Source organism: Hyla sarda, chromosome 4 (genome assembly GCF_029499605.1).
Source record: "Hyla sarda isolate aHylSar1 chromosome 4, aHylSar1.hap1, whole genome shotgun sequence".
Classification (NCBI taxonomy): Eukaryota; Metazoa; Chordata; class Amphibia; order Anura; family Hylidae; genus Hyla; species Hyla sarda.
In genome coordinates, this window is record NC_079192.1 from 148,398,731 (window position 1) to 148,542,909 (window position 144,179).

Sequence of the window (144,179 nt, forward strand, 5' to 3'; positions counted from 1 at the left end):
CCAGGCTTCAGAGAAAGTATTCCTGTATCCCATAACTTCTGCCCCAGAAGCCTTTCTTGAGCCAATTCCATCATATCTTGGTCTCTGCTCTCTTTTAGAACTTCCTGGTCCTCTTCCTTTTTCTCACATTTTCGCTGCTTACACTGGAGCTTAGCGGACTTCATCCTTCATCCTCAAGTAACTCTGTCAAGTCCCTGACAGTATCTTCCAAGGACAGCAATTGTTTCCTCAACTGTTCATTGTCCGCCAGCACAGCCACCTGCTCGTAGAGTTGCACTCCCAGCAAAACCATGGCAGCTACGTGGGACCTTCTGCGTGTTTCGTTCTGCATTTCCAGGCTCTCTTTTAAGCTCTTCATGTCATCTTCCAGCTTTATATATTTCAGCTGCTCACTCTTGAGCTTTGCGGAGATCATATTCTCACTGTCCAGCAACTGTTTCTTGGTCTTCTCTAACTCATTGATAGATTTTCCATTCTCACCAATCTGTTCAGAGAGATCTGAGATCTCCTGTTGCAAATTCTCGTTTTCATGTTGCAGAGTCTCAACTTGTTCCAGGGCCTCCTCATACTGCTCACGGAGCAAGTCATGGTCATGACGAGTAGATTGAAGGGCATGTGCAACGGCATTCTTCGCCTTGACTTCCTCCTCAAGTTGTCTCTTAGCTTTAGAGACACTCTCCAGATTGCTGGCAAGAGCATCAACTTCAATCTTCATTTCCTTCTTCTCTTTTTTTTCTCAATTTCTCAATTTTTTCCATGGCTACCAGCCTAGCCTTGTGATCACTCCGCAGAGCCTGATATGCACCATGTAGAAGACTCACTTCTTCTTCCTGGAATGACATCCGCTTGGCCAGACTCTCCACTTCACTCTCCTTGCTGGTCACAAGACCCTGGGAGCGGGATAGTTCATCCTGCAGAGCCACAAACTCACTTCTGTGGTGCTCCATGACTTTTTCCAGCTGAAGCCTCGCTTCTTGCTCTTTCTTAAAGTCAGCAAGCTATTTGTCCCTCTCCTCTGTCAAGCGATGTACCTCTTTTTCTTTCTCCATCGACTTCACAGAAACCATCTGTAGGGATTCTTCCAGATTCTTGATCTGCTCCAGTTTTTTCCCAAGGCCAGCTCGTCTTTTCCGAGACCTTTTACTGACAGCGGTCTCCTCACTCTCGCTGTTAGACCTTGAGACATCCTCTGGTCCTCTGTCAGACACTCGACCCAGCTCTTCTCCATCTCTAGATGAAATCTCCCCCTTTTTCGGGGTTGCGGCCACTTGTGCCTTGTTATTATCATCAACAACAGGTCCCACCGACACCTGGCACTCTTCGTCTCCCACCTCGTTGGCAACTCTGGAGACTCTTGCTAAACACTGCCGTCGAACCGGCAATGCCTTGGCGGTAAGTTTGTTGCCCCTAGCAACAACTTCAATGGCTCTTGGCACCAGCAAGTCAGGGTGATTCCCGAACAGTTCCTCTGAACTGTGTCTCGGTTCCTTGGCAGACTTTTCTTTTGTCTTGTCGCAGTCTCTCCACGGCCTGGCAAAAATGACTAGGGCTCCTGGGTCTGCAACAATATCTGGTCCAGTGGTTCGACATTCCTGGTTACAACCCCTCTCTGGTCCAGACGCCACATCTTCTTCACTTAGGACTCTGTCTGTGACCGTAAGCGCAGCCCCCAGCTCCACCGGTACTCTTTTCCGGAGTTTTGGTTTTTCCACAGCCATCTCTGTAGCTTCTTTTCCAGTCACCTCTTAAACTTGACTCGCAGACTGTTCTTCAGCTCCCCTAGTGGTCTGGTACACTCCCAACTGAGATATACCTAGGGTCTGCTGACACTCCCTGTCCTCAGCCTCTGCTGAGTTACTGTCCCCTGCTATGTGGAAAATCAAGTGTTGTTGAAAAAACAGAAAATCCTTCCCCAGCACTACTTCATACTCTAAGGTGGGCTCTATTGCAACCTTGTGACTTATGGTACCATAGGGAGTAGAAATACACACATTAACTGTTTTATAACCCCAAATAGCGGCTTGTATAGACATTACAGCAGGATCCGGCTTTCTGCAGCTGGTCTTTACCAGACTTATTATACATTTTGGATCTAAAAAAAACATCATGTTTTTACCTTCTATTTCCAGCTCACACAGGTTTTCTTTTGTCCTGCGAGAGGTGGGAATAGTACTCTTTACATAGTTACATAGTTACATAGTTAGTATGGTTGAAAAAAGACATACGTCCATCAAGTCCAACCAGGGGATTGAAGGGAAGGATGTAAGGGGATAAGGGAAAGGGATGTAGTTTTATAATTCTGCATAAGCATTAATGTTATTTTGTTCCAGGAATGTATCTAACCCTGCTTTAAAGCTGTTAATTGTTCCTGCTGTGACCAGTTCCTGAGGTAGACCGTTCCATAAATTCACAGTCCTCACGGTAAAGAAGGCGTGCCACCCCTTTAGACTAAACCTTTTCTTCTCCAGACAGAGGGAGTGCCCCCTCGTCCTTTGGGGGGGTTTAACCTGGAACAGTTTTTCCCATTTTTTTTGTATGGGCCATTTATATACTTATATACGTTTATCATATCCCCCCTTAAACGTCTCTTCTCAAGACTAAACAATTGTAACTCCTTTAATCGCTCCTCATAGCTAAGATGTTCCATGCCCCATATTAGTTTAGTCGCGCGTCTCTGCACCCTTTCCAACTCCGCAGTGTCCCTTTTATGAACAGGCGACCAAAACTGAACAGCATATTCCAGGTGAGGCCGTACCAATGCTCTATAAAGGGGGAGTATTATGTCCCTGCCCCTCGAGTCCATGCCTCTTTTTATACATGACAATATTCTGCTGGCTTTGGAAGCAGCAGCCTGACATTGCATGCTATTCTGTAGTCTGTGATCTACAAGTACACCCAGATCCTTCTCTACCAGTGACTCTGCCAGTTTAATCCCCCCTAAGACATACGACGCATGCAGGTTATTAGTACCCAGATGCATAACTTTACATTTATCCACATTGAACCTCATTTGCCAAGTGGATGCCCAGACACTTAGTCTATCCAAGTCATCTTGTAACTTATGCACATCCTCTATAGACTGTACCGTGCTACAAAGCTTGGTGTCATCTGCAAAGATAGAAACAGAGCTGTTAATACCATCCTCTATATCATTGATAAATAAATTAAACAGCAGCGGGCCCAGTACTGAACCTTGGGGTACACCACTAATAACCGGGGACCAATCAGAGTACGAATCATTTACCACCACTCTCTGGGTACGATCCATGAGCCAGTGTTCAATCCAGTTACAAACTAAAGTTTCCAAGCCCAAGGACCTTAACTTACCTGTCAGATGTCTGTGAGGGACAGTATCAAACGCTTTGGCAAAATCCAGAAACACTATATCCACAGCCATTCCTCTGTCAAGGCTTCTACTCACCTCTTCATAAAAGCAAATTAGATTGGTTTGACAACTTCTATCCTTAGTAAACCCATGCTGGCTATCACTTATAATACTATTATCCCCTATGTATTCCTGTATGTAATCCCTTATAAGTCCTTCAAACAATTTACCCACAATGCACGTTAGACTTACCGGTCTATAATTGCCTGGCGAAGACCTAGAGCCCTTCTTGAAGATTGGTACCACATTAGCCTTGCGCCAGTCCCTTGGCACAATACCAGACACCAGAGAATCTCTAAATATCATGAACAAGGGTACAGATATTACTGAACTTACCTCTCTAAGAACTCTTGGGTGTAGTTCATCCGGCCCTGGAGATTTGCTTACATTTACTTTACTTAACTTACCTTGTACCATCTCTACATTAAGCCAGTTCAATACATTATATGATGTGTTACCAGCACTGACCTGACCAATGTCAGCTCCTTCTTCCATAGTATATACAGAACTAAAGAACCCATTCAGTAGCTCCGCCTTCTCTTGATCGCCCGTGACAACCTCCCCATTATCATTATTAAGGGGTCCTACATGCTCTGTCCTTGGTTTTTTTGTATTTTTATATCTAAAAAAATATTTAGGATTAGTTTTGCTTTCTTCGGCCACCTGTCTCTCATTTTGAATTTTTGCTGTTTTTATTACATTTTTACAGATTTTATTAAGCTCCTTGTACTGTTTAAATGTTATAGCTGACCCATCAGATTTGCATTTTTTGAAGGCTATTTTTTTGTTGTTTATTGCTCTTTTAACCTCATTTGTCAGCCATGTAGGATTTAGTTTTAATCGTTTATATTTGTTCCCCTTTGGTATATATTTAGCTGTATAGTTATTTAGAGTTGATTTAAAGATGTCCCATTTACCTTCTGCATCAGCATTTGAGAACACCTCCCCCCAGTCTATGTCCTGTAGTGCAGCCCTCAACCCAGGGAAGTTTGCCTTTTTAAAGTTATATGTTTTTGCTTTCCCCGTCTGTCTTTTTTTCTACATTTTAAGTCAAAAGTAACTATATTGTGGTCGCTATTACCAAGGTTTTCCCTCACAGTTACATTACCAACCAGCTCTGCGTTGTTGGAAATGATCAGATCCAACAAGGCATCACTTCTTGTTGGGTCCTCCACAAACTGGCCCATAAAATTATCCTGCAATAAATTTAGGAATTTTCTCCCCTTTGTAGTTTTAGCCAACCCCCGGCCCCAATCTATATCTGGATAGTTAAAATCTCCCATTATTACCACTGTACCTGCCCGGGCGGCCCTCTCTATTTGTTTATACAGCCGACCTTCTATCTCTTCAGTGATATTAGGGGGTCTGTAAATTACACCAAATATTATTTTTTCAGTATTTCCCTCCTTTTGTAATTCTACCCACAGTGATTCCACATCCTCAGAATCATCACACACTATGGCATCGTTCACATTGACTTTCATACCACTTCTTACATACAGACAGACTCCACCACCTTTTCTGTTCATTCTATCCTTGCGAAACAATGTAAACCCCTGCAGATTAACAGCCCAGTCATGCGAGGAGTCCAGCCATGTCTCAGTGACCCCAACTATATCAATATGTTCCTCCAGTATCAAGGCCTCAAGCTCCCCCATTTTATTTGCTAGGCTTCTGGCATTTGTGAACATACACTTTACATTTCCATTAAGTTTTACACATATAGTCTCACTAATGGGATTTTCAGAGTTTTTGGGGTTAATGTCATTTTTTGAGTTATAAGGGCTAATTGTACTGTTTAAGTTATTGGGGCTAATGGGATTTTTTGAGTTATTGGGTCTAACGTTATTATTTAAGTTATTGGGGCTAATGGGATTTTTTGCGTTATTGCGTCTAACGTTGTTATTTAAGTTATTGGGGCTAACGGTATTTTTTGAGTTAATGGGGCTTATTGTAGTTATTGAGTTATTGGGGCTAATGGAATTTTTTGAATTATTGGGATTACAATTTTTCAGGCTACATTTATTTTTACAGCTGGTTTGTAACGCATGAATCTCCTTATCCACTGTTCTTAACCTCCCCCCACAGGACTCCTCTCCACCCGCCATTATGTCCTGACCCCTCTCTAACCTATCCATCCCACTGTCTGCTTTCTTTGCTTTATTATCCTCCCCCCACTCACCTAGTTTAAATACTCAGCCACCCCTTCCAGGATTCTCTCCCCCAGCACAGCAGACCCCCTTCCATTCAGGTGCAAATTATCCGTAGAATAGAGTTTGTACCCCAATGAAAAGTCAGCCCAGTGCTCTAAAAGCCCAAACCCTTCCCCCTCACACCACGACTTAAGCCATGCATTTAACTCCCTAAGCTCCCGCTGTCTTTCCTGCGATGCGCATGGCACAGGAAGTATTCCAGAGAACACAACCTTACATCAGAACACATTAACATAAGTGTTTCAAGAAAAACATTATCAGCCTACATGGGTTCACAATATACAGCACCATTCACACAGTCCAGTAGAGACCCCCCAGTCCTCACTCCTTCCGGAACATTTGTGTGCAGATTCTGTGGCTCACTCTCCTCATCCCACAACTGCCAGAAATATGGAAAGTCTCTACCCAGAATAATTTATACTGTAAGTTCCGCACATACCTCCATTATATGGCTCACTGTCCCAAAACACGTTTCAAATTCAATTGGAATAGTCTTACCAAACTCTGGTCAGGACTTCACGAATGGAATAGCGTCTGACATAATTCTAGAAACAGTCTGGCAGCAATCGAGTTCCACAAGTAGTGGGATTCCACCCACCAGTAACTCACGGGTCTCTTTTACGTCTTGGCGACCACAGCTTGTGGGCCACGTCGGTTGCTCCAAGCAACGGCCTTTCGAGGTTGTCCCATTTTCTTGAAAAAAAATCTTGATCCGTTGCCCCTAGCAACGCTCCTCCACAGACACCAAACTGTGCTTGAACTCTTCTGCTGGGCTCATCCAACTTGCAACATGCAGGGGGTTGCTGCTAGCAAAGGCTCAACTGCAACTCATCCGTTGGTTGCCCTTGGCAACGGTTTGCCCGCATCCTCCACCATATTGTAAGGAACCGTCCTCGGGGATTCACTCTGGGATCGTCGTGGACTATGCCACAGGAAGCGTTTCTTCTCAATTAACCAGCAAACAAACATTTATAAAGCAAATCTGGCACCATGCTAGCTTTATTAGACAGATTGCAGGGAAAAAATAAACAAAAAGCAGGAGCAAACAAAATCCTAGACCGTCTGGTCACTGACTAAACAGATCAGCTTGTCCTGACTAACAACCGCTGAGCTTCCCTCAGCCGGTTAAACATATGTCCCCTGCTACCTTCTACTCACAATTCATGTCACTCTTTGAGCCACTCATAGCTCGGGCTGTGTACTCCTCAGCAGGCTCTGTCTCTCCCCTACAGCCCACTTGCTGTTTCCTAGGAAGAGCCCAGATTAGACTGACTCTCCATTTTATATACACACCTCCCTTCCCTCCTGCTTCATTAATTAAGAAGCAGGTGAGATTATCCAGGGTTAGCCAAGGAAATACACCCTTTCCTTCCCCCCTCCTCACAATATATATATATAGCAAAATAAGGTGAGATTATAATAGTAGTATAAGTAACGTATATTTAAAGGGGTATTCCAGAAAATAACTTTTTTTTTTCATATTAACTGGCTCCAGAAAATTAAACAGATTTGTAAATTACTTATATAAAAAAATCTTAATCCTTACAGTACTTATCAGCTACTGAAGTTGAATTGTTCTTTTCTGTCTGACAACAGAACTCTTTGCTGACACCTCTGTCTGTCTCAGAAACTGTCTAGAGCATGAGAGGTTTGCTATGGGGATTTGCTCCTACTCGGGACAGTTCCTGAGACAGACAGATGTGTCAGCAGAGAGCACTATTATCAGACAGAAAAGAACAAATCAACTTAAGCAGCTGATAAGCACTGCAAGGATTAAGATTTTTTAATAGAAGTAATTAGCAAATCAGGTTTAACTTTCTGGAGCATGAAAAAATTATGTTTTTCACTGGAATACCCCTTTAACTGAAAAATGATTAGTTTCTGATCCATGTTGTTTTGTGTTGGCCACCTGAATGCTTTTTGATCTTTTACTCCTTTCCGACACTATGGTCTTCATTTACTAAGCTAAAACCAACTAGTTTTTGTCAGGTTATTTATTCCAAGTTATTTTGTTGCATAGTGTCACTGTGCGCCAGGAATTCAACAAACCCGACATTACAATGTGAAAATCCGAAAAGATGGCATGGTCTGTCACAAAGGGAGCATGGTTGGACTGAAAAGAGGTGTGGTTTCACAACCTGACCTATTTCCTATTAAATTTACAGAAAAAAAAAACCTGTAAATAAATGGCTGGAAATGTCCACCTAGAAATAGCTGGTTAGAAAAATGTTCTGACTTGTAAATCAGCGAATCCCCATAGTAAATAGAGGGGAATCCTGCCAATCTAAAACAATATTTCACACTAGTAAAAACCCAATACTCTTAGTAAATGAGGGCCTATATGTATATCAACAATTTTATGTTATAACCTACTTCATAGCCAGAGCCATATTTATGGCTCATTTTTGCCCCTGTGACAGATACATTTACACTGGACAATAATCTGCAAAATTGTTATTAATGGCATGACCAAGGCAGCTCCTGCACACCAAGCTAACAGCCTTTGGCTACCATGCACTTCTATGTATTGTAGCAAGCATATAGGGGGAGATTTATCAAAACCTGTACAGAGGAAAACTTGCCCAGTTGCCCATAGCAACCAATCAGATTGCTTCTTTCATTTTTCACAGGTCTTCCTATAAAAGAAAGAAGAAATCTGATTGGTTGCTATGGGCAACTGGGCAAGTTTTCCTCTGCACAGGTATTGATAAATCTCCTCATTGTGATTCTGTTTTAAGAAGTTGCAAGTCCAGGTATCAGCTATTGTTGACAGGGAATAGTGAGTACTAGTAGCTAAAAGCTAGCCATTACTGCTGAGATTCCTGGCACCTAGACTTGCCACTGAATAAATTGGCATATTCAGGTGTCAGCTGCAATTAGAGGCGTAGCTGTTAACTTCTGGGCCCAATGCAAAATTTGCAACAAGGCACAATGTGCCAAATATCAAACTGGTCTCTTATGGGGCAGATGTTCTTTGGGGCCTCGTTAGGTGCCAGTGCCCAATTATGACTGCTACCTCGTTAGCTACACCCCTGGCTGCAATACAGAGAAGAGTGTTTTGTGTAAGAGCGGCATTTTAAGTGTTATCTCCACTCATAACTCATGACTAGATAACACCCCTAGTGACTGAACTATACTCATATACTGTTGCTGAATAAATTACCCTCCATAACTGAAAAAAGGTACAGAAAGGAGACTTTCCTTTGAGAAAAGGAGCCATAGGGAGATAGATAGCAAGCACTCCACCCATTCGGCCCAGGTGTTTTCAATCAGCAGGAGACTGCATATGGGTTTCCTCCTAGCATTCTCCCAGCCCTCTGGCAGGGAGCACACTGTAGGTGTTCACACTGGTGTGGTGCTCTGTGGCAGCCATTGTTGCTGTGATGCTTTGTCTGTGGGGTGGTGTGGCCCGCAGCCAGGGGCTTGGTCGGGTAGAAGTGGGGCTGCTTGGCCACTGGGTCATTCCCCCTGTGAGCTTGGTGTCAGAGACGCAGTGGTCGCCGCCTGGCACTATGCCAGTATTAGGTTGGGGTCCCACTGTGACTAGGTGGCCTTGACGTGGCGAGTGGGCTTCTACTTTTTGATCAAAATGTATACTAACAACCTGTTAGTAGTGATGTCGCGAACATAACATTTTCGGCTCGCGAGCAACGAGCGCGAACTTCCGCAAATGTTCGTGAACCGGGCGAACCGCCATTGGCTTCAATGGGCAGGCGAATTTTAAAGGGGTACTCTGGTGAAAACCTTTTTTCTTTTAAATCAACTGGTGGCAGAAAGTTAAACATATTTGTAAATTACGTCTATTAAAAAAACGTAATCCTTCCTGTACTTATTAGCTGCTGAATACTACGGAGGAAATTCTTTTCTTTTTGGAATGCTCTCTGATGACATCACAAGCACAGTTCTCTCTGCTGATGTTATTATAATAATAATACTTTATTTATTGTTGTCCTTAGTGGGATTTGAACCCAAGTCCCCAGCACTGCAAGGCAGCAGTGCTAACCACTGAGCCACCATGCTGCCCTTAGCATACATCTGCTATGCATGGTTGCTAAAATGCAGAGAGCACTGTGCTCATGATGTCATCAGTGTTCCAAAAAGAAAGGAATTTCCTCTGTAGCATTCAGCAGCTAATAAGTACTGGAAGGAGTAAGATTTTTTTATAGAAGTAATTTACAAATATGTTTAACTTTCTGCCACCAGTTGATTTAAAAGAAAATGGTTTTCACCGGAGTACCCCTTTAAAACCCACAGGGACTCTTTCTGGCCACAATAGTGATTTAAAAGTTGTTTCAAGGGGACTAATACCTGGACTGTGGCGTGCTGGAGGGGGATCCATGGCAAAACTCCCATGGAAAATTACATAGTTGATGCAGAGTCTGGTTTTAATCCATAAAGGGCATAAGTCACCTATTATTCCTAAATTCTTCGGAATAACGTGCTTTAGCCCCCTTTAGGCAGCACATAGAGCCCCCCTTTAGGCATCACTTAGTTAGATCCCCCTTTAGGCAGCACATAGATCCCCCCATATTAGGCAGCACATAGTTAGAGCCCCCCTTTAGGTAGCACATAGGTAGAGCCTCCCTTTAGGCAGCACATAGAGCCCCCTTTAGGCAGCACATAGTTAGATCCCCCCTTTAGGTATCACATAGTTAGATCCCTCCCTTTAGGCAACACATAGATTCCCCCATGTTAGGCAGCACATAGAGCCCCCCTTTAGGCAGCACATAGATTCCCCCATATTAGGCAGCACATAGTTAGAGCCTCCCTTTAGGCAGCACATAGAGCTCCCTTTAGGCAGCACATATTTAGATCCCCCTTTAGGCAGCACATAGATTCCCCCATATTAGGCAGCACATAGTTAGAGCCCCCCTTTATGCAGCACTGGTTTTATTTCACAGCCAAAAAAGGTATTTTATTTTATTTGAACAACTGTCACACCAAATGTGATTTGCACTAGTGTGACAATGAGCAAAAAAGTTGCCAGCAGAGTTCCCCTTTTAAGCAGAGGTCCCCAACCAGGGTGCCTTCAGCAGTTGCAAGACACACGGGCTGAACTTATAGCCCTTTTAATACTGTAGTTAGTTGCTTGAAGGAACTTAAGTTTTACACTGGAGTACCTCTTTTAACCAGCAGTCCCCTCCCAACCAGGGTGCCTCCAGCTGTTGCAAGACACACAGACTGAACTTATAGCCCTTTTAATACTGTAGTTAGTTGCTTGAAGGAACTTAAGTTTTACACTGGAGTACCCCTTTTAACCAGCGGTTCCCTCCCAACCAGGGTGCCTCCAGCTGTTGCAAGACACACGGACTGATATTTGAGCACTAAAAAGGGCTTTTTTGGGTGCTATCCTTAAAGCAGATGTTAGACTAGTGCTTTAGGAGTAAAGTGGACCCTGAATACACCACCTAGCAGCAACCTAGCTATCGCTTTCCCTATTACAGCAGCAGCAGCTTCTCTGTCCCTTCACTTTCTAAGCCTGCAGCATGCCGAATGAAGGTAAAATGGCGTCCGTGCAGGAGGTAGGAGGGTCTGAAAGGGAAGGACTGCTGCTGATTGGCTTTAATGTGTCTGCTGACTCTGACTCACAGGGTCAAAGTTTACCACAATGTTAAAGTTTACCACAATGTTAAAGTATAGAGTATAGTATCTCTACCTGTTCGTTTTTTAAAGTAGTTTTTGAAGAAGCAAGTAGATCAAAATACAAATTGTGGATGGGAATCTATGTTTCTGTTTCTCTAATTTTGTTTTACATAGTAAGATAGATGCTTGTCAAATACTTTGGGAGCTGTTTCTGGCCTAAATGCCTAATGTGTGTTTTACATGTGAACAAAACTTAGGACTACTTTTTAGCTGCAGTTATTTTCCACAAGAACAGTTTCCAAATGTTGAGCTTAGTCCTGAAGAAATATGGACAACTCCAGCTCTGCATTCACTGAAGTCATTTAAAACATGTCTGAAGAAGAAGGCAGAGCCTCTGAAAACATTGACACTTGACATGCAAGAAATCTTATGGCTCCACTCATAAATAGTCCTGAAAAGAGTACTGAGAAGGAAACATGTTTTGCTTTTTGGTAACCCAAACAGGCAAATATTGGGACTATGAAATTTGCAGCTATGAACTTGACCACATGTCTTTGCACAAAAAGCAGAGTTTTATCTTTATGTTTTGAAAGAAAAAAATATCAGATAAGGTTGGATTTAAAGGTAAAATTTCAAAGTGTATCATTGTGGTGTCCCATTCTATACGGCACTTGTTTATTTATGGGTCCCCATAGCCAGAGTCCCTTGGAGTCCATCTTAGCCAGTCTACCCCTAGTCGCCTCTATTCTAGTGTATAAATCTCTAATTTATCCATAGGTTAATGTAAATAGGATAGTATATGTAAATAAATGGTTAATTACTTGTTTCCATGGCGTCGCAGGGCCTTCGGGTCATGTGATGCGTTCCAAGCCTCACTCTGGATGCGTTCCAGGCCTCACTTTGGTATTTCTAGCCTCATTTTGGTTTTATTGTGTGTATAGGACCTATACAGGAAGTCAGATGATCACCCAGAAGCCTGTGTGATGGTGAGTGACAGCTGATCTTGGACCTATCAAATTAGGCTCCGCCCCCCTGTCCATATAAGGGATGCGGCAGCCATTTTAGTTCTCTTTGTTCCTGGGTTGCCAAGCGGGCAACATCTCTCTATAGAACCTGCACTGCTAAAAATCGTGAGTTAGGCCCAAGCCTCGCAGCAACAGCCGATCCTTAGCAAATATTGAGTGTATCAATCCCCAAACACTCAGCGGGACCACCAGACCTAATCTACCCCTAAATCCGGATGGATCCACGCACCAATTACCTTGATTCTATTAACCTGCAAAAGACGTAAGGTCCAAAGCAACTGTTAGTCATTGAAGTCTATAGAAGTGTATTTGTCACGATGCCGGCTGGCAGGTAGTGGATCCCCTGTGCCAGAGAGGGATGGCGAGGACCGCGCTAGTGGACCGGTTCTAAGCCACTACAGGTTTTCACCAGAGCCCGCCGCAAAGCGGGATGGTCTTGCTGCGGCGGTAGTGACCAGGTCGTATCCACTAGCAACGGCTTACCTCTCTGGCTGCTGAAGATGCTGAAGATAGGCGCGGTACAATGGAGTAGGCAGAAGCAAGGTCGGACGTAGCAGAAGGTCGGGGGCAGGCGGCAAGGATCGTAGTCAGGGGCAACGGCAGGAGGTCAGGAACACGGACTAGGAACAGACTAGGGAACGCTTTCACTAGGCACTAAGGCAACATGATCCGGCCAGGGAGTGCAGGGGAAGTGACTAGATATAGGGAAGTGCACAGGAGGGAGCCAATTAAGCTAATTGGGAAGATTGGGCCAGGCACCATCATTGGTGCACTGGCCCTTTAAATCGCAGAGACCCGGCGCGCGCGCGCCCTAGGGAGCGGGGCCGCGCGCGCCGGGACAGGACCGAGGGAGAGCGAGTCAGGTACGGGGACCGGGGTGCGCATCGCGAGCGGGCGCTACCCGCATCGCGAATCGCACCCCGGCTGAAGGCGGGACCGCAGCGCACCCGGTCAGTGGATCTGACCGGGGCGCTGCAACAACGAAGATGAGGCGAGCGCTCCGGGGAGGAACGGGGACCCGGAGCGCTCGGCGTAACAGTACCCCCCCCCTTGGGTCTCCCCCTCTTCTTGGGGCCAAAGAACCTGAGAAAGAAAAACTCAATTTTTTCGTGATGAGGTCCGAAGCAAATTAGGAGGGGTTCTGTGTGGAAACGTACGAGACAGTCCAATCTTTTATTGTAAAAACAATAGATGTAGAGGGGTCTGGCGAGACTGGTCACAGGAACGTAGAACCTGTTGATGAGAGAGGCCAAAAAAAATTTTCCTGCAGATCCGGAATCCAAGAAGAGCATAGTAGAGAAGGAGAAGGTAGAGGCAGATATCCGCACAGGCACAGTAAGGCGTGGAGAAGCAGAGTTGACATCAAGAACTGTGTCACCTTTGTGCGGAGTCAGCGTACGTCTTTCCAGGCGGGGAGGACGGATAGGACAATCCTTCAGGAAGAGTTCGGTACCGGCATAGTACAGGCAAAGATTCTCCATGCGGCGTAGTGTCCTCTCTTGAGGTGTCAAGCAAGACCGGTCAACTTGCATAGCCTCCGCGGCGGGAAGCACAGGAACAGATTGCAGAGGACCAGAGGGGAGAGGAGCCGGAGAGAAAAAACGCTTCGTGCGAACAAAGTCCATATCCAGACGGAGCTCCAGACGCCATCCGGAAGAACGCATGTCAATGCGAGTGGCAAGGTGAATGAGTTCATGTAGGTCAGCAGGAGTCTCTCGTGCGGCCAGAACATCTTTAATGTTGCTGGATAGGCCTTTTTTAAAGGTCGCGCAGAGAACCTCACTATTCCAAGACAACTCGTAAGCAAGAGTACGGAACTGAATGGCGTACTCGCCAACGGAAGAAACACCCTGGGCCAGGTTCAGCAGGGCAATCTCGGCTGAAGAAGCTCGGGCAGGTTCCTCAAAGACACTTCGAATTTCCGAGAAGAAGGAGTGTACAGAGGCAGTGACGGGGTCATTGCGGTCCCAGAGCGGTGCGGCCCATGACAGGGCTTTTCCAGACAGAAGGCTGACTACGAAAGCCACCTTAGACCTTTCAGTAGGAAACTGGTCCGACATCATCTCCAAGTGCTGGGAACATTGCGAAAGAAAGCCACGGCAATACTTAGAGTCCCCATTAAATTTGTCCGGCAAGGACAGGCAGAGGCTAGGAGTGGCCACTCGCTGCGGAGGAGGTGCAGGAGCTGGCGGAGGAGAAGATTGCTGGAGAAGTTGCGACTGAAGTTGGTGCGAAATGGTGGACATTTCCGACAGCTGACGGGTTAGAAGGGCGATCAGTCGGGCTTGCTGGGCGGCCACCGTGGTGAGGTCAGCGACCACTGACAGAGGAACTTCAGCGGGATCCATGGCCGGATCTACTGTCACGATGCCGGCTGGCAGGTAGTGGATCCCCTGTGCCAGAGAGGGATGGCGAGGACCGCGCTAGTGGACCGGTTCTAAGCCACTACAGGTTTTCACCAGAGCCCGCCGCAAAGCGGGATGGTCTTGCTGCGGCGGTAGTGACCAGGTCGTATCCACTAGCAACGGCTTACCTCTCTGGCTGCTGAAGATGCTGAAGATAGGCGCGGTACAATGGAGTAGGCAGAAGCAAGGTCGGACGTAGCAGAAGGTCGGGGGCAGGCGGCAAGGATCGTAGTCAGGGGCAACGGCAGGAGGTCAGGAACACGGACTAGGAACAGACTAGGGAACGCTTTCACTAGGCACTAAGGCAACATGATCCGGCCAGGGAGTGCAGGGGAAGTGACTAGATATAGGGAAGTGCACAGGAGGGAGCCAATTAAGCTAATTGGGAAGATTGGGCCAGGCACCATCATTGGTGCACTGGCCCTTTAAATCGCAGAGACCCGGCGCGCGCGCGCCCTAGGGAGCGGGGCCGCGCGCGCCGGGACAGGACCGAGGGAGAGCGAGTCAGGTACGGGGACCGGGGTGCGCATCGCGAGCGGGCGCTACCCGCATCGCGAATCGCACCCCGGCTGAAGGCGGGACCGCAGCGCACCCGGTCAGTGGATCTGACCGGGGCGCTGCAACAACGAAGATGAGGCGAGCGCTCCGGGGAGGAACGGGGACCCGGAGCGCTCGGCGTAACAGTATTGCAGAGACTGTAACTGTATTCTGAATGTACTGCAAGTTCAGGAGTAAAATTTACTTCAGTTCAAGTTTAACTTCAGTGTGGACCTTCAGTCATTACCTGCATACGCCTGTCGTCTCTGCGATATGCCGAAGCTATACCTCAGTAATACCAGTCCTCACCCTGGCGTCACAAGTGACAAGGTTAATATTAACCCCTCATATACCGATACCATACCACCACCACCATACACCCCCCCCCCCAAGGGCTACCACATCATATTATTTTATTGTTGGACATTGAAGGGGGAGGAATCCCACCATGAAGCATCTTACAGCTCTTTGACTTTAAGTGTGTTTAAGCAAATCTTGAAGAACCAGACAGGTGCTGTGATCTAGAGCCCTTGCTCTATACAAACCAGCACACCCTGTACCCTAATGTAGGTGTAAGTTGTGGTGGGTGAACTGATTTATAAGCCTCTCCACCGATCGCTTCTCAGTGTAGAGGAGAGGGCAGAGCTTTGCCCCTCTCCCCCCTTTCAGTCTCTGTCATTTGGCTGGTATGTGCTCATCTACATACCTGGAAAAATGCTGGCTTTGATAGTAAGTCTATCTGAGGAGGGATGGGGAAGGTAAAAATAAAAAGTTATTTTTTTTTTATTATTAGTGGAAGGTGCCGCCCACTGCAGTTACACAGTGCGGTAAGGAGGATTGGGTTGTTACACTTATAGCCCAATCATGGACTGTGTCATTATCACATGTACAATATATATTATCAAGCCATACTATAATATCACCCATGTAAAAATGAATTGCACTCTTCTTTGCTTTTAACTTGGGATATGTAAAAAATAAGCTGGCCCTACCTTGCCAAAATTAGATTTTTTTCTTTAACTAGAGATCCTGAATGAATAAATGATAATGATTATGGGCCACAAAGAAATTGAACTATTCATGTAATTAGTTCAGAAAAATATCCTGTGGGGATCTTTATCAATTTTATTGATAAGATCTTTAGCAGCAACACCTCTTTCAATTACAGGCTTTTTTTCCATTTTATGGTTGCTGCGACAAATATAATGGGGTAGATTTCCCAATAAAAAATGGGTTAAAAATTTACCATATTGTGCTAAAATTTTTGCCCAAAAATAGGTCCAAAGTAAGATAAAGGTAGACAAAGGTTCTAAACATATGATACATTTTACATCCAGCATAAGCTACTGTGGTAACAGCACTTCTTATCTAGTTCTCAGCTGTCTAAATCTAAGACAATATAAATACATCTGCCCCAATATGCAATATTTCCTGGTTATAGAATGTTGGGGGCCTTTTACAAATAGAGTTTAGCATGTACCTATAGTTTCAGGTATCTTTTCAGGATAAATAAATATAATCAAGTAACAGTCCTCAAAGTTTTATGGAATAAAAAAATATAAGGAATAATACAGTAATATGGTACAATTATTAAAGCATTTATTTGTTCATATTTATTTGTGAATAAAAGAGATATAAAAATAGAGATGGATTGCAGGGCCCTAGCAAATCCAAATCCTTATAGGTACACCCCTAAATTTCCAAAGATTTATGAACACTATAAACCTTTAAAAGAAAGAATTCTCCTCATCACAAACAAATATAGTAGTATGATTTGTTGGAGTATTAGGAGTAATAATAGCCAAGGCAGTGTTCTTTTTGGTGCATACATGCGTCCGGTATACTAATATACCTGCAAACGTGCACTGTATGTAATATTAAATACAGTGCATATTTCAGGTTTATTAGGATATATCATATTTTGAACAAATAAATGTTTCAATAATTGTACTCTACCATATTATTTAATATATTCTTTATTTCATACAACTTTGAGGACTGTTGTCATGAAGGGGGGCCAGGGAGTTTGTGAGCCCTAACTGTCCCTAAAACCCCTGACCCTTTCTATTTCTCATCTGCCCAAAACGACAGGTCGACAACCACGAGGATAGACCTTATGCTGCGCTAAAGTGCATGGGCGTAAGAGTCAAACAAAACAGAACAAACTGTACATGTCGGGAAACATGTCAGGAACATAACGGGAATACTACAAAGCTACAGACAGACATATCAGGCAAGATATAGCATAGTAACAAACAGTTCAAGAACCAGGATCAAGACAAATGGCAGATATGATAATATGAACAAGACTAGATATGAGGATAAGTATACAGCAGACAAAACCAGGCGATGCAGGGGATGAACAGGTTAGCTGAATGTCAGAACACTAAATGGGTCAGGAAATCAAGTGCACTGTTCACACTGGACTCAGGTCACAGAACACACTGGACACATGACTCCATAAAAGGAGTGGACAGCAATAATAACTCCAGATGGACTCCTTGCTAGCTGCACACTCAACAATGTGGAATGGATAGCAGCCAAGGAGAAAACAAATAAAAATACATGAAACACGGGCTTAGACTCAAACATACTCCTAGATAGATGGATTAGCACAAAGCTCAGAAAATGATTTTATCCTAGGAGATTGAAGACAAAAAAGAGAAAACCACCAAAGGCGCCTGGTGCGTTATCCTAATAAACCAATGAATTAGAAGGCTGGTAATGTTCTCACCTTGAGCGCACTGGATTTGCGCATATCGCCCAAAAATATTGGGTGCGATGGATTCCTGGGAGTGCTGCGAGGCCGTAGGTTTGTTTAGATAGACGTAAGTCCATCCACTAGTGAATGCAAGAAAATGACCAAAAGGATCCCTCTCTAGGGGCTGCTTCTCCCAATGGATTCACATAGACAGGATAGTCAGGAAAAAGTATTCTTTACTGACCAATGATGGGTTTTGGGTTTAACCCTTCCTCAGATTCGCATAATCATACGTACAAACATTTAAGGTATATATACTAAAAGACCACCAAACATTTGGCAGGTGAGATTAGAAAAGGGGAGGAGTTAAATGCTGAGGTGTAGTCACATGATAGAGACCACGTACAGGTATAAAACCTGTTAGAATGCAGGGCGAAAAAAATTGGGTCTTTGTAAAATGAGGCATTCAAGTTAGAAAGGGGTTAACTTCTAGGCATGAATTAAACAGTTTTGATGAAAAAGCAAAAATTGTAAAATTAGTCCTTGTAATCGATGTTGAAAGTGAGGCTTGCACCCCACATAGGTGGTTGTGTGATGGACATCAAGATGCTTCACGCAACTGTAAACGAGGCTTGAGGGACACGTAGAGGACGAGGTAGTTGTTCTCCAGAACGTAGGTTTGCAAGACACGGCTTTCCCAGGTACAGAGTACACTGTGATAAAAATACATGAAATGAATAGCAGGTTCCAAGCATACATATAGTGCCTCAGGGAATGATATAGATAAGAAACACGGGACAATCTATTCTTTGCATATTGGATATTAATAAGTATCGGATTGGGACGATATTGTGGATACTGGAAAAAACAAAACATGCGGGATGCAAAGAGTGAATGAGAATTATAACGAAATGTAGCTCATACCAAGCCGAGATTTTTAGTCTCCGTGGTGGATAAAAGCCAAAATTTTTAGTCTCCGTGGTGAATAAAAGGGGTAAATATTAATTCCTTATGATCTGCATATGCATCAATGTTGGTAATTGGTTTGCTAAAATAGACTGAAAAAAGACCGTTTAAAGAATGCTCATTGATAAAAACTGAGAGGCACAATAGATTTACATAGTGGAAAACCACACATGAATATACTCACCCAATCCACTTTTACAAACAATGGGGAATTCCTGGATGTGGTGATTTCGTATACCTCGGATGCCACCACAAAATCCTTCTTCAAGAAAGTGGACTGTAATAGCTATTTGCACTTTAATAGCAACCACTACAAAACATGGTTAATTAATGTGCCATATGGCCAATTTAAAAAGATTCGGCGTAATTGTACCACCCTTGACAATTATAATAATCAGAGCACAATAATAGCTGAAAGAGTTAGAGCTAAAAAATATCCCAAGGCACTAAATGAAGCATCCAAAAATCAGGCAAGGCTTTTAACACAAGATGAATGTCTTGCTCCTAGAAAAAAATCATGGAATGGAAATGGACTGACAATGCAATTTTATTACTACTTATTCCAGCGATCATCCGAAAATTTAACAAATATTGGAAAAGCACTGGCACATTCTTTTACAAGACATTTATTTACGTCCTTTACCTTTAAAAGAGCCCGTTCCCTAAAAAATATTTTGGCTCCTAGTCACTTCAAAAATTCCCAAAAAAACTAAACAAAATACAGCCAACCCTCTTACACTTTTCTCCAAAGAGGTTCTAAAAGGCGCTTACAAATGTGGTGAACCAAAATGCAAATGTTGTATAAACATTACACACAGAATGAACACATTCCACTCCAATGTTACAAAACAATAATTTTAAATTGATACATTTATAAACTGTGGGTCATCCTTTGTTATTTATTTAATATAATGTCCATGCGGTCTCCAATACATTGGCCGCACATCCCAATGCTTATGAAGTCGCATTAACAAACATAGAGGCAATGTGACCATCAATTTTCTTCTACATAGCATCTCTTGCCATGCAATGATACACCACAAAAGCTGCTTCAATGAATTCTCTGTTACCCCTATTGAACTGATCCCAGAAGGATCTAACATATTCGAAAAACTCAAACAAAGAGAAAACTACTGGATTTTTAAATTACGATGCCTAACCCCCTTAGGCCTAAATGAATATATAGAATGTTCCACATAATCAGTAATATAAAATGATTTAAATATATATGTATATATATGTGTGTGTGTTTTATTTTTTAACACCATTCATTACAATTTCTTATATATATTTTATCTCTACCATTTGTATCACATAATAATTTTTACAACTCTTACATATATTTAAGATTATCAAATTTTAAACAAAATCTAAAATATACAGTATTAGCATTCAACCAGTCCACTTCCCAATTTTCCTAATATCCCTCTTTTTCCTTGTTATATCACTATTCCTTTCTGATACCCATAATTATATTGAGTATATTCATGTGTAGCTTGCCACTATGTAAATCTATCGTGCCTCTAAGTTTTTATCAATGAACATTATATTAAACGGTCTTTTTTCAGTCTATTTTAGCAAACCAATTACCAACATTGATGCATATGCAGATCGTAAGTAATAAATATTTACCCCTTTCATTCACCACAGAGACTAAAAATTTTGGCTTTTATCAACCACGGAGACTAAAAATCTCGGCTTGGTATGAGCTACATATCGTTATAATTCTCATTCACTCCCTGCATCCTGCATGTTTTGGTTTTTCCACTTTCCACAATGTCGTCCCGATCCGATACTTATTAATATCCAATATGCAAAGAATATATTTTCCCATGTTCCTTATCTATATAATTCCCTGAGGCACTATATGTATGCTTGGAACCTGCTATTCATTTCATGTATTTTTTTTTATCACAGTGTATTCTGTACTTGGGAAAGCCAAGTCCCGCAAACCTATGTCCTGGAGAACAACTACCTCATCTTCTAAGTGTCCCGCAAGCCTCTTTTACAGTTGCATGAAGCATCTTGATGTCCGTCACACAGCCACCTATGTGCGGTGCAAGCCTCACTTTCAAGATTGATTACAAGGTCTAATTTTTTTATTTTTTGCTTTTTCATCAAAACTGTTTAATTCATACCTAGACGTTAACCCCTTTCTAACTTGAATGCCACAATTTACAAAGACCCTATTTTTTTCGTCCTGCATTCTAACAGGTTTTATACCTGTACGTGGTCTCTATCATGTGACTACACCTGAGCATCTAACTCCTCCTCTTTTCTAATCTCACCTGCCAAATGTTTGGGGGTCTTTTAGTGTATATATACCTTACATGTTTATACATATGATTATGCCAATCTGAGGAAGGGTTAAACTTGAAACGCGTCATTGGTCAATAAAGAATACTTTTTCATGACTATAGAAACATAGAATGTGTCGGCAGATAAGAACCATTTGGCCCATCTAGTCTGCCCAATCTGAATCTGAATCCTATCAATAGTCCATGGCCCTATCTTGTTTATGTGAATCCATTGGGAGAAGCAGCGCCTAGAGAGGGATTCTTTTGGTCATTTTCTATCCTAGGAGATCCAGGATCACACAAGGTCAAACAGAATTGATACCAAGTCATAATGTAAACATGGACTAAGATTCACAAAATTCAGGCACAACAGAATACAATCTGAAAGGGTAAAAACAGGGCACACTAAATATATGCAAGGCAAGAATACTAAAAACTGACAAGGTACTAAACAAAGAATGCTAAAATCCAGATATCAAAAACATAGACAGGACAGGTAACCATGGTCAAACTTAGACAAACAGACGTGCATAAAGAAACATGGTCAGAGTAACATGTGTAATTGCCAGTCCAGAGCAGCACCTGAAGAGGCCTTATATACCCTCCCAGTGCTGAGGGGCTGGAAGCATTAACTCTCACATTACCAGAGTGAAGTTAACACAGAAATTGCTCAGACAAACTGCATGTTTGAACAGGCCCCAAAACAGAAATATCAAAAGACAAATAAATGGACATTACAACTTTTAGGGTGCATTCACACAACATTTTGAAGATACGGCACCCGGCCCATATCTCATTCATTTCAATGAGCCGGCCGGAGTCAGACCGCCGCATTCCACGGTTTTAGGTCCGACCACGGCATTCCACGGTTTTAGGTCCGGTCAGAAAACCGGATATGGGAGAAAAATTTGCTCATTGAAATGAATGAGATACGGGTCAGGTCAGAGTCGGCTGGGATACGGGAGCGCCTGGTTTTCACTCCCCCCAGCCGTACCTTCAAAACCTCGGTTATTGAAAGGTATAGTGGCCCTGATTTACGAAGAGTGGAGTTTTCTTGGTGTTTTTTTTTCCCAACAGGAATTTTTCATGGTATTTACTAATGTTTCCCAACGTTTTGCACTTTTCCCTACATTTTGCTTTTTTTTTACAACTGTTCTGAGCTGTGGGGTTTTTCAGAGCTCAAATCCACCACATTTCCTGTGGAAACCTTAATAAATATGGGATAAAGAGATGGTCGGGTTTTTGGCCCAAATTCTGGCGCAGACACAATTTTTGACTGCCAAATTCTGGCGCACAACCTGACAAAACAGGTCTGGTTTACAATAGCAAATCAGGGCTAGTGTCTCGTGGACATAGCTTTGCTAATCACTAAGCAAGGATTTGCAATGCTAGCTGTACTTTCTTTTTTGATGGACTAAATATCATTTACAACTAACCTTAGACTTATGGCAATATTCATGGATATACTCATACCCCATTATTACAGATTGATGTTGGATAAAATACCCCAAAATGTATTCTTATTACCTATAATGGCACATATGCTTTAAAAATGCATGTGGCGGTAAAAAAAAAAATCTATGACAGAGATCAATACACAAGGTTGTATATTAAAAGCTTTCTCTGAAACAAGAAACAGCTTAAAATATAACTTTTGTTCCCAATAATTAAAAACATACACCCAGGACCATGATAGCCACCCTTGGTGAGTGACATGTGCTCATACCAAAAATACCACTGGGTGAAAATAATTTAAAAATTTTATTTATCTTGACCAAGTGATTATTTTGTGTAAGTACATGTTTTCATGGTCCTTGGTGTGTGTTTTTAAAAATTGGAAATAAAAGTTTTATTTTAGGTTGATATTTCAGTGATAGCTGGAAAAAAAATGCACCTATAGGAATGGACAGGTCCAAAAAAAAAAAAAACATTATTATACAGCAGTCATTTTTCCTATAAAAGTACATTAACAAAAAAAGTTCATGTAATTATGAAAAACACACATCTATAAATGTAAACAAAGGGGAAAAAACTCAAAATCCTTATTATACAACAGTTGTATTCCCTATAATGACAATTTCCTTGTAACATATGTTTGATATCACCTGAATACATTTTTAGAAAGTATTTAGCTACTCCGGATAAATTCTCAGATTGAACATTTACGCATATGTATGGGATGCTCATTAATCCTTTTCCATAATTTTCTTGTAGTATATCCTACTTACTGCTTCTGGCATTTGTCACACATTATGATAGATATATATATATATATATATATATATATATATATATATATATATATAATACGTGGACTCACAGTTGATAAATGTTCCTATTTTATATTGTGTACTTCTATCTCATTATTTAAAAACCTGTGTAATTGCTATATTCTTACAGTGCTTTGCATATGTACTGTATATCACCCCCTTGGACTTTTCTACATGGTATAATCAAAGATTCAAATTTATTTTAATGCGATTATGTATTAGACTAAATCACAATAGTCCATGATTTGGAAAGGGGGAGGGGATATTTAATGGATTTCAAAATTATTTACAAATAACAATCTTAAAAGTGTTGTGTACATATGTATTCACCCCTTTTCTGTGAATACCCTAACAAAGATCTGGCGTGGTCAATTGTCTTCACAAGTCCCATTTGCAAATCACATAATTAGTAAATAGGAACCTATCTGCAATTTGATCTTAAATCTGTTCAGTGAAGGCCTTAGGGTTTGTTAGAGAGCATTACTGAACAAACAGAAAGATGCTCACTGAACCCAGGGAAAAAATAAGTATATATAGTCCCTTTCTTTCTGTAGGGATTCCATCCCTGATTAAAAACAATAATGCATCAGGTTTGAAAGGTGTAGGGTTATTTGCTCTGGGTTAGTTATATTTTGATATGTTTATACATCTCCATGAAGTTGGATTCAATGGATTATAAATAAAGTTTATAGGATATTAAAGATGTGGATGTGTGCTGGATGCAATACTTGTGGACTTTGTAAATCCAGACAGGCGGAGTCTAATTAGTCATGTGTACTGCCCTCTCTTACGCATGGGAAGCTTCAGCAGCATGGGGGACATTACCGAGCATTAATGAGCAGTGTAATCAAGCATTTGAGTGGGATCTATTGGACATTTTAAGCTCATATTGTCTCTCTGTCAGCTTTTGCTGTCTCCAGTTACAAATCCCTCCTATCCATCTACCACCTCCCCTCTCCATAGACTCTTATCTGCAACATGGAACCTGATTCTTCAGTGAGTGGATACTTCTCTGATATTTCTCTTAATTAAAGGGGTACTCCGGTGGAAAACTTTTTCTTTTTTTTTTTATCAGCTGGTGCCAGAAAGTTAAACAGATTAGTAAATGACTTCTATTAAAAAATATTAATCCTTCCAGTACTTATTAGCTGCTAAATACTACAGAGGAAATTATTTTCTTTTTGGAACACAGAGCTCTCTGCTGACATCATGACCACAATGCTTTCTGCTGACATCTCTGTCCATTTTAGGAACTGTCCAGAGAAGCATATGTTTTCTATGGGCATTTTCTTCTACTCTTGACAGCTCTTAAAATTGGCAGAGATGTCAGCAGAGAGCACTGTGGTCATGATGTCAGCAGAGAGCACTGTGTTCCAAAAAGAAAATAATTTCCTCTGTAGTATTAGTCAACAGCTAATAAGTACTGGAAGGATTAAGATTTTTAATAGAAGTAATTTACAAATCTGTTTAACTTTCTGGCACCAGTTGATTTAAAAAAAAAAAAAAGTTTTCCACCGGAGTACCCCTTTAATGTAGATTTTTTCGGTAACTCTACTAACTAAACCCTAATGTGCTCATACAATATTGTTATACAGTGCCTAAATAATATTAGTATATCGAGGCCTCATTACAATAAAAAACAATACCATCATATAGTAGCCAAACTGTCATACTGTCATAATATATTAAAACAATGACATATTGTGGCAAAATACAATGACATACAGTGAAAATATGTTTTTAAAAAGAAGCACCATACAGTGACAACATAAAACTGCCATGCAAAGACTAAATAATTAAACTCTACTACTAGTCTAAATAAAATTTATATGCTATGGTCAAACAGTACTCATATAAAAATAGAGCTCATATCATGCAGAGTACATTATTGTATAATGTCCAAATAATACAGTGCACAAATAGAAGTGTAATGTAATGCGGCAATAACGTTCGCAAATGATTTTATAACGTCATACAATGGCTGTAAACATTCCCCTAAAGTGTCCAAGTAACTCCATACTGTACTTATATCCAGTACTGCTCAGTGATTTGTAATGTGTTTCTTTTTTCATTAATGTTGAGCGGCATAGGCCAACTTCGAATTTGCGATATTTCATGAATATATGGACAAATATGCGAAAATTAGCTTATAAAAAATTAGCATAAATGAAAATTTGCATATGTGAAAATTTGCACACCAGTCTCAAAGAGTATTATTAGAGCCTTCTTTACACCTCACAACCTGGAAAGCAGAGAGGGGTGATCACTGTGATGTGTACTGTGAAAAAAAAGGAATATTCTTAATTACGAATATATAGTGCTATATTCGCGAATATTCGTAAATTCGTGAATATGCGATATTCGAGAATAAAATTCGCATTGCGAATATTCGCGAGCAACACTATTCATCATGTTTAAAACATTTAATTCTTATGGCTTGAAATTAGTTTCTCACACAAAGTGTAAATAATTCAGTGGATACATTAATTTAATTAAAAACAACTTTTCATTTAAACATGGAGATTGTTGAAACACAAAAAATCTAACATATTTGTCAAGTTCAATGAAAAAAATAATTCTATGGCCACTGCATTACAGGAATGGGCTAGTAAGGGATAGAGTTGGTATATTCAAAAGTTTATAAGTTTAATACCATAGAGAACCTAAGAATTAATATTTTAAAAGCCATCATGGTAAATGTGACTTTTCACATTGAGCAAATCTCCTAAAATTCGTTTTAAGTCTGAATCAGAGAATCTACTGTCAGATTCATTATCAATTTAAATCCTGATTCAGTTTAGGAAGTGCCCCTATTGAGAAGTGCCTCATTAAACGTTTATACAAGAGCAGGGGCTCCTGTCAGGCATTGCACATGAAGCAGCTGGATGTAGACCGCTGGCCCAGTGAATGTAGTGAATAGAAGTCAAATCTAATTTTTTTGTAAAATTCTAAATAAATCCAATTTGTGCCAAATTGACTCAATAATCTCTAGTCACAAGGCATCTGCAGTATCATTCATTTCAATCACAATGCAGAGATGAAGCCAAGACAGTATACATCACTTCCTTGTACATCTATCAGATGCCTCCTGAAAATCTGTGATGGTGGCCAGCTAGCATGCATATTTAGAGGGGCTGCACCAACTCTATCACAGTTTATAGAAGTATTTTCATTGGTCAGAATATACAAGGAAATCATAGTCAATCTATTACCATCCTAAAAGATTGGTAGGGGTTTGGGGGCAAAGGGTTCCTTAGAAATCTTTAGTATTGAGACTTGATCTAACATGCTTAAAGGGGTACTCTACTGGAAAACATTTTCTTTTAAATCAACTGGTTCAACTGGTTAAACAGATTTGTAAACTACATCTATTAAAAAATCTTAATCCTTTCAGCACTTATCAGCTGCTGTATACTACACAGGAAGTTCTATTCTTTTTGAATTTATTTTCTGTCTGACCACAAGTGCTCTCTGCTGACACCTCTGTCCATGTCAGGAACTGTCCAGAGCAAGAGAGGTTTGCTATGAAGATTTGCTCCTTCTCTGGACAGTTCCTAAAATTGACAGAGGTGTCAGCAGAGAGTGGTCAGGCAGAAAGGAAATTCAAAAAGAAAAGAACTTCCTGTGGAACATACAGCAGCTGATAATTTCTGAAAGAATTAAGATTTTTATATAGAAGTAATTTACAAATCTGTTTACCTTTCTGGTACCAGTTGTTTTAAAAAAAATGTTTTCCAGTGGAGTACCCCTTTAAATATTTTGGCCAATGCTTTTGAGGAAGTTGAGCTAATGTTTTCCATGGAGTTCTTAGAGAGCAAGGACACCTTTTGAAAATTGGATGGGTAGCACTATTAGGCTTCTAGCTACCATTGTCTACTATATATGATTGTGGTATCGTTAAGAAGCAGTATCTTTGTGTAATTGTTATGCTTTTGTTCTCTCTAAAGAACAGCTGTTTTCCTTCAGATGAGTCAAACTTGATATCTCATGGGGTGTCCGTCACTACTCTTTTCATGTAGCTATCGAACAGTGCCCTTCCATTGTCATGATCCTACAAACTCTGACCTTTCAGGAAGAGAGTGACCAGCAAACCTCTCATTCTGATACAGCCCCACACCAGTTAGAGATGTAGTTCCACGATAATATTGTGGAGAAGGGTCCGAAGCAATTTAAACTCTTAACAAGTATACCATGCCTAATATGTAATTCATAACATACACTAACATCTCTACAAACACAAACATACTCCGAACCCTTTGTTTTATCCTAATCACTGGATATCTGCTTTGAGGCTCTCGAATTCTTGTATTGCTATTAATTAGGCTAGCTTTCCACACAGGTTTTTTCTGGCGTTATTTGGAAAACTGCCACTGCATGCTAGGAGCCAAAGTCAGAAGTGGATCCAGTAGGATAGACAAGTATAAGTCCTTCCTTTATATTCCCCATTCCTTTTGAATACACTTCTGGCTTTGGCTCAAAAACTACAAAAAAAAAAAAAAACGCCCCCAAAAAAACTTGTGTGGAAACTTAGCCTTAAAGTGGTCTATTTTAGTGCCGTGTCAGATGAACATATAGCTTATTTATTTTAAAGTCCCTATATAGATTCTATATTTGGCCTTTATTCTACTAAACATATTTAATCTACTAAATGGGGAATGCTCAGCATAAAATAAGTATTTTGCCAAGTACATTTTGATAGCTTGCCAGTATTTGTGTGAAGTTGACAATAAATAGTCATTATTAAGCTTTTCCTGCTTAGGCAATGTGAAAACATATAAATTCTGCGCTAATAGAATTATAAAGTTTCTTAGAGCATGAAATGAGTATTAAGTGGAATATATTTGACCTCCATTACTTCCAGATATGTACTCGAAGCTATCAGTACCAAGGAGTTACACAGCGATCGTTAGTAAGTTGTCACATCAAATGCTGTACACACGATACTCGGAGAAAGACAGTTTTTATTGCTGAGGTCAATCTTGTGATCAGACAAGGCTATTTAGGAGAGATGTTTAGGAGAGATGTTTACCCAATTTTCAGACGCGGTCAATATCATACAGATAGTTTTTCAGATATGGTGAAAAATGCAATCATGGCCGCCGAGCAAATCCCAGGCACCTCCAATGGTCACAGTTAAATGGCTGCAGATTTGGCTACCAATGAATGGAACACAGGCTTACAACACGTGGGATTTATGTGATTTCAGGGAAGGAAATGGAAACGGTAAGCTCTGTCCAGTCAGATTATAGAAAATTCCCTGCTTTCCCCCTCTGTGTACTATGCAATATCTCTTTCATTTAGCTCCACCAGGCCTATACCACGGAAACGTCAATTTGCTCTTGGGGATGGGAATGAGAAAATAAAATGCACTGAGTGAAAAGAGCTCTATGCAATTATCCATCTGTCAATTAGAAAGGGACGTTTTTTTCCTTTTTTTTCATCAGGCTGTGTCTGCTAAAATGACAATTTGTTGCTGACAGGGAAATAGAACATGCATCGCCATGAAACTCAGCTTGATAAAGCCCAAAGAACCAAATTAAACACTCTGTAGTTGATGGCATAATACGATGCACAATACACTTAGAAGTTGCAGACCATTTAATCTGAGTGATGTAATAAATACATGAAATGTAGCAGATGCAAAGACAGGGAGCTAAGAAAAAAATGTACGTTTTAAAGGGGTATTCTCATTATCTTTTTTTTTTCTTTTGCTGATATACTATTTTACTGTATACTACTGAGGAAGTTATTTTATTTTTGAATTTCATTTTTATCTGACCAAAGTGCTCTCTGCTGAATCCTCTGTCCATATCAGGAACTGTCCAGAGCAGGATAGGTCTGCTATGGGGATATCCTCCTGCTCTGGACAGTTTCTGACATGGACAGATGTGTCAGCACAGAGCACTGCGGTCAGACAGAAAAGAAATTCAAAAATAAAAGAACTTCCTGATAAGTACTGGAAGGGTTAAGATTTTTAAATAGAAGTAATTTATAAATCTATTTCACTTTCTGGCACCAGTTGATTTAAAAAAAAATAGTTTTCCACCAGAGTACACCTTTAACCCATTAAGGACCCAGCCTATTTTGACCTTAAGGAATCGGGCATTTTTTTGCACATCTGACCACTGTCACTTTAAGCATTAATAACTCTGGGATGCTTTTACTTTTTATTCTGATTCTGAGATTGTTTTTTTCGTGACATATTTTTACATTTCAAATTCTCTGCCTATAAGGAAAATGGATATCCAAAATAAATTATATATTGATTCACATATACAATATGTCTACTTTATGTTTGCATCATAAAGTTTACATGTTTTTACTTTTGGAAGACATCAGAGGGCTTTAAAGTTCAGCAGCAATTTTCCAATTTTTCACAAAATTTTCTAAATCTGAATTTTCAGAGACCAGTTCAGGTGTGAAGTGGATTTGAAGGGTCTTCATATTAGAAATACCTCATAAATTACCCCATTATAAAAACTGCCAAAGATCAGGACCTTAAGGACTTCTTGTAACTGGAGGTATGTCCCTGTGTTGCCAGTATACTGGGACAGTACAAAAGAGTTGTACATGGCAACCTGTACCAAGTAGACCGCAACTTTTTTGTACCATATCATATTTTCCGCATGGCATTGTATGGCTTGAGGACTTGATCAGAGAGATCAATTCCCCCCATATACCAATTGTTATCCAGAATACAATCGGGATTGAGGACCGTTATTGTGGTACCCCTCACAGGGACAGGTGAGCTACCGTTACCATGAATTGTGGTCAGCATAAGGACATCCCTCTTGTCCTTATACCTGATCAGCAACAGGTTTTCATGGGTATGGGCACGGGACTCACCCTTGGGCATAGGTGTCTGGATCAAATTTAGAGGGAGGCCTCTCTGGTTCTTCTGCACGGTCCCACAAGCAGACGTGGATATGCAAAACAGAGGGATGCTGGTATAAAAGTTATCCACGTAAAGGTGGTAACCCTTATGCAGCAATGGGTACACAAGGTGCCAAGGAAGAAGGGAAGTGTGTATGAGTGTGTGCTTGTGTGCAAAGTATATAACAGTGCGTAATTATGTCACACACCGTTATATTATAACATAAAAGAAAAATGCTGCGGCCAAAAGAAGGAAAAAGTGGCAAAATGCAGCGCCCTGAACCCCTAATAGGGCCCGGATCACGCAAAAAAAATGGGTAGCGGACACTTGGGGACCTATTAGGGGGTCGGGGAACTTTTTTTTTTTTATATTTTTAACTTTTTTTTTACTCTTTCACTTACCTTTTCCTCACTTTAGCTGTTCCTGCACTAAAGGTGGCAGGAGGCCACTTTCTCTGCCCTGAGGGGCACAGATCTTGGCAGAGGTGAAGGGAGGGGTCCCTGGCTTCTTCTCTCAGCTCTGCCCGCTGACTGAGATTGGAGGGCGAGCAGAGCTGAGAGATGGGGAAATTAACCCCTCCCCTGCCAGCTGCTATTGGTCGGACAATCAATAGCAGTTCTCCTGGGGAGGTGACGGGATCGCCACCTCCCCCTAGCTATAGGAGGCGATTGGAGGTGTATAGTACACCACCGATCACAGTCTATTTCGGAGTCATCGGGTCACACATGACCAATTTGACCGGAATCGCCGCTGATCTTCATATCCTGTCCTCATATCCTGTCCTCATATCCCGTTCTCGTATCCCGTCCCCGTATCCTGTCCCCTTATCCCGACCTCGTATCCCGACATCACATGCTGACCTCATATGCCGACCTCTTATGCTGACCTCTTATCTCGACCTCATATCCTGACCCAAAATCCAGACCTCATATGACATCCTCATATACCATCCCCATATCCCATCCCCATATCCAGACCTCATATCCCTTCCCCATGTCCCGTCCCCATGTCTCGTCCCCATATCCTGACCTCATATCCCATCCCCATATCCCGTCCCCATATCTAATCCTCATCTCCCATCCTCAGGTGGGGCTGAGTTGTGATGAAAATATTGTAAGCTGAAAATTAAAGGGGTGTGGCTTAATGGGTGGAAGTGTAATTTTAAGATGGGACATGGAATGTGTGGAGGGTGTGGCTTGCCAGCCTGACTGATACATTTACCAGGAGATGCAGAGCGGAGCTTGGGGAGTAAGGTACCAGAAATTCCATATACTTTCTTGGGGTAAGTTAGGGTTAATTTAACTATTACATATGTTTATTTGACATATAAGTAACATGTGACCAAGTTTTATCAAAATATCTGCAGCCGTACGGAAGTTATGCTGGAACATATATTTCCCATAGGTTTGTATTGGACTTTAAACAAATTCCCCAACCAACGTAAATTAGGGTAGGTTAGGGTTAAATGAACTGTCCTATATTTTTAGTGGACATATAACATGTGACCGAGTTTATCAAAATATTTCCAGCTGTTTGGAAGTTATGCAGTAATATATATTTCCGATAGACTTATATGCGACTTTAAACAGAATTCTAGACTCTTGCAAATGGGCGTGAGTAAGGGTTAAATTACCTATCCTATGTTTGTTGTTGACATATAAGTAACATGTGTACTAAGTTTCATGTTAATATCTTCAGCCGTTTGGAAGTGATGATGGAACATACACACAGAAATACACACATCATATCATAAAATAAAAAGATTGTAAACTCTGAATGATGCAATTGTGTATTCAATGTGGTTTTTGAAGTGGACTTTTGTGATTTTATTCAAAAAATTGCCTTACAGCTGGAATCAACATAAAATAAAAATGAAACATTTTATTGAGAAATATGCCACTGCTTCAGCATTGCAACTCTTAGGTTGATCTCTGATTGATACATTCACGTTACGGTGCAGCCATTCATTGACATTGACAGTCTTTTCTTGCATGCACTGTGCTGAACTTGACCGCTAAGGCCAGTGATCAGTTGCAGCAGTACACAAATGTCCTTTCTTAGCAGTTAATTGGCTGAGAGGGTCATCACTGATGTTTAGTTTGAGGGCATCTCCAAAGATGGGGGCCCAAGCTCTTAGGGGAGAAGCAGCAGACTGAGCGGTAAGAGACATTCCCCTCTCAGGAGATCACAGGGGTTCCCAGAGGTCGGACTCCCTACGATCAGACTCTTATAAGTTTTACATAACTGGAGCACCTATTTTATGTATTTTTTGTTGTTCAGTAGACATTTAAGGGAAGGCATTTTTTTTTTAAATGTAAATGCCTTTCACACTTATGCCCCAACCACCAAAAACTCACCAAAATTCAATAATGTTGCCCTTCAGAAATTCATCAATTTTGCAATAAAAAGTAGCCATACCAGGAGAGATTTATTAAAACTTGTGCAGAGGAAAAGTTGCCCAGTTGCCCACAGCAACCATTCAGATTGCTTCTTTCATTTTTGAAAAAGGCCTCAGAAAAACGAAAGAAGCGATCTGATTGGTTGCTGGGGCCAACTAGTCAACTTTTCCTTTGTGCAGGTTTTGATAAATCTCACCCACCATGTTTAAATAGTTTCCTATATAACTGGCACATATTCTCATTCCCCCCCCCCCCCCCCCCCCTAGTTTTAATGAGGTATTTACAAGGAGGATTGGAAATGTTTCTTACTCCTGGACCAATTCTCCAAAGTTCCATATCTTAAAGTCTGACCATTAGAACATTCCTCCTCTTCTTAACTATCCACCCCATCTGTACCACTCCTCATCCTTTGTAATCCATATCCGTGCCAAATGATAAAGCTAACTTTAATAACCATTTTTTCCAGTCTGGATGGCCAGCAATGAGTAAACAATGTTGTAGTTTTGCTGACAGTATTACTCTGTTGATCTATGCTCTTACTAAAATATCCCAAACCTGTATGATAAATGCCCCAAAATATCTACCATATATTTGAGCCTAAGGTCCATAAATCTAAGCTGTGATTAACATGTGAATAAGCATAATCAGCATTTAGTAGGATTTTCCATCATTGCTTAAAAAAGAAACACATATCTAGGTCACAACCAAACTTTTCATTTATTTCTTTCGTATACTCTTAACAGGACAAGTTTTGCGCAGTTTTTTTCCATGTTTTATTTACTTCATCAATCATTTGTCAAAATCCTGGAAAAATCATTGTCCAGGAGCTGGGCATGATTATGCTTGTGGTACACTATTAGTCTTATTCAGTCACATGGCAACAGGCAGTTTATAATCTAAGCACATTTTGTCTATTGCCTTATGGTGACTCATTTTGCATCTATAGAGGAGAATTCAGGAGTTTATTAGAGGTTGAATGCAGATTACAAAATGCTGACATTGTGTCCATATATCGTAAGAAATAAATTACGTATAAAACTCCTATTAGCCATTGCAATAGAAAGGATAAGACAGGTAGCTAAAGATAATAAAGTATATAGTAGAGCTAAAAGGGGTCATTCGAATGCTCCAATTTTTTATATTTTGCAGGGACCACGATGAAAATGATTAGTGACTCATCTCACCAATCACTGACTTAGGTAGGACATCACTGTGGCTGGTGATTGGGTGATCGGGCCGACCCTGATGAAATGAGTGCATCTTGGAAGAAGCAGCCAGAGTGTTCAGCAGGGGACTGGGAGATGTCATAGTAGGAGTCCACAGGACACAAGGTGCGTATGTGCTTTATTCTTGTTTTTGTTGACCTGTAAGAGCTGGCGCTTGTTAAAGATTAGGAAACTACTCTTTTGCAGTCCACATAATGTTAATTGAGCACTATGTAATGATTAGAGGCAGTGGCAATGGCGAGTGCTAGTGAATGGAGACAGTGGCAATGGCCAATATTAGTAAATGGAGGCAGTGATAATGACAAATGCTAGTGAATGGAGGCCGTGATGATGGCAAATGCTAGTGAATGGAGGCAATGATAATGGCAAATGCTAGTGAATGGAAGCAGTGATAATGGCAAATGCTAGTGAATGGAGGCAGTGGCAATGGGTGCTGCCCCACAACATGGTAGAAATAATGGGTTTGGCAGCCCAAAATCATCTCTGCCAGTAACTAATCACCTCAGAATATTTTTTTTCTCTGAAGTTCCTATAAATTTTGAAAAATGCTGTATACATCAAAAAAAAAAAAATGTAAATGCCCCTAGTGTCTGCCATGCAGAACGGCAATCTAGCATAGATATAGCGAGTCGGGCCCGGCCTCTAACAATGGCCCGTGGCTAATAGTGCGCGGCATTGATCGCGGTGCCGCACACTTTTAACCCTTGAAAGTTGAAACGCCGCGTCTAAAGCGAAAGTGAAAGTATGCCGGTTAGCTCAGTGGGTTGTTCGGGATAGCCGCGGCGAAATCGCAGCATCCCGAACAGCTTACAGGACAGCTGGAGGGCCCCTACCTGCCTCCTCGCTGTCCGATCGCCGAATGACTGCTCAGTGCCTGGTTTCCTATGAGAAACCAGTCATCAATGATAAAGATCAGTGTGTGCAGTGTTATAGGTCCAAATGGGAGCTATAACACTGCAAAAAAAGTGAAAAAAAAAGTGAATAAAGATAATTTAACCCCTTCCCTATTGAAAGTTTGAATCACCCCCCTTTTCCCATAAAAAATAACTGTGTAAATAAAAATAAAAATAAACATATATGGTATCGCCGCGTGCGGAAATGTCCGAATTATAAAAATATATCATTAATTAAACCGCACAGTCAATGGCATACGCGCAAAAAAATTCCAAAGTCCAAAATAGTGCCTTTTTGGTCACTTTTTATATCATGAAAAAATAAATAAAAAGCGATCAATAAGTCCTATCAATGCAAAAATGGTACCGCTAAAAACTTCAGATCATGGTGCAAAAAATTAGCCCTCATTCCACCCCATATGTCCCTGTCATTGTCATCTTCTGACTCCAAAATAAAAAAGTTATAGGGGTCAGAAGATGACAATTTTAAACGTATTAATTCTCCTGCATGTAGTTATGATTTTTTCCAGAAGTACGTCAAAATCAAACCTATATAAGTAGGGTATCATTTTAATCGTATGGACCTACAGAATAAAGATAAGGTGTCATTTGTACCGAAAAATGTACTACGTAGAAATGGAAGCCCCCAAAATTACAAAACAGCAGGTTTTTTTTTTTAAAATTTTGTCTCACAATGATTTTTTTTCCTTTTTGCCGTATTTTTTGGGCAAAATGACTGAGGTCATTGCAAAGTAGAATTGGTGGCGCAAAAAATAAGCCATCATATGGATTTTTAGGTACAAAATTGAAAGAGTTATGATTTTTTAAAGTCAAGGAGGAAAAAATTTAAATGCAAAAACGGAAAAACCCTCGGTCCTTAAGGGGTTAACATGTCTGAATGAGATGTAAAAAGTTATTACAAATTATAGCCATGCTTTAACCGCTCTTCCACTCATGGTCAGTGCCAAGTCTCCTGCTATATGTGTCTCTGTCACAGGCTTTAGCAACATCCCCTTGTGGTCTCCAAAGGAGAAACATATACAGGGTCAGTGCCTCGGGCAGCATGAGCCATAAAAACAGCCCTGCCACTAAATTTTCTACAGTACCTTGTCATTTAAGATCATAAATGCTCTGGGGATTAAAGGGTTCAACATTGGTAAAGAGTAAGTTATTATTTTGTCTGTCAGTTCAATCTCATCATTTAGAAGGTCTGCTACATTGTTTCTTTTTGTAAAGACTCGAACATCGAAGAGTAGGATTAGCTAAGGTATTATAATCATTATAGGTCATTGGTCACAAATATACTGCTGTGTTTCAGGGAAGCTGGATTTATTTTCCTTAGAGATTTTCTAGAAGATGTCCTTTGCCTCAGACATCATGTTATAAGTTAACTTGTGCAGCTTACTTGAAGCTGATTGTAGAGACATTTTTGATTGAACCATTTCATAGGAGTTATTTAAGAATGGACTTTGTGCTGCTGAGGCAAATGCTGTATCATTCAAGAGCTTCCATGCAAGGTATAATTGTTTTCATGACACTGTTTTTGGTATTCTGCACCTAAAATACACAAACACATGACAAAATATTAGGTTGTAGCATCCACACAGAACAAGTAAATAGCTAATGTCATAACCGACTGGGGAAACAGGGAGAGTGAGCTCTAAACTGACCCCAAAAACACTCTCTATTCCTACTTGCCCATCAACCCTAAACGGTGCATCGACAACTTGGAGCTGGTCCCTGCCTGAGCTAAAGTGCAGTGGGCAAATAATAAACAAATAATATACATGGTCAAAGGCCAGAAACAGAAACAGAATAACTACCAAAAACAGACATAACATAATTATACAAACAGGGCAGAATATTGTGTACTAACAAACAGTTCATAAACCACAATCCAGATAAACGGCAGACATGATAAAATGAACAAGACTAGGTATACAGCAGAATCCAGGAGATACAGGGGACAGAAGAACTGATTGATAAACACTAAACTGAACAGGAACATAGGACACTGTTAACACTGGGACACAGAACAGAAACAAACTGGACGCCCCACTCCTCAAAAAGAGTAGACAGCATAATAAAGCCAAATAGACTACTAGCCAGTGGGCACACTCCACTGTGTGATCAGGATGCTGACCTAGTAGGAAAATAGAAATATAATACATAAAACACTAGACTAGAACCGTATGAATCTGAATAGTTTCCAGGATACTAAACAGGAATTATTACACACTAGACTAGAACCGTATGAGTCTGAATAGTCTCCAGGATACCAAACAGGAATTATAACATACAGAGCACAGGTAACAAGCAAGACAGTGTGAACACAGACTAAGCAGAACGGACATACATATCCTAAAACCGACAGATCATACACAGATCTACAATAAACAAGACTATTTAACTTTGGCTAAAACTCAGATAATATCACAGGATACATACAAGGTGCATACTCAAGCAGACATGGAAGTGTAGTTCACAAATAACCAGCACAGAATGCAGGAGAACTCTGGTTAAAATAACCCTACCCGAGTTCTTATAGGTTCAGAGCATTAACTATTCCCTATCCAGGGAAAATAGCAAACTGCTCAGAACATCCTAGTGTGTGAATACAAACCTAAACAGAAAAATACTTAGACAAATAAATGGACATTACAGCTAATTTCTGGCATTTTTTTTTCCCGAGAGACCTTTTTGTCAGTGGTCCGCTAAAAAAAAAGTGTATAGCTCACTGTAATATCTATATAAAACCACAGTGAACTGACAATTTTCTATACATTTCCTCTTTTAAGGGGAAAAAAAACCTCTACAAAGAAAATACTTTAAAAAATAAATGAAAAAAGAGAAGAATGGAGGCACAATTCAAAATACCCTAAAAAACTAACACCATAGTATAAAAAAAGTGTCCATAATCCAAAAAAAAAAGAGTCCATAATCCAAAATGTGTATTCGAATGAGCGTTGGTACACAGAAAAGATAAATAATTAAAAAAATACTATAAATAACAAAAGAAAATATCCTGCACTCACAGTGAAAATTAGATGTGATAAAGGATCTCTTTACATGCTATCTCCGGATCCTCATGTAAAAACATCCTATATCACATCTCATTTTCATAGTGAGTACAAGATTTTTTCTTTTGTTATTCCAAGAAAATACTTTAAAAACGGCATCAAATGTACATGTATAAATCAAGCATAAGGCAAAAAAAAGCAATGTATAACAATTGGTTAAAAAAAATGTTTTTAACTGTGCATGTCAATGCATAATGTAGTTACATGTCTTGGTGCTATTCAGGTTCACTTGGAGATCCATCTGCTCCTCTATGGAGCAGTCCAAGCCTAGTGGCAATTTTAAGGGCATTAATTGAAACAAAAACTGTATATTTGTGAATAAAGATTTCATTGCAATTTTCAATGTCACTTCTGTATTTGATCAGTCCTAAGTCTAGGATTCCACAGAGGTTTTTGTCTTGTGTTTTTTTAGGCTTAAAAAAAGAAAACTGCCACTTATTTTCCCTGCATTTTGCTGTTTTTTTTTTTGGCATTTTTGCCTTTGAGTGAAAATAGCATTTTTGGTCCCTTTGGCATTTTTTTCAAAATTTGTTGGGTACCAAAAAAAAAAAAAAAAAAAGAAATAATAATAAAAAAAATTATAAAGGAAGCAGTAGGAATGGAAAAATTGTATTTAACAACATTTATTATTTTATAACAAAATTTTTTTTATACATTTTTAAACGGGGTCAATTTATTGGGGCTTGCAGGGAACTAAAAATGTAGCCGACAATAATAAAAATGTAGAAAGGGGCAATTTAAATGTAAATACAATATATTTTTTATAATAATTTTTTTTAACGTTTTTATTAGTAATGTATTTTAATGATGTGTTTAATAAAGTGTGTGAGTTTCACTTTTCCCAATTTTTTTAATTTTTTATGTAGTACTATTACTCCCAGCATGGAACAGACTGTTCGATGATGGGAGTAGTAGTACCTGTATTAACCCCTTAACGGCGAAGGACATATATGTACGTCCTCCGCCGGCTCCCGCGGTATGCCGTGGGGTCACGCGGTGTCCCCGCGTCATATCGGGTCGGTCCCGGTGGCTATCAAAGGCCGGGACCCGCGGCTAATACAGGACATCACTGATCGCGGTGATGCCCTGTATTAACCCTTCAGACGCGGCAATCAAAGCTGACTGTCGCATCTGAAATGAAAGTGAAAGTAACCCGGCTGCTCAGTCGGGCTGTTCGGGACCACCGTGGTGAAATCGCGGCAAATGGAACAGCTTACAGGACACCGGGAGGGCCCTTACCTGCCTCCTCGGTGTCCGAATGACTGCCCGTGCCTGAGATCCAGGCAGGAGCAGTCAAGCGCCGATAACACTGATCATAGGCGTGTTAATACACGAGAGATCAGTGTGAGAGATCAGTGTGTGCAGCGTTATAGGTCCCTCTGGGAGCTATAACACTGTAAAAAAAGTTTTAAAAAAGTGTTAATAAAGGTCATTTAACCCCTTCCCTAATAAAAGTTTGAATCACCCCCCTTTTCCCATTTAAAAAAAAAGCCTGTGTAAATAAAAATAAACATTTGTGGTATCGCCGCGTGCGGAAATGTCCAAATTATAAAAATATATAGTTAATTAAACCGCACAGTCAATGGCGTACGCGCAAAAAAATTCCAAAGTCCAAAATAGTGTATTTTTGGTCACTTTTTATATCATGAAAAAATGAATAAAAAGTGATCAACAAGTCCGATCAATACAAAAAGGGTACCGCTAAAAACTTCAGATCATGGCACAAAAAATAAGCCCTCATACCGACCCATATGTGGTAAAATAAAAAAGTTATAGGGGTCAGAAGATGACAATTTTAAACATATAAATTTTCCTTATGATTTTTTTTAGAAGTATGACAAAATCAAACCGATATAAGTAGGGTATCATTTTAATCTCATGGACCTACAGAATAAAGAGACTGTGTCATGTTTACCGAAAATTGTACTGCGTAGAAATAGAAGCCCCCAAAAGTTACAAAATAGTGGGTTTTTTTTTTTCAATTTAGTCTCACAATGATTTTTTTTTTCCCGTTTTGCCATAGATTTTTGGGTAAAATGACCGATGTCATTACAAAGAAGAATTGGTATCGCAAAAATTAAGCCATCATATGGATTTTTAGGTGCAAAATTGAAAGGGTTATGATTTTTTAAAGGTAAGGAGGAAAAAACGAAAGTGCAAAAATGGAAAACCCCCTGGTCCATAAGGGGTTAAGAGACAGATCGCAACAGGTGTCACATCTCTGCTCTTTACTCTGGCCGGCCAGTTATGTGAATAGAAATTCACCTCACTGATTTATATTTTCCACCCAGAGTGGTGATTGGCCAGATGGTGGCAGCCAATCCCCGCTCTCAGCGGGAAATATTAATAAGTGAGGTGAGTTCTATTCATATCACTGGCCGGAGTAGAGTGCAGAGATGTGAGCGCTGCATAGAGCCACTCCGCATCTCTGAAATAGATAGGATGATCACATTGGGTGTCAGGAGTGACACCCGCTGTGATCTGTCCTTAACTGCAGGTACTACTGCTCCCAACATGGAGCACACTCTGCTCCATGCTTGGAGCTGTAGTACCTGCATGAGTAGATGTCACAGACGAGTGTCACAGAGCAGCAGAGTGTGCTCCATGTTGGGAGAAGTATTACCTGCAGTTAAGGAAAGATTGCAGCGGGTGTCACTCCTTACACCCGCTGTGATCCTCCTGTATAATGTATAGATGCGGGTGACTGCTCTTCTATGGTCACCTGCACTGCCATATATATACACCTATTCATATTTCCCACAGAGAGTTGTGATTGGCTGGAGCCATCTGGCTGCCCACATCTATACATTATACAGGAGGATTGCAATAGGTGTCAGAAGTGACACCCGGGGTGATCTGTCAATTAGTAGATGTACTACTACTCCCATCATAGAACAGTGTGTTCCATGCTGGGAGTAGTAGTCCTGCCTAAAAATTTTATAAAATAAAAAAAAAAAGGGAAAAAAGTTAAAAACGCACACACTTTATTCAACACATTGTTAAAATACATTATTTATAAAAAGTTTAACAAAATAATTATAGCAAATATATTATTTTTACATTTAAGTGGCCCCTTTCTAATTTTTTTATTATTGTCGGCTACATTTTTAATTCCCTGCCCGCCCACATAAATTGATCCCTGTTGAATGACTAACAATTTTGTTATAAAAAAATACATATTTTGTTAAATACAATTTTTTCCATCACTACTGTATCTTTTTTATTATCTTTTTTTAATGGTACCCTACGAAATTTTATTAAAAAAGGTATCTCCATCACTTTTTTGGATCGCTAAAGTCCAAAGAAAGAATAAAAACCACTGGCAAAAAGGCCAAAGTTAAAACCCACATGGCGTTTTTCTTGGCGTTTTTTTTTTTTACTCCCATAGACTTCTATGGGAGAAAATGCCAGGATTTTCCAGAAAAAAAACGCCAAAGTCTCAACAACAGGTCGTTTTGAAAAAACTGCCAAGGAGCCAAAAAGAGCTGAAAAAGGATATAAAAAAGATAAATGCCAAACTGAAAAACGCCAAGTGGATCTGGCATTTTGCAGTTCACTATTGACTTGCAGCTAACTTCTGGACACTGTGTTGTTTCACAGAAAAAATGCCATGCAACAAAATGGGCGTTTTTGCATGAAAAACCTCAGTGTAATTCTATCTTAACTAGGTTTCCATTGTCCTAACTCTGTTACTGTTTTGACATAGATTTAAGTTTTTGATAACTTTTTATTCTACTTTTTTTGGAAAAAAAAGTTCTGGAATGTGATTTGACCACATATCAGCAACTCTGGCATTATTGGTCATTAAAGCTGTTCACAGTGTGTGATCATTTGGCGCATTTTATATTAAAATTTTGTCATTCAGCATACCAGTAGTTCAAAGAGAATATGAGCCGTTAGCATCAGCTTTATTAGCATTAGGATGATTTTACACAGCCATAATACAGATGCATTTTTGACTCTTTATTGGGGCTGCAAGTCCTGGGCTGGCTGCAAGTCTGATGATTCAAAATGGATAGCTGTAAATGAAGTAATAATAGTGAAGTGTTTTTACTTCAAAGACTTAAAAGACACACCAAAAATATATGTAGGAAAATAAATATTTTAAAAATGCTACTAAACATAAACCTTAAGCTGTAAACCCTGCCTCACAATGTTCAAAAACTGATATTCTAGAGACTCCTGCTTCAAGTGACTCCTAACTTTCTATTATATATCTCATATATTATTGATACTAGTTTAAAATTTTTTGTTACTGCTCTTGACCCAGTAAATGCAGATTTGTTTTTACACATGTACCTGAAGAGGTATTTTCACATATTTCTCTGGCTTTATATTCAATGTAACATTTTGATGGAGATAAGCAATAGTGTTGCTCGCGAATATTCGCAATTCGAATATTATTCGCGAATATCGCATATTCGCAAATTCGCGAATTTCGCGAATATAGCGCTATATATTCGTAATTACGAATATTCGTTTTTTTTTTTTTTTTTTTTCTTCACAGTACACATCACAGTGATCATCCCTCTCTGCTTCCAGCTTGTGTGATGTAAAGAAGGCTGTAATACTACTGTGTGAGACTGACGTGCGAAAATTCGCATATACGGAAATTCGCATATGCGAAAATTAGCATATGCTAATTTTCGCATATGCGAATTTTACGCGCGTGTTAATTTTGTATGCCAATATTCACATGTTAATTTTCGCATACGCGAATATTCGCATATGCGAAAATATAACGAGAATATAACGAATATGCGAATATTCGCGAATATATGACGAATATTCGTCCATATATTCGCGAATATTCGCGAATTCGAATATGGCCTATGCCGCTCAACACTAATAAGCAATAGCATTTAGTCCACTTCCCTCAAAAAAATATTAAAAGGAGATTAAATAGAGAAAAAAAAGGAAAGTTTGGATTTGTAAAAGGTGTAAATCACAAATGAAATTAACCTAGTACACAATGGCATATGGCAATGACATTCTTTTCATCAAGGCAACAGCATTCTCCCAACATCTCTACTGCTGACAGCAATATTGTGGTACCACATGTGGTGTAGGGAAATACCTTATCACTTTGTGATGCCAGGGCACTGTTATGCTATTTGTGGTGTCCCGGTACTGTACGCGTACTGTACCTTGTGTTATAAGTCCCCAAAGTCAGAGTTCCTCAGTACTGATAGGATGCTCTTAGTGGGATAACCCCTGGTCGCCTCTTCCTTCTTTAATTTTATGTGTATATTATATATATAGTGTAAATATTGCTTCCAGGACCTTAGGTCACATGATTGTTCCAGGTCAGGTGTTCATGTCACGTGTTGTACCACAATGCTTTGTATTAGGACTGACAGGTTTGGGGGACCAATAAGCTTTAAGCTTGAAGCCCACCCCTTTAGATATAAGGGCCCTGTTACCCAATGATCGCTCTCTTTTCCCTCTCGGGTTCCGGACTAGCAGAGAGAAGCTCCGAGTATACCTGCAAGACAAATCTAGGTTGAAGCCTGCTAACTTCAGCCGAATACAAAACCGTGAGTTCAATCTAACTCAATAGTGATCCTACGTGACTGCTGGACCTAAAGAAGTCCCCTAAATCCAGTGGAACAGCATAAAGCAATTACTTCAAGCTTATTGCCTAAAAGGTCCCAACCAAACCTGTGAGGAGCCTAAAGTCTGGTCCTCTGTAAAGACTGTTACTACGTTTAACCTGCATAAAATCTGCAGTAAAGTTTTCTTCAGTTTACTAAAATTCTGGTTGTGGACAATCCTTTCTTCCTCTCTATTGTTCCTGGGACACATGGCGGTAGGATATATATACAGAGAGGAACCCGCACCCTGGTGTCACGACAGTTAATAGTTAATCCAACACCCTTTCATCCCTGCACAGCTACACCCTACCTTCCCTACACCCCCACAAGCTACTACATAAATGTGGTCCCAGGTTGGAGAAATTTTCTCCTGGGCCAGACATGGGGAGTAAAGGAACACAACGATGTCAGGTTACGGATAACTGTCTTTACTGAGTTGGGTGCAGATGGTATTACACTGACGGTATGGTGCAGAGTGAAAGTATGCAGTGTAACCCCTTGGGAGCACTGTGGCCTTCCTGGGACTTGTGGTGCTTTCACCCAATAAATTGATACTGACGAGAGAATTGATGATTGGTCCTGGTAGCTAGGGTTCTGTCAAGGTCATGTAGTTTCCTCCGCCAGGGCATGAACTTCTACTGCGCGAGTGATTCTTGCAGAATGACCATAAAAAGTAGATTTGATCTGGGCCTTCCCTTGAGGTTTCTCCACACACCTCACCTTTACCACACTTGTGCTATGACTTAGCACTAGAGCTAAGGTAGGATATATATACAGAGAGGAACCCACACCCTGGCGTCACGACAGTTAAGGGTTAATCCAACACCCTTTCATCACTGCCCAGCTACACCCTACCTACCCTACACCCCCAAGCTACCACATAGATATGGTATGAGGTTGAAGAAAGTCTCTCCTGAGCCAGACATGGGGAGTAAAGGAACACAGCAATGTCAGGTTACGGATAACTGTCTTTACTGAGTTGGGTGCAGATGGTATTACACTGACGGTATGGTGAAGAGTGAAAGAATGCAGTGTAACCCCTTGGGAGCACTGTTGCCTAGCTGGAACTTGTGGTGCTTTTACCAAATAAATTGATACTGATAAGAGAATTGATGATTGGTCCTGGTAGCTAGGGTTCTGTCAAGGTCATGTAGTTTCCTCCACCAAGGCATGAACTTCCACTGCGCGAGTGATTCTTGCAGAATGACCGGAAAAAGTCAATTTGATCTCGGCCTTCCCTTGAGGTTTCACCACACACCTCACCTTAACCACACTTGTACTCAGACTTAGCACTAGAGCGAGACTCAATTGGGGTAACTCTTCCCCCAATACACTATATGGGCAATAATTTAGGGGTTCCCATGGGCAGGCAGGGTCACATGGGCTTTACACTTCTCTCTGCTTAAAGGTACCATAACACTCATGAATAACATACATACATAACATATAGAGATGAGCGAATTTTTGAAAAATTTGATTCTGCCTATTTGCCGAACTTTCCAAAAAAAATTAGGTTCGGTCCGCATTTATTCGCCATGAAACACTATTAAAAATGGCTATTTCTGGCCTACAGACAGCCTCAATAGGGGTGTAGAACACTTTGCCTTGCTTTAACACGCATAGGGTGTGTGCTAGGTTTGGGAAATTTATGTAAGTTGGTGCATAAAATTAGAATGCTTGGACTGGGGGAAAATGTGTGCAAGTGGGTAAGTAACTGGCTTAGTGATAGCAAACAGAAGGTGGTTATTAATGGTACTTATTCTGATTGGGCTGTCTTGACTGTTACTAGTGGGATACCACAGGGGTCAGTCTTGGGTCCTGTTCTATTTAATACATTGATTAATGACCTTGTAGAAGGGTTGAATAGTAAAGTAGCAATCTTTGCAGATGATACTAAACTCTGTAAAGATGTAAACACAATAGAGGACAGTGCACTGTTACAAATGGATCTGGATAGGTTGGAGGTTTGGGCTGAGAAGTCGCAGATGAGGTTCAACACTGATAAATTTAAGGTAATGCACATGGGGAGGAAAAATCTGGGCTGGGATTATGTATTAAATGGGAGAATACTTGGGACGACTGACGTGGAAAAGGATTTGGGAGTCTTAGTTAAAAGTAAATTTATCTGTAGTGACCAGTGTCGGGCAGCTGCTGCCAAGGCAAATAAAATCATGGGGTGCATCAATAGGGGCACAGATGCTCACGACAAGTAAATAATTCTACCGCTGTACAAATCACTAGTCAGACCACACATAAAATACTGTGTACAGTACTGGGCACCACTGTACAAGAAAGATATACTGGAACTGGAGAGGGTTCAAAGACGGGCAACCAGAGTTATACGGGGAATAGGAGAACTACAGTACCCAGAAAGATTATAAGAATTAGGGTTATTTAGTTTAGAAAAAAGAAGGCTTAGGGGAGACCTAATGACTATATATAAATATATGAGGGGACTGTACAGATATCTCTCCCATGATCTTTTTATACCCAGGACTGTATCTATAACAAGGGGGAATCCTCTACGTCTAGAGGAAAGAAGGTTTCTACACCAGCACAGACGGGGGTTCTTTACTGTAAGAGCATGAGACTGTGGAACTCTCTTCATGAGGAGGTGGTCATGGTGAACTCTGTAAAATAATTTAAAAGGGGTCTGGATGCATTTTTGGAGAATAATAACATTACAGGTTTTGGATTCTAGATCTATATCAACTCAGTAGGGTTGTAGGTTGAGCTTGATGGACTCTGGTCTTTTTTCGACCTTATGAACTATGTTACTATGTTTAGTATGACATGCAGATCAGAGGCGTCACTATTAGAATCACTGTTGCAGAGCGGCACAATGACAGAGCCTGGAGGTGGCATCAGTATGAGGAGACCATATAGTGGCTGAATGACACAGCGTGGAGGAGACGGCAGCATGAGGAGACCATATAGTCTCAATAGGGATGTAGAACACTTTGCCTTGTCCTAACACGCATAGGGAGTGTTCTGTGTTAGTGAAATAATGCTGTTTTCAGTATGACATGCAGAATACAGGCATCGCTATTAGAATCACTGCCGCAGAGCATCTGGATGTGGCAGCAGGGAGACAATATGGTGTAAAAACTGAAGAGAATAAAGATAATTTTTAAGTAATTTTTATTTCATTTAATTTGAATTTATTTACATTTTTCTGAGTGCCCATTCTGGTGAGCATTGAGCTGGCGCTTCTCCACCAGGCAAGAAACCAACTGTTCCAGCCCCTACCTCACAGCGCTCCCCTGACTGTGAAAGTGCGAATGTTTCATTTAATCAATATAGTTCATTATTATCAAGCTATACATTTTTGGAAATTTAAATTTGAGATTTAATAATAAAATGTTTGGTTACAAAGTCCAAATCCAACAAGGAGTCACATGTCACAGTGCGGCACATTGACAGAACCTAGAGGTGGCAGCAGCATGAGGAGATCATAATCTGGCAGAATGACACAGCCTGGAATTGGCGGCAGCAAGAGGAGACAATATAGTGGCTGAATGACACAGCGGCAGCATGAGGAGACCATAGGGCCTCACAATCCCTAAGATAAAAATATGAATTTTCAAATTTAAATTAAAGATTTATGGTAGCTAGTGCTACCATAAAAATGTTTAGGTAATGTCCCAGTAGCATAAGGAGACCATATAGTGGCTGAATGACACAGCCTGGAGATGGCGACAGCATGAGGAGACAATAGGGCTTCACAATCCCTAAAATTAAAAGATGAATTTTCAAATTTAAATTGAAGATTTATGGTAGCTAATGCTACCTTAAAATTTTTTAAATAGTGTACAAGCAGCATGAGGAGACTATAAAGTGGCTGAATGACACAGCCTAAAGCGGGCAGCAGCATGAGGAGACCAAACAGTGGCTGAATGACACAGCCTGGAGTTGGCGGCAGCATGAGGAGACCATACAGTGGCTGAATGACACAGCCTGGAGTTTGTGGCAGCATGAAGAGAACATATGGTGGCTGAATGACAGCCTGGAGGTGGCAGCAGCATGAGGAGAACATATGGTGGCAGAATGAGATAGCTTGGAGGTGGAAGCAGCAGCATTGACAGAGTGGTGCGGTTGGTGTCAATAGCAGTACACGGTGATGATGGTGGGTGAAAGAAGGTCTGATTCGGGGGAATGTTTGTAACTGGGGAGCAGCACCTTAAGTCCAGCGGATCTTCAAGGTATGTTGGCATGGGCATGTCAAGGTATGCCACCACTTGCTGGTTCAGGTCCTGCTCCAGGTCTACCTGCTGCTGATAAGTTGCTTCACCATGCGGGTGAAGAAAGGTACTCATCAGCGACTGTAGACTCAGGCTGCTGCTGATGGAGCTGGTACTGCTTCTTCCACCCCACCCCTCCCCAGCAGCCATGGCAGTGCAAGGTGAGCGCAGAGGACCCCCGAGTCAGACCTGCTAGAGGATGGACGATGGTGCCGAAAGGCATCGGCAAACTGACTACGTAGGATGTCTCTGTTGTAGGTCAGTTTGTCCTCCCTCTCAGTGGGTGTAAGAAAGGCCCCCATTTTGTGTCGGAAGCGAGGGTCCAATAAGGTGGAGAGCCAGAAGTCATCCCGCTGCCAAATTGTGAAAATTTAGCGGTCAATACTCAAGCAACTGAGCATGCATAATGCCATTTGTGCAAGTGACTCGGAGGGACTCCCTGCCTCCATCTCCACTTCCTACTGCCTTGGTGTGTCTGGGTCCTCTGTCTTGCCTTCCTCATAACTCTCTAGCTCCTCTGGCTGCTCCTGCTCCTCCTCTCCTGTCAGATGACAAAAAAAAAAAAACACCCATTTTGCGAAACCTAAACTGTGCTCCCCTGTGCCCCTACCCCTCCTCCTCCTTCTCCAGTTCAGCCCCCACAGGGCTCATGTAGCCGTGAGATGTAGGTGCCACGTCTCCAGTGACCTGACCAGCCATCATTTTCAACACATGTTGTAAGAAATGAAGCAGTGGGATGGCGTTGTTCATCCCGTAATACTGGCGACTGATTAATAATGTGACTTCCTCAAAGGTCCTGCCCAAACGTCAGGTGTCACATATGAGCGGTCACTGGTTGACATTGAAGTTACACAGGGGAGTCACCCTATCTGCTTTGATCATCAAGAAATCGGTAATGGCTTTTCTCTGTTTGTATAGTCGGTCCAACATATGGAGGGTGGAATCCGAATGTGTGGAAACGTTGCAAATCAGACTATGTTGGGGGATACCGTTCTGACACTGCAGCTCAAGGAGGGTGTGCTTTGTGGTGTACGAGTGGCTGAAGTGCATGCAAAGTTTCCTTCCCATTGTTAGGATGTCTTGCAAATGGGGGGGGGGAACACTTCAGAAACCGCTTCACAGCCAAATTGAACACGTGTGCATGATTCAGCCTTCCTTGTCCCAGCGTAGACAAGATTTTCTTCCCTTTGTCAGTCACCATGGTTTCCATTTCCAGTTTTCGTGGAGTAAGCCATGCTCCAATTTCTTTCTAAATTACTTTTTACAGTTCTTCCTCTATGTGGCTCAGTTCGCCAAGGCAAACCATGTGAAGAACAGCGTGACACCGCTGTGCATGGCACACGTTATGCTGAAGGGGCACTGAGACTTGCCCGTGTAGTGGAGGCTTAGGACACAGTGGAGGATGAGGAGGCAGAGTCGTACACTGTCACAGGACCAACGTCCTGAGAGCATGGAGGAGGAAGCGGCGTGACTTGTCCATGTTGCTGTTGTGGCTGTGCAGGAACCACATTCATTCAGTGGGCCATAAAGGACATGTATTGTCCCTGACCATAGTTACTCTGCCATGCAATTTGGTACACACCGACAGGCTCAAGGACTGGCCCATCTTGTCTTCCACAAAATTGTGCAGGGCTGGTACAGCCTTCTTTGCAAGGAAATGATGGCTTGCAGCACCAACAACTTGAACAGGAGCACATTCAACTTGGATGAGTGTGCCAATACTGTTGTCTCTTGGACATGGCTTCGCTGATGGATTGGTGGCAGAATGACTGACTCAAAGTAGGAGCAGCAGGATCATCTGGAGCGACAGAAGGAGGGTATGACACACGGCTCCTTTCGGCTAAGGTGGTGAAGCCTTGGCTGGCTGAAACAGCGAGCGGCGTGCCACTGGGTGATGCAGCAGGCTGGACCACCACATCGGAGCCACGGTTCTCCTAGGCCCCTTTATGGTGGTGCAGCATATGTTGACGCAGGGCCATGGTGACAACATTTGGACCCTTGCCATGCTTCACCTCCTGCCGACACATCTTTCATGTGTCCAGGTTAACATCCTACGGATGCTTGATGAAAAACTGCCACACCGCCAAGTAGCTGATTTCCACTTCTGCCACCATGCTGACTGCCAACCATGCTACCACCTTGCTGGCTCAGCTGGGGCCTCACAGGCAACCTGCAACCCTCTTCTCCTGATGATGGTGATGATGATCATGAAGCCCCTTCTGCACCTGGCTCCCAATTGCAATCAGCTTCATCATCACCAACAAGTGTCTGCATGTCATTGATGTCCTCCTCAGGTTCCTCAACAGTGTCTGCTTCAGGACCCTGAACGCTGGCAACACCACTTACCATGTCACACTCCTCATCACTACTTACCTGCCTAGGGGATCCAGGCGACAGATGTCTCCTCCACTTCTTGGCTGGGCAGTAGCTGCTGACTGTCCTCTATTAGATCATCTTCAATGAATAGTGGAGCTGAACCCACAGCATAAGATACCTCTGTGGGGGAGGGAACAGCATAGGACAGAGGCAATGGGAGGACAGGGACTGCTCCTGGGCCATGCAGACTGAGGGGTATGTCTGAGGAATCCACCGACTGTTGAATGGGGGTATCAGATGTCACTTGTGATGTAGTGGATGACTGTGTTAACCAATCAATGACGGCAGATGGGTTGCTGGTCGAGACATGACCCCTAGCTGATACCGGGAGATCAGACCTCTCGCTGCGACTCCTGCTGCCACTCGCCGCTAGTCTGCTGTGACCTCTTCCTGCACCTGATTAATTTAGGTCTCTGTCACTCCTCTGTGCATGTCTTGGCACTTCTCTGCCTGACATATTTAGTGCTTATGTAAGGGGAGTACAATACACTTCACTATTTAGTATTTGGCTAGAACAGCAGCAGGTGTGCACTTTTGGCTGGCCTTTTACAGTAACTTTATCAGAAACAAAATAGTACAACACTTAGATGTACATACTGTATGTAGTATGCACTTATGAGGGCAGAAATGCAGAAGCGCTACAGTACGCTTAAAAAAGTATTTGTGTACAACACCAGCCAGTGAGTACTTTTGCCTGGCCTTTCACAGTATCTAGGCCCTTGAGACTTTAAAAGGAACAAAATAGTACACCACTTAAATGTAGGTATGTGCTATGCACTTATTAAAGCAGAAAAATGCACTACAGTATGCTTAAGGGTGCGTACCCACAGGGCGTATACGCAGCGCAAAATTGTTGGCAGCAGCGGGAAATAAGCTGCGTATTCCTTGCTCACTATACACAAAGGGCTTTCCGGTGGCAGCCCTATGTGTGTAGTGAGTTTTGGAGGCGGGGCCGTGTGCCGGTGTGACTGTGATGCACGGCTCCGCCTTCAAAACTCACTACACACATAGGGATGCCGCCGGAATGCCCTGTGTATAGTGAGCAAGGAATACGCAGTGTATTTCCCACCGCTGCCGTAAATTTTGCGCAGCGTGAAATGCGCTGCGTATATGCCCTGTAGGAACGCACCCTAAAAATTTGCTGAATTCGATTTGCTGGATAGGATTTGCTGAATCGCTGCTGTTCTGTGCAACACACTGCTCTCTGTAATAGAACGCTATAGACAGTGACTGGGAGGTAAATCGCTGTAGTAAGAATGCTTTTCTGTGAAACACACACTGCCCTCTCTCTGTGCAACAGAACACTTACTTGACTAGAAGCTGAATCATTGCTGGAAAAAGCTTTTCTGTGCAACACACAGCGCTGTCTGTCCTTCATCTATTTTTCTGCAGTGAAAGGCTGAAGTGACTGGCTGCAATATGGCTGCCGATTATATAGTGCTGTGACATCACATGGGGGACTGGCTGCTGATAGGCTGCATCCTGCATGTGATTCAGGGTCATCCCGCCTACCCTTGTTCCCGCCTTCCCAGGATTCCTTGCCCCATGTCCATACTTAGATGCCCTGGAGCATGGACCGCACTAAATGGAGTTTAATTAAGCGATTTGCACAATATAATTGCGGCAATATTCACATTCGTTGCAAATTGAATTTTTCCTGAAATTCGTAATGAATTCGGATTCGTCACATTCAATTCGCTCACCCATTATAACATACAGAAGCTGAATAACGTACATACATAACAAAATAATTATAAAAATATATCAACCCCTTAACGACGCAGGACGTATATTTACGTCCTGCACCGGCTCCCGCGATATGAAGCGGGATCGCGCCGCGATCCTGCATCATATCGCGTCGGTCCCGGCGCTCATCAACGGCCGGGACCCGCGGCTAATACCACACATCGCCGATCGCGGCGATGTGCGGTATTAACCCTTTAGAAGCGGCGGTCAAAGCTGACCGCCGCTTCTAAAGTGAAACTGAAAGTGACCCGGCTGCTCAGTCGGGCTGTTCGGGACCGCCGCGGTGAAATTGTGGCATCCTGAACAGCTGACCGGACACCGGGAGGGCCCTTACCTGCCTCCTCGGTGTCCGATCGACGAATGACTGCTCCGTGCCTGAGATCCAGGCAGGAGCAGTCAAGCGCCGATAATGCTGATCACAGGCATGTTAATACACGCCAGTGATCAGCATAGGAGATCAGTGTGTGCAGTGTTATAGGACCCTATGGGACCTATAACACTGCAAAAAAAATGTAAAAAAAAAGTGTTAATAAAGGTCATTTAACCCCTTCCCTAATAAACGTTTGAATCACCCCCCTTTTCCCATAAAAAAAATAAAACAGTGTAAAAAAAAAATAAATAAACATATGTGGTATCGCCGCATGTGTAAATGTCTGAACTATAAAAATATATCATTAATTAAACCGCACGGTCAATGGCGTACGCGCCAAAAAATTCCAAAGTCCAAAAAAGCGTATTTTGGTCACTTTTTATACCATTAAAAAAATGAATAAAAAATGATCAAAAAGTCTGATCAAAACAATAATCATACTGATAAAAACTTCAGATTACGGCGCAAAAAATGAGTCCTAATACCGCCCTGTACGTGGAAAAATAAAAAAGTTATAGGGGTCAGAAGATGACATTTTTAAACGTATACATTTTCCTGCATGTAGTTATGATTTTTTCCAGAAGTGCGACAAAATCAAACCTATATAAGTAGCGTATCATTTTAACCGTATGGACCTACAGAATAATGATAAGGTGTAATTTTTACCGAAATATGCACTGCGTAGAAACGGAAGCCCCCAAAATTACAAAATGGCGTTTTTTTTTCGATTTTGTCGCACAATGATTTTTTTTTCCGTTTTGTCGTGCATTTTTGGGTAAAATTACTAATTTCACTGCAAAGTAGAATTGGCGACGCAAAAAATAAGCCACAATATGGATTTTTAGGTGGAAAATTGAAAGGGTTATGATTTTTAAAAGATAAGGAGGAAAAAACGAAAGTACAAAAACGGAAAAACCCTGAGTCCTTAAGGGGTTAAAGGGGTTATCCAGGAAAAAAAACTTTTTTTTATATATATCAACTGGCTCCAGAAATTTAAACAGATTTTAAATTACTTCTATAAAAAATTTTTTTATCCTTTCAGTACTTATGAGCTGCTGAAGATAAGTTCTTATTTTCTGTCTAAGTGCTTTCTGATTTCACCTGTCTCAGGAACTGTCCAGAGTAGCAAACTTCTTCTACTACTCAGTGCAGAGATGTCAGCAGGGAGCACAGTTGCCAGAAAAGAACAACTCAACTTCAGCAGCTGATAATTATTGTAAGGATTAAGATTTTCTAATAGAAGTAATTTACAAATCTGATCAACTTTCTGGAGCCAGTTGATATATAAGTTTTTTTTCCCTGGAATACCCCTTTAACTCTTGGTAAAGTGCTGAAACATAATTATCACCACAAGAAGTCTCTCAGTGGGCCCAACACATGTGCCACATGTCTGCCTGAGACAGTCCGAAGCCACAGGGCAGCCTTTGGTGCTTGGACACCACAATATTCATTCTTTACCCACCCCTTGTAAACTGGTGGCAGCATTCAATCTCTTTCCTCCTTTCCCCTACTGGCAGCTACAGTCCCCTCTTGCCCCACTACTATTTGAATTCTCCCCATTTCTGCAGCGCTAGCAGCAGAATTTATTGTTTTCACATGTCTCACCAACGGATAACATCAATGAGGGGCACTTACTAATCTTTTACTATGTAGTCTGGTTTTTACCCTGTTTTTTTCTACTTCATTTTTTACTATGTGCGACAAATTTACTAAATTGTTGCACGACATTAATAAATTTGGCACACATAGGCAAAAGTGGGAAATTTACTTCATGTAGTAGAAAAAATAGTCTGTTCCTTTTTCCTGCTGTCTGAATAGGTTTGGCTGCTGGTTTCCTTCTGGATCTTTTGTTTTTGAGTTTTTTTTTAGCTTTTTCACCACATCTAAATAATTCAATAACTACAGTGGTCCCTCCAGGAAAACCATTGTAAGTTGAAACCATTGTATGTTGAGACCATAACTCTATGGAAACGTGGTAATTGGTTAGAAAGGCACCAAAATGTCATCCAAAATAGGAAAAAGTGACAAAGAAAAATAAGTAGATAACTAATATAGATAAAGCAAATCCTTACATATAAAAGTAAGAAAGATCTGCTGGGAGCTGTAAATTACTGTCTATGTCAGTGTTTCCCAAGCAGGGAGCCTCCAGCTGTTGCAAAACTATAACTCCCAGCATGCCTGGACAGCCAAAGGCTGACGTTCCCAGGGTGGGCGAGGACCATTGTTACTGGCCCTCCCCAGCCTAAATAATGCCAGCCTGTTACCGCCTGGGCCCAGGAGCGCCATTTTTGATGCTCCAGGCCTGTTGGTACTGGCTCTTCCTGGCACCTCTGTGGCGTTGGGTACCGGGGTAATAATAGGGGGTTAGCGCTATCTGTTTTTGTGGCTAACGCTAAGCCCAGGTTAGTAATGGACTCTGTCTATAAGACAGCTTCCACTACTAAGCCTGTCTAGTAAAGTAAGAAAAAAACACAACAGGTTTTAAAAAAAATTTATTACAAAAAACACTCCCCCACAAGCCCTCGTTAACCTTTTTATTAAAATCAAACAAAGAAAAACGCTGGTCATTGAAGTAGTCCACCGAATCCGAAGGAGTCCACAGGATACACGGATCTGAAATGAGAAGAAAACAAAAAAAATGGGTTAGTACATTTATTATCACCTGCTCACACATCTCCCGCCCCGCACGACTACAACTGCCAGCATGCCCTTACAGTAAGGACATGCTGGGAGTTGTAGTTGTGTGGTGCAGGAGATGTGTTGGCAAGTGACAAGCTTGTCCCCTGCCCCCAGCTGCAGGACTACAACTCCCAGCATGCCCTTACAGTAAGGTGGGGCGGAGGCCGGGCACAGTGTTTCCCAACCTGGGACTTGTAGTTTTGCAACATCTGGAGGCACCCTGGTTGGGAAACACTGTTTTAGGCCAGTGTTTCCCAACCAGGGTGCCTCCAGATGTTGCAAAACTACAAGTCCCAGCATGCCTGGACAGTCAAAGGCTGTCTAGGAATGCTGGGAGTTGTAGTCTTGCAACATCTGGAGGCAACCTGGTTGGGAAACACTGGCCTAAAACAGTGTTTCCCAACCAAGGTGCCTCCAGATGTTGCAAAACTACAAGTACCAGCATTCCTGGACAGTCAAAGGCTGTCTAGGCATGCTGGGAGTTGTAGTCTTGCAACATCTGGAGGCACCCTGGTTCGGAAGCTTGCGCAACTTACCGGCTTCCGTAGGATCCAGCGCTGCACGACACTGCCGCGCGACAGTGCCGCGCGACGATCTCCGACAGCGATCGTCGCTGGAGCCTCGGAAGGGTAAGTGAACGTCTTCGCCGGTCCCCTTCAGCTGTTTAGTTTTGAAACAGCTGGAGGACTACAGTTTACAGACCACAAACCAGTGATCTGCAAACTGTGGCCCTCCAGCTGTTGCAAAACTACAACTCCCAGCATGCCTGGACAGCCAATGGCTGTCCAGGCATGCTGGGAGTTGTAGTCTTGCAACATCTGGAGGCACCCTGGTTGGAAAACACTGTTTTAGGCCAGTGTTTCCCAACAAGGGTGCCTCCAGCTGTTGCAAAACTACAGCTCCCAGCATCCCTGGACAGCCAAGGGGTGTCCAGGCATGCTGGGAGTTGTAGTCTTGCAACCATTGGAGGCACCCTGGTTGGGAAGCTTGCGCAACTTACCGGCTTCCGTAGGATCCAGCGCTGCACGACACTGCCGCACGACACTGCCGCGCGACAGTGCCGTGCGACGATCTCCGTCAGCGATCGTCGATGGAGCCTCGGAAGGGTAAGTAAACGTTTTCGCCGGTCCCCTTCAGCTGTTTAGTTTTGCAACAGCTGGAGGACTACAGTTTACAGACCACACACCAGCTGTTGCAAAACTACAACACCCAGCATGCCCTGACAGCCAAAGCCTATGGCTCTCAGGGCAGGAGCCCGGGCTGACATTACAGTGCAGCCGCCCGGGCTCCTCATACGGCCTCCTCGCTACCCCCCCCCCCTTGTCTCCCGCCCGGGCTCCTCATACGGCCTCCCCGCTACCCCCCCCCCCCTTGTCTCCCGCCCTGGCTCCTCATACGGCCTCCCCGCTACCCCCCCCTTGTCTCCCGCCCGCGCCGCTCAGCTCCCGCTGCTACAAGACTACAACTCCCAGCGTGTCCTCACTGTAAGGGCATGCTGGGACTTGTAGTCTTGCAACAGCAGACAGATGGAAGTTGTGTGGCGCTGGCAGGTGAGAGGGGGGGATGTAAATCACTGTAGTGTCCCGGTAGCGCAGTGAGGGTAGCGGGGAGAAAGTATGTCGGAGCCCGGGCGGCAGTAGCTTTTCCTGGTCCATGTTGGAGCTGGAGTAAATTTAGTCAATTTTTACGGCCGTTGCGACAGTTTATTGCGCAACTGCGACTGTCTCAGTTAATAAATTCCTGACCACTGCAAGTAAAAACTGAAAACTTGCGTAAATTAAGCGGGGAAAAAAAATTTGACTTTCTAGCTCTTGCTAGGGAAAGTCGCATAATTTATAGGGTAGGCGCAATTGCGACAATTTTGCGCCAAAAATAGTCAGAAAAAAATGACTAAACCCCTTAGTAAATGCCCCTCAATGTATTTTCAAAGACAAAAAAATGCCCACTGCCAGTAGAAGCCCAAACAACTCTTTTCTACTCACAGCAACAATTTCTCCATTCACACTCTTCCAAGACTGGCAGCAGGATCTCCTCTCTACAACAGAGAGCAGATACTGAATTATCTTGGCTTCAGAAGAAAACAAGGTGATGCTGGTGGTTACAGGTAGGGTGTCAGGAGAGCTTTCTGTGCTCCATTTTGACCTTAGTTTTCATATGTAGTCTCCAGACCCTTGCTGCGGAATAACCACTCCATGGGTGCAGGGCACGTGCACTCATGGTCATGTCACTATGGGGGAGATTTATCAAAACCTGTGCAAAGGAAAAGTTGCCCAGTTGCCCATAGCAACCAATTAGCTTGCTTCTTTCATTTTTAACAAGCCCACTGCAAAATGAAAGAAGCGATCTGATTTGATCATGATCCCCCATGACTCTTTGCAGAACCTCTCAAGCTATGTCAAATTGATTGAAAAATGCTAATGCTGCTTTCATGTCTTTTCAGATCCTTCATATGGTTTGAGTGTGTGCTGAGTTTCGGCTGATCAAGGACTTTCACAAATGTAGAAAATTTTTTACCCTTGTTTGAAGGCCAAAGTTTGGTCACTTTAGGAGCAGACTTCATATGATTGCCACAGCCAATAAATATGCTCTGCAGTCACACTCGGTACTCTTGGCATTAAAGCTGCCATCACTAAAGGGTTGATGCCTTAGTAAAAAAGCTTGACTGCTGGGACCGTTGATTGGCTGTGGAGATCACGTGACGTCAGCTCCTTAAGTGAGACTGGGGTGGCAACCAAAGGGTAAATGGTGGCTCAGCATGGGATTGAAGAGTTAAGTAACAGTTTATGTTAAGGCATTTGAAGACTTTTACATTTTTATTATTATTTTTTTTTTAAATATAACCCCTTAACAGTTGAGCTTGTATTGGTTTTTAATGGCAACAAAAAGAATCTTACTACAAGAGAGTTTGGTAAAGCTCCCCCATTGAGTGCAGATTAATTAAAAACAATTCACATCATCTATTTTGGAAGTAGGCTTTCCGGTAACAAACTGTGGAAAAGTTCAATTCAATTGTTTCAAAGTAAAATGCAATGTTCTTTCACATACATTTGTTATATCAATGTAAAAAGGATACAACTACTGCATTTTGCCTGTATTTGTATTTATTTAAGGTCTGTATTTGTGGTGGCTAACGGGGTGGCGTGTGTAGTGCATTGACAGGATATAGTGACTGGAGTAGAGTTTGTGATGCCAGGGTAGTGTTAACCTCCACACTCCAAGGATAAGCAACTTCCTTGGCCAAATGTAGGGGCAATAAAAAACTTTTACTGAATATTTTTGCAGGATGTTACAGTCCATGCTGTATAGCAGCAAATTTTGGTAGTGCAACAAATGGGGTAAAGTTGCAGAAATGTTCACTTTAGATCACTGGACACTCTAAGATATGTAGTTGTGGTGCAGCTGTGACGACTTAACTTGGCTTAGCTGGACTTTAGACTGACTAACAACAAACACTTACATGTAGATGAAGTGAAAGACAGCAACAGTTCCCTGCCACTGTGCAAGTAGACAGCCAGTCAGGCACAGAGACAATCAAAAAGCAGCAGGTCCCAGCATTCAGATGGCGGACACCAATAAAGTGCAAAACCTGATGTCTTTTTATTTGTTACCCAAGGTGCAATGATTCGGCCATATCTTGGCCTTTGTCAAGCTTTTGCACTTTATTGTAGGCCGCCATCTGAATGCTGTGACCTGCTGCCTTTTGGTTAACAATTAACACTATGGCTGCTTTCACACTATAAAGTTCTTCCGTTTTAAAGAGCTGATATAATGTTCCGTTAGGAAAATCCTTAGAAATGGCCGTTATATGGCCATTACAAAATCCCATTAAAGTCTATGGGATTTTTAAATTATCCGTTTTAACCCTTCATTGCCATTTATTAATAACGGGACGTTATTTTGTGCTGGGAGAAAAATAGTGCATGCACCGTTTTTTCTCCCATCACAAATAACGTCCTTTATTAATAACGGGCTATGATGGATTGCTTATCCCCAGGGATAAACTTTGACTTTTAGACTGCAGCTGCCAGAGGCTTTCACTCTCATTATCCTTGACTTGCGTTATGGGGCCTTTCGGCTCTAAGACAACTTCTCCCCACAACTGGACTTTGGCTGACTTGACCTGGACGGCGGGATGGTAGCATTTTAGTATAGTTGGTCAGCACTTTTATACAAACAAGTAAATAAGATTGTAAATTCTATTCTTTTGTAAGGATTGTGAATCGCCATGGAAATTTTTCCAAATTGCTCATTTTATCCTATATGTGTACACTTATAAATTAGAAGATTTACTATGCCCACACAATAAAGAGGAAAAAATACTTTCAAATGTTATATAAATGTGTTATGTCCAGGGCATAAATACAGAGATGTAAGAAGTTGATGCCTAAAGGGTCCCAAAGGTCCATCTTTCATAGGGACACAGTAAGTAAATGGCACAATGAGGAAGATGACCATGCTACAGAGTTTATAGTAGGGATCAAGAACTTTGAGTTAAACTTCTGGACGTGCTACTTATTTTTTTTATTACAATTTTATTGCATTGTTTTTTTAATTAATTTTTCATAAATGTGTCCTATGTGTGCAGCTTCCTTACTGAACAGCTTTTTATTAAAATAATCTTTTAATAGTATTGTTTACTGAGGGTTGTCATCAATAATCTAGGTTTGCAAATTTCAGCAAATAATCTTGAAGTGTCTTACAATTCAGCCAGGTCAATTACCGGCTGCCGTGAGTCGCTCCTAAAACGTTTTGTAGGATGTCAAAGCAATTTGAAAAAGATTAAAATCTCTCTCTTTATTGTGTTGTCACTCTTCCTCTGCTCAACACCTGTCACCTCTTCACAGAATTCTAAATAATCTCCTATCATCTTAAATAAGATTCAGAATTGTAGCAATGGATACAGTGACTGCTGAGACTATGCACAAACATATCACTTTGGAATGGTATAAAAAAGCACTTCTAGAAAACAGTTGTCATATATTTACTCTCATACTCTCATAGTTTGCTTTGAGAAGTTAGGTAAAAAAAATCCTAGCACGAGTTAGACAGTCTATATATAGCCTTTTCTCTTTATTGCATATTATTTAAGGATAATTCTTTATACAATATTTTTCAGAAAAAGGACTTACATTTTGTGGCACTTTTAAAGAGATGCTACTATTAATTTATGTTTTTGCAAGCAGCGTGACAATGGGAGGTTATTTAAAAATGGGTGCATTTCTTTATGATATAAGTTTAAAAAAATATTTTCCTATTTTTGTAAAGTGTTTCTGTCAGTAGAAAACTTTTGACAAGTTTTAATCAGAGTCATATGCAGACGCCCCCAACGATTTCTAAATGCAGTATACCGCTTTACCTCCCGGTCTACGGAGCCCATCACTTGTAACATAATGAAAGGGTAAGTTTTCTAGGGATTGTGAGGATCTCAGCACTGAGACCCGGAGTCCTATTTACAGCTTGTGCTGCCAAAGGCATTCCTAGTGAATACACCCCATTAGGGTGATTGCACAAGCATTGGAATTTTTTCATGCAGATAAGTCACAAATATGCACGCGTTAAAAGCAGCGTCACAAATCCCCAATATAATAGCCCTGATTTACTATTGTAAACCCAACATGTTTTGTCGGGTTGTGCACCAGATTCTGGCACATTGCGCCAGAATTTGCGCCAGCATTGAAAAACACAACTAACTCTCCATTTTACTAAGAAAACCTGAAAAAAAGGGGCATTGTCATCAGGAATAGCGGGCAAGGACGCGAAAAAGGGGGGCGTGTCGCCGACATTTTCAAAAAAAAAACCCCAAGTATTTACTAAGGTGTCCATAGAAAATGTAGTGGTACCACAGCATGACTGCAACAGCTATATCGAAAGTTTTTTTTTTTTTTTTTAAGCTACAGAAGTGCTGCAACCCTCAACACTGTTTTCCTAAGTGCAGGCCCTATTGGTAAAAATTAGCCCTCCTGAGACCCTGACCAATGAAAACTTTTGAGATGACCAGGGAGAAGAAGTAGAGGGCAGGGAAACAGACGAAGTAGGACCTTTTCTGCTTCCCAGCCCCTCCCCCCTAACACTAGAGCACCAAACCTCCCCCAGGAGCCATCCAACTAATTCTCTACCCCTTAACTAGAAAAGCTAGGTTATAGTAAAATGATGGTACAATCTGCTGCTAACACTAAAAAAGCTGGGCTATAGCTCAATAATGACAAATTCTGAGACTGCTGCTGAGATTGGGAAAGCAGGGTTAGGCTAAGTTGTGTTAGAGCTCCGTTCAGAGGCTCCATTGCAAATTCTGTTTGTAGCTGCCACACCTTGTTATTTAAAGAAGATATCCCATGCAGCAAAGAAAAAAAAAATACCTAGCCATTCCATAGTATATTCATCTACCACCTCTCTGACATGTTTGTGATTTTTTTTCCGCCCCCCCCCATTCACTGGCTATTCAGCTCATAAATTGCAGTTACTTCCTGGTTATGGTGGCTATGCCTGTGATCTCAAAGACTACATTTCCCTGCATGCACTGCTCACATTTCCTGCTCTCAGCTGCCTGAGCAGAGAGCTTGTTACCTCCCCTAACTTATGTTAGTCACTCCCACATAACACTGAGCTCCAATCATAGCCCTATACAGCAGGGTGGCCACGAGGAAACAAAATGTAATCTCAGTGCTCAGAGAGAGGGACCCTGGAGTGGAAGCTGCAGTTTTACACTGTAAAATCACTCCCTCCCCCTCCTCCTCTCAATGAAACAGCTTTACAGTGGCACAATCACCTCCCCCCTCCTCTGCCCTGCACTCCTCTCTCCCCAGTGCTCAGTGTGACAATTCTACTCTCCCTCCCCTCCATTCTCAGTGTGACAGCCCTACGCTGGCAGCTCCCTCCCCTCCCCCCTCTCCTCTGTTATCAGTGTAAAAACATTAGCAAGGAGAGGGGAGAGAACTATGATCTGAATCAGCCGGCATATAGGCAGTGCTGCTCAGCCAATCACTGCAGAACAGAGGGAGGACAGTGTGAATATTCATCAGATGGGAGGGGCTAAGGCCGAGCTCAGGGAGCTCTCTGCAGCACAGGGGTTTTCTGGGTAATTGTCACGTCACGGCCCCGGGATGCTGCTGATAACAGCCTGAATAGGGGGTCGAAAGTCATGAAAACCTGGAACAGCTGAATTTCCTGTCAGACAGAAGAATGCAGATAAAGCTTGTTTCTAAGCAGCATTGGTAATGGAAGTGATTTACAAACCTATATAACTTTACCTTCAGCACTAAAAGCTGAACAATTGTTTACTGTGAGACTTGTCCTTTAAGTATACACATTGGACTTGGCAGGGGTAACAGCTACATATGAAATACTGCTGTTAACCTGTATTTTGTGAATTCTTGTCAGTTGTTGCTATTTAAGAATTAGGGTGTATTTAGAGTCACACTTTTAACTTCCCCTGTGCCCGATCTGCAAAAAAAATTACTTTAACTCACCTTCCTATGTTCCCCTGTTGTGCCGATATCGGCGTCTCCTTCTTCTGCTATCTGCTTCTTAGGCTCGGACCGTCACACTGCAGGCAGCGTATCGCCGGCCGCAGTGATGTCCCGCTTCGGCTGGTGATGGGCTGAGCACACTGTCATGTAAAGAGCTCAGGCCTTGCCTTCTCCCTGCTGCCCGGGATCCTTACAGGACAGTGCACTCAGTCTATCACCTGCCGAGGCGGGAAATCACCAGAGGAACGGAGGAACCTAGGAAGGTGAGTTAAAGGTTGCTTTTTTACATTTTTGCATCCCAGGCACAGGGGAAGTTTAAACTGTTGCACCACAGTGTTTTGACCAAGCCCATTTTGACCTTAAGGACCAGGCCAATTTTTATTTTTGCATTTTCATTTTTTTCCTCCTTGCCTTCTAAAATCCATACCTCTTTTATATTTCCATCTAAAGACCCATATAAGGGCTTGTTTTTTACAGGACCAATTGTACTTTGTAATGAAACCTCTCATTTTACAAAAAAATGTATAGCGAACCCAAATAATTATTTTTTTAAGGAGGAAATTCAAATGAAAACCCCAATTTTGCACATTTTGGAGGGTTTCGTTTTCGCACTGTACACTTTACGGTAAAAATGACTAAATATCAAACTTTTTGTACAAAATCAGTAATATAAAAGCGCCCTATTTTGACCCCCTATTACTTTTTAATTTTTCCATATATAGGGTGGTATAAGGGCTCCTTTTTTGTGCTGTCATCTTTATTTATTATCAATACTACATTTGCATATATAAAACTTTTAGATCACTTTTCATACATTTTTGTTGGGGAATAAAATGGGACAAAAAATGCAGCACTTTTGGACTTTTTAAAAATTTTTTAGGTTTACGACGCTCACCGTACGGGATCATTAACATCATATTTTGATTAAAAATACGCTTTTTGGGGGTAAAATGGGAAAAAGGGACAATTTTCATTTTTATTGGGGGAGGAGATTTTTCACTTTTTTTAAAACTATTTATTTTTACATTTTAAACTTTTTATGTCCTCATGGGGGACTATCAATAGCAATCAGTTGATGCATAGGGCATAGCAGTGATCATTTTTATCGGCTATCTTCTGCTCTGGTCTGCTCGATCTCAGACCAGAGCAGAAGACCTGAGGAGGCAGGTGAGGGGACCTCCGGCCACCATTACAGATGATCGGATCCTGGGAGATCCGATCATCTATTTTAACATGCGCATTGCCGCACATGCCGTGATCTGTATTGATCACGGCATCTGAGGGGTTAATGGCAGACATCCGCACGATCGTGGATGTCAGCCATTACTGGCGGATCCTGCAGTGTATGACAGGAACACCTCTCCAATGCTCGTTAAGGGGTTAATGTAGATGCACACTCACTCAAAAGCTGCAGAATTAACAGTAAGGCTGTTGAAATGCACCATTTTATAGCATTTGATTTTTACTATAAAAAACTAGTGTGATGCAGTTAGAAACCAGAATGCAACTGCAACACAACCTCATTGCTTAATTTCTTCTTTTAGCATTTTATGTAGCTAACCTTTAACCCCTTCATGACCCAGCCCATTTTCACCTTCATGACCTGGGCATTTTTTGAAAATCTGACCACTGTCACTTTAAACATTAATATCTCTGGAATGCTTTTACTTATCATTCTGGTTCCGAGATTGTTTTTTCGTGACATATTCTACTTTATGTTATCGGTAAAATTTCACTGATATTTGTATCCTTTCTTGGTAAAAAATCTAAAAATTTCATAAAAATTTTGAAAATTTAGCATTTTTCTAACTTTGAAAGTCTCTGCTTGAAAGGAAAATGGATATTCCAAATAAATTACATATTGATTCACATATACAATATGTCTACTTTGTGTTTGCATTAAAAAATTGACAAGTTTTTACTTTTGGAAGACACCAGAGGGCTTCAAAGTTCCGCAGCAATTTTCCAATTTTTCTCAAGATTTTCAAAATCGTAATTTTTCAGCGCCCAGTTCAGGTTGGAAGTGGATTTTAAGGATCTTCATATTAGAAATACCCCATAAATGACCCCATTATAAAAACTGCACCCCCCAAAGTATTCAAAATGACATTCAGTAAGTGTTTTAACCCTTTAGGTGTTTCACAGGAATAGCAGCAAAGTGAAGGAGAAAATTCTAAATCTTCATTTTTTACACTCGCATTTTCTTGTAGACCCAATTTTATAATTTTTACAAGGGGTAAAAGGAGAGAAATCACCCTAAAATTGGTAACCCAATTTCTCTTGAGTAAGGAAATACCTCATATGCATATGTAAAGTGTTCGGCGGGCGCAGTAGAGGGCTCAGAAGGGAAGGAGCGACAATGGGATTTTGGAGAGTGAGTTTTTCTGAAAGGGTTTTTGGGGGGCATGTCCCATTTAGGAAGCCCCTATGGTGCCAGAACAGTGGACCCCCCCCACATGTGACCTCATTTTGGAAACTATACCCCTCATGGAATTTAATAAGGGGTGCAGTGAGCATTTACACCTCACTGGCGTTTGACAGATATTTGAAACAGTGGACTGTGCAAATCAAAAATTTTATTTTTCATTTTCACAGACCACTGTTCCAAAACTCTGTCATACACCAGTGGGGTGTAAATGCTCACTACACCCCTTATTACATTCCGTGAGGGGTGTAGTTTCCAAAATGGGGTCACATGTGGATATTTATTGTTTTGCGTTTGTCAGAACTGCTGTAACAATCAGCCACCCCTGTGCAAATCGCCTCAAATGTACATGGTGCACTCTCCCTTCTGGGCCTTGTTGTGCGCCCCCAGAGCACTTTGCGCCCACATATGGGGTATCTCCGTAGTCAGGAGAAATTGCGTTACAAATTTAGAGGGTCTTTTTTCCCTTTTACCTCTTGTGAAAATGAAAAGTATAGGGCAACACCAGCATGTCAGTGTAAAAAATTTATTTTTTTACACTAACATGCTGGTGTAGACCCCAACTTCACCTTTTCATAAGGGGTTAAAGAAGAAAAAGCCCCCCAAAATTTGTAAGGCAATTTCTCCCGAGTACGGCGATACCCCATATGTGTCCCAAAACTGTTGCCCTGAAATACGACAGGGCTCCAAAGTGAGAGCGCCATGCGCATTTGAGGCCTGAATTAGGGATTTGCATAGGGGTGGACATAGGGGTATTCTACGCCAGTGATTCCCAAACAGGGTGCCTCCAGCTGTTGCAAAACTCCCAGCATGCCTGGACAGTCAATGGCTGTCCGGCAATACTGGGAGTTATTATTTTGCAACAGCTGGAGGCTCCGTTTTGGAAACAGTAGCGTACCAGACGTTTTTCATTTTTTGGGGGGAGGGGGGCTGTGTAGGGGTATGTGTATATATGTAGTGTTTTTTTACTTTTTATTTTAGGTTAGTGTCAGTGTAGTGTAGTGTTTTTAGGGTACAGTCACATGGGCAGAGGTTCACAGCAAGTTTGCCGCTGGAAGTTTGAGCTGCAGCGCAAAATTTGCGCCATCTCAAACTTGCAGCACTCACTGTAAACCTCCGCCCATGTGAGTGTACCCTGTACATTCACATTGGGGGGAGGGGGCAAACATCCAGCTGTTGCAAACTCCGAGCATGCCCTTTGGCTGTCCGTGCATGCTGGGAGTTGTAGTTTTGCAACAGCTGGAGGAACACTGGTTTGGAAACACTAAGTTAAGTAATAAACTTTCAAGTGTTTTGCAACCAAACTTAGTGTTTCCAAACCAGTGTGCCTCCAGCTGTTGCAAAACTACAACTCCCAGCATGCATGGTCTGTCAGTGCATGCTGGGAGTTATAGTTTTGCAACAATTGCAACAGCTGGGGGCACTGAGGTAGGAAACGGACAATGTTTCCCAACTAGTGTGCCTCCAGTTGTTGCAAAACTACAACTCCCAGCATGCCCAGACTGCCAAGGCATGCTGGAAGTTGTAGTTCGGCAATATCTGAAGGATCAGATGTTGCCGAACTACAACTTCCAGCATGCTTGGGCAGTCTGGGCATGCTGGGAGTTGTAGTTTTGCAACATCTGGAGGTCCACAGTTTGGAGACCACTGTATAATGGTCTCCAATCTGTGCTCTTCCAGATGTTAGAGAACTACAACTCCCAGCATGCCTGGACAGACTGAGCATGCTGAGATTTGTAGTTTTGCAACATCTGGAAGAGCACAGATTGGAGACCATTATACAGTGGTCTCCAAACTGTGGACCTCCAGATGTTGCAAAACTACAACTCCCAGCATGCCCAGAAAGCCAAAGGCTGTCTGGGCATGCTGGGAGTTGCAGTTTTGAAACTCTCAGAGGCAGCAGTGAGATCGCTTTACGGCGATCTCACTGCTGCCAATGAAGATGCCGCACTGCTGCCGGAAACTCACCTCCAGGACGCAGCGCAGCCAGGACCGCATGGAGGACGCCGGGACCGCACGGAGGACGCCGGGACCGCTCGGGACACCGCTCCGACGGGTAAGTGACGCCGGGGGACGGGTCAGGGACACTTAGCAGAGCGGTGTGTGTCCCGATCCCCGTGATCGGGACTTACACACCGCGCTGCTAAGTATCCTGATAGCGAAACACTGCTATCAGCTAGTCAGATTTGACCAGCTGATAGCAGCGATCGCTGGGGGGGGAGGGGGACGAAACCCCCCGTGGTCGCACGGTAAGATGGTTGGCTATCAGTGATAGCCACCATCTTTCCAGGCGCTGCGGGATGCCGCGAGTAGCGGCAGTAATGTCCATGACGTACCTGTATGTCATGGGTCGGGAACACCTTGCCACCCATGACGTACAGGTATGTCATAGGTCGGGAAGGGGTTAAAGGGGTACTCACGTAGAAAACTTTTTTTTTTTAAATCAATTGGTGCCAGAAAGTTAAAAAGATTTTTTTATCACTTCTATTAAAAAATCTTAACCCTTCCAGTACTTTTTAGGGGCTGTATACTAAAGAGAAATCCAAAAAAGAAATGCATTTCCTCTGATGTCATGACCACAGTGCTCTCTGCTGACCTTTGCTGTCCATTTTAGGAACTGAGCAGGAGAAAATCCCCATAGAAACATATGCTGCTCTGGACAGTCCCTAAAATGAATTGAAGATTGATGGTAGCTAGTGCTACCTTAAAAATGTTTAGATAATGTCCCAGCAGCATGAGGAGACCATATAAAGGCTGAATGACAAAGCCTGGAGTTGGCAGCTGCATGAGGAGATCACATAGTGGCTGAATGACACAGTCTGGAGTTGGCGGCAACATGAGGAGACCACATATTGGCTGAATGACACAGCCTGGAGTTGGCGACAGCATGAGGAGACCACATAGTTGCTGAATGAAAAAGTGTGGTGGTGGTGGCAGCAGAGGAGAACATATAGTGGCTGAATGACACAGCCTGGAGTTGGCGGCAGCATGAGGAGATCATATGGTGGCAGAATGAGACAGCCTGAAGGTTGCAGCAGCAGTATCAGGAGTCCTTAAAGTGACCCAGTGACAGAGTGGTGCGGTGGGTGGCAATACCAGTACCCAGTGACGAAGGTGGGCGAAAAAAGGTCTGATGTGGAGGAATGTTTGTGAAGTGTTGGTGTGGCACCATGGTCAATCTACTCTGATGCATCAGGCATTGGTGGGTAGAAATCCTGGCTGATTCATGCCTGATTCATCTCCACAAAGGTCAGTCTCTCCACATTTTTTGTGCACAGACGAGTTCTACTTGGGGTGACTATTGCCCCCGCCATACTAAACACCCGCTCTGATGGCACACTACTGGCCGGGCAGGACTGAGTTGATGAGTTGCTTCAGTATGCTGGTGAAGAAAGGTTGAGGAGGGGGAGTCGCACACTGTCACAGGACCAATGGCCTAAGTGCGTGGAGGAGGAAGCTGCGTGACCTGTCCAAGTTCCTGTTGTGGCTGTGCAGAAACCACATTCAGCCAGTGGGCCGTAAAGGACATGGATTATCCCTGACCATAGTCACAGCTCCAGAAGTCGTGCTGCTGTGCACTGTGGTACACACCAACTGGTTCAAGGACAAGTCCATCTTCTCTTCCACAAAATTGTGCAGGGCTGGAACTGCCTTCTTAGCAAAGAAATGACGGCTTGGGACTCTCCAACTCGACTTAGCACAAGCCATCAGTTCTCTGAAAGGTGCAGAGTCCACCACTTGAAAATTAAGGAACTGCAGCACCAGCAACTTGGGCAGGAGCACATTCAGCTTCTGCGCCGTTAGATGAGTGAACGCATACTGTTGTCTCTTGCACATGGCTTCGCTGATGGATTTCTGGCGGAATGACTGACTTGAAGCAAGAGGAGCAGGAGCATCTGGAGCGACAGAAGGAGGGTATGACACACAGCTCCCTTCGGCTGAGGTGGTGGAGCTTTGGCTGGCTTAAACATGGAGCAGCATGCCACTGGGAGATGCAGCATGCTGGGCCACCATATCGTAGCCACGATTCTCCCAGGCCGCTTTATGGTGGTGCAGCATATGTTAAGGCAGGGCCGTGGTGCCAACATTGGGACTTTGGCCACGCTTCACCTTCTGCCAACACATCTTGCATGTGGCTATGTTAACCTACTCCGGATGCTTGATGAAAAACTGCCACACCGCCGAGTAGCTGATTTTCTCACCAACTGATTGTAATTGACTGATACTGCCGCTGTCTCCAGGAACCCCTGTTCCACTACCTCCCGGGAAGGTAGGCTGCCGCGAAGCAGGTGGTCTCCCCATGGCACGTTTGGCTCCAGAATTTCCACTTCTGCCAACATGCTGACTGCTAAACATGCTACCGCCTTGCTGGCTCAGCTGCTGCCTCATGGGCAACCTGCGACCCTCTTCTCCTAATGATGATGAAGCCCCTTCTGCACCAGGCTTCCAATTGCAATCGGCTTATCATCATCAACAAGTGTCTGCACGTCACTGATGACCTCAGGTTCCTCAACAGTGTCTGCTTCAGGACCCTGAACGCAGACAACACCACCTCCCACGTCACTCTCCTCATCACTACTTGCCTGCCTAGTGGACGAAGCGGCAGATGTCTCCTCCACTTCTTAGCTGGGCAGTAGCTGCTGACTTTCCTCTGGTAGATCGTTCTCACTAAATAATGGAGCTGAACCCACAGCATAAGATACTTCTGCAGGGAGGGGAGAGAATAGCATAGGACAGATGTCACTTGTGATGAGTGGATGACCAATCGATGATGGCAGATGGGTTGCTAGTCGAGACACAACTGCTAGGTGATACTGGGAGATTAGGCCTCTTTCTGCATCTCCTGCTGCCACTCGCCCCTAGTCTGCTGCGACCTCTGCCTGCACCTGATGAATTTAGGTCTCTGCCACTGTCACTGTACACGTCATAATTAGTGCATATATGAGAGTACAATACGATTCACTACGCTAAAAACAGTATTTGTCTACAACAGCAGCAGGTGTGTACTTTTGACTGGCCTTTTACAGTAATAAGGCCATTAAAGGGGTACTTCGGTGGAAAATATTTTTATTTTATAAGTCAACTGGTGCCAGAAAGTTAGACAGATTTGTAAATTACTTCTATTAAAAAATCTTAATCCGAGGAAATTCTTTTCTTTTTGAATTTCTTTTTTGTCTTGTCCACAGTGCTCTCTGCTGACACCTCTGTCCCTGTCAGGAACTTTCCAAAGCAGCATAGGTTTGAAATAGGGATTTTCTCCTGCTGTGGACAGTTCCTGATCCGGGCATTAGGTGTCAGCAGAGAGCACTGTGGACAAGACAAAAAAGAAATTCAAAAAGAAAATAATTTCCACTATAGCATACAGCTGCTAATAAGAACTGAAAGGATTAAGATTTTTTAATAGAAGTCATTTACAAATCTGTATAACTTTCTGGCACCAGTTGATTTAAAAAAAAAAAAAAAAGAAATGTTTTCCACCAGAATACCAATTTAAGACTTTATCAGGAACAAAATGGTACAACACTTACATGTGTGTATGTGGTATGCATTTATGAGGGCAGTAGAATGCGCTCCACTATGCTTAACAGTATTAGTCTAGAACAGCAGCAGGTGTGCACTTTTGTCTGTCCTTTCACAGTATCTAGGCCCTACAGACTTTAACAGGAACAAAATAGTACACCACTTACTGTATATTCCAGCGTATAAGATGACTTTTTAACCCCGACTTTTTCTCGGAAAAGTCGGGGGTCGTCTTATATGCCGGGTATTGGGGTCTGGGATAGGAAAACTTATGACTATCTGCCCGGGCCGGCTCCCGTGTACGGGGGCCGGCCAGAGCAGATAAAAACTAATTACTGATACTAAAAACCAGGGTGTCTCCAGCTGTTGTGAAACTACAACTCTCAGCATGCCCGGAGAGCCTTTGCCAGTCCGGGCATGCTGGTAGTTGTAGTTACACAACAGCTGGAGGCACCCTGGTTTTTAGTATCACGGGGGCAGATAATCATAGCTTTTCCTATGCCGGACATCCCTGTGTCCCGAAAGATCTTTTTGGGACATAGGGATGTCTGCCGGTCACTCACCATTCCCTGACCAGCGCGCGTCCTCCTGCGGTCCTCCTCTGCTTCTCCGCCTCTATGGTTGTACGCACGGGACATCAGTGACGTCCTCCTGCGACGATAGAGACGCAGGAGGACCAGGAGGACCGCAGTACCATCACAGGAGGACGCATGCCGGCCAGGGCCTGGTGAGTGACCGGCGCCGCGTCATCTTCTTCAGTGATCCGGTCACCGCTCCTACAGGCCCGGGACTGCTGCTATGCTCCATAGCAGTAGATGGTGACCCCGGGCCGGAGGAGCGGTATTCAGAACACTGTGGGGGCAGTACAGACATACAGCCTCCAGCCATACATTGTATATGGCTGGAGGCTGTATGTCTGTGAGGGGGGGACTGTCTACTAATGTGGGGGAGCTGCCTACTAATGTGGGGTAACTCCCGACCTAATGTGGGGTAACTCCTGACCTAATGTGGGGGAAGGTGCCTACCATTGTGGGGGAACTGTCGACCTAATGTGGGGGAACTGCTGACCTAATTTGGGGGGAGCTGCCTAATATTGTGGGAGAACTGCTGACCTAATGTGGGGGAGAACTGCTGACCTAATGTGGGGGGGAACTGCTGACCTAATGTATGGGGAGCTGCCTACTATTGTGGGGGAACTGCTGATCTAATGTGGGGGAGCTGCCTACTAAAGTGGAGGAATTGCTGACCTAATGTGGGGGAGCTGCCTACTATTGTGGGGGAACTGCCGACCTAATGTGTGGGAACTGTAACCTAATGTGGGGGAACTGCCTACTAATGTGAGGGAGTTGGCAACCTAATGTGGGGGAACTGCAACCTAATGTGGGGGAACATGCTGCCTACCTAATGTGGGGGGAATTATACTGCCTACCTGATGTGGGGGGAACTACAATGTATCGCGGTAGAAGGGGTAGTCTTATACGGCGAGCATATCCCAAATGCTATATTTTAACTGTAAAAGTTGTGGGTCGTCTTATACGCCCAGTCGTCTTATACGCCGGCATATACGGTAGTTTTACGTATGTGGTATGCACTTATGAGGGCAGAAAAATGCGCTACAGTATGCTTAAAAAAGGATGTGTGCACAAAACTTGCAGTACACACCAGTGCTGCACCAGTTGATTTAACCTCTTGGGAATGGAGTTTTTCTTTTTCGTTTTTGCACTTTCATATTTCAGATTTTTTGCGCCACCAATTCTACTTTGTAATGACATCTGTAATTTTACCCAAAATCAACGGTGAAACAGCAAAAAAAATAATAATTGTGCGACCAAAGTGAAGAAAAAATGCCATTTTGTAACTTTTGTGGGCTTCCGTTTCTACGCAGTACATTTTTCGGTAAAAATTACACCTTATCTTTATTCTGTAGGTCCATACAATTAAAATGATACCCAACTTATATAGGTTTGATTTTGTGGTACTTCTGGAAAAAATCATAAATACATGCAGGAAAATGTATATGTTAAAAATTGTCATATTCTGACCCTTATAACTTTTTATATTTCCACATACGGGGTGGTATGAGGGCTCAGTTTTTTTGCGCCGTGATCTCATATTTTTAACTATACCATTTTTGTATTGATCTGACGTTTTGATCGCTTTTTGTTCATTTTTTTCATGATATAAAAAGTGACCAAAAATACGCTATTTTGGACTTTGTAATTTTTCTGTGAGTACGCCATTGACCGTGCGGTTTAATTAACGATATATCTTTATAATTCAGACATTTCCACACGCGGCAATACCACATATGTTTATTTTTATTTACACAGTTTTTTTTTTGTACATATGTGGTATGCACTTATGAGGGGAGAAAAATGTGCTACAGTACGCTTAGAAAAATATTTTATAAACCACAGGGGTCCACAAATAACGTAGAAAATCCCACGCATAAAATAAATATAAGAAACCCACAGAGAAACAGCGTGTACAGATAAACAATTAATGAAACTTTATTGAGAAAAAATTCATAAAAACATACATATTAAAAATACATGAACACCATAGTTCACCTTGTATGGAGAACATAAATGGAGACACAGACAGGACACTGAAGAAATGGCAGTGGGCGCTCAATCAGCAATGGTATTATAGTAATATAACAATGCATAAATAACAAAGTGCATAACAAAGATGCCAATAATTAAAGTGCTGATATGCTGCGAGTCTCGTCCTGTACCTTGGAGAACATGGTAAATAAACATCATAGAAATCAAAGCAAAGTGCATTCCATAATTACTAAGTGGTACAGGAGAGCGTGACCACACCGCCACAACCCGACGTTTCATTCACATCATTCATCACACACATATACATACTGTATTTATAAAGAGGTATTATTATCAGCAAGCAATTTTTATCTGCAACTGCAGTAACTGCATCCGATGAGGGGTCTAAATTATGTCCAGCATGTGCATAGACTTCCAAGGATCGCACTTATTTTTGTGCAGTTGTGGTTGCTTCGAAAAATAACTGCTGTAAAAACAAGACCAAGAATTACATTATACTTTACAACTTTTTCTATACATAACACATAACATCTCGAAATATAAATGCAGCTGTCATTTGGGTAACAATTTAGTCAATCAGACTGTAGCTGGAAAATTGGATTTGGTAGGGTTTTATTTACATACTTTCAGTATAAACTGTCCTCGGTGCTTCATGTGTCCTTTAAAACCTTAATGTCCTGTGACTTCATCAATTATTTAAAATCCCAGGATGAATTATGCTTTTTCCCTCTACCCAGATGGCCCAAGAGCATCTGCTGCTGACATATCATTTGTAACCTCAAATATTTGAAAATTGCTTTATCTGGCCCTGCAATGAGGCTGAGTCGGCCTGACAGCTCAATAGATGGCTGTTTTTAACCATACTAAATAATAGGGATTAGTAAGTGAATAATATAAATAGCAGAAATCATAAGATTTGACCATGTTTTATAGTCATTATGCTATGTCCCATTAGTCTGCGATAGAGTGTGGAGGCATAATGAATTCAAGTTCTGGGCATGGGGTCTGATGGCAGTGCTAGGGCAGAATTAGAAGTTTATCACCAATGAGGAAAGTCTATTTGGAAGAAGAACAGTGTGCCACAGTTGTAGCTAGGCTTCATACACCTAGGACCCCTGTGACTAACTCTGAAAAGGATGTTAAAATTGAGACATTAGCCAGTATATCCTTATAGGAAGGACATACCTGAGCCTGCACACCAACGCCAAGGTTTCTCAAGTGGCACAGGACCTAACACTAACCTACCTGTACCATATGGGCAATACCAGGGACCAGTGGGCCATACAGAGGCATTAGGTCCGACTCACAGCCTGCTCCCAGTTACCTCCAGTGTGACTGAGCACACATATAGTGGGAGGAGGGAGGAAGGCTATGAGCCCCACCCAAGTAGGCTGATACGTTGCCGGCCTCACAGGTGCACCAAAATGCTGCCTATAATAGTGATTAAGGCGCATTAAATTTGGAGTCTATACACCTTCAAGTATAAGATTTGAACAACAAGAAAAAAACGTGATCTCAAATGGCAGGAAATGCTCAACCCCAAATGCAGTTGTGCATTCATGCTTACAATGGGGGATGCCTGCAGCAGACTACAAGTGCCACAATGGCATCCTACACCCGATGAAAAGATTGGATGTGTAACATATAGAGTAATACATACATTTAGGTGCACTACTGTGGTAAATGTAGACAGTAACATATGACTAACCCTCAAAATGATGTTAAAATTGAGACATTAGCCAGTATATCCTTATATTAAGGACATGCCTGAGCTCGCACACCAACGCCAAGGTTTCTCAAGTGTCACGGGACCTAACACTAAACCTACCTGTGCTGTATGGACAATACCAGGGGCCAGTGGGCAATTACAGCAGCATTGGTTCCGACTCACAGCCTGCTCCCAGTTCACTCCAGTGTGGCTAAGCACACATACAGCGGGAGGAGGGAGGAAGGTTATGAGCCTCGCCCAAGTTGGCTGATATGTTGCCGGCCTCACAGGTGCACCAAAATGCTACCTATAAGAGTGATTAAGGTGCATTAAATTTGGAGTTTATTCACCTCCAAGTATAAGATTTGAACAACAAGTAAAAAGTGCAGCTGTAAATGCCAACTGGCCTCTGGTATTGCCCATATGAAACAGATAAGTGTTAAGTGTTAGGTCCTGCGCCACTTGAGAAACCTTTGCGTTGGTGTGCGGGCTCAGGTATGTCCTTCATATAAGGATATACTGGCTAATGTCTCAATTTTAACATCGTTTTGAGGGTTAGTCATATGTTACTGTGTACATCCACCACAGTAGGGCACCTAAATGTATGTATTACTCTATGTGTTACACATCCACACCGTTTATCTGGTGTAGGATGCCATTGTGGCACTTGTAGTCTGCTGCAAAAATCCCCCATTGTATGCACTTTATGCTGGGGATCGCCCTTAGCAACAGACCACAAGTGCAGGATCTGCTCCCCCAGCATAAATGCACAACTGCATTTGGGGTTGAGCATTTCCTGTCATTTGAGACCACATTTTTTTCTTTTTGTTCTAACTTTTCAAAAGGTCAGCTTGGGGGGCTTGCCGAATTTTCCAAAAAGCTTGGATCACAGCAATCAGGATCTCTGTAAACTGCAATGAAATGAGCCTCAAAATACATGTATAACACTGTTCTAAAGCCCTGTACAACACTGATAAGATCCCCTAGGAATGTATTCAAGCAGTTTTAACCCCTTAAGGTTTTCCACCTACAGACCTGTATGAGGGCTTGTTTTTTGCACTACCAATTTTACTTTGTAATCACATCAGTAATTTCTCTACAAAATTTATGGTGAAACCCAAAAAATATTATTTGTGGGACAAAATTGAAAAAAAAAAAAAAATGCCATCTTTTTGGTAAAAATGACATCTTATATTTATTCTGTAGGCCCATATAATTAAAATTATACCCAACTTATATAGATTTGATTTTGTTTTACTTTTTTTTTTATTATAATTTTTTGCACGTCAATTAGTATGACTAAAATTGTCCTATACTGACCCCTATATTTTTTTATTTTTCCATATACAGGGCTATATGGGAGCTCATTTTTGGCGGTGTGATCTGTAGTTTTTATCGCTACCATTCTTTTTTTTATGGGACTTTTTAATCCATTTTTAATAAAAAAAATTGAGGGTATACAAAGTGACCAAAATGTTATTTTTTATTCCCCTTAGGGGACTATTACGTGCATACACTGTTTAATGCTATGCTATGCCATAGCATAACATTGACCAGTATTATCGGTGCTCTGCTGTTGGCATGGCAGGCTGGAGAATCAGATTATCGAACAGACAGCGAGGAGGCTGGTGAGGGCCCTCCCGCTGTCCGACACTGCGGTTTTACCTGCGATCAGCTGAAAGCAGCTGGGGGTTGCTCGCTCTGATGTGAGCTCAGCTCCTGAACTCACATCATTGAAGGGGAGAAGGTGCAGGCCATATAGATATGCCCTGCATCCTTAAGAAGTTAGTGTAATTTAACCTCTTAAGGACGCAGGGTTTTTCCGTTCTAAAAATCCTAACGCTTTCGATTTTGTACATACACACCCATATGAGGGCTTTATTGTGCACTACCATTTGTACTTTATAATCACATCAATCACTTAACCTCAAAATTTATGGCGAAACCAGAAAAAAATATTTTTGGGGCAAAATTTAAAGAAAGAAAAAACAACATTTTGTAAGTTTTGGGGGCTTCCGATTCTATGCAGTGCACTTTTCAATAAAAATGACACCATATGTTTTTTTTTTTCCCCAAAATAATTTTTTATTAAGTTTTTCAAATACAAGTAAACGAGGCATACCTGGTATAATAATAATAATAATAATAATAATAATGGTAGAACAACCATAAGTAAAGAAAAATAAGGTGAATAACATTTTGAACAACCAAAAAAGTCTGTCCTCAGCCGTATCTCATAAGCAAGAATACTGTGTAAGTATGACAATAGTGCATAGTGGAGAGAGGGATACACTGCCTATGGGTATGGGAGTGTCAGGGACCAGACTGGAAGCGGGTAGCGGATCCTCTGTGTTAGTGAGGCGATGGCGTGGGCCGTACCAGGGGACCGGTTCTAAGAAGTTACTGGTTTTCTCCAGAGCCCGCCGCAAGGCGGGATGGACTTGCTGCGGCGTTAACTCCCAGGTCGTATCCCCCGATAGCAATTCAACCTCACTAACAGCTGAGATAGGCGTAGTACACAAGGACAAGGCGAAGGCAAGGTCGGACGTAGCAAGAGGTCAAGGCAGGCGGCAAAGGTTTGTAGTCAGGGGCAACAGCAAGGGTCTGGATACACAGGCTTGGGAACACACAGAACGCTTTCTCAGGGCACTAGGGCAACAAGATCCAGCAAGGACAGGAAGGGGAAGCGAGTTTTTATAGAGTAGGGAGTGATTGGAACTGATTGGGCCAGGCACCAATTAATGGTGCACTGGCCCTTTAAATCTGAGAGACCCGGCGCGCGCACGCCCTAGAGAGCAGGGCCGCGCACGCCGGGACTGAGCAGGAGGACGGGGCAGGTGAGTGACACGGGATGTGACCCGCGGGCAGGCACATCCCACCCCGGGGATCGCATCCCCGCCGAGAGACACAGAGAAGCGTTCCCGGTCCACGGGTCTGACTGGGGCGCTGCAAGCAAGAGCAGAACGCCGTGAGCGCTCCAGGGGAGGAGCGGGACCTGGAGCGATCGGTGTTACAGGGAGGATAGTACCAAAGTATAACTAAAGCCTATATATGTGTGTAAGGCCAATAACAGGGGGTGATAAATACCATACTCTGCAGGAGTATTGAGTGTCATATCACATTGGAGTATTGCAATGTCAGCCAGGGTTGCAACTTATTTAAAAATGCCAGGTGAGTAGCATTACTAAGTGAAATTATTTTTTCAAAAGAGCAAGTGAGATTTATAGCAACAACTACTTCCAAAACATCTGGGATTTCAGAAGATTTCCAATGTCGTAGCAAAACTGTCTTCGCTATTGCACATATGGTACGAACAAGGCCCCCGAATTTTAATGGGGGTTGATCTATACCTATAAAAAGAATTACAAGTTAGGGGGGCCAAGTGAGAAAGTAAGGCAATATGTCTGACAGAAGTTTTCTAAAGCTAACCCAATAGGCATGAATCAAAGGGCCCTTCCAGAGTATATCAAGTATGGTACCCCTACACCTACAGCCTCGCTAGCAGCGGTTAGATAACTAAGGGTAAATAAGGGCCAGTTTGTCAGGGGTATAGCACCACCTCAGAGTGGTCTTCACAACTGCCTCAATATGGGAGGTTCATTTGAAGTAGAATCTAGGAGGTCCTCTAAATTGGAGATACCTTGGCCCAGCCAGTAGCTATAATCACTGTTAGGGAGCATAGCGTGCAAAAAGGTGATTGGTAGAGCTTTTTTAGAAGGTAGTTTGTCACCGTCTGCAATCCGGTGGAACCCAGACCATGCGGCTAAAGAGGCCGATACCACAGGGCCCATGCCCTTCAGTGTAGGTAATTGCCAAAACGGCAAATGTAACAAGTCGCGTAAGGAGAATGGCCGAGCCAGAACTCCTTCCAGATGAATCCAAGGAGTAGAGTTATCTAGATGTGACCAACCATTTAGAGCAGAGACCATAGTCGATAGATAGTAATATTTTAAGTCAGGTAAGGCTAGTCCTCCTACTTTTCTGTTCCTAGTGAGGATAGAATGGGCAATTCTAGTTCTGCCACTAGCCCAAACAAATTTTGTGAGCATACATTGGGCTTGAGTCAAAAAGCTGTCTGGTAGTGATATTGGCAGGGTGCAAAACAAGTACAAAAACTTGGCTACCCTCCCTGTCCAGGATATATCGCATTTAGCGAGGCGTGTAAATTCAGTCTTCATGTCAGATAGAAGGGGAGCACAATTAATTTTTTATAGGTGAGTATGAGACTGGGTCAGGACTGTGCCCAAATATGTAATACCTTGTGTTTACCAATCCAAGGGGTATGTGCTTTTTAAAGTGGATACTAACTGGATTGGGATGTGTATGGGGAGGACCTGGGTCTTAGAAATTAGTGATAAGCTCCATTACTGCTCGCAACAAATAACAGATGGATACCAACACATTGTGAAGAGGAAATGTCTCCCAGCGAGGGCGCTCCTCTTCTGCTTACATAGGCAGTGTAGATAGAAGCAGTATGGTAATGGACAGAGACAAACTCAGAGAACAACCATAAAACCAAAACAGGAATAGAAAAGGGTACTGAACATAAGAAAGAAAGATGGAAAACCATCCTTTAAAGTGGGGTTTAAGTCCCTGCTTCAGCCTATTGCCACAGTCATACAGAGTCACCAGAGCAAATTTGTGGCTTCCAGTTGAGCAGCGGGTATCCGCCATACATCCAGCCTTCAGCGGGCAGTTGACCAGTCTCCACGAATCTTGGAGGGAGGAAGCGCAGGGGGTTCAAGGATGGAGATGATCCAACTTCGGAGCAATTGTGTACCATCATCAAGGGATTTGATCACATGTAGTTAATTTTAGTGATGAACGAGTAGGCGTACTGGAAAGCCCCACCCGTAGGGAATGTTCACTTTTTGTAGCTCCATAGTTATAGGAGAGAGAACGCTACGCAACTGCAGCGTCGCAACATAAAGATCCGCAAATAAAATAATTTTATGAAATGTTGCAGTCAGGTCACCATTTTTCCTAGAGAAGGACATGAGTGTCTCTTTATCTCGAAATTTTTTTATCTGGGCCAAGACATCTCTCGGGACTGTGTCTGCGAGGTGCTTGGGACGAGAGACACTGTGCGCTCTGTCTATTTCCAGGTCATGCTTTGGGAGGTCTGGCAAAGTAGCTTTCAGGAGAGAGTGGACATATTGTGGAATGTCTCTAGGCAGCACACTTTCTGGAATACCACATAATTTGATATTATTGCGCTGACCTCTTTCTTCTAAGTCGGCCATTTTAGCTTTCATCATGGAGACTTCTTCCTCCAGAGCAGTGTGAGCGTCTATGAGGTTGTTATGGGAATTAGCAAAAATTTTGCCCCCTCCCCAGGTCTTCAAACTGAGTATGCAAGGGGTGTTAAAGTACTGCATGTCTGACAATAAAGAGCGGTGCTGCAACAGCAGCATCTCCTTCATGGCTGTATCTGTGAGGGCCACGTTAGAGACTAGTAGAGCCAGGAGGGCATCAACCCCGGGTAATCAGAGGCAGAGTCCATTTATAACGGGTGATCCCACCCTGATCCCACTTTGCTGTCCATTCGTGGACGCTGCTTAAGAGGGCTGCAGGAGGGTGAGGGGGGAGCAGAGCTCTCGGGGCCCCCATGAGAGCATGAGATTGTTCACTCACTGAGAGACAGGTGTCCAGAAGAATCGGCAAGGTACGTGGACTTCTGGGGAGTAATGTAGGTCTCCTCTGCAGTCAGCACTTGTGGTGCAGGATCAGATGTGGAGCGTCTCAGCGGGTGCAGAGGAGAGCAGGAGAGTCTCCTCATCGCTGCCGCCATCTTGCGAGTCTCCTGCATCTAGGGAGAAGTAAAATTTTGTCAGTTTAGACTGCTGTACAGCCTTCCTTCTTCTCCTCGGCATTCTAGGACGATTCCGGTCACAGAATACTGTGAAATTATAAGGCTGGAATCAGTGAATAGTCGCTAAAATCACTGCTGGAGCCGGAGCTCACAGCTCAAATGTGCATGCAGCTAGGCAGCCAGATCATGCCCCCAATGACACCATATCTTTATTATGTAGGTCCATACGGTTACAAGGATACTTAATTTACTGTATATAGGTTTTATTTTTTATTACTAATAATTATTATAACTACATGCCCCAAAATTTGTATGTGTAAAATTGTCATCTTCTGACCCCTAGAACTTTTTTATTTTTCCATTTACAGGGATGTATGAGGGCTCATTTTTTGCACCATGTTATGAAGTTTTTATCGGTACCATTTTTGTTTTGATGGAACTTTTTGATCGCTTTTTATACATTTTTTTAGGGTTTACAAAATGACCAAAAATATGCAATTTTGGAGTTTTTAAATTTTTTACATCATTGACCATGTGGTTTAATTAACATTATATTTTTATAGTTCGGACATTTCCGCATGCGGCGATACCACATATGTTTATTTTTATTATGGTTACATTTTCTTTTATATGGAATTTGGGAAAAGAGGGGTGATTCATACTTTTAATATGGAAGGGGTTAGTGGGTGTTTTTTTTTACACTTTTAAAACTTTTATTTTTTTTACTCTTTTAATTCCCTTAGGGGACTGTTAGAATGAATCAGTAGATTCCTCATACAGATCAATATGGTTGATCTGTGTGATCTGCGCTTGATTGATAAAGAAAGTCTGGTTCAGCCTCCGGCTGCCTCTGCAGTGGATCGCGATCGCACTGCGGGGAGGGGGGGGAGGCGATCCACCCTACTGGACCCCCAGGGGTTATTTAAATGTCCCTTTAGACGCCAATCTAAAGGGTGAATACCTGGCCGCATGTCGGCTATTAATGGCGGCCCTCAGCTACAGGAATGAGCGGGGGGCCAGCCACGTCATACACCGCTTGCCGTCTCAGGAAGAGCCGGCTCGTCCTTAGACAGCAACTGGTTAAAGACCAAGTTATTGTCAAAGATACAATAACAAAGAACTAATTGTGCCCACTACGTATCAAAGGGGTGCTGTTGTAGGTTGGTATTGCAAATAAATTGACGCCTGGATGATTTACCCTGAATCATTGTTTGTAACACACCATAGGACAAATGTCGACTCCAATATAATTTGAAGAGGAAGGTAGTTGTATAGTTTAAGATTTACTATGGGAAACCTGCTGATGCAATTCATTTGAAAGTCAGAGGGCAAGTTCAGTAAGAAGTGACTCTGGAGATGCAAAAATAGCAGGATACAGTGAAGGAAGGAAATAATTTAGAAAATAAATGTGAGGACGGGACAAAGTGACACATGTTGCGGTGTGTGACAGCTGGGGAAATGGGACCAAGATTATGTATACTCTTAATTGGGATAAAGCCTTGTGGGGGTGTAGGGTAACTAGCGTGTTGCTGTTCAGGATAGCTAAGGGCACTGTTAACCCTTGTCACTCGTGATGCCAGGGTGATGGTTAACTGCTGTATTCTTGGTAGGCCTATTGCCCGCCTTCCCAAGAGCAATAGGTGATGCAGAAATAAAGGATTGTCCACAACCACTGTTAACTGAAAACTTGCAGGAACTTTTACTGAAGAATTTCTGTACATGCAGCAATAGTAACAGTCCAGATAACAGTGTATCTATGCATATAGCTGAGCAGCGATTGACAGATGGTTGGGATCAGATAAGCTCAATTTAGCTTCTTAAGTATTGTATAGCAGAGATCCGCTGGATTTAAGGGTGCGTTTAGGTCCAGTGATCTTGTGGTGAGTAGCGGGGAATGGTTTAGTCTATCTGCTATGTTAGAGGCCTAGGCCGCAAGGCTTTGGCCTAGTAAATCGTCTTGTAAGCTGCGGAGGTCCTACCTCTTCCAGTCAGCAACCCAAGAGAGGGATCAAGATGGTGCAGGTCCCTTATATGGGCAGGGGCTGACCATTTTGGATAGGTCCATAACAACTGTCACTCACAGTTACATTGCATTGTGGGTGAACACACCACGGAAACCTCCAAAGGTCCTGTAGCAAAACCATAGAGTTCTAACCTAATCACATGACCCGCAGGTCCTGCTACGCTTGAACAGGTAGGCAATTAAATTTATACTCATACTTATATTTATAAGAGCTTCCATACAGTCATTGACTAACTGAGGGGTGACAAGGGGATAACTACAGAAGAGGGACCCCGACGTCCTATGGGGACCTCTATAAAGGTAACGTATACAATACGGTACCGGGACACCACAAACCTCCTTACTTAAAATAAGTCGACCCCGACGCCTGTCCCCTAAGGCAGAGGAACTAGGACTAGAACAGGATTATATATATATATATATATATATATATATATATATATATACATCCGGACAAAACCTAAGTAAACATTAAACACATTCACATTCTCTGGATATTCCTCCTAGTATCTTGACTAGACAATAGGAATCTATCTAGACATTTTGAAGCTATCTAGACAGTTATGAAGCTATCTTATCTTTAGTTCCTAGCTCCTTAGATATTTTTTATATCTCTCTATAACATTTATGAGGCTAACTAGACATTTATATACAGCTTTCTATAACCTTTAGTCTCAAGCTGTCTAAACATTTTGAAATCTCACCACATTTTTTCTTTTGCCACGATGAGTCACCTGTTAGTACACAGAAGGGTATATTGGCTTGCCCGAGGCTCTCTACTAATAATGATGGCTACTAGGGTCTATCAGCTATACGCTACTTACCCCTAGAACACAACAGTATAACCTAGCTAGGTTACCTTTAGAAATATGTGTTCAATGTCAAGCCCGCAAGAGCACCTACTGGCCAGGTAGAGCATCTCACACACGTAATACAGAGAAAAGAAATATGAGTGTGCCTAACAGTGGCAGGAATTGGGTATCAATAGGCTACAATTCCTAAGTGTTTCTTGAATGTGAGATATATTTTTGTGTATGTACTGAAGTAGACTGAGGTAGTACATTTAAGTGAGTAGTTTAGCGTAATGAAAAGATAAAGGTAGTACATTGAAGTGAGTCATTGAAGGTACTATGTGTGCAGGTACTGAATGTGAATCTTGGTACCTTAAGGGTAGTTTTGTTTGATGAAAGGTGCTAGAAATTGGCGACTGAAACAATGTTACTCTCGGAGGAGCCAAGAGAGCCAACTATTGAGCAACTACTAAAACATCTTTTAGCATTTTTATACATTTATATGTACATGTGTATAAGAATGATTTCCGTTTTTGTTTTTGGTGTTCACGTGCAGATAGCGGATAATTTTCTGTGTAAAACCTTTACTTACTTTTTATGTACACAGACACAAAGCTATCTTTCTGTGTACAGGAACCATATACATTTTTACTATACATTTATTAACACTCCAGCAAGGTTCAGGCGCATACACCTGATAAGTGCAAATTTTAGCAAGAGAGTCCTATAAATATAGGGTTATGTACATAAAATGTACGTGTAAGGATCTGCAGTCCACCTACACTAGGAGTCTATATTTCACGGTTGTCCCAAATCAAACGGACACAAAAACTTACGAATCTCCTACTGGCTAGGAGTCTCTTGACCTGATGGTCAGGCACAAAGCTTGATGGTTACGTTTCTGAACTTGAAACTGGAACAATCTTAGCACAGTCCTGCTAGGCACATGTCTTGAACTTGGTTACTGAAAAACAAAAGTGGTTAGCATAGAAAAGCAATGAACATTACTTTACAGTCCTTCAAAAGACATTTCTCCGGAATCTTCCTGTGCCTCTTGTAGATCCTCTATACCTCCCAACATCTGGAGCAGGCAAGGAGTTAATGTAACTCTCCCACACCACATTGGTGAGAGTAGAATGGGTAACAGTAGGATTCAAAGTGACCAGAGGCTTACTGGTCGGGATCAAAGTGGGTGCATAAGGTTTTAGCACCATCTCCATATCAGGAGTGGGCCAAAGCACTTTCGTCGGTACCCTGGAAGCAGGCAAACTCTCCACGTCGGAAGAGGGCCTTGGTACATACGTTGGTACCTGTGCAGGAGGCAAACTCTCATTGCTCCGAAAGGGCCTAGGTACGTATGTTGGTACCTCTGGAACAGACAAACTCTCATTGCTCCGCGAGGGTCTAAGTACAGTCTTTGGTGCCCGCAATTCAGGCTTACTTTCTTGAACTTGAACAGGACTTGGCACTTTACTGTACACAGAAGATGATTGATGTTGTAGAGGCTCCTCCTCCTTGAATACGTTGGTGGAGGCATCAGGAGCTGACCATTTCGGCCTCAGGTTGAAGGGATCCGATTCCCAATCTGTAGACGGAAAGTATTTGAAGGGAAGCTGTGTTGGGGCTGTTGGTCTTGTGACCGCTGCAGCTCATTCTCCACACAGGCTCTGGACAGGGGTGTACTCCACAATTTCACCCACCTCCAGGGAGTAGAACTTTTTATGAAGATATGGCCTCTGTACTGCTCGCCGGTTTACGAGGAGGATTTGCCCTGTATAGCAATCTAGGAGTGTCCCATAACCTCTGACCTTGTCGAACTTGGCCACAGTTGCTCTTCGTCGTTCTAGAGGCTCCTCCCCTTCTCGGGGATGGTCCCATTTGCGGATGAATAATGCTTCCATTTCTTTAGTATTCTCCTGGTAGTAAATTCTTTACTCAGGAGGCAGATGCACATGCTTAGGGGTGTACAGTTCTCTGTGTCGGGCCTTTAATTTGTCCATCAACTCAGCCAGCTCGGCTTCTTGATGGGCCCTTTCCCTTTGTCTGGCTAGAATTGGTGGGAGTGGCTTCCCAGGTATGGGTTGTAGAACCGCGTGCATATACTCGATGAGTCCCGGCTCGTCCCCCAAAGATCCACTGGGGCAAATCTGGTAAGCACGGTCGTGCACATGGCAAAGTAGATAGAGGTATTTTAGCTTCAGGGCTGGAGGAGGAAGAAAAGGCTGCCGCTGGTGGTGTACTCACTGCAGACTCCTCCGATGGGATTTCGGCCCACGAGCCCCAAGTTCTGTAGCGATGCACCTCCAGGTGTCCCTGCGCTCTCTGCTGGAGGTGTGTCTGGCCAATCGTCGTCATCATCAGGCAGTGGGGGAAGATTGCAGGCCCCCTCTTCATCTAATGACAACTGCTGCAGATGGTCAGCAAGTTCTTGGAAAAATCGGGCTGTGGCTGCCACAACTTTCCGCCATTCCGGCGCCATTTTGCTTTCTTCACCACGCTGGAACGCTGCTCTCCGCCATGTCTGTACTCTCCGGCTCTCTGTGCCGACTGAAGAGGTCGCTGTGCGTGATGTCTTTTATAGCGGGCTTCCCCAAAATAGCGGCCGGCAGGAAGGACGTCATCGGTGCAGCCCCGACTTCCTGTCCTCCCAGAAATGACTCCTCTGTTTCCAAGTTCCCTTTCGGCTGCGACACAGCAACCCAGGGGCAGGATGTGGCACAGCATGGGCCTTTTTAGCGCGCTTCTCTGGTAGCAGGTTAACTCTTCCTGTGCCGACCAGACCAGAGGATCGCAGCATGAATTATTTTCGCAGTTTACACATTGCAGCAAATAAATGTTTGCCTCCCCCCTTACTTTTCGCGTGGCCCCCTTGCAACTTGCACCACACACACCGCTCTTGTACACTGTAATGCGGTCTGCGACACATGAATAAAGTCCGTTACTTTCTGGGGGGAGTACACTTTCACTAGTGGCAACAGCAGTAGGCACACACCCGAATCCTCTTCGTGCGACGCCAAAAAGGCTTGTGGTGGTGGAATTGGGATAAAGCCTTGTGGGGGTGTAGGGTAACTAGGGTGTCGCTGTTCAGGATAGTTAAGGGCGCTGTTAACCCTTGTCACTCGTGACGCCAGGGTGATGGTTAAATGCTGTACTCTTGGTAGGCCTATTGCCACCCTTCCCAAGAGCAATAGGTGATGCAGAAATAAAGAATTGTCCACAACCACTGTTAACTGAAAACTTGCAGGAACTTTTACTGAAGAATTTCTGCACATGCAGCAATAGTAACAGTCCAGATAACAGAATCTCTATGCATATAGCTGAGCAGCGATTGACAGTTGGTTGGGATCAGATAAGCTCAATTTAGCTTCTTAAGGATTGTGTAGCAGAGATCCAATGGATTTAAGGGTGCGTTTAGGTCCAGTGGTCTAGCGGTGAGTAGCGGGAATGGTTTAGTCTATCTGCTATGTTAGAGGCCTAGGCCGCAAGGCTTTGGCCTAGTAAATCGTCTTGTAAGCTGCGGAGGTCCTACCTCTTCCAGAGTCAGCAACCCAAGAGAGGGATCAAGATGGCACAGGTCCCTTATATGGGTAGGGGCTTGCCGTTTTGGATTGGTCCGTAACAACTGTCAATCACCGTTACATTGCATTGTGGGTGAACACGTCACTGGAACCTCCAAAGGTCCTGTAGCAAAACCATAGAGTTCTAACCTAATCACGTGATCCGCAGGTCCTGCTACGCTTGAACAGGTAGGCAATTAAATATATACATATTTATATACTTATACTTATATTTACATTGATAAGAACTTCCATACAGTCTTTGACTAACTGAGGGGTGACAAGGGGATAACTACAGAAGAGGGACCCCAACGTCCTAGGGACTCTGACTATGGGGACAATACAATACGGACACCACACTGTGACAGCTACAGCAGCATAAGGTCAATTTAATTAAAAAGGATCTGGTAAAAAAAATTGAGATGATACACTATATGAACAAAAGCATTGCAACGCCTATATACTGTTTTCTACCTACAGGAATTTTTTGTATGTCCCCCAAACTATTCCCACAAACTTGGAAGCATAACGTTGTCCAAAATGTCTGGTTATGTAACTATCCCTTCTCGGACAAACTTCACATTTGGCTTAATGCAGTTCGGCTGGTAACATTCTTCATAAGATGCCAGTTAGAGATGTGTTATTCATCACTCCGAGCACGTTTCCACTTTGTCCAATGATGGCATACTTTATGCCACTCCATTCAACACATGACACTGTATTTGGTAATCTTTTATGCAGCTTCTTAGTCATGGACACCCATGCCATGAAGATCCTGGTGTAGAGGGTTTTTTTTATTTATTTTTTTTATTTTAATGGCAGATGAGATTTGGTGAGTCAGCAGAGTGATGGTGACTTTTATGCACTATGTGCCTCAGTACTCTGGAACCTCACTCGGTTAAGCTAGTTTCTTACTGCATTAAGCAGTGTACAGCAGGCTCTGCCCTCTAGTGACGTTATGCCCCACCCCCTCAATACTAGTCTATGGGAGGGGGTGTAGCAGAAGCCACGCCCCCTCTCATAGACTTGCCTTGAGGGGGTGGGGTGTGATGTCACTAGTGGGCAGAGCCATGATGTCACGATACTCCTTCCCCTACATCGCCCGTCATCAGCCACAGAGCGATCCTCGCTCTGTGCAGCTGAGAAATGGGGGTGCTGCAGGAGAGATCGCAGGGGTCCCCAGCCGCGGGACCCCCATGATCAGACATCTAAGCCACTATGCTTTGGATAAGGCATAAGATGTCTAGGGGTGGAGTACCCCTTTAACATCTGTTTTAAGCATAAAATATACATTTTAATATTGTTGTGCTTCTATTTGTTGAAGGTTCAGGCAGGTAGCAGCTTTTAGCCTGGGCTGCTGGCCTGAATCAATCCCATTTCTTTCCAGTCTTCTGTCCTTTCAACAACTTACTCCCATGGTTCTGCAGAGGCTCTGATCCTTCCCAGACAAGGAGAAAGTTATATTTATTGACTGGTCTGTAATGAATAGAATATCAATGCAGAGAGAACAGACTACATAGTTACATAGTTAGTATGGTTGAAAAAAGACATACGTGACTGGAGGAAAGTGACTGGAGATGTGTGTCCACCAGCATTCAGCTTATTAGATGGATGTGCACATTGTTATAAACTCTGAACAGCAGGTGGTGCCAAACAATGCAATTAGATGTCATAACTTTTCACTGGATTATTGTATTATCAGCAGGGTAATTACAAGCAAAGTTTATTTTTATCATCTTTACAATTAATATGACATCTAATGATCTGACAGCCCCTTTAATGATACATGTTGGTTAGAATTTGGTTAGAGCTGATGTAACTGTTATTTATTTCTGTCCAAATGTTTATGTATTAGTCTTTCTGTATACCTAAGCTAATATGCTGTGAAACACTGAAATCCGTTTAAAGTGTTTTTTTCAACAATTATGCTAAGTGCTCTTTATGGGGGAGATATATCAAAACCTGTGCAAAGGAAAAGTTGTCCAGTTGCCCATAGCAACCAAGCAGATTGCTTCTTTCATTTTTCACAGGCCTTCATGTAAATGAAAGAAGCGATCTGATTGGTTGCTAGGGGCAACTGGGCAAGTTTTCCTCTGCACAGGTTTTGATAAATCTCCCCCTATATGTTTATATAATAGGACTTCATACATTAAGTGGACTCTTTCTTAAAAGCATGTATTAAGGAGTTCAGTATTTGGATGCCCTGGTAATTCTTTTTACAGGATTAATAATAAAAAATGAGGTGGCAGATGGTTTCCTGAAGGATGTCCTCCCAGACCTGGACTAAACTCCGCCAACTCCTGGACAGTCTGTGGTGCAACGTGGCGTTGGTGGATGTAGTGAGATGTTGCAGGCAGCAGAACATTCTCCACAGCGTCTCCAGACTCTGTCACGTCTGTCACATGTGCTGTGAACCTACTTTAATCTGTGAAGAACACAGGGCGCCAGTGGCGAATTTGCCAATCTTGGTTTTCTCTGGCAAAGGCCAAATGTTCTGCACTGTGTTGGGCTGTGTGCACAACCCCCACCTGTGGATGTCAGTCCCTCATACCACCCTCATGGAGTCTGTTTCTGACCAATTGAGTGGACATATGCAAATTTTTGGCCTACTGGAGGTTATTTTGCAGGGCTCTTGCAGGGCTCTTGCAGTGCTCCTCCTGCTCCTCCTTGCACAAAGGAGGAGGTAGCGGTCCTGCTGCTGGGTTGTTGCTCTCCTACGGCCTCCTCCATGTCTCCTGATGTACTGGCCTGTCTCCTGGTAGCGCCTCCATGCTCTGGACACTACGCTGACAGATACAGCAAACCTTCATGCCACAGCTCGCATTGATGTGCCATCCTGGATGAGCTGCACTGCCTGAGCCACTTGAGTGGGTTGTAGACTCTGTCTCATGCTACCACTAGAGTGAAAGCACTGCCAGCATTCAAAAGTGACCAAAACATCAGCCAGGAAGCATAGGAACTGAGAAGTGGTATGTGGTCACCACCTGCAGAACCACTCCTTTATTGGGGGTGTCTTGCTAATTGCCTAAAATTTCCACCTGTTGTCTGTTCCATTTGCACAAAAGCATGGGAAATTGATTGTCAATCAGTTTTGCTTCCTGAGTGGACAGTGTGATATCACAGAAGTGTGATTGACTTGGAGTTACATTGTGTTGATAAAGTGTTCCCTTTATTTATTATTTTGAGCAGTGTACAAATATTAGGAATGATTATTTGCAAGGCTTTTACAAATCTTACTGCTTTACTGATGTTTCTTTTTTGTAACTGTATGTCTTTTAATTTATATACTGTTTATGTTTAAACAACATTTATGAAAAGTTAAAGGGGTTGGTCACCTTTTATGAAGATTTTGCAGCTTGTGCTAATGATTGTAATAAGTCACTTATCACAATGCTTCACTTTGACACCATTCTTTATAACCGTGCCTCTCCTTCCCCACGATCTCCAGTTCCTTTATTGTGGATGGACAGCTTCTTTGTCCATAAAATGGCCGGCTATGGAGGGACATGTGAAGAACACATTATTCCACCTGTGCTCCTTTGTAGAGTGCCATGTACTTATATGGAGGTAGAGCGATGTGTTTATCCCATGCTCCTCCATAGCCATTTTATGGATAAAGGAGCTGTCCAGCCAAAATTCAGGGGCTAGAGATCACCATTATTCAGAACTGGGCCAAAGTAAAGCCTCTTGATATTGGTAAGTGACTTACTATAAACATTAGTACAGGCTGGAAAAATCTTCATAATAGGTAGCAAACCCCTTTAAGTTTAACTTGTGCATAATGTGACACCTTCTATAAGAGTTTTTATAGACTTTTAATCAGATTGTGCCGAGCTCAACAAGTGGGTGGGGCGTAGCACAGAGGGGGCAGGGTTTCAGTCATAATGGACATGGACAACCATTAGCAACAAATTTACTACAATTCATGCCAGCTTGCAAGCGTAATTGCAGCAGAAAACTATTCCAGCTCCACCTGTGCCCCCTGTGAAAACTTACACTGGTCGGGGTTTACTTAAAAGGGTATTCCAGGAAAAAAAATCATTTTTTTATATATCAACTGGAGAAAGTTAAACAGATTTGTAAATTACTTCTATTAAAAAATCTTAATATTTCCAATAATTATCAACTGCTAAAGTTGAGTTGTTCTTTTCTTTCTAGCAACAGTGCTCTCTGCTGACATCTCTGCTTGTCTCGGGAACTGCACAGAGTAGAAGAGGTTTGCTATGGGGATTTGCTTCTACTCTGGACAGTTCCCGAGACAGGTGTCATCAGAGAGCACTTAGACAAAAAAGAACAACTCAACTTCAGCAGCTCATAAGTACTGAAAGGATAAAGATTTTTTAATAGAAGTAATTCACAAATCTGTTTAACTTTGATATATAAAAAAAAGTTTTTCCCTGGAATACCCCTTTAAGACAGGTGTGTGAAATGCCTGTCTTAGTAAATTCCCCCTACCATTTTTGTTTTCTTAATTATTTATTTGCACAATTAATAGGAAAAGGGGGAGGTCAGAATCTTAAATTTTATATATATATATATATATATATATATATATATATATATATATATATATATTTTGGCCATTTTACTAAACACTTACACTAAACTTTTTCTTACACTTTAACATCTCTTGATCACTTGCACAATGTACTTCTATACTTATGGGGTGTCTTGTACCTGATTATGTTCTTCTGCTATTGCAGTGCCTAATAGCAGTACTAAGATGGCAGATAAGGGAGCCTTCATAAAGTGTCAGCTATCGTAAACAGCTGGTAGCCACTGGGTTTATAGCAGACTCAACTTCTGAACCAGTCCCATGACTACTACATCTTCTACAGTAAATACTACGAATGATGCTAAGGGGTTAAAATGAAATTCTGATTATTGTAATTAATATATAGTAATAGCTCGCACATTGAATTAATTGTTTTATGCATTGCTTATTCAGTACGATAAAAGGCAAGGCAGTAAATAATGAATCCATACATTAATGCTTATTTGCATAAAAGGAACACATTTATATTCAATGCTGAGTGGCGTATATTTGGGTAATGACAAATGAAGGAAGTCATTAACCACCTAAATTTTTCTACAAGCAGAACTTCAATTACCCAGACCCACGGCACAGATCTGCCGCTGAGGAAGTAATTGGAAAATAATGTCACTTAACCTACCTTGAGCATGTAAAATCTACATACTAATATAAATAGAAGTTATGCTATTGGATTTGGTTAGGGTAGTTGGTTTCAAAATGAACTGTTTAAGTAATGTATTACTATGCTTCATTATACTGTACAAGGTATGGAGGATTGGGGTCTGGATTACTGACGCCTTGTTCTAGCACAGAATGGTAAGCAGGAGTGGACTAAGTGTGAAAACCAGCTTTGAAAAAAATTACATACCAGCCCCACAGTGTTGCGTCATTATACCAGCACGTCGTCATTTTCTTGTTCATAAAAGGTAAACCAGGGATAGACATCCTCTTGCCACTCCAGATGTTGTGGACTACACCTCCCATGATGCTTTGCAAGCCTTATTGGAGATGTAGTCCAAAACATCTGGAGAGTCGAAGGTTACCTACTCCTGCTCTAAACCAAAAATATATCATATTGCAATATATAATTCCATCACCCTAGTCTTTCTCCCTCAACCTATTTACATTTCCTTCCCCACAAATATATATAATATTAAAATATTTAATCACCACAGCCCAAGTTAGGCTGGGTTCACACCACGTTTTGTTAAATACGGTTCCCGTATACGGCTGGGAGGGAGGGGGCGGGGCTTAATCGCGGGGCCCGCACTCAGCCGTATTCGGGAACCGTATTTAATGTATGTCTATGAGCCAACCGGAGTGGTCGACCACGTTTTTGCCTGCGGTCGGGAAACCGCATACGGCCGAAAACGAAGCCGACCGGAGGATGCGGTTCACTCCGGTCGGCTCATAGACATACATTAAATACGGTTCCCGAATACGGCTGAGTGCGGGCGCCGCGATTAAGCCCCGCCCATCTCCCTCCCAGCCGTATACGGGAACCGTATTTAACAAAACGTGGTGTGAACCCAGCCTTAGACCCCTACATAATATAATCTAAAAATGCCTCATCTCAAATTCCCATGTCAGATCTTTCCCGTCCTCCACTCTTTCCTGCACTCTAATACAATGCTAACTCCCCTCCTGAGCTCTAATACAATGCTAACTCCCTAATCTAATACACTGAAGATCCCCCCCACTAATACACTGCAGACCCCCCTCCCCCTAATATACTACTGATCCCCTCCCTCTAATACACTGCTGTTCCCCTCCCCCTGATGCTGACCCCCCTCCTCTCCCATCCCCCCTAATACACTGCTGATCCCCCTCCCATCCCCCTAATACAATGCTGATCCCTTCTCACCTAATACAATGCTGATCCACCCTCCCCCTAATACCATGCTGATCGCCCCCCCAATACAATGTTGATCCCCTCTCCCCTAATACAATGCTGATTCCCCCATCCCCCTAATAAAATGCTGATTTCTCCATCCCCCTAATGCAATGCTGATTCTCCAATCCCCCTAATACAATACTGATCACCCCCTCCCCTAATACAATGCTGCCCCCCCTCCCCTTCCATCCCCCCCAAAACACTGCGGCCATCCCCCCTAATACACAGTTCCCCCACATTAGGTGTGCAGTACAGTTCCCCCACATTAGATGTGCAGTACAGTTCCCCCACATTAGGTGTGCAGTGCAGTTCTCCCACATTAGGTGCAATACAGTTCCCCCACATTAGGTTGGCAGTATAGTTCCCCACATTAGGTGCAGTATAGACCCCCACATTAGGTGCAGTATAGTTCCCCACATCAGGTGTAGTATAGTCCCCCCACATTAGGTGCAGTATAGTTTCCCACATAAGGTGCAGTATAGTCCCCACATTAGGTGCAGTACAGTTCCCCCACATTAGGTGCAGTATAGTCCCCACATTTGAGGCAGTATAGTTCCCCCACATTAGGTGCAGTATAGTTCCCCACATTAGGTGCAGTATAGTTTCCCCACATTAGGTACAGTATAGTTCCCCACATTAGGTGCAGTATAGTTCCCCCACACAAGGGGCAGTATAGTTACCCCATATTAAGTGCAGTATAGTTCCCCACATTAGGTGCAGTACAGTTTCCCCACATTAGGTGCAGTATAGTTCCCCACATTAGGTGCAGTACAGTTCCCCCACATTAGGTGCAGTATAGTTCCCCACATTAGGTGCAGTATAGTTCCCCACATTAGGTGCAGTATAGTTCCCCCACATTAGGTGCAGTATAGTTCCCTCACATTAGGTGCAGTATAGTCCCCCACATTAGGTGCAGTATAGTCCCACACATTAGTTGCAGTACAGTTCCCCCACAGACATACAGCCTTCAGCCATATACATTGCATGGCTGGAGGCTGGATGTCTGTTTACTGCCCCACTTCAGTATTCCGACCACCGCTCCTGGGTCACGATCTACTGCTATGGCCTATGGGCCATAGCAGTAGGTCCCGGGACCGGAGGTGGGGTGGTCGGAACACTGAAGATGACCTGCCGCTGGTCACTTACCATGCATGACCGTCCTCCTCACTGCACCACTCTGCTCTGTTACTATGGGAGCACGCAAGGTACGTCAGTGACATCCCTGCGTGCGCTACCTCCCGGCGGCCTCTGTGTTTTTAAAGTTAACACAGAGAGGTATATTTACTCTCCTCACTCATGACTCTTGTTTAGCTCCACTATTGTAGTAGCTATATGCTAAGCTGGGTCTTGACAAGGCCCAGCTTCAGGACATGTGTGCCACTGCGTTTTTAAGGGGAGTGTCTGTAAACATACTTGTGAGTGCACATCCCCTCTACCTAGTGTTTTCATCACTGGCTGTCCAAATGGTTATCTTGTAGAAAAACTGGGTGCTGCAATGTGCAGTGAGATGAACACTTTCTGTTCAGTGGTTCTGGTAATGCTATGTATTTGCTAATTCTGGTGAAGCATCAGCTGTTCCTACCCTATTTCCTATCATTTGGATGTACAGTCACACATTGGGAGAAGGCTGACACATGTATATTTCACCTCTTTCATTAAGGGGTACTCCAGGCAACTAAAACTAATTCCCTATCCACAGTAAAGGGGTGTATGATCGCAGGTAGTGGGGGGCAACTACTGGGACCCTTCACGATCTCCTATACAGAGCCCTGCTACTTACCTGTCATCTATGTACTCTGTTCCCAACCTTAAAGATGAGCATATGGTTGAAGTGCTGTCACTTGTGTTCATCTTGGAAGGTGGGTGCCAAAGCTTGCCAAGGATGGTTAAGTAGCGGAATTTTGTAGAGGGGGGCCCCACCTTTAATAGATCATTTGGGTAAAAAGCTTCCTCTCCAGGATGACATATTACTAATGCGGTGACTAAATAATATAATTTTACCAATAAGATCACTATACAAGGAAATACATTAAATCCCATATCTATATATATAAAACTCAACATGTGTGTGTGTGTATGTATGTTCCACAAAGACTTCCAAACGGCTAAAGATATTAACATGAAACTTGGCACACATGTTACTTATATGTCAACAACAAACATAGGATAGGTTATTTAACCCTTACTCACCCCCATTTGCCAGGGGCAGGGCTTATGTTTAAAGTCCTATACAAGTCTATGGAAAATATATGTTACTGCATAACTTCCAAACGGCTGGAGATATTTCGATAATACTTGGTTACATGTTACTTATATGTCCACTTAAAATATAGTTAATTTAACCCTTAACTACCCCCATTTGTGAGGGTCGTGGTTTTTGTTTAAAGTCCCATGCAAATCAATGGGAAATGTATGTTCTCACATAACTTCTGTACAGCTGGAGATATTTCAATACCTGGTACACATATTACAGGTCGCGATATGAGGACGGGATAGGAGGTCGGGATAGGAGGTCAAGATAGGAGGACGGGATAGGAGGTCGGGATACGAGGTCGGGGTATGAGGAGGGCATATGGGGTTGGGATATGAGGAAGGAAAAACTGGGCAACTCCGGGTACTCAGCTAGTCTGAATATAAAATGTCATGGATCCCCAGATCATATGTTGCTGTATTGCAGAAAGCGACATTTTGTATTTAGATGACGGATAGCAGGTTAGCTATAAGTAGACAGTCCCCTGATATTTCATGAAGTACTTTAACCTGTGTACATTTTAAGTTCACAAATCACTCTACACTCTATTACAATCACGCTACTACATATAATCACTACTACTACATGTTAGTTCTACTTTTATTCCAGATTTAATAAAAGTGAATTTTTAAAAGGTTAGGGATTTAAAGAAAGGGATTTTGTGGGCTCCTTTGGGTCCTTGTGTATGTAGAAAATATTTAGCCACACCCTTTTCATAAGATACTCACCTCAGAAGCCAATTTGTGTGAGTCACTGCTAAAGTACCATGCCATAATGGGCTTTTTACCTGGCCACTGCATTACCTTGAAGGACAGGCCACAAAGAATAGGTGAAGGTTCAGTGATTCAAATAAGTTATACAGGCAAAACAGTGTCTGTATAGAGATAGTAGTAGGATGGACAAAGTAGTATAGAAAAGTTTGATAGCTGCAGTGAAGAGTAAAACCATATTGCAAACATACAAGGGGGATTTATTAAACATTTTATGACAGCTTTTAGCCTTCAAATTCACCAATTTTTTTTCACAATCGTAAACTATAGTGTAAAACTAAGCTAGTTGGGAGCTAGCATAGAATTCTACATGGTCTGTCGCTGCAAAGGTAGATTCAATATAAAGGGAACGCCTTTTAAAGAATCCAATGTCTGCAGGATTTTACTGAAGTACATTTCTCCCACAGTAGATTATCCTGGTAAAATTGTTTCACATCATTTCTTTCTTTTCATTTTTAGGACCTGGGAATTATTAGTCTCCTGGAAAAAGAAGCTGCAAGATACTGTTAGATAGCAACAGCACGATATGTAATGTGGTTAGATACACAGGATTTAGTAGCCTTGTTAAAATGCTCCATAGTATTGTAGGTGGGATAAGAAAAGAAACATATCTCTACCTTGTGGCAGAAACAGGATCAATATCAGATTGGTAAACTACTGTCTCCCCTGAAATTAGCTTTTTGCCAGAGCCATAGCACCCACATATACAGAGAATGGAGCCAGAAGAAGACAGCTCTGTAAGTTGTGTATTGGTCGTGCCTGGTTATTGCAGTTTATTTCCCATTCAAGAAAAAGGCACTTGCTGATTCTAACCCCTTCAATCGGAATAATAAGGGCTTAGTCTAAAGTCTGGATAGACCATTAATAAGAGAAAGTCCTGTAAAATCCCTTTAAAGGGGTACTCTGCCCCTGGACATCTTATCCCCTATCCAAAGTATAGGGGATAAGATGTCTGATCGTCTGATCGCGAGGGGTCTGGCCGGTGGGACCACCACCCCGACCACCACCCCACACCCCCCTTGTCGAAATGACAGGTAGTCTAGATAGCTAGACAGATAGACAGACAGACAGACAGACAGACAGACAGACAGACAGACAGACAGACAGACAGACAGACAGATAGATAGATAGATAGATAGATAGATAGATAGATAGATAGATAGAATGTTGTATTTATGTCCCTCTTTTCACCATTATGAGCTAGGCATGGAAGTATGGAATCTTATACTTAACTGATCTTTATGCATCTTCTAAACCATGTGCATCCCTGACCATGTATTCCAAACCTGACCTGCTATAACTTCAAGACAATACTGCTGCTAAGCCTAGGCCTTATAATACATGTAACAAACCTAAACTGATAGGAGATAGGATTCACAGAGTAGTGTCCATCAAATGCAAATGCAGGAAGCAAAGGACACAATAGTAAAGAATATTTCTATTAACAGAACAGAGCCCGCCAAGTGCTAATCCAGGAGTATATAACATTGTACTGACTTCATCAGTCATTAAAAATAGGGATGGGCCTTGTTGTGATTGTGACTATAAAAAAATGTAATGCATGGTACAGAATAGCCAAACTACCTCAATGAATTATCATCAATCATACCCAAATAAAATACTGAGCGATAAAAGTCTAAATGAAATGTTCATTAAATACAGCTTTTAAATACAATGATGCATGAGGGATCTGCAGCATGTGAATGTTCATGATAACAGGGGAAAAACATATTAATCATGTCACATATGAAAAGATTAACTTCCATAAGACTGATCACTGATGTGTTGTATAACCCCAAGTATATGAGTATATGAATAATGTGGAAGGTCTGAATTTGCACTATAATAAAAAGAGCCTGAAATGTCTGTGTCTAAATATAAGTTTAATGAAAACCCATTTCGGTAGCACTTTTTATTACAGCTCTCTGTTGTACTGTTCCTCTGTTATTCCTCCAGGAAATGTCTAAATAAATTGGATGCTACCATTTCCTTGTCAAGAGGGTGAGTCCTTGCACACTCTATTAATGACCGACCAGTGCTTAGGCTGGGTTTCCACCAGGTAGTTTTTTTTTATAATACTGCCACTGCAGTTCTTGAGCTAAAGCAAGAAGTGTATTAAAAAGGAATGAGAAATATATAGGAAGAACTTATACTTCTCCTTCCTACTGGATCCCTGTTACGCCGAGCGCTCCGGGTCCCTGCTCCTCCCCGGAGTGCTCGCGGCGTTCTCCTCTCTGCAGCGCCCCGGTCAGGCCCGCTGACCGGGAGCGCTGCACTGACACTGCCGGCGGGGATGCGATTCGCATAGCGGGACGCGCCCGCTCGCGGATCGCATCCCAATCTGCTCACCTGTCCCGGTCCCTGGCTGTCACTTCCTGGCACGCGCGGCTCCGCTCTCCAGGGCGCACGCGCGCCAGCTCTCTAAGATTTAAAGGGCCAGTGCACCACTAATTGGTGCCTGGCCCAATCAGTGTAATCACTCCCACCTGCTCCACGCCTTTATAACCTCACTTCCCCTTCCCTGCATTTCCGGATCTTGTTGCCTTGTGCCAGTGAAAGCGTTTTGTGTATGTCCCAAGCCTGTGTTCCAGACCTTCTGCTGTTGCCCCTCACTATGACCCTTGCTGCCTGCCCTGACCTTCTGCTACGTCCAACCTTGCTCTTGCCTTATCCTTTTGTACCGCGCCTATCTCAGCAGTCAGAGAGGTTGAGCCGTTACCGGTGGATACGACCTGGTTGCTACCGCCGCAGCAAGACCATCCCGCTTTGCGGCGGGCTCTGGTGAGTACCAGTAGCAACTTAGAACCGGTCCACCGGTACGGTCCACGCCAATCCCTCTCTGACACAGAGGATCCACCTCCAGCCTGCCGAATCCTGACAATCCCCTTCTGACTTTGGCTCAAAAACTGCATGGCAGTTTAAAAAAAAAAAATTCACATGTGGCAGATTTAATTTCTGCAACTGAATATAAGTTCCATTCATCTGATTGGGATGTTTTGAATATAATATGCATGTGTGCCCAGACATATATATATATTCACTATATTTTGCCCCTCAATACTTACCAAACCAGGTTTTCCAAACATGTTCTGGATGCTAAAGTACATTTTTGTACTTGTATGGGTTTTTATAATAGAAAAAGTGTGCTAACAATAATATCAATTTGTTACAAATAAGCAAATATAGATGTGTTCTTTGTTACCTTTTCTTAAAGGGGTACTCCCCTGGAAAATATATATTTTTTTTTAAATCACCTGGTACCAGAAAGTTAAACAGATTTGTAAACGACTTCTATTTAAAAAATCTTAATCCTTCCAGTACTTAACCGCTACTATATGCTCCACATGAAGTTCTTTTCTTTTTGAATTTCCTTTCTGTCTGACCACAGTACTCTCTGCTGACACCTCTGTTCATTTTAGGAACTGTCCAGAGCAGGATATGTTTGCTATGGGGATTTGCTCCTGCTCTGGACAGTTCCTAAAATGGACAGATGTGTAAGCAGGAGAGTACTGTGGACAGACAGAAAAGAAATTCCTGTTGATAATACAGCAACTGAAAAGTACTGGAAGGGTTCACATTTTTAAATAGAATTAATTTACAAATAATGTTTAACTTTCTGGCACCAGTTGATAAAACAAACAAAACAAAAAATTCCAGTGGGGTACCCCTTTAACATATCCCTTCTTGCAGTTTTCATTTTGGACACCAGGCCTAAAAGTAAGCTGAAACCTTCAGTTTTGTCTGTGATGATAAGGAGGAGGCTGCTGTAAATTGATCAATACAGCATTACAGGGAAAGGTAGCGGGATCTTCTGAATAGCTGAGGCTTACAGATTGGCCTCCCCATCCTTGTGGAAAGGTTTCAAAGGTCACAAAGCATGCCCAGACTCAACTCCCATTCATGTTAATGGCCTAATAGGATATCTCCTGTCTATTGTTGCCATGTCCATGGGGCTTGCTGTAAAGCATATCTCAAAATGCAGTTAAAAACAGCTGAGACAAGATGGCAGCACCAATAATAATATACAAAAAGTTAAATGAAAAAAATTATAAGCACATGTTTCAGTATATGGCTTTAATAAGGAAAAAAAATCTAATACATTTACTTAAAAAGAAATGTTCCTTTTGTGAGACTTTTACTATAAATTATCTAACTTGGGCAGCTGGGGACCCTCTGAACAGTTCAGCAGGCAAACCGAATACCTTGGAAACCTTCCTTTCATTATGCAGAGCTCTGAAAAGCTTCATGAGGCACAATTGATAGATGTGACACATTAACTAAAAAGCAGTTTGATTCAGCCTGATTTAATAGGCTTCCGGCATCTTATAGGGAATGTAACAATACCAACCCTTGCAATTAATAAAACCCATCTATGATTTCTTGGGCATGGATTTCTACCTTGCCATGCCCTGTAGCCCTGTTATTAATGCCCGATCTACCCTGAGAGTCTGAAAGGAAAATGTTTCTTAACAAAATGAAGCACTTGAAGTAAATGCAGTGACTGGGCAACATTACTAAACAGCAGAAAATAAATTCAATATAGGAAAACTTTTTCTATTTAAATATTAACAGCACTTGATCTAGGATATTCTTGCTCACAGGATAAATTTTAATCATTTCTAGGCAATGATCCAAGATTAGCATTTTATTGTAATGATATTTCAGATATGCAGAACAGAACATTATTTGGTGACAGGAGTACACGGACTGGGAGACAGTGCGTTTATCTTATTACGGATTTGAATTCTCTTTGTATTTGTTATTGACAGTCGCATTTTCCATCATTATATCAGAAATGTACAACACCTTTCAAAAGACTTGTCCGGTTTATAATTGTAAATTTCAGACAAGAATGCAAGACAGTATCTCAAGAAAGGTCACATACATAGCATAGAATAATAAAAGAAGTGTGACAACACCATAGATACGGCATAAACAGTGTTATATCTGATGGGAAGCTTCGATTTTCTGCAGAATAGCGAGCTGTTAAATACAAGTGCTAGAATTACTTGTCCAGTATACAGACACTGAACAGCCATAACATTAAACCACGTAGGTGACGTAAAGACCTTAGTAAATCACTAAAAACACCAAATTGTGATGGATAGATGGACTCTAAAATGGTAGGTCTGGGATGTTTCCTTTATGCAGAGGCTAGTAGCTACCAAAAGAGGCTAGTAGCTACCAAAAGAGGCAAATAAAGGGCAACAGGTAAACAAGCAACATAGCCATGATGATGAGTGTAATAAGCACATGGCTAGATAAAGCTTCTCATCAGGATTCCAAGCATGACTTTTGGTCTCCATAGTCCTTTCCAGCTGTTAGATACGCTTTGTTCCAAATGTTTGGAGCGGGCGACGGGGTCATGATGTCACGGGCATGCCCCTTGTGAAATCATGTCACCCCCCCTCAATGCAAATTTATAGGAGTCCCTCTAATGGACTTGCATTGAGGGGGCGTGATGTGACATCAAGAGGGGTGTGGCTGTGATGTCACAGCCCCCACCGCCCGCACCCAAGGTTCAAACGAACATCAGGTGCTGCACAGAGGTCGATGGGGTCCCAGCTGCGGGACCCCCGTGGTCAGACATCTATTTCCCTATCCTTTGGATAGGGGATAAGATGTCTAGGGGAGGAGTACCCCTTTAAGGAGATCCCTGTCTAGTCCATTAGAACTTACAATGGGCCACTCGAGCATTAGCACTAGACCCTGTAGCAATGAAAGATGTCCTGGTCTCGTGAATCATGTTTTCCTTTATATCATGTCATGTAAACAGTTATGTGTACATTGCTGGGAAAGAGATGGCTTTAGGACATTTTATGGAAATAACTCAAGTCATTACAATGCTTTGGGCAATGGTCTGCAGGGAAATTTTGGGTTCTGGCTTCCATGTGGATGTTTCATTGACAACTACAACTCATCTGAACATTGTTGCAGACTAATTATACTCCTTAAAAGTATTGTTAGTCCCTATTGGTAGTGGTCTTTTGCAGAAGCATAATGCAACTATCACACTACAAAAAAGTTCAATATGTGTTGACTTCTTTCAAGATGCCTAAACAGGTACTTCGGTGGAAAATAATTTTTTTTTTAAATCAACTGGTGCCAGAAAGTTAAACAGATTTGTTAATTACTTGTATTGAAAAATCTTAATCCTTCCAGTACTTATCAGCTGCTGAATACTACAGAGGAAATTATTTTCTTTTTGGAACACAGCTCTCTGCTGACATAGCGAGCACAGTGCTCTCTGCTAACATCTCTGTCCATTTTAGGAACTGTCCAAAGCAGCATATGTTTGCTATGGGGATTTTCTCCTATTCTGGACAGTTCTTAAAATGGACAGAGATGTCAGCAGAAAGCACTGTGCTCGTGATGTCAGCAGAAAGCTCTGTGTTCCAAAAAGAAATGAATTTCTTCTGTAGTATTCAGCAGCTACTGGAAGGATTAAGATTTTTTAATAGAAGTAATTTACAAATCTGAGCGAGAATAAGGATCAAAGAAAAAAATGGCTGACTCACCGACAGGTACTCTTCAGGACTTTCTTCTTTATTGAAAATACTCACAATTACATAGTAGAACGTGGGGAGGGACGGGACGGGGGGTACAACAGCATAGTTTTCCTCCGACGTACATCGACGGAAACTGATGCTAAATCTGATCCCATTCATTTGAATGGGACAGTTCACAGTCATCCAGCATTTCAATTTTGATGCTGGATGGTTGGACTCGCCGAATGGCACAAAACTTGCTGGACAGCTTGCTGTGTTCTTCTGTTCGGTGTCCAGAAACAATGAACGCCGGATGCCATACAACGGATGACAACTGATGCACATTGTCACCAGTTATGGAATCAGTTGCGTTGAGATTTAGGCAGAGTTCCCCTATGCCGGATACCGGACATATGTGAACCCAGCCTAAGAATTACAAAAATACAAATAAAGGAATGAATGCACACTGGCAGAACATTATAGAGGATGTGGTGTAGATGTAACACAATGGCTATCATTTACTAAGCCGAACCCAACAGTTTTTATTGGGTTTTGTGGACTAAATTTGGGCGCATGCCTGTGCGACAGTGTTTGTGACATGTTAGGACAAAAATGAAACTACATTCTCAAAAATTACTCAGAGAGTTTGAGAAAACCCTACAAAGGGGTGTGGCTTATTGGAGAAGAGTGAATTCTGAAAACCAAACTGCCAGAGGCTGGTGCAAAAACAGGTAAAATGGTCGGCTAATCACCAAGCATGGTTATTATGGGTAAACCAAAATTAAAAAGACTGGTTCACTTAACTCTAATTTCATCGGAATTTATATTCCAGACTTGATAGGATATATGGACAAATATTTTTATACCTTAAATGTGTTGAGATTTTAAATAAATGTATTTTAAAAATACGGTTTACTTTGATGTTTGCATTGTTTAATTTTAGTACTTTTTAATCCCTTAGGGACTCAGCCTATTTTCACCTTAAGGACTCAGCGTTTTTCCGTTTTTGCATTTTAATTTTTTCCTCATCACCTTCTAAAAATCATAACGCTTTCAATTTTGCACATAAAATTTCATATGATGGCTTATTTTTTTTTTGCCACCAATTCTACTTTGCAGTGACATTAGTAATTGTTACGCCGAGCGCTCCGGGTCCCCGCTCCTCCCCGGAGCGCTCGCTACACTCCTCTCACTGCAGCGCTCCGGTCGGTTCCACGGACCCGGGGCGCTGCGATACCGCCTCTGGCCGGGATGCGATTCGCGATGCGGGTAGCGCCCGCTCGCGATGCGCACCCCGGCTCCCGTACCTGACTCGCTCTCCGTCAGTTCTGTCCCGGCGCGCGCGGCCCCGCTCCCTAGGGCGCGCGCGCGCCGGGTCTTTGCGATTTAAAGGGCCACTGCGCCGCTGATTGGCGCAGTGGTTCCAATTAGTGTTTACACCTGTGCACTTCCCTATATCACCTCACTTCCCCTTCACTCCCTCGCCGGATCTTGTTGCCTTAGTGCCAGTGAAAGCGTTTCCTTGTGTGTTCCTAGCCTGTGTTCCAGACCTCCTGCCGTTGCCCCTGACTACGATCCTTGCTGCCTGCCCCGACCTTCTGCTACGTCCGACCTTGCTTCTGTCTACTCCCTTGTACCGCGCCTATCTTCAGCAGCCAGAGAGGTTGAGCCGTTGCTAGGGGATACGACCTGGTCACTACCGCCGCAGCAAGACCATCCCGCTTTGCGGCGGGCTCTGGTGAAAACCAGTAGTGACTTAGAACCGATCCTCTAGCACGGTCCACGCCAATCCCTCTCTGGCACAGAGGATCCACTACCTGCCAGCCGGCATCGTGACAGTAGATCCGGCCATGGATCCCGCTGAAGTTCCTCTGCCAGTTGTCGCTGACCTCACCACGGTGGTCGCCCAGCAGTCACAACAGATAGCGCAACAAGGCCAACAGCTGTCTCAACTGACTGTTATGCTACAACAGTTACTACCACAGCTCCAGCAATCATCTCCTCCGCCAGCTCCTGTACCTCCTCCGCAGCGAGTGGCCGCTTCTGGACTACGACTATCCTTGCCGGATAAATTTGATGGGGACTCTAAGTTTTGCCGTGGCTTCCTTTCCCAATGTTCATTACACTTGGAGATGATGTCGGACCAGTTCCCCACTGAAAGGTCTAAGGTGGCTTTCGTAGTCAGCCTGCTGTCTGGAAAAGCCCTGGCTTGGGCCACGCCGCTCTGGGACCGCAATGACCCCGTCACTGCCTCTGTACACTCCTTCTTCTCGGAAATTCGAAGTGTCTTTGAGGAACCTGCCCGAGCCTCTTCTGCTGAGACTGCCCTGTTGAACCTGGTCCAGGGTAATTCTTCCGTTGGCGAGTATGCCGTACAATTCCGTACACTTGCTTCTGAATTATCCTGGAACAATGAGGCCCTCTGCGCGACCTTTAAAAAAGGCCTATCCAGCAACATTAAAGATGTTCTGGCCGCACGAGAAATGCCTGCTAATCTTCATGAACTTATTCACCTAGCCACTCGCATTGACATGCGTTTTTCCGAAAGGCGTCAGGAGCTCCGCCAAGATATGGACTCTGTTCGCACGAGGCGTTTCTTCTCCTCGGCTCCTCTCTCCTCTGGTTCCCTGCAATCTGTTCCTGTGCCTCCCGCCGTGGAGGCTATGCAGGTCGACCGGTCTCGCCTGACATCTCAAGAGAGGACACGACGCCGCATGGAGAACCTCTGCCTGTACTGTGCTAGTACCGAACACTTCCTGAGGGATTGTCCTATCCGCCCTCCCCGCCTGGAAAAACGTACGCTGACTCCGCACAAAGGTGAGACAATCCTTGATGTCTACTCTGCTTCTCCACGTCTTACTGTGCCTGTGCGGATGTCTGCCTCTGCCTTCTCCTTCTCTTCTGTGGCCTTATTGGACTCTGGATCTGCAGGAAATTTTATTTTGGCCTCGCTCGTCAACAGGTTCAACATCCCAGTGACCAGTCTCACCAGACCCCTTTACATCAATTGTATAAACAATGAAAGATTGGACTGTTCCATACGTTTCCGCACGGAGCCCCTTCTAATGAGCATCGGATCTCATCAAGAGAGGATTGAACTTTTGGTCCTCCCCAATTGCTCCTCGGAAATTCTCCTTGGACTTCCCTGGCTTCAACTTCATTCCCCAACCCTGGATTGGTCCACTGGGGAGATCAAGAGTTGGGGGCCCTCTTGTTCCAAGGACTGTCTAAAACCGGTTCCCAGTAACCCTTGCCGTGACTCTGTGCTTCCTCCAGTAACCGGTCTCCCTAAGGCCTATATGGACTTCGCGGATGTTTTCTGCAAAAAACAAGCGGAGACTCTACCTCCTCACAGGCCTTATGATTGTCCTATCGACCTCCTCCCGGGCACTACTCCACCCCGGGGCAGAATTTATCCTCTCTCTGCCCCAGAGACTCTTGCCATGTCTGAATACGTCCAGGAGAATCTAAAAAAGGGCTTTATCCGTAAATCCTCCTCTCCTGCCGGAGCCGGATTTTTCTTTGTGTCCAAAAAAGATGGCTCTCTACGTCCTTGCATTGACTACCACGGACTTAATAAAATCACGGTTAAGAACCGCTACCCCTTACCCCTCATCTCTGAACTCTTTGATCGCCTCCAAGGTGCCCACATCTTTACTAAATTGGACTTAAGAGGCGCCTATAACCTCATCCGCATCAGAGAGGGGGATGAGTGGAAAACAGCATTTAACACCAGAGATGGACACTTTGAGTATCTGGTCATGCCCTTTGGCCTGTGCAACGCCCCTGCTGTCTTCCAAGACTTTGTTAATGAAATTTTTCGTGATCTGTTATACTCCTGTGTTGTTGTATATCTTGATGATATCCTAATTTTTTCGGCCAATCTAGAAGAACACCGCCAGCATGTCCGTATGGTTCTTCAGAGACTTCGTGACAATCAACTCTATGCTAAAATTGAGAAATGTCTGTTTGAGTGCCAATCTCTTCCTTTTCTAGGATACTTGGTATCTGGCCAGGGACTACAAATGGACCCAGATAAACTTTCTGCCGTCTTAGATTGGCCACGCCCCTCCGGACTCCGTGCCATCCAACGTTTTTTGGGGTTCGCCAATTATTACAGGCAATTTATTCCACATTTTTCTACCATTGTGGCTCCTATTGTGGCTTTAACCAAAAAAAATGCCGATCCCAAGTCTTGGCCTCCTCAAGCGGAAGACGCCTTTAAACGACTCAAGTCTGCCTTCTCTTCGGCTCCCGTGCTCTCCAGACCTGACCCATCTAAACCCTTCCTATTGGAGGTTGATGCCTCCTCAGTGGGAGCTGGAGCTGTCCTTCTACAAAAAAACTCTTCCGGGCATGCTGTTACTTGTGGTTTTTTTTCTAGGACCTTCTCTCCGGCGGAGAGGAACTACTCCATCGGGGATCGAGAGCTTCTAGCCATTAAATTAGCACTTGAGGAATGGAGACATCTGCTGGAGGGATCAAGATTCCCAGTTATTATTTACACCGATCACAAGAACCTCTCCTACCTCCAGTCTGCCCAACGGCTGAATCCTCGTCAGGCCAGGTGGTCTCTGTTCTTTGCCCGATTTAATTTTGAAATTCACTTTCGGCCTGCTGATAAGAACATTAGGGCCGATGCTCTCTCTCGTTCCTCGGATGCTTCTGAAATTGAACTCTCTCCTCAACACATCATTCCTCCTGACTGCCTGATTTCCACTTCTCTAGCCTCCATCAGGCAAACTCCTCCAGGAAAGACCTTTGTTTCTCCACGCCAACGTCTCGGAATCCTCAAATGGGGTCACTCCTCCCATCTCGCAGGTCATGCGGGCATCAAGAAATCTGTGCAACTCATCTCTCGCTTCTATTGGTGGCCGACTCTAGAGACTGATGTGGTGGACTTTGTGCGAGCCTGCACTATCTGTGCCCGGGATAAGACTCCTCGCCAGAAGCCCGCTGGTTTTCTTCTTCCTCTGCCTGTCCCCGAACAACCTTGGTCTCTGATTGGTATGGATTTTATTACTGACTTACCCCCATCCCATGGCAACACTGTTATTTGGGTGGTCGTTGATCGATTCTCCAAAATGGCACATTTCATCCCTCTTCCTGGTCTTCCTTCAGCGCCTCAGTTGGCTAAACAATTTTTTGTACACATTTTTCGTCTTCACGGGTTGCCTACGCAGATCGTCTCGGATAGAGGCGTCCAATTTGTGTCTAAATTCTGGAGGGCTCTCTGTAAACAACTCAAGATTAAATTAAATTTTTCTTCTGCATACCATCCTCAATCCAATGGACAAGTAGAAAGAATTAACCAGATCTTGGGTGACTATTTACGACATTTTGTTTCCTCCCGCCAGGATGACTGGGCAGATCTTCTACCTTGGGCCGAATTCTCGTATAATTTCAGAATCTCTGAATCTTCCTCCAAATCCCCGTTTTTCGTGGTGTACGGCCGTCACCCTCTTCCCCCCCTCCCTACCCCCTTGCCCTCTGGTCTGCCCGCTGTGGATGAAATTTCTCGTGATCTCTCCATCATATGGAGAGAGACCCAAAATTCTCTCTTACAGGCTTCTTCACGCATGAAGAGATTCGCGGATAAGAAAAGAAGAGCTCCTCCCATTTTTTCCCCTGGAGACAAGGTATGGCTCTCCGCCAAATATGTCCGCTTCCGTGTCCCTAGCTATAAGTTGGGACCACGCTATCTTGGTCCTTTTAAGGTTTTGCGCCAGATTAATCCTGTCTCTTACAAACTTCTTCTTCCTCCTTCTCTTCGTATTCCTAATGCCTTTCATGTTTCTCTTCTTAAACCACTTATCATTAACCGTTTCTCTCCCAAATCTGTTCCCCCCACTCCTGTCTCCGGCTCCTCGGACATCTTCTCCGTTAAAGAAATTTTAGCATCTAAAAAGGTCAGAGGGAAAACCTTCTTTTTAGTGGATTGGGAGGGTTGTGGTCCAGAAGAGAGGTCCTGGGAACCTGAGGACAATATCCTGGACAAAAGTCTGGTCCTCAGGTTCTCAGGCTCCAAGAAGAGGGGGAGACCCAAGGGGGGGGGTACTGTTACGCCGAGCGCTCCGGGTCCCCGCTCCTCCCCGGAGCGCTCGCTACACTCCTCTCACTGCAGCGCTCCGGTCGGTTCCACGGACCCGGGGCGCTGCGATACCGCCTCTGGCCGGGATGCGATTCGCGATGCGGGTAGCGCCCGCTCGCGATGCGCACCCCGGCTCCCGTACCTGACTCGCTCTCCGTCAGTTCTGTCCCGGCGCGCGCGGCCCCGCTCCCTAGGGCGCGCGCGCGCCAGGTCTTTGCGATTTAAAGGGCCACTGCGCCGCTGATTGGCGCAGTGGTTCCAATTAGTGTTTACACCTGTGCACTTCCCTATATCACCTCACTTCCCCTTCACTCCCTCGCCGGATCTTGTTGCCTTAGTGCCAGTGAAAGCGTTTCCTTGTGTGTTCCTAGCCTGTGTTCCAGACCTCCTGCCGTTGCCCCTGACTACGATCCTTGCTGCCTGCCCCGACCTTCTGCTACGTCCGACCTTGCTTCTGTCTACTCCCTTGTACCGCGCCTATCTTCAGCAGCCAGAGAGGTTGAGCCGTTGCTAGGGGATACGACCTGGTCACTACCGCCGCAGCAAGACCATCCCGCTTTGCGGCGGGCTCTGGTGAAAACCAGTAGTGACTTAGAACCGATCCTCTAGCACGGTCCACGCCAATCCCTCTCTGGCACAGAGGATCCACTACCTGCCAGCCGGCATCGTGACAGTAATTTTACCCAAAAATCCACGGCGAAACAGAAAAAAAATTAATTGTGCGACAAAATTGAAGAAGAAATTTCATTTTGTAAATTTTGGGGGCTTCCGTTTCTACGCAGTGCATTTTTTGGTAAAAATAACACCTTATATTTATTCTTTAAGTCCTTACAGTTAAAATGATACCCTACTTATATAGGTTAGATATTGTCATATTTTGGGAAAAAAATCATAACTACATGCAGGAAAATTTCTATGTTAAAAATTCTCATCTTCTAACCTCTATAACTTTTTTATGTTTCTGCATATGGGCCAGTATGGGGCAAATTTTTGCGCCATGTTCTGAAGTTTTTATCGGTACCATTTTTGTATTGATCGGACTTTTTGATCACTTTTTATTAATTTTTTCATGATGTAAAAAGTGACCAAAAATACGTTATTTTGGACTTTGGCATTTTTTTGCGCGTACGCCAATGACCATGCGATTTAATTAATTATATATTTTTATAGTTGGGATATTTCCGCACGCGATGATACCACATATGTTTATTTTTATTTATTTATTTTTTGTTTTTTTATGGGAAAAGGGGGGTGATTCTAACTTTTATTAGGGAAGGGGTTAAATGACCTTTGTTAACTTTTTTTTCACTTTTTTTTTAATGCTATAGATCCCATAGGGACCTATAACACTGCACACACTGATCTCTTATGCTGATCCCTGCAAAGCCATAGCTTTGCACGGATCAGTGAAATAGGGGCTCGATTGCTCAAGCCTGTAGCTCAGGCTTGGAGCAATCAAACCCCGATCGGACGCTGCGGAAACAGGTAAGGAGACCTCCGCCTGCATCCCAGCTGATCGGAACATGGCGATTTTATCGCGATGTCCCGATCAGCCCGACTGAGCTGCCGGGAAGCGTTTACTTTCACTTTCAGACGCGGCGGTCAACTTTGACCGCCGCGTCTGAAGGGTTAATAGCGCGCGGCACAACGATCGGTGGAGCCTGCTGTTAGCCCAGGTGTGATGCGGGGTCATGACGTGACCCCATTTTGAACACCGGGACAGGTGCCCTGAGTCCTTAAGGATCGGGGATGCAGGGCATATGCATACGCCCTGCGTCCCCAAGAGGTTAATTTTATCTGTGATATATTTCATATCTATTGCTCAACTTTATTTGTTGCATTGCCAACATAATCTACGTTTATTCTTTTCTTTCATCTGGTATGTAGAATATTGTCGCTATGGCAGGCAGCCCCAGTGTCCAGATGAATGCTTAAAAGTTTTTCAAAAATTTTGTGAAAACATTTGTTATTTCTTAAATAAAATCGCCATGGTTCAAAGAGCACATTTGGCACCCAAATTCAAAGGTGCATTCCGGTGGAGCACAATTTTTTTGGGCTCCATGAAGTTAAAGAGATTTGTAAATTACTTCTATTAAAAAATCTTAATCCCTCCAGGACTTATCAGCTGTTCTATACTACAGAGGAAGTTTAGTTGTTTTTTTCTGTCTGACCACAGTGCTCTCTGCTGACACCTCTGTCAGGTTGTTGTGGTGTGGTCTCTTTCCCCAGTTGCTCACAGACCGGAAGAGCCACTGTTGTTTATTCACTCTTTTTTTTGTGTAATAATATAATATTGTGTGTCTGAATCACAACTTCCAAGTCTGGACTAACTGATTAAAAACCTTATATTTATAACTTGTCTCCTGCGAACTGTACATCAGATAATATGACAGGAAGAGATGTAACAACCTTACAGTTCTGTGGGATCAATAATTGCCCAACAGGCTTCATCTACAACTTCTACTGAAATGTAGACTAAAAGTAAAAGGTCAGCTCTGCGCTTTGTCAAAATGTAAAGACGTGCAGGGATACAAGTGCAAGGGTGGTAAATCTTGGTTACCAACTAAAAAACTCAAGTACAAGCTGATCATCCATTTCAATTTTGTACCTGTTGCTTCTTTTCTACACTGCATTAAAAAATTTAAGGAACACTAATATAACACATCTTAGATCTGAATGAATGAACTAATCGTATGAAATGCTTTCGTCTTTACATAGTTGAATGTGCTGACAACAAAATCACACAAAAATTATCAATGGAAATCAAATTTATCAACCCATGGAGGTCTGGATATGGAGTCACACTCAAAATCAAAGTGTAAACCACACTACAGACTGATCCATCTTTTATGTAATGTCCTTAAAACAAGTCTAAATGAGGCTTAGTAGTGTGTGTGGCCTCCACGTGCCTGTATGACCTCCCTACAATGCCTGGGCATGCTCCTGATGTGGTAGCGGATGGTCTCCTGAGGGATGTCCTCCTAGACCTTGACTAAAGCATCTGCCAACTACTGGACAGTCTGTGGTGCAACATGGCGTTAGTGGATGGAGCGAGATATGATGTCCCAGATGTGCTCAATCGGATTCAGGTCTGGGGAACGGGCGGGCCAGTCCATAGCATCAATGCCTTCCTATTGCAGGAACTGCTGACACACTCCAGCCACATGTAGGGCCACCATCAGGGGGGTACAGCTAGTACTCCAGTAAGGGACCCGAACTCCCAGGAGGCCCGGGCCCCAGCTGCACCCACCTTTAGCAGCCTGCAGCCCCACTACAGAAGCAGGAGACTGCTGTTTAAAGCGGTCTCCTGCTTCCAGGGGCAAACAGAGGAGGCCCGCTGCTACCAGAGAAATGTTTTCTTAAAACCTGTGGCATGTTGTACCTGTAATATCATGCTGACTATCTGGTGCAAGAGCATAGAAGGAGAGCAGAGAGGACACCCCTCCCCTCACACTATTGGTGGAGCAGAATCACATGATTTGTTTTTCCTTCTCCAAGACCCTGACACTCTGGTTGCCACTGGTAATTGGAAGACCTCCCATGCCTAAGGAAGGCCTCCATCAATCATAGTAAGTTACTTTCTGGAGAGGGTAGAGGGGGGGGGGGTTGGTAGTTTGTAATTTGGGGATTAGTAGGAGATAATAGGCAATATCTCATGCAACAGCTAGAGGCACCTTGGTTGAAAAAAACCTATAAGATGTATATAAGGTGCCTTGGATGTTTCAGACCTTGCAATGCCTGTTGTGCTGTTCACGCAGAAGCATATACGCGGTGTAGGGTCCGTCCCAGAGTGGGGTCACCTTGCCGTGGTGGGACGGTCCACGCTATTTGGCGCCAAATTTGCAAGCTAAGTACCTCATATTTTCATAGTTTCATATCTTCATTTATTGCATTACAGCTGTATAGCTTTTCATGTTCTATCTATATACTCATGTTTTATCTATATACTCATGTTTCATCTATATCTTTGTGCTAGCAGTGTGCTGCTGTATTCTCCTGTCGCTGTATATTTAGCCCAGCAGCTTGCACCTGCAGGACAGGTTTTTACAATAGTTTGGATCAATAGTGCTGGCCAATTTATCCTTTGGTTGTATTACACATACGGGGGAGTGGCTACCTCCATGTTGGCTCCTGCACCCCACCCACCTCTATTAGATGTATATAAGGTGCTTTGGATGTTTCAGACCTTGCAATGCCTGTTGTGCTGTTCGCGCAGAGGCATATACGCGGTGTAGGGTCCGTCCCAGAGTGGGGTCACCTTGCCGTGGTGGGACGGTCCACGCTATTTGGTGCCAAATTTGCAAGCTAAGTACCTCATATTTTCATAGTTTCATATCTTCATTTATTGCATTACAGCTGTATAGCTTTTCATGTTCTATCTATATACTCATGTTTCATCTATATACTCATGTTTCATCTATATCTTTGCGCTAGCAGTGTGCTGCTGTATTCTCCTGTTGCTGTATATTTAGCCCAGCAGCTTGCACCTGCAGGCCAGGTTTTTACAATAGTTTGGATCAATAGTGCTGGCCAATTTATCATTTGGTTGTATCTATCTATCTATCTATCTCATATCTATCTATCTTGAATATGTGGGAAGAAAACAACACAGAAGTGGCGCCTTTATGGTGCCTTTACCTTTCTAATTACAGGAGTTAAAGGGGGATTTAACGGAAAAGGATAGGGAGATTTTCTGCTCACCTTTCAGAGTTGTGCTGTATACCAAGCACAACTCTGTGATGCGTATAATGCTGGTGTGCGGCTAGGTTTCGGGGCCGCTAACCACTGGATCTGCTGCCGATGTTCTTGCTGGTCTCCGGTGCTGCGGGATGTTCGCTGGTGCCTGTGAGGTAGAGCGCTACTTCAGTGGAGTAGGCACCGTCGGCTGGTGCGTCCCAGATGGTCTGGTGCGGTCCGGCAGATGCAGTCAGCTGAGTGGCCCCCCTCGATGTGTGCTGGTAACTTGCGGCCAGTGCGCGGTGGAGATCGGGGTGAGCAGTGGGGTGCCGCTATCCTTTAGATGCCGATGATATAGCGATGTGATTGAATCTTTATGTTGGTGATTGGGAGCAGCTTTCTGCCGAGACCGCTGGCAGGCGGTGGCAATAATACAGGAGCAAGTTGCGGGAGTCCCCACAAGGGGATCTTTCCCAGAAAAAATTCCTTGGCATTTAGTATGTGTCACGATGCCGGCTGGCAGGAGGTGGATCCTCTGTGCCAGAGAGGGATTGGCGAGGACCGCGCTAGTGGACCGGTTCTAAGCCACTACAGGTTTTCACCAGAGCCCGCCGCAAAGCGGGATGGTCTTGCTGCGGCGGTAGTGACCAGGTCGTATCCACTAGCAACGGCTCACCTCTCTGACTGCTGAAGATGCTGAAGATAGGCGAGGTACAAGGGAGTAGGCAGAAGCAAGGTCGGACGTAGCAGAAGGTCGAGGCAGGCAGCAAGGATCGTAGTCGGGGGCAACGGCAGGAGGTCAGGAACACGGGCTAGGAACAGACAAGGGAACGCTTTCACTAGGCACTAAGGCAACAAGATCCGGCAAGGAAGTGCAAGGGAGGAGGATAGATATAGTGAAGTACACAGGTGATCACACTAATTGGTAATTGGGAAGATTGGGCCAGGCACCAACATTGGTGCACTGGCCCTTTAAATTGCAGAGACCCGGCGCGCGCGCGCCCTAGGGAGCGGGGCCGCGCGCGCCGGGACAGGACCGACGGAGAGCGAGTCAGGTACGGGGACCGGGGTGCGCATCGCGAGCGGGCGCCACCCGCATCGCGAATCGCATCCCGGCTGGAGGCGGGACCGCAGCGCACCCGGTCAGTGGATCTGACCGGGGCGCTGCAGCAACGAGGATGAGGCGAGCGCTCCGGGGAGGAACGGGGACCCGGAGCGCTCGGCTTAACAGTACCCCCCCCCTTGGGTCTCCCCCTCTTCTTGGGGCCAAAGAACCAGAGGAAAAAAAAGTCAATTTTTCCGTGATGAGGTCCGATGCACATTAGGAGGGGTTTGGCGAGACTGGTCACGGGGACGTAGAACCTGTTGATGAGAGAGGCCAAAAAAAATTTTCCTGCAGATCTGGAATCCAAGAAGACCATAGTAGAGAAGGAGAAGGTAGAGGCAGATATCCGCACAGGCACAGTAAGGCGTGGAGAAGCAGACTTGACATCAAGAACTGTGTCACCTTTGTGCGGAGTCAGCGTACGTCTTTCCAGACGGGGAGGACGGATAGGACAATCCTTCAGGAAGTGTTCGGTACCGGCATAGTACAGGCAAAGATTCTCCATGCGGCGTCGTGTCCTCTCTAGAGGTGTCAAGCGAGACCGGTCAACTTGCATAGCCTCCGTGGCGGGAAGCACAGGAACGGATTGCAGAGGACCAGAGGAGAGAGGAGCCGGGGAGAAAAAACGCTTCGTGCGAACAAAGTCCATATCCAGGCGGAGCTCCAGACGCCATCCGGAAGAACGCATGTCAATGCAAGTGGCAAGATGAATGAGTTCATGTAGGTCAGCAGGAGTCTCTCGTGCGGCCAGAACATCTTTAATGTTGCTGGATAGGCCTTTTTTAAAGGTCGCGCAGAGAACCTCACTATTCCAGGACAACTCGTAAGCAAGAGCACGGAACTGAATGGCGTACTCGCCAATGGAAGAAACACCCTGTTCCAGGTTCAGCAGGGCAATCTCGGCAGAAGAAGCTCGGGCAGGCTCCTCGAAGACACCACGGACCTCAGCGAAGAAGGACTGGACTGTGGCTGTGGCAGAATCATTGCGGTCCCCATCAAACTTGTCCGGCAGGGACAAGCAGGGGTTAGGAACGGCCGGTTGCTGCGGAGGAGTTGCAGGAGCCGGCGGAGGAGATGGTTGTTGCAGCTGTAGCTGTGACTGAAGTTGCTGTATCTGCGGCAGCAGCTGCTGTGACTGAAGTTGCTGTATCTGCGGCAGCAGCTGCTGTAACTGTGACTGAAGACGCTGTGTCTCGGAGATCAAGTATGCCAGCTGTTGATCTCGTTGGGCGATCTTTACGCCAAATTTGTCCGGCAGGGACAAGCAGGGGTTAGGAACGGCCGGTTGCTGCGGAGGAGTTGCAGGAGCCGGCGACGGAGAAGGTAGTTGCAGCTGTAGCTGTTGCTGTATCTGCGGCTGCAGCTGCTGTATCTGTGACTGAATACGCAGTGCCTCGGAGGTCAAGTATGCCAGCTGTAGATCTCGTTGCGCTATCTGTTGCGACTGCTGGGCGATCTGACGAGCTTGCTGGGCGACCAGCGTAGGGAGGTCAGCGACAACTGGCAGAGGAACTTCAGCGGGATCCATGGCCGGATCTACTGTCACGATGCCGGCTGGCAGGAGGTGGATCCTCTGTGCCAGAGAGGGATTGGCGAGGACCGCGCTAGTGGACCGGTTCTAAGCCACTACAGGTTTTCACCAGAGCCCGCCGCAAAGCGGGATGGTCTTGCTGCGGCGGTAGTGACCAGGTCGTATCCACTAGCAACGGCTCACCTCTCTGACTGCTGAAGATGCTGAAGATAGGCGAGGTACAAGGGAGTAGGCAGAAGCAAGGTCGGACGTAGCAGAAGGTCGAGGCAGGCAGCAAGGATCGTAGTCGGGGGCAACGGCAGGAGGTCAGGAACACGGGCTAGGAACAGACAAGGGAACGCTTTCACTAGGCACTAAGGCAACAAGATCCGGCAAGGAAGTGCAAGGGAGGAGGATAGATATAGTGAAGTACACAGGTGATCACACTAATTGGTAATTGGGAAGATTGGGCCAGGCACCAACATTGGTGCACTGGCCCTTTAAATTGCAGAGACCCGGCGCGCGCGCGCCCTAGGGAGCGGGGCCGCGCGCGCCGGGACAGGACCGACGGAGAGCGAGTCAGGTACGGGGACCGGGGTGCGCATCGCGAGCGGGCGCCACCCGCATCGCGAATCGCATCCCGGCTGGAGGCGGGACCGCAGCGCACCCGGTCAGTGGATCTGACCGGGGCGCTGCAGCAACGAGGATGAGGCGAGCGCTCCGGGGAGGAACGGGGACCCGGAGCGCTCGGCTTAACAGTATGAAAGCGCTTCTCCGTTGCGACAATAAGGTGGCAGTAACTTCTTGGATTAGAAGGGGGGGATTTATTAAACAATTAGGTTACAAAAATAATAAAAGACATAAAAAGAAAATAGAAAATGGCAAAAAGGAATGGACAACGCGTTTCAAAAGGGTATCCCTTTCTTCTTCAGGTCCGTTGGTATAGTGTGACAAGTGTGCTTATATACAGTGTGAGGGGTGTTACAGTTTCAAATTTTGGTGGTTCTTTTGGTCACAGGGGGCTTCTGGGGTGTGTGTGTGTGTTAAGAGACTATAACTATAGTACCTTTAACATAACTGAAATCCCTCCATTGGAACTAATAGGCCTGTATGGGTCTGTGATAAGTGCTGTGAGCGAGGAACCAAGCTAAGCAGCATCCAGCTCCCAACCCTTACCACTGCTGCTTAGCTTGGTTCCTCGCTCACAGCACTTACCACAGACCCATACAGGCCTATTAGTTCCAATGGAGAGATTTCAGTTATGTTAAAGGTACTATAGTTATAGTCTCTTTACACCCCCCCCCCCCCCCCAGAAGCCTGGGGGGACTGACGTCACAGTCCAGCCCTCTGTGACCAATAGAACCGCCAAAATTTGAAACTGTAACACCCCTCACTCTGTATATAAGCACACTTGTCACACTATACCAACGGACCTGAAGAAGAAAGGGATACCCTTTTGAAACGCGTTGTCCATTCCTATTTGCCTTTTTCTATTTTCTTTTTATGTCTTTTATTATTTTTGTAACCTAATTGTTAAATAACCCCCCCCCCCCCCCCTTCTAATCCAAGAAGATTCTGCCACCTTATTGTCGCAAAGGAGAAGCGATTTCATACCAAACAGCGAATAATTTTTTCTGGGAAAGATCCCCTTGTAGGGACTCCCGCAACTTGCTCCTATATCTATCTATCTCATATCTATCTATCTACCTACCTACCATTTCGAAAGGGGGGCCTTGAGCCTTGAGCCATGTAAGGGGCTCCATAAATTCTGATGGCAGCCCTGGCCACATGAGGTCTAGCATTGTCTTGCATTAGGAGGAACCCAGGGCCAACAGTACCAGCATATGGTCTCACAAGGGGTCTGAGGATCTCATCTCTGTACCTAATGGCAGTCAGGCTACCTCTGGCAAGCACATGGAGGGCTGTGCGGCCCCCAAAGAAATGCCACCCAACACCATTACTGACCCACCGCCAAACCGGTTATGCTGGAGGATGTTTCAGGCAACAGAACGTTCTCCATGGCGTCTCCAGACTCTGTCACGTTTGTCACATGTGCTCAGTGTGGACCTGCTTTCATCTGTGAAGAGCACAGGGTGCCAGTGGTGAATTTGCCAATCTTGGTGTTCTATGGCAAATGCCAAACGTGCTGCACAGTGTTGGGCTGTGAGCATAACCCCCACCTGTGGAAGTTGGGCCCTCATACCACCCTCATGGAGTATGTTTCTGACTGTTTGAGTAGACACATGCACATTTGTGGCCTGCTGGAGGTCACTTTGCAGGGCTCTGGCAGTGCTCCTCCTGCTCCTCCTTGCACAAAGGCAGAGGTAGCGGTCCTTCTGCTGGGTTGTTGCACTCCTTTGGCCTCCTCCATGTCTCCTGGTGTACTTGCCTGTCTCCTGGTAGCACCTCCATGCTCTGGAAACTATGCTGACAGACACAGCAAACCTTCTTGCCACAGCTCGCATTGATGTGGCTTCCTGGATGAGCTGCACTACCTGAGCCACTTGTGTGGGTTGTAGACTCCGTCTGATGAACCACTAGAGTGAAAGCACCACCAGCATTCAAAAGTGACCAAAACATCAGCAAGGAAGCATAGGAACTGAGAAGCGGTCTGTGGTCACCACCTGCAGAACCACTCCTTTATTGGGGGTTACTTGCTAATTGCCTATAATTTCCACCTGTTGTCTGTTTCATTTACACAGCAGCATGTGAAATTGATTGTCAATCAGTGTTTCTTCCTGAGTGGACAGTGTGATTTCACAGAAGTGTGATTGACTTGGAGTCATTGTGTTGTTAAATTGTTCCCTTTATTTTTTGAGCAGTGTATTAGCCTGAAAGTAAAATCACTGGAAGCAGGTATTTAGCTAAGTTTCCACAAAGGTTTTTTCTTTTTCTGGTGTTTTTTTGGAATACTGCCACTGCAGTTTTTGAGTCAAAGTTAGAAGTGGATCTATGAGAAAGGAAAAGTCCTTCCTTTATATTTCCCTTTCTTTTTTAATACACTTCTGGCTTTGGCTCAAAAACTGCAGTGGCAGTTTAAAAAAAGAAGAAAAAAACTGAAAAAAACCTGTATGGAAACTTAGCCTTACGTGGTCAGCCTTTCATTTAGTGGAAACAAAGACAGAGGGAAACCACAGGTTACAAAATGTTTTCACAAAGTCTTAGCTTTAAATGGGCACTCTCATTAAAATATTTTTTTTTCTGGTAAATAAAAAATCCTTCTAATGTACTCTGTTAAAAAAAAAAAAAAGAAGTTTTCTGTGTTTTGTGTTTATAAAAGCTGCCACTAGGTGTCTCCCTACTTGTCCAGAGCACATTTCCCCCTATCTCTTGCACAAACTTTGAACTCCTGCTGGCCTGGCAGATGTCCAAATCAGGAAATGCAGTCTGGAGTGCTAAGGGGGGTGTATGCAGCCTTAGCCAATCATAGCTCATCTCATGCTGAACTGCTCTGGGCTGTGTGTAGCAGAGTGAGGGAGGAAGTTTTTACCTGAGTTTTACCACTATACCTTCTCCCACTCTGAAATAATGACACAACACATAATTAACTTTTTAAGTGGGCTGGGTGGTGGTCACAGCTCATTTATTTAAACATTTAAATATATCAAATATTGTAATAAATATAAGACTGCATAGCAGCAACCGTGAACTCAGCAACTTGCCGAAGTACTGCTTCAGCCGAAGCAGTATGCCCCGCCGTCTCCACAGCGTGCATGAAATGCCTTTGGCACCTAGAAAATCCCAACAACGTTATATCTCACGCCAGCTGTGACTTCGAAATTCCAATGACAAAAGAAAATCAGCACCACGACCAGCGGGGAATCCAACCTCCCCGTGGCCAAAGGCAATGAAACCTCTAATAAAGTATCCTTTTTTATTTTTATTTATTTATTTAAATTTTTTTTTATAAATATGTCATTATACAATATATATATATATATATATATATATATATATATATATATTTATATTTTTTTATATAACAAGACACCCGGCCAAAAACAACATAAATACAATGAGAGAAAAACCAGGGAGGGAGGGCGGGACCTCAAGATGCTGGAGAGCAAGAGGAGGAGCATCCAGGGAGGCAGACATAATATAACTGTTACGCCGAGCGCTCCGGGTCCCCGCTCCTCCCCGGAGCGCTCGCAGCGTCCTCTCATTCGCAGCGCCCAGGTCAGACCTGCTGCGATATTACTCCCAGCCGGGATGTGATTCGCGACGCGGGACGCGCCCGCTCGCGATGCGCATCCCGGCTCCCGTACCTGACCCGTTCCCCGTCTGTGTTGTCCCGGCGCGCGTGGCCCCGCTCCTTAGGGTGCGCGCGCGCCGGGTCTCTGTGATTTAAAGGACCACTGCGCCACTGATTGGCGCAGCAGGCCTAATCAGTATCCTCACCTGTGCACTCCCTACTTATACTTCACTTCCCCTGCACTCCCTCGCCGGATCTTGTTGCCATTGTGCCAGTGAAAGCGTTCCTTGTGTGTTCCTAGCCTGTGTTCCAGACCTCCTGCCGTTGCCCCTGACTACGATCCTTGCTGCCTGCCCTGACCTTCTGCTACGTCCGACCTTGCTCTTGTCTACTCCCTTGTACCGCGCTTATATCAGCAGTCAGAGAGGTTGAGCCGTTTCCGGTGGATACGACCTGGTTGCTACCGCCGCTGCAAGACCATCCCGCTTTGCGGCGGGCTCTGGTGAATACCAGTAGCAACTTAGAACCGGTCCACCGACACGGTCCACGCCAATCCCTCTCTGGCACAGAGGATCCACCTCCAGCCAGCCGAATCGTGACAATAACCTATTGGCGTATCTATCAATAAACCCCTCCCTAGAGACCAGAGTGGGAGGGATGCCTGCCCATTTATGTTCCTTAACCCTTGAGTCCCCCGCAGGCAGGCAGGGTTACCTATGCCTATGCGGCTAGGTAACCTACAGACACGGCTGCCATAAAATGAACACTACACAAAAAAGAAAAAAGCTGACAGCCTAAGTGAATGCACACCAACTATGTAGAATCAATCAATATGAATACACTTTATTAAGAAACAAGAAAGGGATTACATGCACAATTAAAACCACTTAAAAACATATACAGAAATACATAGAGCCTAGGAATATCATCCTATCTCTATCCCCTGACTTGTGCAAAATAAGCAGAATGACGTGAATGAATGAATAAATAAATAAATATATATATATATATATATATACATATATATATATATATATATATATATATATATATATATATATATATATATATATATAGTTACAATCATATATGCACACCAGAACTTCAATATAGAAGCAACACTTGTGAGAACTAAATCCCTATATAAAGTGCCTAGTGCACCTATTCTATACACCTATGACCATGTATCAAAGCAATATTAATAAACAGAAAGTGTCTATGCAAAGATGTGCCCAAACAATATGTTCAAAGATCATGTGTGCAAAAATGTCCTACTAACCCCCAATATAGCAAAACATCAAGGCCCAAAAAAACCTTGTTAAAATAGTGAGTTCTGGCTGCAAAAAATAGCGACTGTTTAAGGTAAGCAATAAGACATGAGAACAGATTCACCCCGAGTCAGGGTAACAGCTTGCTCCACGCATTCCGCCACAAACGGTGACTTCCTCAGGAAACTTTCTGTTTATTGATATTGCTTTGATACATGGTCATAGGTGCATAGAATAGGTGCACTAGGCACTTTATATAGGGATTTAGTTCTCACAAGTGTTGCTGCTATATTGAAGTTCTGGTGTGCATATATGATTGTAACTATATATATATATATATATATATATATATATATATATATATATATATATTTATTCATTCCCCTCATTCTGCTTATTTTGCACGAGTCAGGGGATAGAGACAGGATGATATTCCTAGGCTCTATGTATTTCTGTATATGTTTTTAAGTGGTTTTAATTGTGCATGTACTCCCTTTCTTGTTTCTTAATAAAGTGTATTTATATTGATTGATTCTACATAGTTGGTGTGCATTCACTTAGGCTGTCAGCTTTTTTCTTTTTTGTGTAGTGCACATTGAATTCCATTGATTTCAATGGGATTCTGCTGCAAAGTGCATACAATGGAATTTCCACAGCAGATGTTTCTGCCACTGAATCCCGATTGTCTATTATTTCTGTGGATTCCGCTTAGAATACATTGCCGTCTATGTGGTTGCACATTTCCGAGCAGTCCTAGCGCCTGCCGGATCATTCAAATGTGCAGTGTCCACCCGTGTTTTCCGGGTGGACATTCCACAAATTTAAAAGAAAGGTAGACAGCGCTCCGTAGTTTATTACCAAAGGATGCACTGGGAGAGGGAGGGGGAGACAAATACATGCTTACCCCCAGAGGTTACACTCCACCAAGTGCAACAATGGATAATGGCAGGAAAAACAAAGTGACTGCAGCCTTTCCACGTCCTATGCAGAAATATTGAATGGATCCTCCGGTGAAAGACGGGATAACAAGGCGCTGACACGGTAGTAAAAGGGAACTGACGTTTAATCACCCATGATGCAACGCGTTTCGCAGTACAACTGCTTCATCAGGCATCTGATGAAGCAGTTGTACTGTGAAAAGCGTTGCATCATGGGTGATTAAACGTCAGTTCCCTTTTACTACCGTGTCAGCTCCTTGTTATCCCGTCGTTCAGCGGAGGATCCATTCAATAATTCCACAAATTTGACACAGTCTGAATAAACTGGTGCCGAAAGTTAAACAGATTTGTAAATTACTTCTATTAAAAAATCTTAATCCTTCCTGCACTTATTAGCTGCTGAATACTACAGAGGAAATTATTTTCTTTTTGGAATTCTCTCTGATGACATCACGAGCACAGTGCTCTTTGCAAGGCAGCAGTGCTAACCACTGAGCAACCATGCTGCCCTTAATATACATCTGCTATGCATGGTTGCTAATATGGACAGAGATGTCAGCAGAGAGCGCTGTGGTCAGGATGTCATCAGTGTTCCAAAAAGAAAGGAATTTCTCTGTAGCATTCAGCAGCTAATAAGTACTGGAAGGATTAAGATTTTTTAATAGAAGTAATTTACAAATATGTTTAACTTTCTGGCACCAGTTGATTTAAAATAAAAAAGGTTTTCACCGGAGTACCCCTTTAACCCCTTAAGGACCGGGGTTTTTTCCGTTTTTGCATTTTCGTTTTTTGCTCCTTGCCTTTAAAAAATCATAACTCTTTCAATTTTGCACCTAAAAATCCATATGATGGCTTATTTTTTGCACCACCAATTCTACTTTGTAATGACGTCAGTCATTGTGCCCAAAAATCTACGGTGAAACGGGAAAAAAAATCATTGTGAGACAAAATTGAAAAAAAAAAACGCCATTTTGTAACTTTTGGGGGCTTCCGTTTCTACGTAGTACATTTTTCGGTAAAAATGACCCCTTATCTTTATTCTGTAGGTCCATACGATTAAAATGATACCCTACTTATACAGGTTTGAATTTGTCGCACTTCTGGAAAAAATCATAACTTCATGCAGAAAAATTTATACGTTTAAAATTGTCATCTTCTGACCCCTATAACTTTTTTATTTTTCCGTGTATGGGGCGGTATGAGGGCTCATTTTTTGCGCCGTAATCTGAAGTTTTTAACGGTACCATTTTTGCATTGATAGGACTTATTGATGATATAAAAAGTGACCAAAAATGCACTATTTTGGACTTTGGAATTTTTTTGCGCGCACGCCATTGACCGTGCGGTTTAATTAACGATATATTTTTATAATTCGGACATTTCCGCACGCGGCGATACCATTTATGTTTATTTTTATTTTTATTTACACTGTGTTTTTTCTTTTATGGGAAAAGGGGGGTGATTCAAACTTTTAATAGGGAAGGGGTTAAATGATGTTTGTTCACTTTTTTTTTGCACTTTTTTTTTGCAGTGTTATAGGTCCCATAGGGACCTATAACACTGCACACACTGATCTTTTACATTGATCACTGGTTTCTCATAAGAAACCAGTGATCGATGATTCTGCCGCATGACTGCTCATGCCTGGATCTCAGGCACTGAGCAGTCATTCGGCGATCGGACAGCGAGGAGGCAGGTAGGGGCCCTCCCGCTGTCCTGTCAGCTGTTCGGGATGCCGCGATTTCACCGCGGCTATCCCGAACAGCCCACTGAGCTAGCCGGCATGCTTTCGGTTTCACTTTAGACGCGGCGTTCAACTTTGAACGCCGCGTCTAAAGGGTTAATAGCGCGCGGCACAGCGATCAATGCCGCGCGCTATTAGCCACGGGTCCCGGCCGTTGTTAGAGGCCGGGCCCGAACCGCTATGACGCGGGGCCACGCCGTGGCCCCGCGTTATAGATCGGGAGTGGACACATGACGTTCCAGTACGTCATGTGTCCTTAAGGGGTTAAGGACCTGATGTCCTGGTACTTAAGGACCAAGGGCGTACCTGTACCCCTGTGGGAATTCCGGTCCCTGCCGCTCGCCGGGCGTCGACCGGGTCGGGATGCCTGCTGAAATTGTTCAGCAGGCACCCCGTGCAAACGCCTGGGGGGTCCTGAGATCAATTCAGATTGGGGATTCGCTGCGATTCCGGGTCAATGGGTGATAGGTGCCGTCCGACCCTATTGCAGCAGGAGTGAGGTGGCACCGTTACCGGCCATCAAATCAGGACACCTACTGTGGGGGTGCCCCTAACGGCAACTGCTCCGCCCTCATTCCGGAGGGTGAGAGCGGGTGCCGGGAGTGTGTACCTGGACTGGGGGCCCCCGATCCCCGGCATCGGCGGCGGGATCGGCACCCCCGGAGCGGAGACAGTTGTGGCGGTGGTAGAAGGATCCGGTGTGTGCGCAGCAGTAGGAGGTGAGGCTGGCCTCCTGCTGTTGCTTAGCAACAACTCCCAGCATGCACAAAAGGGCATGCTGGGAGTTGTTGTTATGCAACAGCAGAAGGACTATTACATCTTCCAGCATGCCCTTTGGTAGTTTGTGCATGATGGGGGTTTGCCTCCCCCCCCCCCCATGTGAATGTACAGGGTATATTCACACAAGCGGGAGTTTACAGCGAGTTTTCTGCTGCAAGTTTGAGATTCATCAAATTTCCTGCTGCAGCTCAAACTCCCAGCGGGAAACTCGCTGTAAACCCTTGCCCATGTGAATGCACCGCAAAAACACTACCTATACAAAATAAAAAGCAAAACCCTACATTTACAGACCCTTACACTGTCGTCGTCCCCCCCCCCCAATAAAAATAAAAAACGTCTTGTACTGCACTGTTTCCAAAATGGAGCCTCCAGCTGTTGAAAAACAACAACTCCCAGTATTGCAGGACAGCCACTGAATGTCAAGGCATGCTGGGAGTTTTGTAACAGCTGGAGACACCCTGTTTGGGAAACACTGATGTAGGGTATTTTGGTGGTGGAAGCAAATCCCCAATTTAGGCCTCAAATGCGCATTGGAGCCCTGTCGTATTTCAAGGCAACAGTTTAGGGCAACATATGGGGTATTTCCGTACTCGGGAGAAATTGCCTTACAAATTTTGGGGTGCTTTTTCTCCTTTTACCCCTTATGAAAAGGAAAAGAAAGTTGGGGTCTACACCAGCATGTTGGTGTAATTTTTTTTTATTTTTTACGCTAACATGCTGGTGTTGCCTCATACTTTTACTTTTCACAAGCAGTAAAAGGTAAAAAAAAATACCCCCAAAATTTGTAAAGCAATTTCTCCTGAGTACGGAAATACCCTATATGTGGGATGTAAAATGCTCTATGGTGCACAATATGGCTCAGCAGTGAGAGCGCACCATGTACATTTGAGGTCTAAATTGGTGAATTGCACAGGGGTGGCTAATTTTACAGTGGTTCTGACATAAACGCAAAACAATAAATACCCACATGTGTCCCCATTTTGGAAACTACACCCCTCACGGAACGTAACAAGGGGTAAAGTGAGCCTTAACACCCCACAAGTGTTTGACGAATTTTCAATAAAGTTGGATGTGAAAATAATTTTTAAAAAAATTTTTTCACCAAAATGCTGGTGTTACCCTACATTTTTCATTTTCACAAGGGAAAATAGGAAAAAGCCCCCCAAAATGTGTAGCCCCATTTATTCTGAGTATGGAAATACCCCATATGTGGATGTAAAGTGCTCTGCGGGTGAACTACAATGCTCAGAAGAGAAGGAGCACCATTAGGATTTTGGAAAGAGAATGTGTCCGAAATTGAAGGCCATGTGTGCTTGCCCACTGTTCCAAAGATCTGTCAGACACCTGTGGGGTGTAAATGCTCACTGCACCCCTTAGTAAATTCTGTGAGGGGTGTAGATTCCAAAATGGGGTCACATGTGGGGGAGGGGTCAACTGTTCTGGCACCATGGGGGTCTTTGTAAACGCATATGGCCCCTGACTTCTATTCCAACTAAATTCTCCCTCCAAAAGCTTAATGGTGCTCTTTCTCTTCTGAGTTTTGTAGTTCACCCGCAGAGCACTTTACATCCACATATGGGGTATTTCCATACTCAGTAGGAATGGGGTTACAAATTTTGGGAGGCTTTTTCTCCTATTACCCCTTGTGAAAATGAAAAATTTGGGGTAACACCAGCATTTTAGTGAAAAAAATCTAATTTTTCATTTTCACATCCAACTTTAGCGGAAATTTGTCAAACACCTGTGGAGTGTAAAGGCTCAATGTACCCCTTGTTATGTTCCTTGAGGGGTTTGGTTTCCAAAATAGTATGCCATATGTTTTTTTTTGCTGTTATCGCACCATAGGGGCTTCCTAAATGTGACATGCGGGGGGGGGGGGCATGTCACAACATTTCAGCAAAACTTGCTTTCCAAAAGCCAAATGTGACTCCTTCTTTTCTGAGCATTGTAGTGCGCCCGCAGAGATGGGGTTACAAATTTCGTGGGGCATTTTCTCCTATTACCCATTGTAAAAATTTCAAATTTGGTGGAAAACCAGCGTTTTAGTGAAAAAAATTCATTTACACATCCGACTTTAACGAAAAGTCTTCAAACGCCTGTGGGATGTTAAGGCTCACTGTACCCCTTGTTACATTCCTTGAGGTGTGTAGTTTCCAAAATAGTATAGTAATGTGTTTTTTTTTTGTTTGTTTTTTGTTTTTGCTGTTCTGGCACCACAGGGGCTTCCTAAATGCGACATGCTCCCCAAAAACCATTTCAGCAAGATTTGCTTTCCAAAAGCCAAATGTAACTCCTTCTATTCTGAGCATTGTAGTGAGCTTAGGGCACTTGATGTCCACACATGGGGTATTTCCATACTCAGAAGAGATGGGGTTACAAATTTAGGGGGGGATTTTTCCTATTACCGCTTGTAAAAATGTCAAATTTGAGGGAAAACCAGCATTTTTGTGAAAAAAATAATACTTAATTTACACATCCAAATTTAACAAAAGGTTGTCAAACACCTGTGGGGTGTTAAGGCTCCCTGGACCCCTTGTTACATTCCTTGAGGGGTGTAGTTTCCAAAATAGTATGCCATGTGTTTTTTTTTTTGGGCTGTTCCGGCACCATAGGGGCTTCCTAAATGTGACATGCCCCCCAAAACCATTTCAGAAAAACTCACTCTCCAAAATCCCATTGTCGCTCCTTACCTTCTGAGCCCTCTAGTGCACCCATAGAGCAATTTACGTTCATGTATGAGGTATTTCCTTACTCAAGAGAAATTGGGTTACACATTTTTGGGGGCTTTTTCTCCTTTTACCCCTTGTAAAAATTCTAAAACTGAGTCTACAAGAACATGTTAGTGTAAAAAATGGAGATTTGGAGAATTTTCTCCTTCACTTTGCTGCTATTCCTGTGAAACACCTAAAGGGTTAACAAACTTTCTGAATGTCATTTCATATACTTTGAGGGGTGAAGTTTTTATAACGGGGTCATTTATGGGATATTTCTAATATAAAGGACCCTCAAATTCACTTCAAACTGAACTGGTCCCTGAAAAATTCTGATTTTGAACATTAAGTGAACAATTGGAAAATTGCTGCTGAACTTTGAAGCCCTCTGATGTCTTCCAGAAGTAAAAACATGTCAACTGTATGATGCAATCATAAAGTAGACACATTGTATATGTGAATCAATATAAAATTTATTTGGTATGTCTATTTTCCTTACAAGCAGAGAGCTTCAAAGTTAGAAAAATGAAAAAAAATTACATTTTTCATGAAATTTGGGAATTTTTCCACCAAGAAATGATGCAAGTATTGACGAAAATTTACCACTATGTTAAAGTAGAATATGTCAAGAAAAAAAAAATCTCGGAATAAAATTCATAAGTAAAAGCATCCCAGAGTTATTAATGCTTAAAGTGACAGTGATTAGATGTGCAAAAAATGCTCTGGTCCTTAAGGTGAAAATGGGCTTGGTGCTTAACCCCTTAAGGACACATGACGTTCTCATACGTCTCCATTTCCGAGTCCTTAAGGACACATGACGTATGAGAACGTCATGTGTTTTACCGGCCCCCCGCAACCATCTGGAGCGGAGCCGGTCCCCGATGCCTGCTGAAATCGTTCAGCAGGCATCGGGGCATATCGCCCAGGGGGGTCATTATGACCCCCCATGTCGGCGATGGCCGCAGATCGCTTGACAATTCAGTCCAGCGATCTGCGGCGGATTCCGGGTCAATCGGGTCTCCAGTGACCCGGTGACCCGGAATTATTGGCTGATCGGGGCCGTCAGAGACGGCCCCGAACAGCCAGAGCCAGCAGGGGTGAGGTGGCACTGGTGCCACCTCACGATCGCCCTGATTCGTCGGCCGGATTACCGGCCGACCAATCAGGGCGCCTGCTGCGGGTGTCACTCCCGCAACCCGCTCCGCCCCTCTTCCGGAGGACGTGAGCGGGTGCGGGACGTGCACCCCGGGTGCTGGGGACCCCGATCCCCGGCGCCCCTGTTGGGATCGGGGCCCCAGGAGCAGCGGCGGCGGAGACGACAAGGGACTGACCTGTGCGGCTGGATCGTTGGAGGTGAGTGACAGCCTCCTGCTGTTGCTTAGCAACAGCTCCCAGCATGCAAAAAGGGCATGCTGGGAGCTGTAGTTATGCAACAGCAGGAGGCAGACCACCACAACTCCCAGCATGCCCTTATGGGCATGCTGGGACTTGTAGTTTTGCAACAGCTGGAGGCACATTCTTTCTATGGAAAAGTGTACCTTCAGCTGTTGTGTAACTACAACTCCCAGCTTGCACAATCAGCTAAAGTGCATGCTGGGAGTTGTAGTGGTGCATCTGGTGGTTGCATAACTACAACTCCCAGCATGCCCGTTGGCTGTCGGTGACTGCTGAGAGTTGTAGTTTTGCAACAGCTGAAGGCACACTGAGTTAAGTAGCAAACCAGTGTGTCTCCAGCTGTTGCATAACTACAATCCCCAGCATCCCCAGCCAAAGTAGTATGCCTCCAGCTGTTGCATAACTACAACACCCAGCATGCCCTTCCGCTGTCCGTACATGCTGGGGGTTGTAGCTTTTGCAACAGCTGAAGGCACACTGGTTGCAAAACACTGAGTTTGTTACCAAACTCGGTGTTTCACAACCAGTGTGCCTCCAGCTGTTGCAAAACTACAACTCCCAGCATGCACTGATAGACCGTACATGCTGGGAGTTGTAGTTTTGCAACAGCTGGATGTCCCCCCCCCCCCAATGTGAATGTACAGGGTACACTCACATGGGCGGAGGATTACAGTAAGTATCCGGCTGCAAGTTTGAGCTGCGTCAAATTTTCTGCCGTAGCTCAAACTGCCAGCGAGAAACTACTGTGAACCCCCGCCCGTGCGACTGTACCCTAAAAACACTACACTACACTAACACAAAATAAAATAAAAAGTAAAAAACACTACATATACACATACCCCTATACAACCCCCCTCCCCAATAAAAATGAAAAACGTCTGGTACGCCACTGTTTCCAAAACGGAGCCTCCAGCTGTTGCAAAACAACTACTCCCAGTATTGCCAGATAGCCGTTGACTGTCCAGGCATGCTGGGAGTTTTACAACAGCTGGAGGCACCCTGTTTGGGAATCACTGGCGTAGAATACCCCTATGTCCACCCCTATGCAAGTCCCTAATTTAGGCCTCAAATGCGCATGGCGCTCTCACTTTGGAGCCCTGTCGTATTTCAAGGCAACAGTTTAGGGTCACATATGGGGTATCGCCGTACTCGGGAGAAATTGGGCTTCAAATATTGGGGGGTATTTTCTGCTATTACCCTTTTAAAAAATGTAAACATTTTGGGAAAACAAGCATTTTAGGTAAAAAAAAATTTTTTATTTTTACATATGCAAAAGTTGTGAAACACCTGTAGGGCATTAAGGTTCACGTTACCCCTTGTTACGTTCCCCGAGGGGTCTAGTTTCCAAAATGGTATGCCATGTGTTTTTTTTTTGCTGTTCTGGCACCATAGGGGCTTCCTAAATGCGGCATGCCCCCAGAGCAAAATTCGCTTTCAAAAAGCCAAATGTGACTCCTTCTCTTCTGAGACCTGTAGTGCGCCAGCAGAGCACTTTTCACACCCATATGGGGTGTTTTCTGAATCGGGAGAAATTGGGCTTCAAATTTTGGGGGGTATTTTCTGCTATTACCCTTTTTAAAATTGTAAAAATTTTGGGAAACCAAGCATTTTAGGTAAAAAAAATAGATATTTTTTTACATATGCAAAAGTCGTGAAACACCTGTAGGGTATTAAAGGTTCACATTACCCCTTGTTACGTTCCCCGAGGGGTCTAGTTTCCAAAATGGTATGCCATGTGTTTTTTTTTTGCTGTTCTGGCACCATAGGGGCTTCCTAAATGAGGTTATGCCCCCAGAGCAAAATTTGCTTTCAAAAAGCCAAATGTTACTCCTTCTCTTCTGAGACCTGTAGTGCGCCAGCAGAGCACTTTTCACCCCCATATGGGGTGTTTTCTGAATCGGGAGAAATTGGGCTTCAAATTTTGGGGGGTATTTTCCGCTATTACCCTTTTTAAAAATGTAAACATTTTGGGAAAACAAGCATTTTAGGTAAAAAAAAATTTTTTTTTTTACATATGCAAAAGTTGTGAAACACCTGTAGGGCATTAAGGTTCACGTTACCCCTTGTTACGTTCCCCGAGGGGTCTAGTTTCCAAAATGGTATGCCATGTGTTTTTTTTTTGCTGTTCTGGCACCATAGGGGCTTCCTAAATGCGGCATGCCCCCAGAGCAAAATTTGCTTTCAAAAAGCCAAATGTGACTCCTTCTCTTCTGAGACCTGTAGTGCGCCAGCAGAGAACTTTTCACCCCCATGCAAGGTGTTTTCTGTATCGGGAGAAATTGGGCTTCAAATTTTGGGGGGTATTTTCCGCTATTACCCTTTTTAATACACTTACTGAATGTTTTTTTGAATACTTTAGGGGGTGTAGTTTTTATAATGGGGTCTTTTATGGGGTATTTCTAATATGAAGACCCTTCAAATCCACTTCAAAACTGAACTGGTCCCTGAAAAATAGTGAGTTTGAAAATTTTGTGAAAAATTTCAAAATTGCTGCTGAACTTTGAAGCCCTATGGTGTCTTCCAAAAGTAAAAACTCATAAATTTTATGATGCAAACATAAAGTAGACATATTGTATATGTGAACCCAAAAAAAATATATTTTGAATATCCATTTTCCTTACAAGCAGAGAGCTTCAAAGTTAGAAAAATGCAAAATTTTCATTTTTTTCATCAAATTTTGGGATTTTTCACCAAGAAAGGATGCAAGTTACCATACAATTTTACCACTAAGTTAAAGTAGAATATGTCACGAAAAAACAGTCTCGGAATCAGAATGATAACTAAAAGCATCCCAGAGTTATTAATGTTTAAAGTGACAGTGGTCAGAATTGCAAAAAACGCTCCGGTCCTTAAGGTATAAAATGGCTCGGTCCTTAAGGGGTTAAGGAGTTAAAAAAATAAAATAAGATATAAAAACACCAATGCAAAACCCACTGCGTTTTTTCTCTCCCATAGACTTATATAGGAAAAGAATGTCAAGATTTAATAGATAAAACGTCTCATTGTGCTGCATTTTTTTATTTATTTATTTTTTAAACTGCTGCTGAGCCCAAAAACGCAGAAAAAAGCCAAAAAGGAGTGAAAAAAAAAACGACGAAGACAAGTAGTGAAGCAGGTATCGCATAACATAAATCCCTATTGACTTGCAGCTAACATCTGGCTGCATTTTTGTCTGTGTTTTTGGGGAAGCTGTGTAAAAATGCTATTTCTGTAGGGAAAATGTAATATAAAAGGGGTACTCCAGTGGAAAACAAGTTTTTTTTTAAGGGTGCGTTCCCACCTGGCGTATACGCAGCGTATTTCACGCTGCGCAAAATTTGCAGCAGCAGTGGGAAATACACTGCGTATTCCTCGCTCACTATACACAGGGCTTTCCGGTGGCAGCCCTATGTGTGCAGTGAGTTTTGGAGGCGGAGCCACGCATCACAGTCACGCCGGCACACGGCCCCACCTCCAAAACTCACTACGTGCATAGGGTTGTCGCCGGAAAGGTTGTATGTATAGTGAGTAAGGAATACGCAGCGTATTTCCCGCTGCTGCCACAAATTTTGCACAGCGTGAAATACGCTTTGTAGACGCCAGGTGGCAACGCACCCTTAATCAACTGGTGCCAGAAAGTTAAACATATTTGTAAATTACTTCTAGTTAAAAATCTTAACCCCTCCAGTATTTATCAGCTGCTGTGTACTACAGAGGAAGTTCTTTTCTTTTAGAATTTCTTTTCTGTCTTGCCACAGTTCTCTCTGCTGCCACCTCCGTCCATGCCAGGAACTGTCCAGAGCTGGAAAGATTTGATATGGGGATTCTCTCTTACTCTGAACAGTTCCTGACATGGGCAGAGGTGTCAGCAGAGAGCACTGTGGTTGGACAGAATAGAAATGCAAAAAGAAAAGAACTTCCTGTGAATCATAGAGCAGCTAATAAGTCCTGCAAGGATTAAATGGGTACTCTGGTGAAAAAGTTTTCTTTTTTTTTTTTTTAAATCAACTGGTGCCAGAAAGTTACACAGACTGGTATATTAATTCTATTAAAAAATCTTAATCCTTCCAGTACTTATTAGCTGCTGAATACTACAGAGGAAATTCTTTTCTTTTTAGAACACAGTGCTCTCTGCTGATATCACGAGCACAGTGCTCTCTGCTGACATCTCTGTACATTTTAGGAACTGTCCAAAGCAGCATATGTTTGCAATGGGGATTTTCTCCTACTCTTGACAGTTCTTAAAATGGACAGAGATGTCAGCAGAGAGCAAAGTGCTTGTGATGTCAGCAGAGAGAACTGTGGTCATGATGTCAGCAGACAGCTCGGTGTTCCAAAAAGAAAATAATTTCCTCTGAAGTATTCAGCAGCTAATAAGTACTGGAAGGATTAATATTTTTTAATAGAAGTAATTTACAAATCTGTTTAACTTTCTGGCACCAGTTGATTTAAAATAAAATTAAAATAAAAGTTTTCCACTGGATCACCCCTGTAATTGACAAATCTGCTTAACTTTCTGGCACCAGTTGATTTAAAATAAAAAAAATAAAAAAAATAGTTTTCCACTGGAGTACCCCTTTAAATAGAAGTAATTGACAAATCTGCTTAACTTTCTGGCACCAATTAATTTAAAAAAAAAATAGTTTCCACTGAGTACCCCTTTAAGGCTAAGTCTCCACTTGGTTTTTTGCACTGCGTTTTTAGGGATTAAAAAACGCCTGAAAAATCGGCAGTGCAAGTGATGTCATCATGCGTTTTTTCTTGCGTTTTTTTCTTGCGTTTTTTCTGGTGTTTTTTTTTTCATTTGTGTGGAAATGGCACCTTGGCGTTTTTTTTTTGGTACCCAAAATTTCTTGGGTACCAAAAAAAAAAAGGATGCAGCAGTGATGGAAATTTTTTTATTAAACGCAATGTGTATATTTTATAACCCAATTTTTATTATTTTTTAATAAAGTGTGTGTTTCACCTTTTTTTAAATACATTTTTAACATTTTTTATGTAGTCCTACTACTCCCAGCATGGAACAGACTGTTCCATGCTGGGAGTGATAGTACCTGTACTATAGACATACATCGTCCATAATATAGCAGAGAAGCGAGCGGGTCTATACATCGCTCGTCTCTCTGCACTATACTCCGGCCACTGATGTCAACAGAAATTCATATTCCCACTCAGAGCTGTGATTGGCCGGATGGTTTCAGCCAATCACAGCTCTGATGAAAAGATGAATGAATGAGTGGCCGGCCCGGAGTATAGTGCAGAGCAGGGATGTGAGCGATGTATACAGCCGCTCCAGCTATAGACAGGACGATCACAGAGGGTGTCAGTAGTGACATCCACTGTGATGTGTCCTTAAGCAGGCACTACTACTCCCAACATGGAGCACAGTCTGCTCCATGTTGGGAGCTGTAGTACCAGTATTAATAGACAGATCGCAGCGAGTGTAACTTCTGACACCCGCTTCGATCTGTCTATTAATGCAGGTACTACAGCTCCCAGCATGAGGCAGAGTGTGCTCCATGTTGGGAGTAGTAGTACCTGCAGTTATGGAAAGATCACTGCGGGTATCACTCCTCACACCCGCTGTGATCCTCCTGTATAATGTATAGATGCAGCGGCCGCTCTCATATGGTCCCCTGCACGGCCGTATATATACACATGTTCCTATTTCTCACAGAGAGCTGTGATTGGCTGGAACCATCTGGCCAATCACAGCCTTGCGGGAAATATGAATAAGTGTAAATATACGTCAGGGCAGGGGACCATAGAAGAGCGGCCGCCGCATCTATACATTATACAGGAGGATCGCAAGGGACCCTGGCGATCTGTCAATTAGTACAGGTAGTACTACTCCCATCATGGAACAGTGTGTTCCATGCTGGGAGTAGTAGTACTAACTAAAAAATTATGTAAAAAATAAAGCAAAAAAGTGAAAAACACACACACAATACATTTTTATAATTGTCGGCTACATTTTTATTTCCACGCGCACATAAATTGATCCCTGTTTAAAAAGTTATAGTTTTTTTTTTTCAATAATATACATTTCGGTAGATACAATTTTTTTCCTTCACTACTGTATATTGTAGAAAAAAAAATTTTAATGGTACCCTACAAAATTTTATTTAAAACAGCTATCTACATCACTTTTTTGGATCGCTTAAGTCCAAAAAAGATTAAAAACCGCCTGCAAAAACACCAAAGTTAAAATCCACATAGCGTTTTTCTTGGCGTTTTCTCACTCCCATAGACTTCTGTTGGAGCAAAACGCCACGATTTTGACAAAAAACGCCGGTTTGAGGGAACTACAGCGTTTTTTTCAAAACGCCAAAGAGCGGAAAAAAACGCAGAAAAAGTGAAAAAACGCCAAAAGGATTAACCCCTTAAGGACACATGACGTTCTCATACGTCTCCATTTCCGAGTCCTTAAGGACACATGACGTATGAGAACGTCATGTGTTTTACCGGCCCCCCGCAACCATCTGGAGCGGAGCCGGTCCCCGATGCCTGCTGAAATCGTTCAGCAGGCATCGGGGCATATCGCCCAGGGGGGTCATTATGACCCCCCATGTCGGCGATGGCCGCAGATCGCTGGACAATTCAGTCCAGCGATCTGCGGGGGATTCCGGGTCAATCGGGTCTCCAGTGACCCGGTGACCCGGAATTATTGGCTGATCGGGGCCGTCAGAGACGGCCCCGAACAGCCAGAGCCAGCAGGGGTGAGGTGGCACTGGTGCCACCTCACGATCGCCCTGATTCGTCGGCCGGATTACCGGCCGACCAATCAGGGCGCCTGCTGCGGGTGTCACTCCCGCACCCGCTCCGCCCCTCTTCCGGAGGACGTGAGCGGGTGCGGGACGTGCACCCCGGGTGCTGGGGACCCCGATCCCCGGCGCCCCTGTTGGGATCGGGGCCCCAGGAGCAGCTGCGGCGGCGGAGACGACGAGGGACTGACCTGTGCGGCGAGGATCGTTGGAGGTGAGTGACAGCCTCCTGGTGTTGCTTAGCAACAGATCCCAGCATGCAAAAAGGGCATGCTGGGAGCTGTAGTTATGCAACAGCAGGAGGCAGACCACCACAACTCCCAGCATGCCCTTATGGGCATGCTGGGACTTGTAGTTTTGCAACAGCTGGAGGCACATTCTTTCTATGGAAAAGTGTACCTTCAGCTGTTGTGTAACTACAACTCCCAGCTTGCACAATCAGCTAAAGTGCATGCTGGGAGTTGTAGTGGTGCATCTGGTGGTTGCATAACTACAACTCCCAGCATGCCCGTTGGCTGTCGGTGACTGCTGAGAGTTGTAGTTTTGCAACAGCTGAAGGCACACTGAGTTAAGTAGTAAACCAGTGTGTCTCCAGCTGTTGCATAACTACAATCCCCAGCATCCCCAGCCAAAGTAGTATGCCTCCAGCTGTTGCATAACTACAACACCCAGCATGCCCTTCCGCTGTCCGTACATGCTGGGGGTTGTAGCTTTTGCAACAGCTGAAGGCACACTGGTTGCAAAACACTGAGTTTGTTACCAAACTCGGTGTTTCACAACCAGTGTGCCTCCAGCTATTGCAAAACTACAACTCCCAGCATGCACTGATAGACCGTACATGCTGGGAGTTGTAGTTTTGCAACAGCTGGATGTCCCCCCCCCAATGTGAACGTACAGGGTACACTCACATGGGCGGAGGATTACAGTAAGTATCCGGCTGCAAGTTTGAGCTGCGTCAAATTTTCTGCCGTAGCTCAAACTGCCAGCGAGAAACTACTGTGAACCCCTGCCCGTGCGACTGTACCCTAAAAACACTACACTACACTAACACACAATAAAATAAAAAGTAAAAAACACTACATATACACATACCCCTATACAACCCCCCTCCCCAATAAAAATGAAAAACGTCTGGTACGCCACTGTTTCCAAAACGGAGCCTCCAGCTGTTGCAAAACAACTACTCCCAGTATTGCCAGATAGCCGTTGACTGTCCAGGCATGCTGGGAGTTTTACAACAGCTGGAGGCACCCTGTTTGGGAATCACTGGCGTAGAATACCCCTATGTCCACCCCTATGCAAGTCCCTAATTTAGGCCTCAAATGCGCATGGCGCTCTCACTTTGGAGCCCTGTCGTATTTCAAGGCAACAGTTTAGGGCCACATATGGGGTATCGCCGTACTCGGGAGAAATTGGGCTTCAAATTTCGGGGGGTATTTTCTGCTATTACCCTTTTAAAAAATGTAAAATTTTTGGGAAAACAAGCATTTTAGGTAAAAAAAATATATATTTTTTTACATATGCAAAAGTCGTGAAACACCTGTAGGGTATTAAGGTTCACATTACCCCTTGTTACGTTCCCCGAGGGGTCTAGTTTCCAAAATGATATGCCATGTGTTTTTTTTTTTGCTGTCCTGGCACCATAGGGGCTTCCTAAATGCAGCATGCCCCCAGAGCAAAATTCGCTTTCAAAAAGCCAAATGTGACTCCTTCTCTTCTGAGACCTGTAGTGCGCCAGCAGAGCACTTTTCACACCCATATGGGGTGTTTTCTGAATCGGGAGAAATTGGGCTTCAAATTTTGGGGGGTATTTTTTGCTATTACCCTTTTTAAAATTGTAAAAATTTTGGGAAACCAAGCATTTTAGGTAAAAAAAATATATATTTTTTTACATATGCAAAAGTCGTGAAACACCTGTAGGGTATTAAGGTTCACATTACCCCTTGTTACATTCCCCGAGGGGTCTAGTTTCCAAAATGGTATGCCATGTGTTTTTTTTTTGCTGTTCTGGCACCATAGGGGCTTCCTAAATGCGGCATGCCCCCAGAGCAAAATTTGCTTTCAAAAAGCCAAATGTTACTCCTTCTCTTCTGAGACCTGTAGTGCGCCAGCAGAGCACTTTTCACCCCCATATGGGGTGTTTTCTGAATCGGGAGGAATTGGGCTTCAAATTTTGGGGGGTATTTTCCGCTATTACCCTTTTTAAAAATGTAAACATTTTGGGAAAACAAGCATTTTAGGTAAAAAATTATTTTTTTTTTTACATATGCAAAAGTCGTGAAACACCTGTAGGGCATTAAGGTTCACGTTACCCCTTGTTACGTTCCCCGAGGGGTCTAGTTTCCAAAATGGTATGCCATGTGTTTTTTTTTTGCTGTTCTGGCACCATAGGGGCTTCCTAAATGCGGCATGCCCCCAGAGCAAAATTTGCTTTCAAAAAGCCAAATGTGACTCCTTCTCTTCTGAGACCTGTAGTGCACCAGCAGAGCACTTTTCACCCCCATGCGAGGTGTTTTCTGTATCGGGAGAAATTGGGCTTCAAATTTTGTCCTGGCACCATAGGGGCTTCCTAAATGCGGCATGCCCCCCAAAAACCATTTGTCGCTTCTTCCCTTCTGAGCCCTCTACTGCGCCCGCCGAACAATTAACATAGACATATGAGGTATGTGCTTACTCGAGAGAAATTGGGTTTCAAATACAAGTAAAAATTTTTTCCTTTTTATCCCTTGCAAAAATTCAAAAATTGGGTCTACAAGAACATGCGAGTGTAAAAAATGAAGATTTTGAATTTTCTCCTTCACTTTGCTGCTATTCCTGTGAAAAACCTAAAGGGTTAATACACTTACTGAATGTTTTTTTGAATACTTTAGGGGGTGTAGTTTTTATAATGGGGTCTTTTATGGGGTATTTCTAATATGAAGACCCTTCAAATCCACTTCAAAACTGAACTGGTCCCTGAAAAATAGTGAGTTTGAAAATTTTGTGAAAAATTTCAAAATTGCTACTGAACTTTGGAGCCCTCTGGTGTCTTCCAAAAGTAAAAACTCATAAATTTTGTGATGCAAACATAAAGTAGACATATTGTATATGTGAACCCAAAAAATATATATTTTGAATATCCATTTTCCTTACAAGCAGAGAGCTTCAAAGTTAGAAAAATGCTAAATTTTCATTTTTTTCATCAAATTTTGGGATTTTTCACCAAGAAAGGATGCAAGTTACCATAAAATTTTACCACTAAGTTAAAGTAGAATATGTCACGAAAAAACAATCTCGGAATCAGAATGATAACTTAAAGTATTCCAGAGTTATTAATGTTTAAAGTGACAGTGGTCAGAATTGCAAAAAACGCTCCGGTCCTTAAGGTATAAAATGGCCTGGTCCTTAAGGGGTTAAAAAAAACGCCAAAGTGAAAAAACGCAAAGTGGAATTCGAAATTTGCGATTTCTCATTGACTTACAGCTAACATCTGGCCGCAGCATTTTTTTGACCAAAAAAACGCCATGCGGCAGAATTGGCGTTTTTCTTTGCGTTTTGCATAAAAAAAAAACAAGTGGAGACTTAGCCTAAATGATTTCAGTGTGTGATCCACCATGGTTATGTCAAGTCCGCCAGAGTGGGCCTTTCTTTTTAGCAGCTCCCTGCTCTGACTTTTAAAGCAAGGTACTATGTAATGAGATCTATATAACCATATGTTTCCCAACCTGAGTGCCTCCAGCTGTTTCAAAACTACAACTCTCATCATGCCCGGACAGCCCTTGGCTGTCCTGGCATGCTGGGAGTTGTAATTTTGCAACAACTGGAGGCACCCTGGTTGGCAAATACTGATATAATCTAAGAGGTGATAACTCCGCAATTTACTTTTTTTTTCACTTATTAATATTTAGTTTTCTGGTTTATTTTAATTTGCATAAAGTAAAGATTAAAGACTAAACAAACACAGCAGTCATATGCTTATGGAGTATTGGACATGCCGCTTATGATGTATTTCATCTGCTTATTTCAGCAAAGTACATTACTCGTCATTCCATGATAAAATGTTTAGCCTTTTACAAAGATCTTGGTATTAAACAGATGGTTTATTAGGGAAAGAGTGATAAGAATGTCAGGACTTGGATAGTTGTATCCATATGTCCTGCGGTGTATCAAGGGACTATATTTCATCACAGCCATAACTGCTTCAACATCATTCTTTGTGCCGAGCAAGAAAATTAGAGATGAGTTTAAAGGGGTACTCCGGTGCTTACACATCTTATCCCCTATCCAAAGGATAGGGGATAAGATGCCTGATCGCGGGAGTTCCGCCGCTGGGGACCCCCGGGATCTTGCACACGGCACCCCGTTTGTAATCAGTCCCCGGAGCGTGTTCGCTCCGGGTCTGATTACTGGCGACCTCACGGCCGGCGGGGTGTGACGTCATGCCTCCCCCCCCCCCCGTGTGCTGTCACGCCCCCTCCCGTAGGCTTGCATTGAGGGGCGGAGCGTGACATTACACGGGGCGGAGGCGTGACGTCACACGCCACCGGCCGTGTGGTCGCCAGTAATCAGACCCGGAGCGAACACGCTCCGGGACTGGTTACAAATGGGGTGCCGTGTGCAAGATCCCGGGGGTCCCCAGCGGAGGAACTCCCGCGATCAGGCATCTTCTCCCCTATCCTTTGGATAGGGGATAAGATGTGTAAGCACCGGAGTACCCCTTTAATGCTAAGATCAAAGTTCTCCAACGATTGTAATTTGGTTTCTTTATTTGCCACAGAAGAGATGAAAAACGGAGCTATCCTATTTTAAGGATTTAAATCTTCATCATTGTAATATGATATATCTGTCCCTATTGTAATAATATATCGAAAAGGCATCCCAAGAGACCCAGACAGATTGTGATAACAGACACTGTATTGTTTGCTGATGATAACACCATCGTCCAAATATACTCTGATCATGGCTCATTTCAGATGGTCTCAATGGGCCCATATTTGAGCAGCTCCATTATGACCACGACACCCAGACCCACATGGTGAGTCTAGTTCAGTCAAACGATAGGGACCATTTTTTATGTCTGTAATACAGGCGCTTACATGCAGTCACATTACAGACATCTAAATATACTTTGTCAAACTTGGTAAAAATGGAGACTAATAGGCTGAAAGAGAATAAGAAAATGTAACCTTTGTTAAGTCTTTAAAGGGGTACTCCTGCTGAGAACAATCTTTTTAAATCAACTGGTGCCAGAAAGTTATAAAGATTTGTAAATTCTTCATATTAAAAATCTTAAGCCTTCCAGTACTTATCAGCTGCTGTATAGTACAGAGGAAGTTGTGTAGTTCTTTCTAGTCTGGCTACAGTGCTCTCTGTTATCACCTCTGTATGTGTCAGGAACTGTCCAGAGTAGAAGCAAATCCCCATAGCAAACCTCTCCTGCTCTGGACAATTCCTGAAAAAGACAGAGGTGTCAGCAGAGGGCACTGTGGTCAGACTGGAAAGAATTACATAACTTTCCTTGTAGTATGCAGCAGCTAATAAGTACTGGCAGGATTAAAATTTTTAAATTAAAGTAATTTACAAATCTGTTACACTTTCTGACACCAGATGATTTGAAAACATTTTCTTCCCACTGAACTACCCCTTTAACCCCTTAATGACAATGGACGTAAATGTATGTCATGGTACGGTGGTTCTTAACGCACCATGACGTACCAGACCAGTGCCCGCGTCATGTGCGGTAGGTCCCAGCTGCTATCAGCAGCCAGGGAACCTCTGGTAATGGCAGACATCCGCGATCGCACGGATGTGCGCCATTAACCCCTCAGATGCTGTGATCAATACAGATCACGGCATCTGCAGCAGTGCGGTACTTTAAATGGATGATCGGATCACCCGCAGTACTGCTGCAGGGATCCGATCATCCAGCAAGGCAGCCAGAGGTCCCCTCACTGGCCTCTAGCCGTCTCCTGGGTTCTTCTGCTTTGGTCTAAGATTGAGCAGACCAGAGCAGAAGATCACTGATAACACTGATCAGTGCTATGCCTTATACATAGCTCTGAACAATATTAGCAATCAAATAATCACTATAAATAGTCCCCTATGGGGACTATTAAAGCGTTAAAAAAAATGTAAAAAAATGTAAAAAAAAAATAAAGTTAATAATTTTAAAAATCCCCTCCCCCAATAAAAATGTAAATCATCCGTTTTTCCCATTTTACCCCAAAAAAAGCATTTTTAAAAATTAATAAAGATATTTGGTATCACTGCGTGCATAAAAGTCTGAGCTATCAAAATATATTGTTAATTATCCCGTAGGGTGAACGGCGTAAACGTAAAAAAAAATTTTTACAAAATTGCTGCTTTTTTGTCACATTTTATTCCCAAAAATTAATTAAAAAAAATTATAAAAAGTCAAATATAAGCAAAAGTGGTACCGATAAAAACTACAGATCATGGCGCAAAAAACACAGAAAAATGAGAAAATTATAGGTGGTAAAAATAAGGCAATTTCAAACATACTAATTTTGTTAAAATAGTTTGAGATTTTTTTTAAAGCTGTACAATTATAAAAAGGCATATAACATGGGTATCATTTTAATCGTATTGACCCACAGAATAAAGAAAACATGTCACTTTTACCGAAAAGTGTACAGCGTGAAAACAAAACCTTCCAAAATTTGCTAAATTGCGATTTTCTTTTCAATTTTCCCACATAAATAATATTGTTTTTGTTGCGCCGTACATTTTATGGCAAAATAAGTGATGTCATTACAAAGTAAAATTGTTGATGCAAAAAACAAGCCCTCATATGGGTCTGTGGATGGAAATATAAAAAAAAGTTATGATTTTTAGAAGGCGAGGAAGAAAAAACGAAAATGAAAAAATAAAATTGGCCTGGTCCTTAAGGCCAAAATGGGCCTGTCCTTAAGGGGTTAAGTATAAATAGTAAGCTGCAGGGCTATGGAATTCCACCGTCACTGATTGTTAACGTGGCTGAACATGGAGGACCTCAAATCAAGCTACTGCAGCATGTATTCTCTTGTTCTGCAGCTAACATTTTCTCCCTTCACCCCTAACTATAGATCAATTTGTTTGTGGGGTGGTGAGCTTGGTCGGGTAGCAGTGGGGCAGCCTGGCCACAGGGTCATTCCCCCTGTGGACTTTATTGTTGCATCAGCGGTGGTCGGCGCCCAGCGCAATGCCAGTTTCAGTTCAAGAACCCACTAAAATCAGGTGGTCTTGGCGAGGGGGCTTGCATGTTTTGATCAATAGGTACATTAACAAACTGTTAGTTTTTGAAATTATGCTGAGGAACAATTAGATCATTGTAGAAGTTATAGATATGCGGCCATGTTCTGTTTCTCTATTTTTGAGTTACTGTATGTGCATTTCCTCACAAACTTTTATTAATTTTTCAGTTTCAGAGGGGGAGGAGCCTAATAAGTGGTGAGGATGACATTTTATCAAGTAAGATATTGTGCTTCTTACTCTAACTTGTACTATTTATTAAAGAAAAGTTTGTTCAAGTGCAGTGATCATTTGAAGAGATACGCATATTCATAGTCAAGATAACTGAGACTCATTTATCATACTAGAAGATCCCTTTTCACAATGTATAGCCTCTTCCAAGTGAACAAAAGTCTCTATATTTTTACTACTCTAGTCAAGGCACTAATTCATTGGTATTTAACCATACTGTAACCATAACTTGGTAGCCAGTACCTTTTTTTTTATGTGGTCTTATACAGAATATACAATACAAATCATATTCTGTCAAGATGTTACTCCTACAATATATTATTTATCTGTTTTAGTGTAATGCTAAAAATATATCAGTTGTGTCACAGGGCACATGCGTTTCGGGTTTATTGAATGAACTGACCATGACAAAACTAATGAAGACTGATGCCGTTTTGTATCAGTTTAGGTCCCAATAAAATTCGGCTCATGCATCATCTTTCTTTGTGGACAGAAAACACATTGTGTAAACATGCAACAATCATTTTATCATCCTGCAGGTTATCTGTCAAAATAGTGTACATAGAGAAAATGAATTACTTCGTAACAATACACAAGAAGTAAATGGGGTATTACTGACAAAAAATATAATTAGTATTACCAAGATGCAGAGGTCTAGAGGTATTCAGGAGTAGTCAAATGTTGTGAAATCTGTTTAAAAATTAAACAATAAACACCATGAAAATATAGAAAAAATATACATATTCACAAGACATAGTAATATACACAATGGAAGTGCTTTAATGTTCCTAATGAATAGGAAATTCTAACTTTTTGATGGGAATACTTTTCCCTTACAATATGTGAAGTCAAAATTGTTGAAAGAATTAAAGTAACTTTAAAGGGTTACCCCATGGGG

At 43.2% G+C, this 144,179-nt stretch overlaps 1 long non-coding RNA gene across 1 annotated transcript; it reads left to right on the forward strand.

Annotated features, from left to right (window-relative positions):
• The first annotated feature begins 8,235 nt into the window (after positions 1-8,235).
• LOC130366915 (uncharacterized) lies at positions 8,236-96,943 on the forward strand. The gene is made up of 3 exons (XR_008891997.1): positions 8,236-8,299; positions 33,805-33,986; positions 96,638-96,943. It is a non-coding gene; the product is annotated as an uncharacterized LOC130366915 (long non-coding RNA).
• The last annotated feature ends 47,236 nt before the right edge of the window (positions 96,944-144,179 follow it).